Genomic DNA, 144179 nt, shown 5'->3' with positions numbered 1-144179 from the left:
CTTATTCACAATTGGCATATTTAATTTACTTATAAGTCCTTAGCAAAATGCACTACTAGTGTCTGCAGCATTGATTATGCCTCCAACTTAAGTAGCCCTTCAACATGTCCCATGCCTACCATTGCAGAACCTGTGTGTGCAGGTTTGAACTGCCTTGTCGACCTGACAAGTTAACCCTCTCCCCAGGCCTAAACCTTCCTTTTTAATGCATATAAGGGGCCACTAAGGTAGGCCCTAGACTGCCAAAGGGCAGGGTGCAGTGTATTTAAAATGTAGGACATGTTCTTTAAAGTTTCACATGCCCTAGTAGTGGAAAACTCTTAAGTCCAGTTTTCATTACTGCAAGGAATATCTCTCCTTTGGGATAACTTTGGACTACCTTATGACCCAGCACCCAACAATTCCCAACTAGAACCAGGCAACAGGTCAGCTCTCCCCCCCCCTCACCTACCCCACCCACTCCTCCCCCCCTGGGAGCACTAGCCTGAAGTCATAGCCATTAGATAGGAGTTGGAGTCGCAATGATCCCCGTCCCCCCGAGCACTTGTCAAATGGGCCCCTATTCGTGTAGTCAAAGGAGTCGCAAGAACTTGGGACATGCAGTTCACAAAACTCACCAGAAAGAAACATCAGAAATGGATGCCATAGCTCTCTAAAGGATTCCCCTTACGATGAAAGGGATAAGGAGATCCTCTCTATCCTCAGACTCAGCCAAAGTCTCTGTAACCACCCCAATTGTGTAAGAATCTGAGGCGTCCCCCAGTGTGTCATAATACGCCAGGCCTATCTGTTGACCCCGTATGGACTTCAGCAGGAATGTCAGGGGGTTCGGAAGATCCAATAGGATATAGGCCGGAAAGCACGGAAGTTGGGTGTTCTTGTGAGTGTTGATGTCCTGTAGGACCCCCTCCCAGTACCCAGCCAGCCTCGGACACTCCCACAGTAAGTGGGTCAGGGTGCCCACGGCGTCACATCCCCTCCAGCAGAGAGGTGACCGTGTGCGGTCGATTTGGTGCAGTCTGACTGGGGTAAGATACCAATAAGTGGTTATCTTTATCACAGTCTCCATGCTCGTGGTGCAGCGTGCTGTGTGGTGTGCCCTGTAGTGAACCGCCTCCCACTCCTCTGGTGTCAAGGATCTCCTCAGCTCAGCCTCCCAATGAATCCGGCTCAGAATGCTAGAAATTGGAACCGAGCGTTGCAATAGATCGTACAGATCCAATATAATGCGTTTGTACAATTTCCTGGTCAACACCCATTTTTCATACTGTGTGAGGGGGCAGCAGGCCCTCTCCCTAATCAAAGAGTGCATTACCCAGTGCCTGATCTGGAGGTAACACATTCTCTCCATGTCCGGGAGGGACTGGGCTCTTCGAAGGTCTTCGAATGAACGGATGCCCCGCTCGTCGAACAGATGTCCAACCGAGCGACGGCTGGAGATTGTCCAGTCCCGGTAGGCGCGGCTGTCCAAACCCGGGGAAAAGTCTGGGTTCCCTACTATGGGTGTCAAGGGGGATGGAAAGGAGGTCAAGTCACCCAAGCGATTTGCCTGGTCCCACACCTTCTTTGTGGCTTTGGTAACAAATATAAACCCCCTGGTCTATGACGGCGGGGGAGGAACAGGAACCATGAATAACCAGCGCTTGTCCAATTCCGATCTGGACCACTCCACCAGGTACCGGAGTTGTGTGGCCCTATAATACTGTCACACGTCTGGAACTCCCAGGCCCCCCTCACTGGGGGCCTGTGTCACCAAGGCACCGGCCATTCTAGGCCTCTTACCCCCCACATAAAGCAATTAATTTATCTCTGCAGTGTCTGAAGGGAGCCGGATGGGGGTTCCACCGGCAATCAATGTCTGAAAAAGGAAGAGGGCCCTGGGAAGGATCGACATTTTAATGGCCACTATTCAACCAGTCCACGAAATGTGGTAGCGTCGCCACTCCGTGAGGTCGGCCCTGTCCCCCCTCAAGAGGAGCCGGTAGTTGATGGAGGCAGTCTCTGTCACCGTTCGGGCCACCCGGAGACCCAGGTAAGGGACTGAGCTCTCCTCCCATTGAAAGGGGTAGCGTTGTGTCAGTTCGTCCCGCGTCTCCCCCGGTAGTGCCAGGTCAAGCGCCCTGGACTTCGAGAGATTCACCTGGAAGCCTGATACCGCACCGAAAGCCTTCACCTCCTCTAGAAAGACCGGGAGGGATCTCACTGGGTCTTCAAGTGTCACCACAACGTCATCCGCGTAAAGCGCGATTGTGTACGCCTCCCCTCCGAATCTGACCCTGGTTACCTCCCGTCTGTCCCGCACTCTCTGCGCAAAGGGTTCCATGTATAGAGCAAAGAGCATGGGGGACAGTGGGCACCCCTGTCGGGTCCCGCGTCCCAACAGGAAAGGATCGGATGACACCCCATTGACCCTAACCGAATGCCCTCGGCTTGCTTTATGCCCCCTCTATCCAGGTACAGAATTGTTGCCCTAGACCAAAGTGTCCAAGCATTGCGTGAAGGTGGGACCACTGAACACGGTCAAATGCTTTTTCGGTATCTATGCTAAGCAACATTGCGTGCCGCCCCGCGCATTGCGCCTTGTCCACCGTGTGCAGAAGACGCTTTGTGTTGTCTCCACACACTGTCGGCCCGGAATAAAGCCCGCCTGGTCTGGATCCACCAGGCCAGGCATCAGTGGGTTCAAACAGGTCGCAAGGATACCCATCAGGAGCTTAAAATCGACAGTTAGTAGTGAGATAGGCCTGTAGGAGCCACACTCCTCTGGGTCCTTTCCGGGATTCGGGATGACTACTATGGCTGGGTCCACCATAGATGACGGCAGATCCTTTGGCCTCCTGATGTTGTTGAAGAGCCTGGTCAAGATGGGAGCCAAACTAGAACAAAACGCAGTGTAAAAGGCTCCGGAAAATCCATCCGGTCCAGGGGACTTCGAGGTCTCAAGACGGGCTATGGCCGAAATAACCTCCTCCAGATGGATGGGAGCCTCAAGAGGGGCGGCCTCTTCTGGCGTCAGTTTGGCCTTGCGGGCCTGTTCCAGATAGTGGAGCGAGGGCCCAGAGTCAGCCCGCTGTGCAGAGTACAGGCCCCGATAAAAGTCACGGAAGGCCGAGGCGATCTGTGCATCGCTCGTGACCACTGCTCCCCCCGGGAGTCTGATTGAGGACACCTCCGCCTTCTGGTGCTGAACCCTAAGTCTGTTGGCCAGGAGGCGGGGCATCTGTTGGCGCCCACATAATAGGAGTGTCGCAAGCACAGGGCCGCGTATTCTGCCCTGTCCAAGTCGATCCCCGCAAGTTGCAGCCGAGCTGCTTTAATTTGTCTCCAGACCCCTGTACTCTTGTGTATTGTTTCGAGCACTGTCACCTGCTGCTGCAGTTGAGCCCTTTTCTCACGTCTGAGTTTATTATCTGCTGAAGAAATCTCTATAAACTCTCCCCTAATCACCGCCTTCACTGCATCCCACAGAAGGGGGAGTGGGGTGTCGGCCTTGTCGTTAAATTCCAGATAATTGGAAATAGCTTGGGAGATTTGGGAGACCACCTCCAGCCTCATCAGGCGAGTAGGTCCCAGGCACCGTGGTTGGGACCCAGCATGCCCGAGGGGGGCTCCAACCGTGAGGGCAACCGCTGCGTGGTCCGATAATGCCACTTTATGCTTTTAAGCACTACATTTCAGTTTATTCTTTAAAATTAATATCTCAAGTTTTAATTATTGTAGTTTTGTCATTCTGTTTTTGTTTTGTCCATTACACTAAGCTGTATTCTTCTAACCATCTTTCCATCTTTCTGTGTTGTGTTTTCACTGCTTAACTGTTGGAAGTGGTGCACAAATACTTTACACGTTGCCTGTTAAGTTAAGCCTGACTGCTCTGTGGCAAGCTATCATGGGGTGAGCACAGGTTAATTTAGGGTGTGTTTATGACTTACCCTGGCTAGGATTGTGGTTCCTGCTTGGACAGGGTGCATGCCTTTGCTAACCAGAAACTCAATTTCTAACAATGGGCATGCCTACTGGACTCAATTAGTGAGGAATATCAGGGTTGTCAGTATAGTGTTCCACCATTGTCTGCTTGTCATCAGTATCTTTGGTCTGTGTTGAATTTCTGGTTTTACTGAGTGCCGCAACCACTGCCACAGTCATAGGCCTCCATTATTTGTCTATTTATTTTCTGCTCCCTCCTGCTAGGAAATGGATGTAATCTAGAACCAGCTGGCCTAGTTTGTCTCGGTGAGTTCACAGAGGGCCCCTGTGTTTCAGTCAAGTCGTATACTGCTGCAGCATCTGTGAAAAAGTGGATTTTGCCATTCATTAACACCTTTAATTTTGCTAGGAAGAGTAGTATGTTTCAGAGCAGCAGGTCACCCAACCTTCCCTTCACCCCTAGGAAGTATCTCTTCTCCTGCTGTACAGCTGCAGTACAATCACTAAAGTTCTGTACCTTGGAGTCTTTCATCGTGTAAAGACCGTCCAGTCTAGTGCACTAAAATATGATATCTCTATCACAATAGTTAAGTAGTTTAACGATGAAAGGCCTTGGTAGTGCTCCAGGTGGGGGCTCTATATGCTCTTTCTATGGAAAAACACATAAACCAGTTTATTCGCCGCTACTCTTTTACTCAGCCACTCGTAAAGGAATAGCTCCATGCTCAGACCTTCATTTTGTTTGGGTATTCCAACAATTAGTTTGTTGCTTTTTCTTGCTGTGCCTTTAGCATCTTTGATGTAGTATTCCAGAAAACAAACTCTTTCTCTTTAAAGTCTAGTTGTTTCTTAAGTTCCTTGTCTTCAGGATCTATAGTTTTTAACTTTGTTTCCACCATCCGTACATGTTTATGGTTGTTTCTCTGTTTATACCTAGCAGCCTGACTGCCATTGTATCAGTTTTGGTTTCTAGCACATTGTGTATCTCTTGTATGACAAGCAATATCCTTTCCAATCTACCGGAGGTAGCAGTGAACATGGTCTCCTCACTGTCTGACACCCGTTAGTGACTCTCTTTACTGTCTGTCCATCAGGTGCCGGTAGCCTATACTTGATGTTTGCATTTAGCAGTCACTCACTCTGTGAAGTAATGGGCTTCACCACAGTATGTTGGTTGTATTAAGGACAGCACTAGTTCATGAATGCCACATCTTGAAACAACGGGAAAGAGGGTATAGTTCATATGCTTATAGATGGTCCACAATATGAATTGAGCAATCATCACATACTGTGTTTGTGTGCTATCTTGCATTAAATGGCAGGCCTGTGAGTCCACTTCAGTTCCCTAGTAGGTTCATAGCACCAGGTTGCTATCAATTCATGGGTTATTGAAGCTTGTTCTGCTATTCATCCATGTTTGTGCTCAACCATTTCACCCAAGTAACCCCTGTGCACCGCCACCAGGCCTTTTCTCTGTGTTCTTTCTGAAGTACATTCTTTTGTTTGTTTGGTGTTTCATATGGGGGGAAGGTGAGTTCAAGTGACCAACAGGTGTCCCTAGGCAGGACAGCTCTCACCCAGCCCAATGCCTACACCCCATCACACCTGTTAGGCATTTGAGACTCCATGTTCCAGTCTTCACTCCAGAAATGTCTCAGCATGCTCTTGTGGCCACCACTACAGAACCATATCCCAGCAAGGAAGAAACTGGGCTGTTGCGGTTATGCCACTGCATTGTAGACTCAATAAAGGCAATCATTTGTCCTCTCATGTCTCTCTCCTGGGAAGGGAGAGGCCAAGTGGCCAGCCAGCATCCATGTACAGGAAAAGCCACTGGAGCACCCTTTCTCCGTCTGATGCTCACTCCATTCCTCACTGCTAGTGGTGCTCCTGTTTCTCCATGGCCGCTTTAACTAAAGACTCTTTTGGCCATTTCCCACTGCAATTGCTGTTCAATTTTTTCAAGGGAGAGATAAGGTTTTCATGCTCCTAATGTTCTGTGGAAATTTCTGGGACATTTCCCACTCCTTACATGGTGGCAGTAATTACCTACCTGACTTTAGTCAACAAACTCAGTGCCATTGTGGTTGATGATGGCGGAGATAATTGCTGGAGAAAAGGGATGATGTTGTGTCAGCCATCTTGTTGACATTAAAATGCATGTGTTGGTAGAGGAATGAGTCTTGTATCTGCTAACCTTTTCTTAGTTTCTCAGAGAAAAATTACACTTGAGAAAGTTTGTTGGCTTCTATAGAGCGATATAGTTATGTGTGTGTATATATGTGTATATAGAGACAGAGAGGATACATAATGAGTAACTGTGTAATGTAATACAATAATGCGATTGAGGGGGGTTAGGCAATGTCAGAAACCACGAGGTCAAAGTCTGAGTGGTTTGTAAATGTCACTAGAAACCTTAGATGGGAATGTAGAAACATATGGCAGATAACTTGTCATGTATATTTTATATGTGGAAATTAGCTTGAAAAAGCTGGTTTTGCTTTAAAGTGCAGCTAAAGATCTCCACTGGTTAGAATTAGAATGTTTAGATTTTGTTTACCTTTCATGAATAAATTGCTGCTAAAACAATAGACACTGGCAAGGGCCAGTGGATTAAACATTTCTGTGGCTGCAGAATTATCTGCATAATTATGGATTTGCTGTATTTACTACATAATTGCGACATAATGTAGATATTTCACAAAAAGCTCCTCCCCAAACTCAAGACTGGTAATGAATAGCATAGTCTACATATATATAAGTCTGAAATGTATTGAAAGAACATATTATAATCCCTGCTAGACTTTGGCAGGAAACCACAATAACCATCATTAGCAAGGGTGAGACCAGCTGCTTTGATGAGGAACCCACTAGTTCTATTTGATGTATCAGCAGCATAAAATGCTGTCAATCACAAAGCACCACTGGACCACTTGGAAAAGTGGTCTAGTATTAGTGGAACAGCTCTTCAATGATGTGAATTTTATCCAGTCTCAACCAACGAATCAGAATTGACTTGTCATAGACATCAGGGAAATGTCAAATATAAGGTCCCAAAGAATCAACATTATTCCCCCTCCTGTTCAACACCAACATGTGACTAATGGATGACATCATCTTTGAATACTACATCCAATTTCAAATATTCATTAACAATATCCAGAAACACATCCAGGCCCAGATTAACAAATATTTTTCGATGGGGTTGTGTCAGAAAAATGATGCAAATCTGTGCATAATGTTTTTTTTAACTTCCTTTCCAGCGCTAAACTTCTTTGGCACTTGAACGTTGCCCATAAGTAATGCAGATCAGTGCAAAGCGCTGCTTTGTGTTACTTTACATCAAGGGGGTGATGCATGGCAGGTACGTGGGTGTGCCCCTGCAACCACCTATGGCTTTTGATGCCATATGGAATTAACTCACAATTATAGATGTGGTTTGGTCCAAAGATAATGCAACTTTAGAGCAGCCGTTAAAAAGAAGAAATGCTTTTATTTCTACCAATTTGTTCCACTTTGCATGTGTGGTGCACTGTATAGCACACATCAAAAGTGGAAATAGTTTTAAAACTTCTCTAGGCACAGAATTTTGTACTAGAAGGTCACCCTTTCAGTACATAATGTATGCTAGACTCAGGCAGACACCTTTGCACTGACGCAAAGGTGTGTGTGGCACTCAGCAGCCTAATTTTGTGCCAGCACTAGAAAGAGAACAGGATAGTGCCACATCTGTGTAGATATGGGTCTTTCCTGCTCACGTACCACAGCATAGCAATTTTTCGTGCTGTGCTGCATTGTGTGAAGGTTTCGTTAATCTGGGCCTCAGTTGGCTACCCAAAAAGAACAAAATAAAGACATCACCTCAGGGGTTGAAACATGTTTCTCTGTGATTGATTGACAGTTATCTCTGAAGGACTCTAAGCTGAACTCCTCAAAGTGGGAGTCTCTTCAGAGAATAATATGCCATTTACTTGGCTGTGGAGCTAGGAACTATCTAAACACAGACCCTAGCAAATAAGAACCTTCCGGGTTTTATCATTTGGTCAGTAAACTGAGGTGGTAAAGAACACTAACATCTACCTAATACTCTTCTTTGCTCAATGTAACTCACCTCATTGAACTAACCAGGGCACTGGTTATGTTGAGGCTGAACTATGAGTGGGAGCCCCCAAGAAGACATTGTGAAATTATAGATGACGAAGCATCAAGATTCAAGGCTCTGTTATCATGGGAGGATCTGTGGCTTCCAAAGCACTGATGCAACAGCTTCAGCGTGGAGGTCCAATTTCAACAAGAGTGCACTGTCACCATGACAGCCAAGATTGTACAGCTGCTGGGAGGTGTGCTGGAGTATACAATTGTTAGCCGATTCATATCAAAGACACATACGGGTAACAGGGTCACAAGCAAGTCCCGTCTGGGTGGATCAGGTACCAGGAAGGTGCTCTTGGAGTCAGAGGTGGAGGGGCACTGTGGTGCTGGTAGAGCAAATTCAAGTGATGTAGGAGCCGAGCGGTGTAGCAGTCTGGGTGCCAGTGTCTTTCAGCTTCTGCTATGTGAAGACACTAACCCCAACAGGCAACAGTGGTCAAGACTCCCCAACAATTTGGATGGCTGAGGATGACTCCCAAGAAGAACGAACACTAATCAGTAAAGAACAAAAATGTTTTTATCTAAAGGCAGCACAATGTAGGGTCACAATGTATTTGCCTCAATTGCACATTTGGTGTGAAAAGTGGAGCTTTTAGAGTATGAAGCCAAGACCACAAACGTGTTTCCTGGGATTACTTATACTACAATACACCCTGGATTTGAAGTAAGAGGTACAAAACCTTTAGGCCTAATGTGGTGTTTCATGTCGAAGGAGGTCGCTGCTTTGATATGAGTGTTGCAGGAGTCACTAACATCTCCACAGTACCACCACAGGGATGGTGTTGGTTGAGTTGGGTGACTCCATAAATCACCTTAATATCATCTTAATCAGCCGTTCTACAGAGATGTGGTGCAACTGTTCTAGTGCTGTCCTGAGGATTTCAGGGACCTGTGCTAAAAATATTTTGGAGGCCCCTGTTTGGAACAACTTTGAATTTTCTCCTAATTGAAGCTCCATGACGGCAAACAAAAGGTTAAAATAAAGAAATCGATGAAAGTGAAATAAAGAAAAACTTCACTTTCTTCGGGGCCCTTTGGAAGATGGAGGCCTGAGCAATTGCCCACTCTACCCATGCCTTAGAACATCTTGGACTGTTGCTCTAGAGCAGTGGTTCCCAAACTTTTGACTTATGTGGACCCCCACTCTATCAGTACTGGAACCAGGGGACCCCCACTGAATAATTATTGGGATCCGGAGACCCCCTCAATGAGCCATTACTGAAAGCTGGGGACCTAATCTGTTAATATTATTGCATTTTCTAAGCAGTCACGGACCCCCTGAGGAGGCTTCGCAGACCCCCAGAGTTCCCTGGACCACTGGTTGGGAACCACTGCTCTAGAGTCAGTGCTGGACTGTCATTGGCCATTCTGTCACTCTGGCACTGCCAGATGAGTCAGCTTGAGAGGACCATTGTGTAGGTCGTTGATTTTCGGTAAGGGACTTTAAAAACTGGCCTACACACTTGCCCTTTCACGCTCATACATTAGTGACATAGTGTCTGACAGGTCAGTCCAGAACTGTCTAAAGTAGTGAAGTCCTGTAGTGAAGTCCTGGTACAGTCCCATTAAAAAAATAAAAGCTTTGAGGAGAAGTGTTATATTATTTCATAAAAAAGTACAGCACCTGTACTGAGAAATGTTGATACAGGCAGGTGTCAGGGATAGCAGCTATGCAGTGCCCTGTGCTGTCCGTCCACTGACATATATTAGCCAACACATGTGCCAGAACTGTCCATTTAAAAGTATAGTAGCATTGCTGAGAAGTGTTAGTACTGTAATATGTAACATATTCGAACTAGTCTGGGATGCCCCTGTATTGTCAAGTTTAAACTAAATTAAACTAGAGCAGCATTTCTGAGAAATGAAAGACTAAGTTGAGGGAGGCAGAGGTTTGATCTACTCAAATTCAAGATAAGTACCGATGACTACAGGAGTGAAAATACTCTACCAAACGATCTCACCAAGACTGAAATGTGGATTCGGCAAACTAAATAAGGGTTTCTACCACAGGCACTACAACCCATTAACGTACATTTCACAATTTAATGCCTCTTGAAAGCAGTGGCGGCTCCTCCGCTATGGAGGAGGAGCGCCATCCCCTCACCAGCACACTAGCAGCAGAAGCTGCAAACCTTTGCCAAAGAAAGGATAATAAACTGTTCATTATCCTTTCATTGTGAAAGCGGCCTGGCATTGGGGGTGTCGAGCAGTGAGGGGAGTGCACTGTATACTCCCCTCAGAGCACATGTGTGGTTGGCCGGCCCTAAAGGGCCGGCCAAACACACATGAGCAGTGTGCTCTCTTCAGACCGGCATTGTGTTCCTGGGCTGGAGAGAACAGGCACAGGCTCCCAGTCTGCCTGGGAGCGCCCTGGTTGGGTGTTCTCGCCCAATTCTAATGCTGCTTTGAGCAGCATCAGGATTGGCTGCAGTGCAGACTGAAAGCCTGTGCTTGCCTGCTGAGGAGACGACAGAGGATCAGCGACGCAGCACAGAGGTAAGGTTTTGTTTTTTTATTTGTTTCATTTTATTATCCCCCCCCCGCCACCCCCTGTAACTCCCGCGAGCTGCGACTGCTTGAAAGTTGCAGGACTGAAGCAGCATCAGCCAAATGTGAGCTGTACCTGACTTGCCCCTTATTTTTTAAGTCAGGCATCTGAAGCCGCTCTAGCTGTCTCACCAGACAAAAATGTACCCATAATCAGTGGCAGCTCCTCTGCTGTGGCGAAGGAGCGTCACTCTCCCGCCAGCAGCAGCAGCTGCAGACCTTTTACAATAAAATGATAATAAACTATGTTTATTATTGTTTTATTGTAAAAGTGCCGGGCCATGGGGCATGACAGGGATGGAGATTAATTTCCTGATTCCAAAGTGGAAGTGCTGCACAATGAGGCAAACTCAATGGTGGTCCACAGCCTATTTCTGTGGGAAAACTGAGACATAAAATCAGGAATCCAAAAACTATTACATGAGACCACAATCTAAGGTGAAGAATCATCATCATGGTGACAGTGGAATGTGCTTTATGCTTGCCCACTTAAGCCATCATGGGCAAGAAGTCAGACAAGGTACTGTCTTGGTTGAAATGAGCCAAAACATGCATCATAAATAGGTAACTAGGAGGGTTGCAAAGAAACAGCAAACAAAAGCGACAGACTCGTCTCCCAGGCTTGCAATCCAAAGGGAGCTGTTTTCCGTTGACCTGGAAAAAATTTCTTTGTAGTTTCCAGGCTGGCTGTCCTGGAAGGGGAGAAGCAGTGTTAACTTTTGAACCACCAATAAGTCCAAGATGGTACACAAAACCCACCCTGAGTCAGGCGATTCTGTTTTGCTTAGATAGGCTGATCACTTCACTCCAGGTCATTATGGACACTGTCTCCAGTCCTCAAATTTTCACCTATAACTCATTGATTTCAGGTGTGTTAATCTAGTTAGTTCAGCACAAGCAAAACAAGACTATGAAACTAGGGATAGACAGGCGTTTTATTCCATAGGGTTTTTCCTGGTGGTCTGGAGCTACTGGAGACTGGTGTTGAAAGCCCAGTGCCAACTCTGAAACCTCTATCACTTTCCCCATCTCCCTGTAGATAACTGCAGCAGCACAGTGGGGAATCAAGAGAGAGCTAGAGGGAGAGAGGGTAGTGGAGAAAAAGGGATCAGAGAATGAGAAGAAAGAGAGGAACAAAGGAGAAAGGATTGATGGAAAGAGAGAAATAGAGCGTGGAAAGGAAGGGAGTTTGGCTGGTTTGAGCATTTTTGCCAGAGTCGCTGTTGGTTCCCCAGACCAAACCAGACCAGACCAGACCAGAAAGCAATAGCATGTGACACAAAAGTCCAGGGCTGGAAACAGTGTCCGTAATGACCTGGAAGGAGGTGTTCACCATACTTGACCTTCCTTAATACAACCTTTAGAATCCTGGCATCAACTTGGTCTCCTTTTGAAAGTCGGTGTGAGCTGAGATGGGAGGTCCTGTTACCTACTAGCCAATTCGCTGTACTGTTCTTAGACTGTGCAATGTCAGTGGTTTTTGTGCTTACTATTGACACACAATAATCATAAAATAATTTCACTTCCTAAAAGTTATGTAAATGTATATGTTCAGTTATGTATATGGCACTGCATACCAGCCAACTTCTAAGCACTTCTGTTTTTTCTGACATAGGAATTGAGACAGATGGAGTTAAAACCAGCAATTTACAAAGGTCTATTCCTCTTTGGTAGAATTACAATTGGAAACAGAAAATCCTCCCATGTGGTGGATTTTCCCTATTTTATATGTAGGAAGATGGGAATGTCAGCCTTTATGGTAGAGACAAAATGCAAGATTAGGTGAACAATCACAAACTTTTAAGTTTGTGTATATTCACATACTGCCTGTAGGTAGCACACGCTCTGAAAACACACACAAACTCACACCTGTTAAATTGAACTTTAGGAGCTTTTCCAGAGTGTGAAATATGGAGAATCCTCATATGTCAGAGTGCTGAAAGGAGAATACAAAAGACACCCAATAAAAGCATCTAAGAGCACGTTTTGTAAGCTTTGTGGAAGAAGTATTTTCCACCACTTGAAAATTCTGCATATTTTTGTTTTAAGCCTTTGTGTTCGCCTAGAAACCCACAACTGTATATTTCCATGACTTTTATGATTCTTTGAATGATTGTCCAACATTTTTTACTTGAACTTTATAACTCAGGCCCCAAAGTTACTTGCCAAGGATCAAGCAAGGTGAGGCTGTCGATGTAAGGCACACACTTCCAATGTGCATTCACAAATAATGACCGGCGCCTTACACACTCCATGTTTGTCAGCTTAACCTGCCTACCATATATTCACACAAATTGTTCAAGAAGATAAGGTCAGAGCATACTTCCCCAAAATCGGTCCATGCTGTTTATTACATTCAGTGGCCAACAAATATTTTGCAATTTGATTGCTTCTTCGTGTCCACATTTTTAAAAGTTTAATCAGCTTTATTATGCAATACGAAGTTCAAACAATAGCCAATATCACAAAAAGTGATAAAACTACAAAGTTAATAAGCAATATATAAGGTAAAAGCTATTTACATTTTATGTTGTAAAAGGACAAAGATGGGTAGAAAAGGGGAAAGGTGAATACAAGTCTATATTTGAAAAGCAAGTAAGTAAATACAATAATATATACGTATAATGTGAAAAACTAGAACTATGATTCTGAGAAAAGGCGTAGAGCAAAACAAATTATGGTGGTTTAAAATTCTCAGATCTAATGGATTGATCACATTGTTTAATGTTATTGTGAAGAAAATTCATTAATACGGACCAATATAAATCTCTATTTACCAGAGGCCTACAAACAGAAGCAAAAATAATATCTAAACGATGACAATGGCAAACATTATTCCACCAAGCTGTAAAGGATATGCTAGAGGAGTATTTCCAATTAATTGTAACTTGTTGAAAAGCTAAGGCCAACATGAGATCAAATAATCCTTTTTCAGGAGCATGTGATTTAATTTCATCTGTTAGGCTACCTAAAAAAATTGAGATAATCGACATAGGGCAATTTATTAAAAAAATTTCTGTAAGGTGGGCCCGGACTTTCTCCCAAAACACAGCCGTAGGGGGGCATAAAAAAAGCATATGAAGCAAATCCCCTTTCGAGCAATGACATGACCAACAAGTAGGGGTAGAGGTGATATCAAATTTGGTTAGTGATGTTGGTGTATGATATAATCTATGATAAAGAAAAAACATAGATTGAGTGGTAGAAGCCAATCTTGAAATTTTAAATATTCTGGACCATATTTTGTTCCAGAAAAAAACAGACCAATCACATTCCAAATCTGCTTCCCAAGTAAGTTCTACTTTGGTTTTAGGACGAGAGGGATCTGATGATCGAAAATATTTGTATATAAGAGAGGCTTTATGATTGAGATACAATGCATGTAAAACTGCGTCCGGAGGAGAGAGGGAATGAGGTATGGACTCTGAAGGGAACTAACAGAAAACATCTAAAACAGCCCCCATAAGGATTGAAAATTTGTGCCAAAATGATCGAGGACAGTCAAAAATAACTTGAAATTGATGTAAGTAACAAGGATTGAGGCCATCAAAAAGATCCTGAACCCAGATAATCCCCCTGGTTCTCCAAGATTTCCAGTATAAGGACCTATTATTAATAGTTATGAGCTTGTTATACCAAAGCCAGGATTGTAAAAAAGTGAGTCTAGATGAGATTTTTATTTGATAATAGGGATTTAGTAAAAAACAAGTGTGCTTAAAGAGCGGTGAAGAGGTTATGTTATTTTGTGAAGAAAACATTAAAGCTTCTTTACTAGAGAAAGGTGCAATCAATGACAATTCAATGTCAAGCCATAAGGAAGTAAAAAGGGAAGGGGCAGAAGAAATCCAATTGGCAGCTTGTTTCAAACAAAAAGCTTTATGATAGGTTCCAAAATCTGGGAAATTCACACCTCCATTATCCTTAGTTTTTTTAAGAAGTGAAAGGGAAATGTATGATTTTTTCTTATTCCAAAGGGATTTGGAGGGAAGTGAGTCTATTTTTTAAACTAAGTGTCTGGTATATGAACTGGGGTCATAGATAAAATATATAAAACAATGGGTATAATCATCATTGTTATAGAATCCATACGACCCCACCATGATAAATAAAGAGGGTTCCAGGAGGACAGTAATTTATCAATTCTATTGCAACATTCCTTCATATTTATTTTAATAGACTTGAAAATGGAATTAGTAAACCAAACACCCAAGTATTTGATTTTAGAATTAATCCAATAAAATCCAGTAGAGTCAAAGGAATGCTTAGTGCAGAATTTAGTAAGGGGCAGAATTTCTATTTTCTCTGGATTCATTTTATAATCAGAAACAGATCAAAAGTTTGAAAGCTCCTTCAAGTAAAGCAGGTATAGAAATATCAGGGTTAGAGAGAAAAAGAAGTATATCATCTGCATAGGCAGAGAGTTTTAAATGTTTATCTCAATATTGAAATCCTGATTTAAGAGTAGTGTCTCGGATACGAGAAAGAAAAGGTTCAAGTGCTGAAACAAATAAAAGAGGAGATACGGGACAACCTTGACGAGCTCCTTGTTGCAAGGACAAATAGTGAGATACACGACCGTTAATTAGTACTGAAGCCTGAGGATCTGTGTAAAGCAAAGAAATAAGAGAGACAATTTTGGGTCCAAAACCATACCATTGCAATACTTTAAGTAAAAAAGACCAACTTACTTTGTCGAATGCTTTTTCAGCATCTATAGAAATAGCTGCAAGAGGATAAGAAAGAGAAGAGGCTTTATTTAATACATTATAAAATAAACAAGAGTTATCTAAAGTTAGTCTGCCTTTAACATAACCACATTGCTCTTTACCTACTAATTTGGGAAAAAAGGACTCAATTCGAAGAGCGAGTAATTTGGCAAATATTTTATAATCTACATTTACAAGAGACATAGGGCGATAATTCTTGTATTGTGTAGGATATTGTCCATCTTTATGTATTAGACAGATAGCATCCTCCTTAAAAGTACCACCAGCTTTACCAGTAAGGAAGAAAAACTGAAAGAGTTGTAGAAGTTTAGGTAGCAAAATATTAGAGAAATGTAGATAAACTTCTACAGTGAACCCATCTGGGCCAGGAGTTTTCCCTTTTTTCACTGTGTTAAGTGATTTGAGTATCTCCGTATCCGATAAGTGAGATTAAAGAAGCTCAAAATCCAATAAAGACTGGAAAGGAGGTGAAACAGTTTTAAGATATGAATCAATAGAAGCAGAGTGACTTGGCTGTTCTGGAGTTTATACATTTCTGTAAAATTCCGTGAATTCAGCCAAAATATTCCCATCTTTAAATAAAAGTTTCCCATCTGATGAATCAATGGCTTTAATAAAAGAGTGTTCTTTATGAATTTTCAAATAATTGGCTAAAGGTTTTCCTGATTTGTTACGACCACCATAATAACGTGCACTCCTACGCAATAATATGGAGGAAGCTAGATCAGTTGATTTTTTATAAAAGCTAATTTGGCCTGAACTAGTTCATGCAATGAGGATTCTGAAGATGATATATGCATGTTCTAAACGTTTGATGTGGGACAATAACATTTTCTGTTGAGATGCAAAAAATTCTTTTTTTTTAGAAACAAATTCTATACTAAAACCATGAGCTGAGGCTTTAAAGGAATCCCATACCAATTGGGGAGTTGTATCAGAAGAAATATTGAATAAAAATAATTAATTAGTAAAGGAGATAAAGGAGGAGGAAAAGTTTGGGTCTAACAAAAGCGCATGATTGAATCTCCACCTAGCTGATTTGGGATGTGATCGATCCAGATCCAAATTAGCAACAAGTGGGGCATAGTCAGAAAGGACTACAGGTTCAATAGATGCAGAGATAAGATTTTGTGTTAGGGATTTACTAAGAAAGATGTGATCTAGGCGAGAAAGTGAACCATGTGGTAGGGAATAAAAGGAATACTCTTGAGTTGTGGGATTACATAATGTCCATGCATCAACTAAAGACTTCTGGGAAATGGTGGAATGGAATTGCTTATGGGATTTATTTGGAAGAAAATGAAATTGAGACTTTTGGTCAATAACAAGGTCCATAGTCTGATTACAGTCACCACCAAAAATAAAAAAAATCATCTTTGTTCTGCAAACATTTCTTAGTAATAGTAGGCCAAAACAAAGAATCTGGCTGAGTCAGACCTTATATATTAAGAACAGGTGACGGAATATTGTTTATAAGAAACTTTACAATCAGCCATCTACCTTCAGAGTCATTTTCTTGAGATACAACAATGCAATTTAACCTTTTGTCCCAAAAAAAAAACTACTCCACTTTTCTTAATAATGGTAGGAGAGACAAAGACTGATCCCACCCAATTACGTTTCAGTTTTAATGCTTCAATTTCTGTAAGGTGAGTTTCTTGTAGAAGTACTAAATCTGGGTTATAAGAGGAAAGATGAGATAATATTCTCTGCCTTTTCACAGGACTAACAAAACCTTTCACATTCCAAGATATCACTCTGAATATAACTAACAAGAAATAAATATAAAGCACGACTTGTAAGTGAAGACAAAAAGACTTTCAGGTATATGAAAAAGAAGAAAGAGAAAGAAAAAGACACGAAAAAGGAAAAAGAAATAGGAATTAAAAAAGTGCAAGAAAGCAAGTGCAGAAAAAGAAGACAACACATGCCAAATGACGACTGATCGACGTACCTTAATGGGGTACAAGAAGGAAACATGGAGTGGTAACGCACAGGAGACAGCACAACCAACACGAAGGAGCGGGCCACACCGGAACTTCACATGAGAACAAACGATAAACGGATATATAGATGACTACGACAATTCTGTGAAGAGAATAAAGAGATATGGATTAAACCAGCAATAAACACTAATATATCTTAACTGTATGTCAGATGAATGAAAAGCAAAAAAAATTGGGGTCAGTGTTTAATTTATCCTGAAGCAGAGGAGCCAGCAACATCCATCAGATCCTTTGAGTGAGAATGAATACATTTTCTGAGGTATGCAGGATCTTCAAAAGAGGATGTGTTATTCTGGAATGTCACCTTGAAAATGCAAGGATGAAACAAGCCATATATTGCACCCAATTAACGTAATGCAGGATGAAGTTCTTCGTTTAGCAGTAGCTGTAGACACAGCCTGGGTCAAAAATAGTTTTGCACCGGACCAGATAAGATTTTTTTTTTTTGGGCTGCATTTAAAACTTGTAGAAGATCTGTGAACTTCAGAAATAGAATAATTACACCTTGGGGTCTTGTTGGAGCACAAATAAAAGTAAGACAGGGTCCCAGTCTATGGGCTCGTTGGATACTTAAGGTAGAAGATGAAGGTAAATCCAACAGTTTTGATAGAAATGGAGTGAAGAAAGCAACTGGATCTTCACCCTCAATACCTTCTGGAAGACCATACAAACATAGGTTATTATGTCTATTCCTGTTTTCAAGATCTTCAGCCTGTTTCTTTAGTATTGAAACATCCTTCTCCAAACAAGCAATTTTAGAAGCAGACTCCTGTATGGCATTGACATTGTGTTCAACCAAGCTTAGTCGAGATTCCATAGAAGACCACTTATTATCCAGATTTTGAATGCAAGTGTTGGTTTCCTCAATAAATGGTCTCAGGGCTCTAATGTCCTCTAAAACTGTATCCAGAGAAATAGGAGATGTAGGCTTCAGAGGAGAAGGAGGATCCTGTTTATGTTTCTTATTTGCTGAAAATGATAAAGACGACTTCTAGGGTAGGAGCGTGAACGACGCTGGACAAGTGGAACTAGATTGAGCCCTGTCAAGCGAAGATATTGAAGCTTCCATCAAAGGAAACATGAAAGATTGATCCAAGATCAAGGTAGTCTCTGAAGATTTAAGAGACTATAAACGTTTCCTACTTTTTCCCATATAAGGCAAATCTGAAGAAAAGTCTGAAGAAGATGATGTTGTGTAGCCATTTTAGTTATAGCTCCATTCACGTTATTTAACATACTAGGCCTGCCGTTGTGCACTTTAACCTAGATATATTTTATTCGACTTTGCTTTATTATTGTTACAGTAGCCACTTTTATGGTCTTGTTTTATTTCTTTCTATCTAACTGTTTTCGCCTATGCCAGCACTCTGTTCTCAAACAAGACATTATTGCTCACTCTGTGCTTCTTCCAAGGCTGCAGTAAGATAGGTTGCTGGTGAACGTGGTATAACTTTAGTCTCTGACATGCATAGAAAACACACATCCTGACATTTTCTCAGAACTTCAGCTGTGTTATTATAAAAATACTTCCCTGTCCCTTACACGTTAGAGGGAGATTCCAGCCAGAGAACCATGACTGTCTGCTGATTGCTGAATGCTTTGCTACAGCTGCTTTTTCAGACTTCAGGCCTTTGCTCAGGTATGGGGGATGATGTCTTCCCAGGGTAACCTGAAGGGCAGAATTAGAGCTTAACACGCTGTGCTCTATCATAGCCTAGGTAGGAATTAGTCTATTGATTGTAGTGACAATATGGTAGCGTTATTTCTATGCTTCACTCTCCTTGTCACAATTTTAATCTTGTCATGCTGTATCATCCTGGTTATTGCAGCCCATGCTTTGCTATCTAAGATGCAGTAGCTTCATTAAAAGCATTACTGAAACATATACTGCCTCTGTTTGTCATTGTGTATATGAGACTAATGTAACTGAGAGAAACGGAAAAGACCTGAGTGACCACGGCTTCCCTGAGGAACCAGTTATGTCATGAGCTCGGCTGCCCAATCATCCCTGCCCTCGGGTAGAGATGAGGCACTGCTAGTTAGCCGGAGCAAAACCCGGATTAGAGCGACAGGTGTCACCTGTAGTGGGTCAGACTCAGTTTCCCACACAGCAGACGATTCAGCCGCTCGAAATCCAGTAGTCTCATTAGAATAATGAGACCCTACGCGACAATGCGAGAGAGTAGCCAATAAGACCTCAGACTTAATATTAAGAAAAAATGACTGAAGTTCAGCTAAAATAGTGGTTTTTCAAAACCTTCACAGAGTAAATCCAGGAAGAGATGGAACATACACACCCAGTTTCAAATATCCATTATAATTTCCCCCCAAAATGAAAGACTATAAAAACTGATGACAAATGTGAGCAAAATTACAATTTCTGAGGTAACTAGAATTGAAGAGAAGGCATGCAAAAAACAAGAACAAAATGGCGGCCGTAATAATTCTATTTAGCAAAATTGCATTTTTTAAAACAAAGAGTACCTTAAACAGGTTTATGAACACAGATATCCGTTCCTGGCATCTTCCGCCATATAGATGTGGGTAGAAATTGACTCCATATTAACAAATGAAGTGTAAAATATCTGGCAAAGCTCTGGTGCGATGCGGTGCGGAGCTCCGCGATTAAACCACCATCTTAGGTGGCGTCTTAGCCGTGCCCCTTGTGTACCGATTTTTAATGTTACATCACATACATCAACATTCCTCCACATTATTTTCCATTTACATTATTAAAATATCAACTCTGAGTCATGATTTAATTGCAACACATCTTAGATCACTCTTACATTTCATCCTACTTCACGACTCCATAAGTTAGTGCTCAAGAAAACAATTATCTAATTTCGTCATTCTGCTTGGTGTTATATTTTCACTAGTTGTATTTTGACTTTAGTATTTTCTATCTTCATCAACTGCAGTAATCAGAGCTTAATTCATAGCCCTATCTTATTTCATAAGAGGATTTGAAGAGGGACCAAGGTGCAATGAGTACCGGGGCAGTGGATGCAGCGCTGGATGTAGGGGAGGACCTGGCTGGTCTTGATCAAAGGAGGAGGCCTGGGGTCGCTGCGGCTCTCCGCCTCCTGGTTCCCTCATTGGCATCCTCAGTTGTGGTGTAGTGAGGTCGGCAGCGGGTCAAGCATAGGCTGGGTCTCACAACCTTCATGTCCAGAGCCTGAGATTTTGACACAGCTGGGCTCAGGCGGCACATCATTGGTACAGACACAAATGCGTGGCCCTGTTGTGGGGGGAGGCTGCTGGTGTGGTATCAAATTCGGCTCCTGTGGCAGCTTGAAAAACATCCTGTGGGGGAGGGTGCATCATCTGTCTCTATCCCTCGTACCCCTCTTGCATATCTACGGACCAAACCTCGTGAACCAAGGGGTTGCTCCTCCGCCCTGTTTTACCTCTGGTGAACTTATATCTACCTCCCAGTCACTATCTTACGCTACCCTGAAGGGGCTGGGGGGGTTGCCTATGGGATGCGTGACAGCAAAAACCCCTTGAGACTGGCAGTGGCTGTAGAGTATGAAGGCAGTCATGGTCGGCGGTCATGGCACACGGCCAACGCAGATTAACAAAGTGGATAAGTACGCTGTTGCTGTTGTGGCACCTGCACCTGGGACTGAAGCGGATGGTGCTGTGGAGGGTCGCTGCTGGTGGCAGCGTCGCCCAGTCAGGAACCCTCTCTGAGTGAGAAAATGGCAGTTAGAAAGGATCTGAGCCTAACTCAACACAATCACAGTTGATGCTACCCTCCTCAGGGCAGACTTTAAGAAAATAACAGAAAAGGTTGTCATAGCAGAAACTAACATTGCATCCTTGCAGGCCACTGCTAGGACACTCGAAGATCAAGCGCAGCAACTGGTCAAAGAAAACGCGCTCACTGTGGCCAATGGCGAGAAGGAAAAAGATCCAGGTGATGGGGGTCCGCGAGAGAACAGCGGGGCCCAGCATCAAGCTCTTCTTGGAAGACCTTGCTAGTCAGACGCTCCCACTGAAAAGACTCTCACACTTCACTATCAAACGAGCACACGGGGCACCAATCCTGCCTCCGAAGACTAAGGTCCCACCCAGAACCATTATTGCAAGAATGTTCAAACACAGAGACCATGATGCCATCCTACAGGCTGTCCATGTACAAGGTGATGTGAGATTTGAAAATGTCACATTACGCTTCTTTCCAGACTTCACGCTACAAGTAAGGCTTTATGGAGGTCAGAAGAGTATTGTGAGCAGAGGAACTGAAATATAGGATGCTGTTCCCGGCCAGCCGCTGTGTGATCGTGAAGGGCAAGGCACTTAGCTAAGCCGGAGAAAGCTTGGGTCTGGCTATAGGGAGGACAGAGACAAAGAGGCACGGGAGGTGGAGGCCAATGACGTGACCTGAGCGCTCCCTGTACAGATCATCAGGACAGGCAGCCAGAGCATAAAGAACTGTAAACCACTGGGGGTAGCCTGCGGCTGGATCCCGTACCCATAGGGTGGGGGAGACCTAGACGTTCATGGCAAAGCTGACTGCAAGACTGAGAGCAAATCACGTACGATGTGAATACTTCTCTATGCTGTGACACTGGGGAGCTGAGAACCGGCGACAGCCTACTGCAACATATAACACACGCAGCATAGACAGCTTACTGTATCAGAAGGGATGCTATATATTTTCCTAGGTGGTCTAACGCCACGTCTGTGACTTGATTATGTTGATTGCTTTGCAGGGGAGCTTGGAGGGGGGAGTTGGGTTACTTAATAACTAATGTTTTTCTTAATTTGCAGTTGTTTATTTCAACATGTTTTAAACTTCTAGGTGGGGCTGTGGCCATTCCATGACATTCCAGGTCAATATAATTAGCTTCTTATCATGTGACATCTCCGGTGCTAAGGAGGGGCAGATTGACCCCTGAAAAGAGAGGCTAAGGCAGAAACTGGGTATTGGAGCTACATGAGCATTCAGGGGAGGTAAGGAGCAGCAATGCTGAAGTTGCAGGTACCTTTGTAACTTAATATGAAGAGGTTTATACCTCGACGACTAACATGACGTGTTGTGTTGAGTTCCTAAAAGACGTTCATATCCAGACCTTGTCTGATGAAGACAGGGAGGCTCTGACAGTGACTACACAGCAGGTGAAATAATAAAGGCACTATGACACATGCATTCCGGGAAAGCGATGGACCTGAACAGGCTCCCTGTCGAACTTTATACAAGTATGGTCAGTAGGCTGGCCATGCATGTGCTGGCAATGTTTTAGAGTGCACGAGAACAGGGAGAATGGCCAATGGACCAGCACATGGTGAACATCATAGTTTCTCCAAAAATACTAAGCTGCCTCCATGTGCGGCCTATAGGCCCATCTCTCTACTTAATGTAGAAGCAAAAATATTGGCCATAATGTTGGCAATCCGGCTTCACAGGGTGATTACAACTGTGATCCACATGGATCTTTCGGGATTCATGCCACGTGGAGAGGCCAGACTTAACTTGCGATTCCTGTATGGTGTACTCCATATGACAAAGGGTTGCGCTCTGACACAGCAGTGGTGATATTCTTAGATACGAGAATGACTTTTGATAGCACAGAATGAAACTATATATGTGGAGTCCTTGCCCACTTAGGGTTGGGCCCCAAGTACTGTGGCTGGGTTAGACTTCTGTATACAGGACCCATGGCGAGAGTGAGGGTCAATAACACACTGTCACAACCTTTCACCTTGCAGAAAGGTATCTGGCAGGGCAGTCCACTGTCTCCAAAGATTTCTGTGCAAGCTCTGGAACCACTGGCTGCCTGGGTCTGCCATGACCCATTGATACAGGAGGTGAACGGCCGTGGGAATTGGTAGTAGTGGATATCATTATATACTGATGATGTGCTACTATAACTCTCACAGCCCACTTTATCCCTAGACAGAGTGCAGCAGATCTTCCGAATCTTTGGGGACTACACTGGCTACCGTATTAACTGGGACAAATTCTGTATCTACCCGCCTGGGGTGTGCACCTGTTCTAACACCGAGGGGTACTGTACCTCTGCCAATGGAGTGCTTCATAAACCTAGGAACCTATGTCATTCAGAAGTCCGTGGACTTCCTGCATAGGAACCTCTATGAGCTGCTTGATTGATTTTGTAGTGATGTTAGTCACTGAAGAACTTTGCTGCTTTCATTATTGGGCAGGGCTGCCTTATACAAGATGATGACACTGCCTCAATTCTTATATGCACTTTCAAACATATAAGTCCATCCGGCCTTCTTTTGTAAAAGAGGCCATGAGGGTTGACTGCTCCTGTGGAACAGCAGTGGCTTCCTGATTGCCTTCCAAAAAGCTACAGAAAAGCATGTATTATGGAGGTCTTGCCATCTTGGATAGCCTTAAATACCATTGGGCCTCGCAACTAATAGTGACAAATGACTGGGCCTTTGCAGCCTGACATGAGCCAGCGATACAGGTTGATAGAGAGCTGATGGGACCCAAGGGCTACCCAATGCTGCTCTATAGGCAGAGGCGGAGAGAACTGCTGCCAATCCATCCTCTGACATTTGTTGAAGACTGAGGCAACAAGATTCCTGGGCTGGAAATTTGACAGAACAGACTCTCCTATGGGATAGCAACCTACTCAGGGAGGTTGGTGCATTGCGGGGTTTGTCTAAGTGGGGCCTCTTAGCCATAGAACATCTTGGAAACTTGTGGAAAAGATCTTGTTTTTTTACATTTGAGGCCATACAGAAGAAGTATCGCCTGGTGGGTGCAGAGCCTCAAAGCTACCTACAGGTGATGCACGCCCTTGCACTATACTGTACATACAAGGGGACAAGCAGACAGCAGAGTTGACAGTGCTGGTAGATAGGCTTCTACTAGACGCTATGCATGTTGAAGCCATCTCCCTTACCTATAAAAAGATAACAATGCTCCTGGTACTCTGGGAACTCTATGGGACAAGTGGACAGCAGACTTGGGAGAGCTACATGATGATGATAGGGGAGAGGCCTTGCACGGCCCTTGTGTCATTGCAATATGTGCAGGGTTTCAACTTGTATAGCTCTGCATACTACGCAGATCCTATTATTCTAGAACACTGCTATACAAGATTGGGAGTCACTGTCTGCGAGGCTTCGTGCAGGAGGGCACCTTCATACACATTCTATGGATCTGCCCTATTATTCAGACCTACTGGGAAGGGGTAACCAGAATGATGTCCATGGTGCTGAATCTGGAGGTCCTGGTGGATGTCAAGTGGCTTCTCCTGAACATTGAAGGTGAGTTGAGTTGGACCAAATACTCAAAATAATGGTTGGAGGTGGGTTCTAGGGTAGCTTAACAGAATGTGGCATGGGGTGCCCCTGTGCCCCCTGGGATTTTCAACTGGGGGAAGGACATGGATTGGTGTTAACAGGTGGAGAAAGTGGTGTAACAGAGCAGGGGGTACCCACGAAAATGGGAGAGGGCCTGGGGTAGTTGGAGTTCCTACAGTAGACAGAGATGCTTCTACATCTATGTAGGATGGGGATGCCATGATCATAGCCCATAGTGAAACGGGGTAGGGGCGCAACATCTGTCTCTTCAGCTCCAATATCTTATGAAATCAGTGCAGTCACATAGATGCAATCTCAGTATATTTCTGTTCTGTAACTGGCGACTGCTCTTTGAATAAGAATAATAATAAAAATAAAAAAAAGACTGGTAAACATGGGAATGCATCAAAATGTACGCTTTCCCAGGGGGAGGTGTAACGAGGAGAAATATCTTTATTTCTTTTCGTTGTTTCCTCTTTTTAAGTGTTCTGCATTCTTCTGCACATTTAGAAAGAGGAAATTTCTCCTACCATGCAGCAGGGGTGCCTGCATTGGGGCAAGACAGCACATTGTCCATCAGCATAAGAAAGGAGGAGACAGGAATGCACCATGTAATGTTAAATATATTGCATTCCTGCCCGCTCCCTTTCATGCAGTGCAGTGCAGCAATTGCTGGGTTGCATTGCATGAAATATGAAAAATCTAGCCCTGAGTTGGTTTCCTCAGATTGATTCGTAGGAGCAGTGCAAATGCATCAGACAGAATAGAGAACGGATGATGGGGAGCCTCAGCTGAATTTAGAAAAGCCCCAATCTTCCCATGTAAATGAACATTTTGAAAGTTTATACTTGTTGTGAATTTAATAAAACATTTTCTCATTAGTGTATTTGTTTTATGAATGCCTGTTTCTCTATTTATATGTATTGTTTTGAGGTTCAAATGATGGAAGTAGCTTAAGCCGGTTCCTGGCTTTAAGTAACAGCTCAGTCTGGGCCCTTGGGTTCTAATAATCATTCATTGGGGGCCCTCGGTTTCCAGTAATGATAAACTGGAGATCCACAGAAGCCAAAAGGTTAGTAACCACTGCTCTACGTCACCCAGATAAATTATCAACTCACTTTATTTATACCCTACTCTGAGCAGAGGAAATTCCAAAACATTGCTTCATACACCTACTGGGACCTGTACTGCATTTCCTGGTGTACAGGTCTGGTGGAAAGTTGAAATCTATGAGGCGAATGTTATGGGTCTGCTTGCTGGATGTATTGTGTTAATCGCTCTCTGTACAAAGTACATAGCTTTGTTCCCTGTGAGACCGACGCAGCCCCTCATCTTTCAAGTGTCGATAAAGTAAGAAAGGATCAGACAGATGCCTCAGTGCAACAATGCGAACCACGTGGCTTAACTGTTAAGCTCGATGTAAATACAATGATGTTGTTATTCATGAGCCACACTGAGCTATGCTAGTCCATAGTTAGGAGAGTACGGCAGAAGCAGCCGAAGAGATGACAATGCCCTGCTAATACACGCAGAAAGATCTGTCACTGGAAAGACATTTCTGGAACACGTTCTTGAAACTATTCTGTTTATAGGTGTGCCTGGGCCTAGCGGATATGTAGGATATGTAGATATGGCAAGTGCAGTTGTCAGTATTAAAGCTTTACCAGCTGTATAGCTTTGGCCAGGGATGGTCCTAGGATTTTTGGGGCCCCGGGCAGAAAGGGAATGTATAGGCCCCTGTAATTTTCATAAAACGTGGCACATTCAGGTCTATTAGCATCTCAATATATGCCCCTGCTCCTGAAGCTGCTTTGTGCAGACCCCTCCTGGGTTGCAGCCACCTACAGGCATCTCTGACAGCCCATAAAGGGCAGAGGGTGTGACTGTTGCTTATGCGTTAATAACAGAAGGACAACAGGCATCTCAGGATGCCTCTGTGTGGGCAGCCAGGCAGGATGCCTAGTTGCAGGACAAACCTCCAGAATGAGGCTACTTGCAACTGGGATCAGAGGAGGGCCCCCCTTCCCGTGGGCTCAAATGCAACGCGATACCCTTCCTTCAATTGGAAAGACGGGGTCACAAGAGGACCTGGGTGCTGCCACGGCCCGACTGTGGCGTCCTGGTGCGGGGCCCCAAGTTGGTGGCCTGAATGTGGGCTCTGGGCAGCTGCCCCCACTGCCCATGCCTAGCGCCAGCCCTGGCTTTGGCTCTGTGTTGCATCAGAGAGTTTAGGTAGCATGTTTTGTTTGGGACATACAAATTATAAGTGTGATAAGAAAGGTATTATGCTGGCTGCATAATATTTATTTGGGCAGTGTTGAATATCTGGTAGGCGCTATCCAGTGTGTCCTGTTGGATATGAGTGCTTGGCCAGGGTCGCAATGGGATAAAAAATGGATGTGGGCACCTCAAAAAAGGTTGCCCACGTTTGCAAATGGTGAGTTTAGTGCAAAACATTACTGCTATGAGGGGCCCAATTGTGGGAGAAATGTGCACTACATTAGGTATTTTAAAGCTTGTGAGGGTCAAGCTTAAAAATGCCATCACTAAACTGAAATTCACCCACAGGTCACACGACGTTCAGCTTCAAGGTTTAAATCTCCATCTCACCCTTAAGCCCCTGAATCTACTGCTCACCCTTCCTCACCCTGAGATCCATTTATGCCCTTACAACCATCGTCTTTGGGCACCCTCACTTTCCACTGAGCAACAAACCCACAAAAATTCATACTGACCCTCAGGTATGAAGATTTTCGTTCATCCTCAGGAACCGGAAAGCCTTGGTCGCATTCAGACCCTGAGTGTTTTGCTCATCATCAGTTGGTCCTCAAACTTCCCACTCACCCTGGGGTCCCCAAAGGCTCCTTCTCACTCTCAGATGACATTGGAATAATTTTCACTCTGAAGCCCCCAGTTATCCTTACTCACCTTTAGGTTCTGCAGCTGTTGCTCATTCTTACCTGGAAGCTCAGATCCGTAAAGATTGTGTTCACTATAGTCATGCGACCCCAAGAATGTATTGTTTTCCCGGGGGGGAGTGGGGATGTGGCTTGCCGGCAAAGATGGCTGATGTGGTTTAGCGCAGCTCCGGGGCGAAGCCCCGATAATGAGCACTTAATCGGCTACTGGGCGGCTGATGGGCCCCTGTGCATCGACTCATGACTGAGTGAATCCTGCTGGGAACCGGCCGTGATGTTCGCGGTGGCAGGGAATGTGCCATGGGCACTGGCGGGGCCGCTGGCCCGAGCGTCGCTGTGAAGGTTGCGGCCTAACCTGAGGAATCTCCGCACTCGCGGCCTGGCCGAACTCGCGCCTTGCGGCAATGCAAGCGGAGGGAGGAGAAGAAGCGGCTGGTTGTGGTGAGTTGGGTAAGGCGGGTGCGAACAGCGGCTGGTGTTGAAGGGAGCAGGGTCCTTGTGGCGACGAAAACCCACCTGCTCCTCATGGCAACTTTAATCGATTTCCGCCCCGGTGGCCCAAGTGAGGACCTTGCAGAGAGGGGCCCGGAGGACACGGACCGAACTCTGCCCCACCCCATTAATAATGCGACTGCCCTGACACTGCGGGAGATATGAGCTCTGTGGTGATTACATGGTGAAATCCTGGTGCCCTAGGCCGCTGCAGGAGTGGGGCTGTTCGTGCTGCTGCATCTTCGTCCTTCAATTGCACGTGCAAGCGGCCCCCCGCACCCCTGCAGAACTGCACCTTGATGATAACTGCGACAGCGGCATCTCATTCAATGAACGCTGTCCCCTTGAACCTCGCAACAACAGAGATGGGCCGCCTTCATACTGGGACATGAGCTAAGCTGCAGGCGCCGGGAGCTGAGGCCTTGCAGTCAGACAGCCATAAACTAGACGCAGTGCTGCAGGCTGTGGAGCGGATAGGCTCTTACCTGGACCAGGCTCAGACCTCACTGGAGGGTGAGATCGATAAGGTAGCAAGGGATCTCACCCTACTTCATGCGGATCACCGCAAACTAGCAGATAAAACTCGCTCACTAGAAGACCAGTTACATGAACTGACACCTAAGATGGACCAACTTAAATCCTCAATATGAAAGGCACTAGACCGGTTAGAAGTGCTGGAGCACCGCGCAGAGGATGCAGAAGGGCGCACCAGTAGGAACAACATCCGTGTTATAGGCATCCCGGAAGGTGTGGAGGGCTCAGATGCCGTTGCATACTCTGAGACCTGGCTTCGGGGGCTGGTACCAGAGGGTTCGCTGACACCTTTTTTCTCTGTTGAGCATGCCTACAGGGTCCCTACGAGGGGCCGACTGCTAGGAGCGAGCCTGCACCCCTTCTTGCAGTGCCTGCTGCACTATGCAGACAGAGATATTATTCTGCGTGCCGTGAGATCGGCCCGGCAATCCAAGTGGATAACACCCAAGTTATGATGTTTCCAGACTATACCATTGGCGTACAAAAACAACATGCCTCATTCTTGTCTGTGAAGCACAAACTCCTGGCTCTTAACCTGAAGTACTCCCTCCTCTTCCCTGCCAGGCTGCAAGTGGCAACTGGTGGAAAAACACACTTTATTAACACCCCGGAAGCCGCCTGGGAATGGCTGGAGTCAACAGACCTGATCACTCAGTGGGACACTGAATCCGAAAGACCTGCGGCGCGGGTTCTGAGACCCGTAGATGGAGAAATTGCAAATGGCATGGGGCTCCCCCGACAGACATAAGCCACGCTCCGGATCTAGAACAGATTATACAGGAGCGACGCTGTGCCCTACACACTGCAGCGGCTATCAGTGTCCCATCACCCACCTCAGAAGTAGACGCAGAGTTGACAGACTCTGATGGTGACAATGGCTCGTTTCTTGAAACGCCTTCTGAAGTGGGGTCCTCTGCCCTTCCTACAGTGACGCTGCAAATGGCGGATGACCTACTTTGAGCTCACTTAGTTGCTGCACACGGGTCACTCAACTGGACATTCCCTTGCGATATTGCCTTTCGTGGTGACTGAAAGACCAGACCTCACTACATGCCGGTTCTACTCGCGCGTGAACCTATTGTTCTGACCTGGCCTGTGGCTCTGCGCCTCCGCCGCTCTCCATGGCCAATAATTGATGTTCAGTCTGCATGCTATCCCTTGTCTCCTACACTGAATGTTATGCACTGGCCCATTGGCTGCCCACACTCATGCCACGTTAGGGGTCCCATCCTAGAGCTTATTGGGTACCACATGCCCTCTCCACACCACCCCACCACCCCTACTTGTGGGTACTGTCTCCACGCACGCAGCACAGGTGTCTTGATTGTTTGGGCAGATATCAGTTGTCTCTCTGCTCTAATGGTATTTTATCATGTTATCTTTTTGCCAGTCGTTGGTTTTAAACTGTGTTTGATTGTTTCCGAATGGAGTCCGGATTCCCCCTGTCCCGCTCCCCTCCTTCTCCCTCCTGGGATGTCACACTGCCAATCACATGAGACTCCACGTCTCTGGGAGTGGAATTTGAGACATTACCGAGCCACTGACACATTATGAATCCCACCACCTTTCTCACATGAAATGTGCGAGGTATGCACTCGCCTGCACGCAGATATTCCATATACTCATATCTTAAATGGCACTCAATTCACATATCGTTTTTACAGGAGACTCACCTTGCGCAGCCAGAAATCGCTAGACTACAGCGGTGCTGGCGAGGGCAGCTGTTTGCAGCAAATCACTCCTCCTTTGCCAGAAGTACCCTTGTCTGGACCAGATCGGGCACTCCATTTGTGGCTGATGATCATGCCATTGATACACAAGGGCACTATGTACTGGTGCGTGGCTGCCTGGCTGGCCGACCCATGGTGTTGGGATCCATCTACACTATGAATACAGACCAGGCCTCCTTCTTCAACATGTTATCTGGCCCCCTCTCTCGTTGGAGCGATCTTCCTTGGCTGATAGGGGGTGACTTTAATAGCGTGCTGGATCCTGATCTGGACCGTTCTTTTCCCCCACTGCCTACTGCGCCTACCGTAGTGGCTGTGCAAGCGCTGCATACCTGGCTCCAGAATTGGCAACTGATAGATATATGGTGCCAACGTAATGCTGATACTAGGGTCTACACGTTTTACTTGGCACCGCACCAATTACATGTCAGACTTGACAGAATATTATGCACAGCTAACTTAAGCCCTGCAGTACTAAATACTGACTATTTTGGCCGCACTCACACTGATTACAATCCGCAGCTTATGCAACTGGGATGGGACACTTCCCCTCCAGCTATTCCCACCTGGCGGCTCCGCCTGGAGCTATTAGAAGATGCAGCATTCAAGGCATCACTAGATAGAATGATTCCCGAATATTTTGAACACAACAATGGTACAGCATCCTCTGGTCTTGTTGAATGGGATGCATTTAAAGTATACATCAGGGGGCACTGCATGGGCATGCAGTGGAATCTTCGTAAATCCATTGAACGCAACCTGACTCGAGTGGAGAGATCCCTGATATCCCATGAACAAACTGCTGTACAACACCCCTCGGTGACTTACCGGTTATCGACTGCCAGAGCAGAACATACATCCTTGTTGGAGAGGCTGCGCTGCCTCAACTATGCAGCCCATTCGGCCCGCATGCATTCCACAGCTGATCGGTCGGGCAAGCTGCTGGCCTGGCTCATCCGTTAAGACCAGGATCGCGTTCCTATCGTGGAGCTTCGCTCAGCAGTGGGGGACGTACTCCACACCCCCCATGGCATACACGCTGAGTTCACACAACATTACGCGACACTTTATCATCCCCCTGCAGAGCTGGATGCGATAGCCTATGACAAACTTTTCTCCCTGACCACTCTACCCCAGCTGACATCTGACCAACGGGAGGAATTGGAGGCACCCCTGACGCTGCCTGAGGTGCAGGATAGCATAGGTGCCCTTGCTACAGGAAAAACCCCGGGCCCTGATGGCCTCCCATCTGACTTTTATAAATTGTTCTCTATGGTGCTTGCACCTCGTCTTCTCCGTCTCTATGAGGAGGCACTACAAGAGGCATCTTTGCCTGCATTGCAGCGGGAGGCACTGCTGGTATCGCTCCCCAAGCCCGGCAGAGATCTGGCCAAGTTGGGCTCTTACAGACCACTAGCAATGCTCAATACTGACTAAAAAAGTCTGGCCAAGGCCTTGGCATCGCACTAGCGCCCCCGGTACCTCAGCTGATTCACCTTGACAAGAATGGCTTTGTGCCAGCCCGAGACACTTCCCACAACATGAGGCACTTATTCAGAGTCATGAGGTAGTCAACACAAAAATGGCCTCATGCCGAATGTCTGGTGCTCGATCTGGAGAAGGCCTTTTATTCCTTAAGAGTGGCCCTATCTGTTTGAGCCACTATACTGATTCGGCCTAGGTCCCCACTTCCTGCGCATGGTGAGGCTGTTGTATACCCAGCCCCAAACCAGGGTCGGAATAGGAACCATCACCTCTGCAAACATTGATGTGGGCAGGGGTACTCGACAAGGCTGTCCTCTCTCCTCACTGTTATTTTTTCTGGCGATGGAACCCCTGGCAGCGGAACTTCACAGGAGGGGAGAGACATGGAGTATCCCACTAGGTGATAGCGCACATACCATATCTTTATATGCAGACGATCTTCTTTTGTACCTCAAGTACATTGATAATGTCCCTGCTGAAAATGAGAATATACTGCACCGATTTGCTAATCTTTCTGAATTAAGAGTTAACTGGGCGAAATCATGCCTCTTTCCCTTCAACCCTGACTTGCCAGACCCGCGCCTACAACTTTCTGGGGTTCATATCTCCAGGCAGCCTAGAACGTTCAGATACCTGGGTATCTACATTTTTCACAGGGAAGAGGATCTCCATGATGGCAACCTTAGAAGAGCAGTGTCATCTATCCGTGCCCAGATGAACTTTTGGCAAACGCCCCCATTTTCAGTAGCTGGAAGAATCGCCCTCCTGAAGTTGGTGGTGCTCCCACGTTTACTATACTACTTCTCTAATTTACCATACTATGTCCCAGCCAGATTTTTTAGAGAGCTAGAACTCAGAATCCAAGAGTTTATTTGTAACAAGGGCGATGCACAGTGGCGCTCAAGAAACTCTACTCACCTCTGATTCGGGACGGACTATCAGTGCCAAATATGGAGCAATATTACCTGGCCTCCCAGCTTCAGTGGGTGGCACGATGGCTGTATGGCCTTCAGCTATCTGACACGGCAACCGGATCGCTGCCCTGGACGCTCCCACCGGTTATAAACCTCTTTCACCCCCTCACAAGCACGAGGATACCTGCAGAGCTCCTGCTGCGCGTGGCTCATCGTTGTTACTGCGCCTCACACATACAACTGTACCTTATGATCTGGTACTGGCACTACTGGGGACACAGCGGGGTTCACGACTCACAACCACCGCTGAACTGGAGCCCTGGCACGCAGCTGATTTACACACACTGGGCGATCTCTATAGTGAAAGCAAACTTACTCCATCTGACGTACTAACAGCAGAGACAGGCATACCAGTAGGGCAGTTTCTTCTGTATAACTCCCTGATAGCGACACTGACACGTCGCTTGGGTGATATGGCATCTGAACCCCCAACACACTTACTAATACAATAAATGCAGGTTATGGGACAGGGCAAACACCTGATACGGTGTTTCACTGATGCGCTCAGAACGCACACACTACACACCTGCGCTGCGCTGGGTGCCAGCTGGGAGGAAGATTTACTTGAGCCCTGCACTGATAAAACATAGGATGCCTCTCTGTCCAGCCACTCTAACATCCCCACAACTCCAGATTCTGCCTCATCCAATTTTATATTTTCCACAGATCCTAGCTCACACCAGCCAACATTAACAGGTACTTCGGCCGTGTGGATGCGGCCTGTCCTCGCTGCAAGTTGGTGGGGCGGAACTCCCCCACATGCTGTGGTCTTGCCCCTCTTTAAGCACTTATTGGTAAGGTGTGACGACACGCTTATCAGCTTGCACGTCGTGCCCAAGGTTATTTGCTAGGGAATCTTGTATCCTGGGTCTTTTCCCGTGAGTTAAAAAACACAGAGCTACGACAAGATTTCTAGACCTTGGCTATCTCTAGACCTGTTATCTACATATGCCAGTTATTCTATAGATGCCCCATGGAGACTTGGGGCCGTATTTATACTCTGGTTGCGCCGAATTTGCGTGGTTTTTTTCGACGCAAATTCGACGCTAAACTAACGCCAACTAACGCCATATTTATACTATGGCGTTAGAGGCGTCTAGCGCCAAAGTTCCCGGAATGTGCGTCATTTTTTAGCGTGAACCCCTTCCTTGCGTTAATGATATGCAAGGGAGGCGTTCCCGTCTTAAAAAATGACTCCCAGGCCTTTACGTGGTATTTATACTCCCGGGCAAAAATGACGCCCGGGAGTGGGCGTGGCCAAAAACGGCGCATTTGCGCCGCTTTTTAACGCCTGGGTCAGGCATGGCGTTAAGGGACAAGTGGGCTCAAAATGAGCCCAGAGTGCCCTCCCCTGCCCCCAGGGACCCCCCCTGCCACCCTTGCCCACCCCAGGAGGACACCCAAGGACGGAGGGACCCATCCCATGGACATTAAGGTAAGTTCAGGTAAGTATTTTTTTTAAAAAATTTTGTGGCATAGGGGGGCCTGATTTGTGCCCCCCTACATGCCACTATGCCCAATGACCATGCCCAGGGGACATAAGTCCCCTGGGCATGGCCATTGGGCAAGGGGGCATGACTCCTATCTTTACAATGATAGGAGTCATGTTGATGGGGGATGGGCGTCGAAAAAAAATGGCGCAAGTCGGGTTAAGACGATTTTTTAGCGTCAACCGGACTTGCGCCATTTTAAGACGCCCTAACGTCATTTTTTCCCAACGCCGGCGCTGCCTGGTCTACGTGGTTTTTTTCCACGCACACCAGGCAGCGCCGGTCTGATTGCGCCGTCTAACGCCATTCCATAAATACGGCGCCCGCATGGCGCTTCAGAATGGCGTTAGACGGCGCAAAATATTTTGACGCTAAACTGCGTTAGCGCAGTTTAGCGTCAAAAAGTATAAATATGGGCCTTGGGGCCGTATTTATACTCTGGTTGCGCCAAATTTGCGTGGTTTTTTTTGACGCAAATTCGACGCTAAACTAACGCCAACTAACGCCATATTTATACTATGGCGTTAGAGGCGTCTAGCGCCAAAGTTCCCGGAATGTGCGTCATTTTTTAGCGTGAACCCCTTCCTTGCGTTAATGATATGCAAGGGAGGCGTTCCCGTCTTAAAAAATGACTCCCAGGCCTTTACGTGGTATTTATACTCCCGGGCAAAAATGACGCCCGGGAGTGGGCGTGGCCAAAAACGGCGCATTTGCGCCGCTTTTTAACGCCTGGGTCAGGCATGGCGTTAAGGGACAAGTGGGCTCAAAATGAGCCCAGAGTGCCCTCCCCTGCCCCCAGGGACCCCCCCTGCCACCCTTGCCCACCCCAGGAGGACACCCAAGGACGGAGGGACCCATCCCATGGACATTAAGGTAAGTTCAGGTAAGTATTTTTTTTTTTAATTTTTGTGGCATAGGGGGGCCTGATTTGTGCCCCCCTACATGCCACTATGCCCAATGACCATGCCCAGGGGACATAAGTCCCCTGGGCATGGCCATTGGGCAAGGGGGCATGACTCCTATCTTTACAATGATAGGAGTCATGTTGATGGGGGATGGGCGTCGAAAAAAAATGGCGCAAGTCGGGTTAAGACGATTTTTTAGCGTCAACCGGACTTGCGCCATTTTAAGACGCCCTAACGTCATTTTTTCCCAACGCCGGCGCTGCCTGGTCTACGTGTTTTTTTTCCACGCACACCAGGCAGCGCCGGTCTGATTGCGCCGTCTAACGGCATTCCATAAATACGGCGCCCGCATGGCGCTTCAGAATGGCATTAGACGGCGCAAAATATTTTGACGCTAAACTGCGTTAGCGCAGTTTAGCGTCAAAAAGTATAAATATGGGCCTTGTTATCCACGGAAGTACTCGCTGAGTAAGGGATGAAATCAACTCTACTCCCAGCTTCTTTATATTTCTCGTAGCATGTAAAATCCAAGTGAGACTTGCCAATGTTTGCTAACGTGACCTCCATGCGCTGTGAATATTCTCTCGCCTATTCCACTACACTGTATCCAGCTGTTTTTATAATGTATCAGTATTATGCACCTATACTGTAATTTCAAATGTTGATACCACAAGGTACGAAATTCAAAAATAATGATAATAATAATAATTAAAAGATTCAAGCAAAAACAAAATGTATTGTTTTCCCTCAGCTCCACTGGTGCCCTACTTACCCTAAAGCCCTCAGGCTTCTGTGCAACCCTAGAACTCCAAAGCTTCACCTCTTCTGCAATGTTTCAGTGTGTTCTACTGTCTTGGGTTCCCAGTAACTGCCTTCTTTATTTAAGGTCTGTGTCTGGGAGTAACATATTAAGCTCTTGCTAAATTTAGGCATTTTGAGAATTACACAGTGCAGCTAGTTTCTCTGGTGAGAATATTTGGCCATGTCCCCGTCATTCTAAGAGCTTTGCCCTTTCTCCTTATGCATCATGGAATTTTCTTCAAGGCTGTCTGCCCCGCCACAGAGTATTATTCAAATGTGGCCCTCTAATTAGTTCTTGCCAGCAGGCAGAACGCAGACGTTCCCACTATGGAGACAATCTTTTGTGTTAAATAATATATAAAAAGGGAATTTTAGCATGCCTATTGTTTACCATTCATTGGCATCATTATCAGACTTCTATGCTGCCTTCTAATTCTTCTAATACGACAGTTCATGTCATGCGTCACTTCCTTTTATTTTTGTGGAGCAGGGGCCAAGTACTGATTTATTTATCTTAATTAGACCCCCGCTCGTGCTGTGATTGAGAGTCTATTCTGTTTTTAATTTTTTGCATTTTTGGTATCTATTTCAAGCTTTCTTCTGACAGACCAGGGAAAAAAAATCCTAATTTACTGTTATCACTATTAAGGCTGTAAAACAACCCTGTTATTGTACCGAACCCCTGGCCTGCTGCACCCACTGCAACTTTGAACAGAACACACACAAATATGCTAAATGCCCCTCAACCTGTACAATGCTACATTACTCTCTCTTGAGTCCTCATACAGGGCTTCACTTCCTTTATCAGAGCAACCATAAAACTGTTTTGTTCACATTATAATTAAAGTAGTAATACAACATGGTATGTAATCTTATGCACGCAATGTGTTTAACTTCAGTAATACGTCTGTGATTTGTCTCCCGGTGGAGTGCAAGCACAGAGCAATGGCATTTGTCTGCAACTATTCAACGATGAACATGTCGCAATATCATGTGTTCTGGTGGGGCGTGCACACTACTTCCATAATACAGCACAGCACGCATCCACAATGTGAAGCGTCGGAGTGCCCCAACCTATCTGATCTGTTGTGTTCATCTAGCTTCACACTTACTGTTAGAAGCAGCAACTACCTTAAAAGAACGGTCCCTTTTTCATAAGGTGGTTAACCCTTTGTGATATTTTTTCTCTCCTCATAGTATTTTTGGTAATTTGATTATAACCTTTTCCATTGTTTAAAATATTTTTGCCATTTTTCTGTACTACTTCACCTTAGTGAAGAGTTTAGAATGGCTGAAGATGAAGAGGCTCAAGTAATTAAAGACAATTAACATTCCTTTATCAAGACCGTCAGAAAGCTGTTTCTGTGTCAATGTTAGATGTTTCAAAAGATTTAGAAAGCTCTATATCAAACATGTTTGCCAATCCACATGAGGTTCCCTCTAAAAAGAATAAGAAACGTGCCGCATCACAGGATGCAATTTTAAAAGGCATTTCCCTCAAATCCGGTCCTCCCACCTGAGAGGTTTCTATTTCGGAGTTACTCCCTTCTTCTCCCCTTAATATTACCTATATAAAAGACACTGATGATTAAGGTGATGACGTCTTTGGTGACATGGGTAATGCTGATGAATTTTCTGATGCTTTGCTCATCGGCCTCTAGAGAAAAGGCATAACATTTCTCCTCATAGTGGTGGTGTCTCTTCTCACCCTGTGGCTTCTGATCTAGGGGATCACTTTGGAGAACTGATGTCCGCCATTAATCCATTATCCAAACTCTACTGAGGGGTTCCCATTTGAACATGCTTCTATGTTTCCTTTTGTTTAAGGCATTCCCTCAATAAATATACCAGGAATAAATTAAAGACTCAATGCCCTCGTCCTTCCCTTCCTAACAGTGTAACTGCCACCCCTGTTATTAATCCGAATATGCTTTTGTTTTTTACTAAATTTGGTAAAGACCTCAAAAAAGGGCATTGTCTAATTGCCGGGATAGAGTCTTGGGCCTGGTTGGACCCTTAATCAGAATTTTTGACCAACCAAAGAAGTTAAAATGGAGGTCACTCAAATTGATCCAAATACTCTTATCAAATTGGGCCCAAAGGGCTTTATGTATTTTGGGCAATGCTAATGGTCACATATTTCAGGAGAAACGCATAAGCCTCCTGTGAAAGATTGATCCCAAGCATAGCAGCCTTTCAGCTAAGGAGGAAGGGCGACAGGCCAACGGCCTCTTATTTGAAGACCCTTTTATCAAGGAGATGAACAAGCATATTTTCACCTTTGCCTCCATCGACAAAGCTAAATTCTCATTAAATACATTTTTTTCCTCTCATGTTTGTGGCAGGGCCAGCAAAGGAAGGAGTTGCTTTGCTGGCCGCCACCCCTCAATGGAAATGCCAATTATAGAGACTCCTCATGGCAAGGATACCAACAGAATTACTATCATGGATACAAACCACAGTTCTATCCCTGCCACCGCTGAGGTTTCTGAAACACAGGATATAGGCAAAGAGGAGACCAATAAACAGGTACCAGTTTTCAATTCTGGCCTTCATCCCATAGGAGGTCAACTATCTCTTTGTCTAAATGCTTGCTTTTCTTTCACAGAAGATCCCTGGGTGATCTAAATAGCTCAAGATTATTGCTAGTGCTTTATCAGGACCCTGTACAATAGCACTTACCCCACCCTCTACATTTCTCCCAGGAACAGCCTCTCCTTGACCACAAGAAGATTCAATCCCTTTTGGTAAAGCAGGCCATCGAACACACCTCTTTCGATCCCACAGGTTTTCTCAGTACCATCTTTTTGGTTCAGAAAAAGAACTTGAAATTTCAACCTGTAATCAATTTAAATATTTTCAACAACTTTGTAGTATATTACAATTTCAAGATGGAAACTATAGTTTATCTCAAAGATTCTCTTCTCCAGGGCGACTGGTTAGTAAGACTGGATCTTCATAGTGCTTACCTGATGGTTCCAGCACATCTCCCTTGCAAGAAGCATTTATAATTTCAATGGGAGGAACATTTATTTTGTTTCAAAACCATTCCATTCTGTCTATCCTCTGCCCCTTTGTGTTTTACCAGATCACGCAAAATATTGGCTTTTCTAAGGGCCCAAGGTGTCAGACTATTATTTATCTTGATGATTTTCTGATTATGGCTGAGGAAAAGGCATGTCTCCTCTCCCATTTACATCTATGTCAAGATCTTCTCCAAAAGCTAGGTTTCATCGTCAATATTCAAAGGTCTTCCCTCCTTCCTTCAAGATGATTGGAATTTCTGTGTTTCATGATAGACACAACAGAGTCGATTTTATAACTCCCTCAACAGAAATTGTCTTTGCTAAAGAAAGAATCTGTCATTCTTTAACTCTTCCACAGGTTTCTTTCAGATCTCTGGCTCGTCTAGTGGGTCTTTTGGCATCTTCAATCCAAGCAATTTTTCCCAGACCTCTTCACTATTGAGCTTTGCAAAGATTGAAAATAATGGCATCTTCACAAAGGTTTGGCATATCCAGATCCAGTAACGCTAGACCCAGAGTCCAGGGAAGACCTCCTTTGGTGGCTGAGTCACTTAGATGCCTGGAATGAGAAAGCGATTTTCTCTGTTGCCTGAATCTTGTCTTAGAGTCTGATGCAAGTCGGACAGGTGCAAGATGTGGTCAGTTCTCAACTAGAGATACATGGTTGTTTCAGGAGTCAAACATGCACATCAGTTTGTTTAGAGATGCTTGTAGGTTCCTTTGCCATCCAGACCTTTGCAAAAGACAAAATAAATTGCACAATTCTTTTACGAATGGACAGTCTTTCAGCGGACAGGTATATAACCCATCCTGGGGGGGGGGTTCAAGATCTAAGCCTCTTGCAAATCTGTCCAAAAGTCTCTGGGAATTCTGCCTTCAATGGAATATCTTCATCAGAGCAGAGTACGTTCAGGGCAATTTAAATGTCTTAGCAGATTGGTGGTCCAGACATGTGCAGGATTGAAGCAAATGGTGTATGCACCATTCACTGTTTAGACAACTCTCTTTTACGTTTAGTACAATGTCAATAGATCTTTTTGCCTTGCATCTCTACACCCTGCTTCCTTCCTTCTTCTGTTGGTGATCGTATCCTCAAGCTCTAGCCACTGACGCTTTTCTTCAGGGTTGGCCTCGGAATCTCCTTTATGCTTTACCCTCCTTTACGATGATTTACTAGTAGTGGCTGAGGTCTGCAAGGATGACCAGAGCTATTGTCACTAGTTCTGGTCATCCCTTTCAGGCAAGCTCAACTATGTTATCCAACCCTCCTAGAATTATCCTCGGACTACCCAGTTCCGATGCCTTGTTTTTCCAATTTACTCCTCAGTCTTCAGGGAACCATGGAACAGCCTAATTCTGGAAGGCTCCCTTTCCTTCATCGCTTGGAGAATTTTGGGTCTTCCTGGAGAACCCCTGGAATTTCAAAGAAAGCTGTCCATCTTATACAGCAATCATGAGTCCTGGTACCGCAAAACTATATCAGTCAGCCTGTTGGCGCTGGCGCCGCTGGTATATGGACAGAAGTTCATATCCCCTTTCAGCAGATGTAACTCCAGTAGTTAACATTTTAGCCTCTTTGGCTTCTCAAGGAAAAGTTTATTGTACAATCAACCCAAACCAATCAGCTATTTTGGCTAAACATATCTGAGTGGATGGAAGACCAATTAGAGAACATCCTTTGGTATGTTGCCTTTTAGAGAGAGTAAGATTTTCTAAACCACCTGTTCCCAAATATAATACCATGTGGGATGTGAATTTGTTGTTGAATATGTACATTTCCTGGCAAGATAATAAGGATCATTCTCTCAAACATTTATCAGCAAAGTTAACAATGCTATTGCGTCTAGTTTCTTTGAACATGTTTTGGATGTGAAAGCACTTGGGGCCAGATGTAGTAAGCGTTTTGCATGGCGCAAACTGCGAAAATCGCAGTTTGCACCATGCAAAATGCGCATCGCGATGCACATTCCCATTTTGCGAGTCGGTACCGACTCGCAAAATGGGAATGCGACTCGCAAATAGGAAGGGGTGTTCCCTTCCTATTTGCAACTCGCACCGCGATGCAGAATTGCTTTGTGACCGTGAACGCGGTCGCAAAGCAATTCGCAGTTACCACCAGTGTCACACTGGTGGTAACCCATTCGCAAAAGGGAAGGGGTCCCCATGGGACCCCTTCCCCTTTGTGAATGTTGCCGTTAATGTTTTTTCAGAGCAGGCAGTGGTCCAATGGACCACTGCCTACTCTGAAAAACCGAAACCAAATGGTTTTGTTATTTTTTTGTATTGCAACTCGTTTTCCTTTAAGGAAAACGGGCTGCAATACAACAAAAAAAACTGCTTTATTGAAAAAGCAGTCACAGACATGGAGGTCTGCTGTCTCCAGCAGGCCACCATCCCTGTGAGTGCAGGGAATCTCAATGGGGTCGCAAAATGCGACCCACCTCATTAATATTAATGAGGTGGGTCTTTGCAACCCAATTGAGATTCGCAGACGGTGTCTGAGACACCGTTCTGCATCCGATTTTGCGAATCGGAGTTTCCTACATCTGGCCCTTGAGGCCTCCTCCTATCAATATTCCCCTTTAGGCATTTCAAGTTCATAGACGCACTAAGACCAACTTAATATCAGTTCATTAACTCTTTCTTCTTTCTCAACCGAAGTTATGTATAGGAAATTGTTTAAAATCTTATGTTTTAGGGACTGCAGATGTGAGAACTTACTCTGCTTCTCAGTAACTCACATCTTTTAAAAACCCCACAAGCCTGTATCTGCTGCCACTTTGGCCCACTTGGTTAAATGGGTTATGTCTTTAGTTAGAATTAATATCAAATTCTTTGGTGCTTATTCCATTAGAGGTGGTGTGGCCTCTAAAGTGTTTTGGGAGCAGGGTTACACAACATTCTCAAATTTGCAGATTGGTCTAATGTTAATACATTCAGAACTTTTCATTGGAAACCTATTATTCATTTGCCTGACTGTGATTTCAATGCTTTGAGCAAGCATAATATGAGCCTCTGGTCATGTAATAAAATTGAGATTTTCCTAGCCTTGCTGTAAGAAGGGCTAGATTTTGTGAATGACACAAACGTAAGCATTATCCTACCACTGATTTATTAACCCTCCGTGAATCATTCTTTCTGCAGTTCCAGTTCCATCTACCAGTACTCCTTCAACAGCTTGATACTGCTGGATCCACGTCTTTCGGGGATTTCTCTTGGAGAGGCTGCAAGCCTTATCCAGTTATACAGAACATGTTTCTCAGTTTTTTGTGGACTTTCTTAAATACTTTTTGACTATCCTAATGACCTTCTGCATGGTTCTATTTTTAACTACACCCTACCTTAACTAACTCCTTGCAAGAAAAGATGATGTGTTGCTCTCCGTCAAGTTAATTATTGATGTACTCAACCTCCTATTGGTTATGCTATTATGATGGTAGTCCTGCCCCAGGGGTTTCTGGGTAACATAGTTTTTTCTTTTTCTTCTTGGCTGCTATTTAATAATTGCAAGATAAGAATGCATAACATTCGCTTACATGTCTTTAATAAATCTAGCCTTTCTTATACCGAGGCTAGGAAAATCTAAATTTTAGTCTACCATAGTAACCCTGGAGAAAGCAGTTCTCTGCAAATCCTAGAATTGTTATTAACATATATCTCTAAGGCAAGCCTGAGTTCTTACAGTACCCTCAAGTTACCCTGATCAAGTGTAAGGAGCTCATCCGGCAATTTGCTTTCCGAGACTTATAATCCTGATAGTTTCATTATAAAACCAGGACTACTAGTACCAAACTGCAAAGAAGCCTTCAATTAAATGGCAGGAAATTGGACCTGGGTAACAAGTAAAGAAAGCTGAAAGGAAGTTGCAATGAAGCAGCCCGAGAAGAAATTAGGGTCCTTGCAACCAGAGGGGCAGCCATGGAAGGGCGACTTAGGGGCAAGCATGTGGGCCTACGTTTACAGAACTTTCACAGCACAGCCTGCACGTATCAAAAAGAGACATTCAAATCCAAAACGCTTTCTTTTTTTGCTTCATGAGTAATTTTTATCTCACTCCTGCAAATTCAGGCATATGGATTATAGACAAACTTTAATCTTAGCCCACTCTTAGGAGCATATTTATACTCTGTTTGCGCCGGATTTGCGTCATTTTTTTTTACACAATTCCGGCGCAAACTTAACTCCATATTTATATTTTGACACTAGACCTGTCTAGTGTCAAAATATTGGAGTTAACGTCATTTTTTTACTGTGAACACCTACCTTACGTCAATGAGATGTAAGGTAGGCGTTCCCATGCAAAAAATGACTAAGGCCTTAGCGCCTTATTTATTCTCCTGTGCACAAATCACGCACGGAAGGAGGAGGGCCTTAAATAAAGACGCTAAGCCTGTTTAGTGCCATTATGTAATGCCTGGATCAGGGCAGGCATTAGGGGACCTGTGGGCTCATTTCCATGGTCAGAGACCATGGAAGCAGTCCACAGGTACCCTTACCTACCCACAGCCACCCCTACCCACACCTGGAGGGCACCTAAGGATAGGGGGACCCATCCCAGGTAAGTCCAGGTAAGTTTTACATTTTTTTTTAAGTGCCATGGGGGGCCTAACATGGTCCCCCCTACATGGCACGGTGCCCAATGGCCATGCCCAGGGGACATAAGTCCACTGGGCATGGCCATTGGGCAGGGGGGCATGACTCCTGTCTTTACTAAGACAGGAGTCATATCCATGGGGGTTGTGCATCAAAAAATGATGCTAGTCAGGTGGGAGTAATTTTTTTTTACTCTAACCTGACTAGCGCCATTCTTTGACGCACAACCTCCTGTTTCCCCTACACCTCCTTCACCTGGTTAGCATCATTTATTTTGACGCTAACCGGGCCTTACCGCTGGCTAGCATCATTCCTTAAATATGACGCCCGGCTGGCGTCCAGGAAAAGCGCTAGCTGGCGGTAAACTTTTTGACGCAAACCTGCGCTAACACAGGTTTGCATCAAAAAGTATAAATCAGGGCCTTAGACTGGTGATGCTTCATTGCCTTCTGAAAAGAAGACACGGGGTCACCTTCCTTCCTGTTGGCATCACTTAAGACAAGCATTGGCAAAGCCAATAAATCTCGCCTAGGTGAACGCAATTGGCGTTCCCCTGGTCTTTTAAGCATGTTGTACAGTAGTGTGGCTGTGCAGCATGGCCTGCGCTTTTTTCTAACTTTGGTTTTTATACATTTGTTTTTAGCCTTGCTGCGCTGCCAGAATGATGTACAACATGGCTAAAATACATTGGGAAAGCCAGTAGCTATCACATAGGTGAAACCTATTGGCTTTGCCAATGCATGTTTCACAGACTGCTTCTCCTGCCTCCCACCTTATAGACTGGGGAAATCACCCTATTAAGAGATTCAACTTTTCATCTCACAGCTCATTTTAGAGGTGCCCATTGTGGCTGCGAACTATTATTGGGCCCCAAATACTGCAACACCTGTCCTCTTTATCTTCAGGAAATGGCAGGTCTTTGCACTGACTTAACAATAGGCCCCGCAGCCCCGAGCTCCAGGGGACCTCCTCAGCACAGTACACTGTGCACAGGCGGTGGCCCCCTCGCCAAAGAGCTACTGCATGGGTGGGGAGGCCCCCCTTCATGTACTTTGCAGGGCCCCCCTCAAGTTTTGTTACACCGCTGGTCATTTGACTTTCTGAAAGCACTTACAACCTTTTTCTGTAATATTCCCTTGCCCCGTGCTGTTTTGACTCTCTCGCCAAAGTTTTAAGCTCGGCGTGTTCTCTTTTTAGCCTGGCCTACAGGTAACGTTAGATGTCTCACCTTCCTTTGTAATAAAACAATTCATAATTAAAACATTCATGCATAAAGAACTTTTTCATCCATTTATCAGTTTAACTGTCTTTCACATTTTGCTTCCTCCAACCACAGCAGCAGGCAGTAAGTCAACCCGCCTCAGCCACTGGTTCCATGCATGGTGGATGACCGCCTTTTGACTACTGATGCGCACATCTGCCTAAAAAAGGTGCTCTTCAGTGTCGAGGTTGATGGCCACTGCTCTACTTATCAATTACCTTTTCTTTTCCTTCATACTCATTTTGTTAATTTTTTAGTCACCATTGAGTGACAAGACTATACCTCTAGGCCAGTGGTTCCCAACCTTTTGATTTCTGTGGACCCCCACTTTAACATTAATGGAACCCATGGACCCCCACTGAATCATCATGGGAATCCGGGGACCCCCGCCTGAGTCATTACTGGAAGCTGGGGACCTAATTTGTCAATATTTGTTAATATTTTTTCATTTTCTAGGCTCTCACGGACCCCCCGAGAAGGCTTCGCGGACCCCCAGGGGTACCCGGACCACAGGTTGGGAACCACTGCTCTAGGCTACAGTGGGCTACAGTGATTTAAAGCTAATAATTCAGTTTCTTAGCACGAATGAGAATACTAAAATGCGTTTTCTACACCTAAGTGTACCTGCTAGAAAAGCATCCGTACTGCTCTATTAAATTTAAATTGAATGTTTCTTAAATTAAAAATAATAATAATTGTAAGCATTTGGCTGCCTACTTTAGACAGCAACATGTGTTTTTTTCTTTTTGCGGCATATTTGTGCAAAAAATTAAACAAAAATTAGTCATTGCACCAGCTTACCAAGGCCAGACATATTGGTTTTGCCAAATCTTGTTTGTTGATGGTGTTTTTTCCTTAGAACCAAGAAGTTAGTCTGTGGTGTTTGTGTACTTAATGATTATTGTCTAAAAGTAGACAAAGTGAGAAAACATGTACATGTTCAATTTATTACACCATAACATATATTACAGAACATACTGTCCTAATGTTCTGATGTAGCCCTTGAATGTAGTTTGCTTCATCTCTTTTCCCTGATATTCCACGAGTGACAACGTGAGCTCTTCAATGATTATTGGCGTGTCTTTCAAATAATTTGGTTTGGAGTGAGCATTTGTGTGATCAAGTTCCTAGTTCAGCCACCCCATAGCTGAGTGATCTTGGGAAAAAAACATTTTAACACACTTTGTGCTAGAATCCCCACAGCCAATCAAAAGCTACAGCAGCTTTTTAAGGTGGCGCTGCTTGGAGTGAGCATCACTGTTCGGTGTTTCTTCTAGGCTCAAAAGTCAAAGATGTTCTTCTACTTTGGTGCCGTAATTCAAAGTGACCATGGAAACTGACTTCCAAGATACTCAGACATCTAGCGGTGTCCACAAGAACTTCATTGCAGGGTGTTTGGGGCCCAAAACAACATGTGACTCTTGCATTTTGTAGACATTTAGCAGCATTTTCACCATGCTCCCATCAAAATCAACCGAATGGAAGTCTATTCATTCACATTTCCTTATTTTGTAAAGTAACTTTATGGTTCCTTGCCTTTGAAGCATTTGGATATGTTCCTCTGGAAATGCTGTTCTGTAAAACGATTGCTTGCAAATTAAGGTTATTGAAGGACTTGTGAGCCTTCGTACTATTGTGCCAGAAGGTAATGACTCCGAAAGCGGTTCAGCCCTAATACATAAAGACCTAGGTCCATAGTGATGTGTGAGCTTGAGCAAGAAGAATGACTTGGTGTGTTGAACCCTCCACTCTGTACATGGCATACAGCCATTGCCCTGTGCACGCAAACTGAGCATGAGGGAGACGAAAGAAAATCACCTCGCCGGATCGCCCTCTCTCTCTATGAGGGAAGTGCAGTAACATTGCTCAGAATAAAACCTCAGCTACTCAATAAGGCCCATATTTATACTTGGTTTGTGCTGAATTAGCGTCATTTGTTTTTACACTGATTGAGCGCAATCCTAACTCCATATTTGTACTTTGGCGCTAGACATGTCTAGCTCCAAAGTTATGGAGTTTACAACATTTTCTGGACGTGGAAACCTACCTTGCGTCAATGAGATGCAAGGTAGGTGTTTCCATGCATAAAACAAAGGTTTGGCCCTTGCGCCATATTTATCCCCCCATGCTAAAATCTAGCACGGGGGCCTTAAATAATGGCGCTAAGTTTGCTTAGCGCCATTATTTAATTTCTGGGTCAGAGCAGGCGTTAGGGGACCTGTGGGCCTTTTTCCATGGTCAGAGACCATGGAAAGAGCCCACAGGTGCCCTTCCCTAGCCCCAGGGACAACCTCACCCACCCCCACCCACACCAGGAAGACACCTAAGGATGGGGGATCCCATTCCAGGTAAGTAGAGGTGAGTATTTGTATGTTGTTTTTTTTTAAGTGCCATAGGGGGGCAAACTCTTCCCCCCCTACATGGCACTGTGCCCAATGGCCATGCCCAGGGGACATAAGTCATTGCCATTGGGCCTGGGGCCATGACTCCTGTCTTTGCTAATTTCAGTTTATGATTACCATGCTACATTTGTGTGTTATTGTAAGAATTTGGGTTATTAGTTGAGAGGGGTGGAAGCCCCACACATATAATAGACACAGTCCTTGTCGGAGTGAACCACAAAAGTCACTAAATAAACCATGCTTAACCCTCTAGTTCTTGGCATAAAGCAGTCAGGCTTAATTAAGAAGCAATGCACTCAAACATTAATGAAGTGAAAACACAACAGAAGAAGAATAACCAAACCAACTTAGAAACAATATAGTACAATTATCTGAATAAAATGACATTAAAAACACAGAAGTCCATTCAGTAGAACCAGAGATATTTGTTTTAAAATGTAGGTAAAAACAGCGCCAAAAAGCACAAAATGGCACTCACAATTATGTGGTCATGGCAGACAGGGGAAAGTCGTAATTTCATGCTGACTGCAGTGGAGCATGGGTTTGATAAAGGGATTAGATTTGTCCTGCTGAAAGTTACCTTCTCAAGTCCACTGGAGGAGCTACTGTTTACATTGGCAGGGATCACAAGAAGGTTGTTGTTGGTGTGAGGAGCCAGTCAGGCACTGCAGATGGTCGCTGTTGCGCGAAGAGGTGGTTGTCATTGGAGCTTTGCGTTGGCAGTCATTGTGGGCTGTCTCTGTCGGTGCGAAGAGCAGATCTTACTGGAGCTTTGCTTTGGTGAGCATCAGAACTGTCATTTTGTAGTGTAAAGAGGTTACTTTGCAGCCATGAAGAGCCCATAACTTCTGTGCCTACACCTGGAGTTCAGGAGGAGTATACTTTGGCATCAGCTAAGGATCCAGGACATGGGGGGGCACATCTTGGGGGTCAGGACTCACTTCAGCAGAAGCCAGCAGCAGACTCAGGCAGGTCCACGCAGATTCAATTGGTGCTGGTCATCTGGCAGTTGAAAAGAGGCCTCTGAATGCTTGCTGTGTCCCTGTATCTCAAACAGGAGATCAGCCAGCTGACCACTGAAGTCACTTCTAGAGCTCCTGGGTCCTAGAAAAGCAAGTCCAATTTTCCTTCTTCAGATAGCAGGTCAGGCCTTCTGAATCTTACACAGATCCAGAGTGTTCTGATGAGAAGTACTGTAGATGCCACTTTTATACCCAGTGCCAGCCTTTGTGGTGGGGCCCCCTTTGTCTAGCCTTCCCCTTTTCCTGGGGTTTGGCTGCAAACTGTCTAGGGAAACTAAGGGAAGGCAAGCCAAAGTGGGCGCTACATTTATCAGTGGCCAGGGCAGGCAGACCTCAGAAGTCAGAAAGGGGGTGGGCTATCCTGAGGTAACCTTTTGAAGCTCAGGAACAAAGCATACATCCCCTCCTCAGGAGAGAAACACCCTGCTCCACACACAAGAACCTTTTGTCTACATGTCTGGAAGGAATACACAAAACACCAAAGGAGAGCCATTCACAATCATTCACAATCACCTGCTGCTGGATACAGGCAGAAATGCACATTTGGTTTAGGCAGAAAAGTGTCAACTTGAAAAAAGTGTCATTTTTAGGACTGTAATTTAAAATCTGACTTTACCATTAAGGAAGATTTTAAATTGCAATTCATTTAAGTGCCAGCAGTATTTTGCTATTTGTGGTTCCAAACTAAAGTTATTTAGTGTAATAGGGTAACCCAATGTTAGTCTGTGGGAGAGATAGCTTTACAATAGTGAAAAATGACTTTAGGAATTTTCACAACCAGGGAATCAACGGGCAGATTTTGAAAAGTGGCGCTGCACCGAGAGCAGCGCCACTTTCCCTGCGCCCCTTAGCACCCCCGTACGGCCACAACATGTGCGCCGTATTTAAAATACGGCGCACCATGGCGTAGGGTAGGGGGCAATAGCGTCATTTTTCATGACGCTATTGATGTACTCTGCAGGAGTAGCGACAAAATATTGGGGCTACTCCGGCAGAGTACATAGGGCCCCATTCTAAAGAATGGAAGGCCCTTTTAATGCCTGCTCTTGAGCAGGCATTAAAAGTGGGTAAAAAATGGCGTAAGGAAATCTCATGGATTTTCTTACAACATTTTTCCGGCTCCCCTAATGGGGGAACGCCCTCTTTGTATACATTATGCCCGGTGCAGGCATAATGTTGCGCAAAGGGTTACAGAGTGGCACAATGCATGCATTGCGCCACCCTGTAAATAAGGCGGAGGGATTTCGTCCTTGTTGGGCCACATTAATGTAAAAAACAAGGACGTTAATGTGCCGCAAGGTGGCGCTAGGGCACTATAAATATGCCCCACAGTGTCTGGCAAGTATCAAAAAGAAAGTTTTAGGCCTGACAAAAGATAGTTAGGTTTGGTGAACGTTTTGCATTTCTGATTATTGTTTATACTTATACTTACTACATATGTGCAATTACCTTGTAACCTTGGAGATTCCAACGTCATTGGAAATGCTATGATTGTGTTGCACTGTAAGGTGAGGCCGACTTTCTCTTAGAGATGTGGGTTGAGGGTACTAGGAACTCTAAGCTGTCTCCCTTTAGGAGAGCTCAAAGGTATTCGACATTGCCTATCCAAGAACACCCTGTCTTGTGTCCAAATGGAAACAAGGTCTTCCTGAAATGTCTTCATTTATTGTCAGCAAAGAGATTGATTCTTCTCAGTTGTACTAGGAATAGTTGAGACCAACAACACAGAACACATCTAGATGATGCTTAACATTTGCAGTCCTACAGATATTTTATGCACCTCAGATCAGCAACCTCTGGCCTAACCGTGGGACACAATGTAAAACTTTGTGACTCATTAAATAATCAATTGATCAAATAAATGTCTTCACTTAACAGTTGACAGTGCTAACCTCTTTGTGCCCCTTTTGAGTGTGTCCCGGAGTATGTTAATTTCATCTGGCATCTTCTAACCAATCCAGCCAACAGAGTATAGGGTTGCATTGTGTAGAAAGGTTGTTTAGGACAACATACTGCAGCTGGTACCCATGCTAGGACAGATCCTTGAACATATCACTCTTTCCACAGTGTCAACCACACAGGTAGCCTGACTGGTGACAGACTGGCACCTTCATTGGTTTCCTGATGGGTTCTACTTTGACATAACATGCCATGGCCTTGCCCTTTCTTTTGCACTCTACTCAGCACGACACTGCCTGGCATAATTAAGAATACAACAACCTGTGGACAGGGAGGTTCTCTCTAGTAGCAAAGAGAAATAAAATGGGGACCTTAAGACTCACCTAGGTTGAAAAAGGTAGTCTCTGGGTCAGAGAGATATAGGCTAACACACAGCCTGGTGGGTGCCTGCTAGGTCACTGGAGGCACTGGCCTCCACTCCCCTGGTGGTAGACCGCAAGTCATATATAAATATCACTGCACTTTGCCAAGCAGGTTCCATATTTTCAAGAAACAGACTCTGAAAAGAGAAGTTTGTTTCTTGAAAACAAAAAACAATACCTCTGAGATGCATGGTGTTTTCTCCCTGCCAGTCGGGCCATAATGTGTTTTACCCACCAGGAAGCACCATGATTTACATAGTGGTCCCTAGCAGGAGAAGCTAGTGATGGCCAACCCTTCATAAGTAGGACAAGGCCTTCATCACCTTGGCCTAAGAGCCATATGTTTGATGGACCATCTGGTAGAAGGTTTATGCCGGTGAAACTAGGTGAGGTTCCACAAGTGTAAAATGAGTGCATCCCCAAATACAAACAGAGCTGGGGAACTTCAGATTTAGCAGGGCAGGAACATCACTGATTTATGGTGAGCCCCTCTTCCAAAGTCTAAATTAACTCCATAGTCATGGGGATGTGGGGATATTGCCATAACGACAGAAAACATGGCTGTGAGGACAGGAACAAATGGATACTGGCTCCTGAAAACAGATGTTGGGGTGGGAGAATGCGGGCAACAAAACCTGGCCATTGAAATATGGACAAAGACACTGAGGCAAGGTGACACAGACATATACTCCAGGGCTATTTTTTCAGGCCTGCTGGTGGACATTATGAAGGATCTAAAAATGGCTCTTACTTACGCTATCCTTAAAAGGTCACATCAACACGATCAAAATGAATGTCTTCTATAGGGCTCTCTATTTATTTCAAGCAGTCCCCATTAAGGTGGAGGTACTTTTTTCCCCCAACTGAAAGAAGCAGTGACGGGGTTTATTTGAAAGGGAGCAAGACCAAGAGACCTGCTGATGTTGCTACAGCAACCCAAGGCGGATTGGGCATGCACTACCTGACTTCTGCGCATACCAGTGGGTGGCCCAAATAAGGATAGTCCGAGGAATGCAAACCTCTCCACACTGTTTGATACAACCCTAACAGTGTGGGACAACGAAGTTGAATGCCTTACTCCTACATATAGTTTTCAAGAATGTTATTGTATTTAATATTGTTTTCATTAATATGGTTGTAAAAATATTGTTTCTCAATTAACTTAATTTGTGTTGGCTAATATATAGGTTTTAAGTGGTAATGTTGTCAGTATAATTGTTATTTATTTAAAAAAATATATAGTTTGTAATTTTTAAGTGTTTTAGTGAATTTAATAATTTATTTTTTAATGTAATTAGTAATTTTAGGTTCAGCAGAACATTGCTGCGTTTATATGGGAATAGGGTTAAAAGCTACTTAAATTATAATTAATTTAAATTTAATCGTAGTTACTTATTGTAATACATTATTTAAGTGATTAATAATTATGCTGATTGTTTAATGGTTAGTTTACATTTTGAATGCATTTAATTAATTTTCATGTATATTGGTTAGCCCTGACAGCCTTAGAGTCGTCTTCCCCTAAACTTTTTGCCTGCTTTGCCTCACTTTTGCTGATTTGTTTTAGTTGGCCTCAGGACTCTGGGCAATTTACCACTACTAACCAGTGCTAAAGTGCATATGCTCACTCCTCTAATATGGTGACTGGTGTATCCACTACTGGCATACTGCATTTATATAAATATTAGCATATTTATTGTACCTATAAGTCCCTAGTAAAGTGCACTATATGTGTCCAGGGCCTGTAGATTAAATGCTACTAATCGGCCTACAGCACTGATTATGCCACCCACTTAAGTAGCTCTTTAAACATGTCTCACGCCTGTCACTGCAGAGCCAGTATGTGCAGTTTCACCGTCATGTCGACTTGGCAATTAAACCCCTCGCCAAGCCTTAAACTCCTATATTACCCCAGGGGTGGCGTTAGAATGGCCACAAAGGAGAAATACTTTTATTTCTCCTTGTTGTTTTGCTCTTTCTATGTGTATTCATTCTGTACTGCATTCTACTGTACACATTCTGCATACACATATAAGGAGCAAATTGCTATCAGTGATTGTTTTTGTGCAGGAAAACAATCACTCCTGCAATGCAGGCACTGTTGCACCATGGAGCAAGAGTGCCTGCATTGGCACTAGGCAGCAAATTTAGCAGCAACGCAGGGGAGAACACAGGGATGTGCCACATTCTTATAAATAAGGTGCATCCCTGCAGTCTGGAAAAGACGCAGCTCGAATCAGCAGGATTGCTTGCGACACTGCACTGCACCATTTCCTTGTAAATATGCCCATTTTTTGTGGTGTTTTTACTGTGTCACTGTTTTAAGTATTGCACAAATACTTTACACTGCCTCCTAAGTTAAGCCTGCCTGATCTGTGCCAAGTTACTAGAGGGCAAGCACAGGTTAATTTAAGGTGTGTAACTGGCTTACCCTGACTAGGATTGTGGTCACTACTTGGACAGGGTGCATACCTCTACCAACTAGAGATCCAATTGTTGATCAGCAGTGAGGATAGGACTTGTACTTGGGCAGTGCCTTACAGTAACTTGCTGCACACTACTACCCACATCTAAGACCAATTCAGATCAGTTGTCTCTGATACTCATTTGCATCTGTTTTGCTCCTACTCTCACCTAACTGGTGTTTTTGATTTTTCTATTTCTCCCTGATTAGCATTTTTTGCTTTTTCTTAAAATCATGTCTGACTGGAGATTCTACATCTGTACCTGCAAAAATGGATTTTGAGCTGGCCAAACTTGAGGGGGAACACTGTGGCATAGCTCTGAGATGTCTGCAAGGATTTTGGGATTCCAGTTCAGGGCCTCACCAGAAAGATAGAGCTGAAAAAGTCACTGAGAGCCTAGTCAGAAGCCCATGCTGCATTGAATGTGGACCCAGAGGAGGAGCAGGATATGGAGGATGATGTGAAAGAGAGGGCAACATCCTTCCAAGATTGGAGATTCCCTCCCAGGTGGGGAGCAGTGCATCATCCTGGGTCCTGACCCCAGAGGAGCTGGAGGACAGGAGGGAGGAGAGGAAATTGAGACTGGAGCTGGCTAAGCTCAAATTGGAGAAAGAATTGGAGGAGAAAAGGTTGGCCAAGGAGGCAGAAGAGAAACAAAGGGCTTTTGAGGACAGAAAAGCATTTCTGGCCCATGAGCTCAATATGAAAGAGATGGGTCTAGTGCCGAAGTATAAATATGGAGTTAGTTTTGCACTGAATTTGCGTAACAAAATGATGCAAATTCGGCGCAAAACAAATATAAATATGCGCCCTAATTTCTTCCAGTATGTGCATTCACTCTGGACTATATTCTGGACACATTTACCTTTTGATGCTAGTTGTATTTTGTACATTGGACTCAAACAATTTTGGCTCTTCAATAAAAGTTTCATTCATCATGAGTGATTTTTTAAATTTGTTGGGTTATTTTTTCAAAATGTTTTGTTTTTTATTTGTGTTGTTAAATAAAATAAAAATATTACACATTCAAATACTGATGTTGTATTTCTTTACCCAAGTTGTCATTTTGCATGTTTCATTATACATTTTCAGAGTTATAATTAAAAAGATTGTTTCTGTATTAATAAATTACATGTAGGTAATGGTTTTGACATTTATTAAACATTACACAAAATTCAAAACATCAAAATGTATTATTTTATTCAACTGGAATAAATAATTGTTTTTCAAATTTTTCCAATACATTAGAACCCATGTATATTCACAATATTTCAGGCTATATTTTCATATACATTTCCATACCTTCCCACCATAAAAGAACAGGATATAATCTAACTATACATATTAAATGAGCAAACTATTATTGATTTATGTCATCAGCTGGAGCCAGATTGCCTCACAAAAGGAAACCCACATCAATAACACCAATAGTGAAAATAATGGCAGTACTCCATTTTGTGGCCACAGGATTATTCCAATACACGGTTGCAGTATCTAGTTGATTGTCACAACCTACTTTCAGTGGTGTGCTACAAGAGGTTATTTCTTCAATGATGAGACACTTCCAACAACTTCATACATTTCCCACAAAATGAGAAGTTGGCCAATGTGAAGGGAGATTTTGATGCTTTGGCCCGCCTAACACGTGTGGTCAGAACAATTTTAGCAGCACATATTCTCTTGGTGGCAACACTGAACAAAAAAACAAGTCTAATGCAATCTTAAAAACTTCAATCACTGCGCAAGTTCTTTTCATACAAGATATGTACATCCAACATGTGTGTCTTTCCCAGGTTCAAACCATGTCCCCATAGTACTTCTCAACAGCAACATATAATTGCAAGTGTCACAACTTTGAAATGTCCGAATGAAGATGACACGGCGAAGGATCCTAAAAAAGATTTAAACATAATATCTTTTTTTAATTACATTACAAAAAAAGACACACTACAAATGAAAATGTTGTGGACACATTTTCTAAACACGATCAATGTGTCAAAACGTACATCAACAAACATCTTCGCCCTGGATTTTCCTTAACTTGCCCTTTCTAAAAAAATGTTTATCACAGACTTTTAGATTCATTATATCAAACATTGCTTTAAAAATGATTACATACTTACAGTCATGTGAATAAGTTGTCAATAAGATCTTCACGTAAGCCTATATCTTCCTCTTCATCACTATCATCTTCAATCAGCATTTCAACATCCTTACCCGGTGGCTCATTATGGTTTCCTTCATCTGCAGTGTATGGGATGTTCCATGGCAGGGCTATGTTATTTAACATGCAGAATGCCATAGTGATTTTGCACATCTTATCGGGTGAGTAGAGGAGATCTCCACCAGTCTTGTCCAGACAGATCCGGGTTTAATCCATCACTTTTTTTTGCCTACCACGCCACCCCAGTTTAGATCCAACCATATGCAAATTAGTCTTGATAATGCTCCCCATGGTAACAGTCCAACCCAAACTGCCAGGCCAGGTCCTCCCTGACCCAGAGACAAGCATCCTGGGACCTATTTCAGGATATCACACCTCATCAGCCAGGCTAGCTTGAATCCAGTGATGCAGTGAGCCTGGAACCCCTGTCTGGGCATACCCATCCCACTTAGGGCGACAAAAGCAAAAAAACACATGATGGACAGAATGCTGAGCAATGCAAACATTCACACCCAGTCACAAAGATCTGGGTTTAATCCATTGTTTTTTTACTCACCACGCCACCCAAATGTGTACCATGCCATGTGCAAATCAGTCTTGACCTTGCTCCCCTTGGGAATAGTCCAGCCTGAACCTCCAAGCCAGGTCCTCCCTGCATCAGAAAAGTGAATCCTGTGACCAGTTTCGGGGCATCACCCCTCATCAGCAAGGCTAGCTTGAATTCAGTGGTGCAGTGGGCACGGGCCCATGTCTGGGCATACTCTTCCCACTTAGGGTGACAAAAGCAAAAAGAACAGATGATGGATGGAATGCTGAGCAATGCAAACATTTACCCGCAGTCACAAAGATCTGGGTTTAATCCATTATATTTTTTGACCATCACGCCACCTCAGTTTGGTCCCAGCCATCGCAAATCAGTCTTAACCCTGATCCCCATGGAAACAGTCCAGCCTGAACTGCCAGGCCAGGTCCTCCCTGGACCAGAAACAAGTATCCTGAGACCGGTTTCAGGGCACCACCCCTCATCAGCCAGACTAGCTTGAATCCAGTGGCGCAGTGAGCACGAGACCCACATTTTGTCATACCATTCCCACTTAGGGCGACAAAAGCAAAAAGAACACCTGCTCAACTTTCGCTGCTGTTTCCTGCTTCTAGGAGCGACAATGCCTGGAAAGAGGATGCCAAACCTTTTGGCAGGTGAGCTGGAGATGCTAACATATGAGGTCCTCTCACTGTACAGCAAGCTGTATGGCTCACCAGAGGAACAGGTACGTGTTTTACATGGCAAGTTAATTATTAGTAACTTCTTTTTTTAATTTAAACATAGATTAGAATGTCCCATTTAGTTCCTGAGTGAAGTATGATTGAAGTGAGTGAAGTTTCTGTTTGTTTTTAATTAGATAGATGTAAACATATATATTTTTACATACCAAAAAAACAGAAGACTTTGAAATTTAGCTATTCCATCAAATAACTCAGCCTAGATGATTTCACTGGCCAGGATTAGAAAAAAAAGGACATAACAAGGGATAAGGTTAGTCAACAGGTTAATACAACTTTGTGTGTTTTTTTATTTAAAAAACAAATTGAAAAAAGACAAAAAGCTAAGCCATTTTAATGTTTCACATTATTTGTGATTGATTTCTCTAATATGTGTAATATCAAAACTAAAATTAAACAAATCATACCGTTTTTTTGTTCTTTTATTCTTTTTATCCATACATGTCAATTCCCATTATAACAAGGAGATATGGAAGGCCATCACCAAGAACATACAGACTGTGGAGATCTACAAGTGGTGCTGTATCCACTGTGTAAAGAGATGGGAGGACCTACAACGCTGCACCAAGAAGTTAGCTGAAGTCCAGCTTGGCCAGTCCTCCCAACTTTCCAAGTGTGTACACTGCACCCTCCTCCCCCAAAGCCCGACATACTTGAGGTGGCCTAGCCCAGTTTGATAGGCAGTTAAAAGACAGACATCCGCATAAAGGGGGTACTTTTTGTGTTTTTTTATTTTAAGGAACTCATTTGTGTTACAGCAACAAACTTTGGCTTCAAAATAAAGGGTGACACATGACCAATGCACAAGAAGAGTTCTTGATAATGTGAGTTTTGCACAAGGTGTATCATGATGTGTTTTTTTAAATGATTTGTAAAAGGGATACCATTGCAATTTTGACAACATACAAAGGACTGTTTGGAGCAGACACATGCCTGCTTAAAATAAATTTAACGTATTCTTGTTACATTTTATAAGGGAAAGTTGTACCAAACAGATATAAAGTTTTATTTGTGCCAGATGTGATACTCTGTCACACTTGTGAAGGTTGTTATGTTCCCACTATTACAAGTGACATAGCATAAAATGCACTTATGATACAGTGGATGTTCCTAACTTCTCATTTGTGAGTTAGTATTATAGACAATCAATATTAAACGTGTGAGCCAAAATGACAAAAAACATAAGATTAGATGGATAAAAATTGGATTACTAACATATTAAATTATGTTGTTAATTTAAAAAAACATTTAAACTTATATTTAAAATGGCAATGTTGCATGATGCCTTACTTATTCACAAATGTGCATGTAAGCAAACAAAACAGACATTTTGTCCTACCTATTCCAAGGGCAATATTTTATACCGCACTTGGAATTTGGCAGAGGGAAATTCCGTCTCGTATATGTTGGAGTATTCCATCTGCAAAAATCAAAATCAGGCACAAAAAATAACTAATTTTGAGTAATTTGAAATGCATCAAAGTTGAAAATATTAAAACTGTAAACTGCACTTTAAAAAAAAAAAAATTGAATCAATGTGTGTAAATCTTTACTGTAAAGTTGTACCAATATTTGACTCACCTGAAAGCCAGAATTGTATTAACATTAAATTATGCTATTTTAGAGAAAATGCTTACATTTTCCTTTCTGTACTGACGTGGATTAAAAATGTATCAATCCCTATGTATTTACCTTTGCTGTAGAAGTAATTAAACAAAAAATATTGTTTGGATTTCTTCACCAGCATAAGTACATACATAGGGTGTGATACATTATTTAAGCAACTAAAGTGCAGAATTGAAAAATGTAATCTTAACTTTTTAAAAAATACTTAAGTTAATTAAAGTAAGATTTACCAGTGTGAAACGGACAAAAAAAATAAACAGCCCTTCAATTTTTGCAAATATTGGTATAACATTACAGAAAATATTAACACACATTGATTCATATTTTTATTTTTAAAAATACAATGTCTAATCAGCCTTTTTTAGCCTGTTAACATAAGTTCACTATTCAAAACAACAAATCTGAAGCATTCAGAAGTGTAATAAAGTTCCTGGATATAGTAGAAAATAGATAAGAAAAATGACCAGAATTAAATTAGGAGCAGTAATAGAAAATTACAAAACTGTGATCAAATGGTTTCTGAAAATGTTCCCTACATGCAGGAAATAAAGATGTGCAGAAACCTAAGTTTAAATGCCTTTAAGCAGGTGAAATTTAAAAATGTAGAAAATGTTTTGAGAAAAAACATAATGATCAGTTATATTTACACAGCTGCAAAAAAACATTGTATATGCCTTTACAGCATCTTCAAGAGCAGGCGAAGGAGACATTGGCCAAGAAGGCAAGGGAGCAGCTGGCCACTGTGATTCGGGTGGGGAAACATCTGACACCGATCACACAGTGGTTTGATCAGTGAGGGAAATGGCACCACATGTTCATCTTCATCAGAGGCCTCCACAAATGACCAGTTAAACCTCATTCTTGTCCACCACCCAGAGATACATCTCCACCCTCCCTTTTGCTACCCCAAGTTGGCCAAACCTAACCCCATAAGAGGGCTGGGGTCTCCTTTGACACAGGTACCTCACTCCTGAACTTGTCACCGCAGCTGCTCTGAGTGAGGAGGCTATTGACCTATTACACAGCATCTCTGTAAGCTAGACTGTGAATTGAATCCAGGGGCTAAGCTGCCAAATGCAACAAATTATTGCATTTCTGGATGCCATTTACAGTTCAAAGTCTGGCATGCAGAGATTGGTTTCCAAAATAGCAGCATCCTCACTCACGCCTGCCTCCAAACATGCTCATCCTTCTGCCCTAACTCAGGTCCCCTCATCAACCCAAATCCCAAATATCAACTCCCACTCCAATCCCAAGCACACTCACTTCTTTGCAGATACTCACTCCAACTGACACAAGCAGCACAATTGCACACACACATTAACATAAACACACAAAGAAACACATAAACAAAATACACACACTATTAACACTACACCCAGAAGCACCACGAGCACAACACCCACAAGCACCACCAATACACACACCCATAAGCATCATAACCACCACCACAAGCACCACAGCCACCAACCGAAAGCAAATGCAAACATTCATCAGAATATCACACACCAGCCACAAAACACACATCCAAACATACACAACAAGCACCAGACCCACATGCAAATGTTAAGCATACAGACACAACCACAGGCCAATCTTCTACCAGCCCTCCTACCCTTACTCCTCCTTCCTAATTCTTCTCTTACCTTGCCTTGACCCCATCAAACCAAACCCCACCCCTTCCAAGAAGAAGTATTGATGTGCCTGCTCTGTGTCCAATAGATGTTCCTTCCTGAGGAGGTTGCCCTTGGACTATTTATAGGAGGCAGGTTATACACAAGAAAACCCCAAACTTCTGTGTTGGACAGCCATTTTTTTACTAATTTTTTTTTTTCATTACAAAATAAATTGCATGAGAGAATTATCTCATTTATGAATAAAAACTTTTCATTTTACAAAGTTTGTCCTACCATTATTATTCATATACAATCCATTGTTTATAAAAAATGTTCATGGTGAAAATGTGAAATACATATTGATACTGACATTTATAACATAAATACATAATATTTTTGTTATGACATGTTTGTAAAGTCCAAACATTAGAAACATTTAAAAATGTAATGGACATTAACATTTTGGTGTAAGTATTCATCATGAAAATGGATGCATACACCAAAAAATACAATTAATTTAAAAAAAAAACTGTTAATACAGGTGTGTTTATTTTAACTTAATAAGTGAAAAAAACACATATGCATTTAACCTTAAAGAACTGAAAATTAAATGTAATAAAATACAGTAAATGCAATAAACGAGGGGGTGTGTAACATAAACAAAGTTAAGATTTAAGTTTAAAATTACCATTGATTTTACATTTATTTCTAAAAACGTTTTACCTTGTCTAGTGCTATTACTGAATGATATTAAATTTAAAATATAAAAAACATGTAATGCATATGTTCATAATTTGTTAGTTTATGATAAATAAATTAACACACCTGTATGAACAAAATATGTATTTTAATTTATGTCAAATTTTGGGTAACTGACCATTATCATGATGGATGTTTGGACCAAATTTGAAACAAAAGTTTATACAGGTGTGCTTCTATTATGTCTTTAACAACATTTACACACATGAGCATTACTCATTTGAAAAAAAAATACTTGTAAGACATTTAAAAAAATGCACGAGTCCACAGCAAATGTAAACAGACAATTCAAATGAAAACAGGTGGGAAAAAAGCTTACCTTCAATTCAGGCAACAACGGGGTTGATGTGCTTCGTGGTCAAGTAGTAGAGGCAAAGAAAGGACCTGGAAGATTGGATTCATGATGGAAAAAAAGAAAAAAAAGTAACTTTCTACTTTACATCCCTTCAAAACCATCAACTCAGGTGTGGAGGTTTACCTGCCACAGTTATGCAGATGGGAAGGCACATATTGGCTGTACTCCCTCCGACAGTCACTTCTACCTATAACACTGTTGAAACGGAAGACAAATCTGGCGTGGATGGTGAGACACAGAAAGACTATCGTCCGTCGACCCGCCAGCATTTAAATTGAGTGGGTTGACCACCTAGTAGGCAGATGGATTAACTGATCGAAAAGTGGCGGTGGCACCATATCTGCAAAAATCTAAATCAGGCCCTAAGGCCAGGCAGGTTGATTCCAGCAGTGGTGGTGGCAACATAACAACAGTGTCTGCTTGTGATGAGAGGGTCTGCATCCCAAAGGATTTGGGGGCATATTTACAAGAAAGTGGTGCATCATATATGATGGACCACTTTTCTTGTGCCCTCCCCCCGGCACCTAATGACACCATGGTTGCGCTGTATTTACAATATGGCGCACCATTGTGCTCATCAGCTCAATAGCATCAACACTTTTGATGCTGTTGTGGCACTTTGCTACACTAGCATAAAAAATTATTGATGCAAGTGCAGCAATTAAGACAGGGAGGCTCAATGAACATATGGGTGTGCCATTTTAATGCCTGCTCTGAACAGGCTTTAAAAATTACGGAAAAAATGACGCACGGAGTGCCCTCCTTGCTTACATTATGCCTGGCTAAGGCATAATGTGGCGCAAGAGGTCACAAAGTGACGCAATGCAAGCATTGCGCCACTTAGTAAATATGGCACATCTGAAACACCATAATGGCATAAACAAAAAAATACGCTAATGTGGTGCAATGGCTTGCAAGGGGTTTGTAAATATGCCCCTAGGTGTCCAGTTATTTGGCAGGTTATGACATAAGCAAGTGGTTTGCAGCCTATGAGGTGGCTTTCAGAATGCACAAGGTTCTTGAAGTATATCAGGAGGTAGTTTGTGGAGGTAAATGCCCATGGTGGGGAGGCACATACTCCTGACACTAGAAGCAGAGAACCAGGCACAGTACATTCCCATGACGGCTATACTCATCAGCAAGTATGATTTAACTTCGGAGAAGTACTGCCAGACGTTCAGGAAGAGCCACAAACTCTCCACACAAATATGGGTGGATTTTCTTGATTATTCTAGCAAGGCCCCAAAGGGCTGGATTAGGGTAGCAAGGTAGATGACTTAGATGGGCGGTAAAGCACATGCTTAAAGATTGTTTTCCAGAGCTGTGCCAGCACCAAGTGGATAGCAAGCTGACTGACCCAAGTGTGCAGATTGAAACTGATGCATTGCCTTTGCATCGCCTTCTCCTTGCATTGGATCCTTGACGTCTACGCAACCCTCCACCCAAGGTGCTGTTTCAGCAGGACAGGGTTGGTCCCTGAAGCCGGCCAGCGCTCCATCGCAGTAGCCCTGAACTTTGGATTTATCTAGGCCTAGTGCAACCAGATGGCCCTGGATGGCGCTTTGAGTTTCTAAACACTACAATTGCAGATATTATTTAAAAATCATATCTTGAGTCCTACGTATTGGATTTTTGCTATTTTGGTTTTGTTTTACTCATAACAATATAATCTATTTTATTTTACTTTGTGTGAAGCCTTTATGTGGTGTTTTCACTTTGTACTGCTTTAAGTATTGCACAGACTGCTATGCCTAGATACCATAGGGTGAGCACAGGTTAATTTATGGTGTGTAACTGACTTAGCCTTACTAGGATTGTGGTCCCTACTCGGACAAGGTGTATACTTCTACCTACTAGAGACCAAATTTCTAATAATATTGTAATTTTATTATTAGTAAATCTATGTTATATTTAGTAGTGGGGTGTCAGCTTAGTGAGGGGTTGGAAAATAGTTAAATTATAATTAATTAAAATTTATTGAGTAAGTGTTGTTTTATTGTAAATTAATTATTTACTTAACTATTAATTATGTTAATTGTCAATGTATATGTTTATCTTATTTAAATTAAAAAGTATATTTTAATCTTCATAGCAATATGTTAAATTTTAGTAGTGGGTTGTTCGGTTTGTAAGAGTACAGGGTAGGAAGTTAATTAAATTAAAATTAGATTAAGATTAAAATATTTTTAATGTAAATGGTAGGTATTTATCTAGTGTATATTAACTATTAAATTGATTGTTAACTGTTTAATTGCTACAATAATTTATTTTATGTTGTTAATTTAAATATATAGTTTAGTTTTATTTAAATTCTTTTACATTTTAATTTATATTTTAATTTGTCTGAGTTTTTTCTTATTTAATACAGTATTTTCTATGTAGTTTACTCTTATTCTGTATTAAAATAGTTGTAGTAAATATTTTGAACTTTTTTGATATATGTAATTCTTTCAAAGTTTGACACATTCCCTACATTTGGTTATACTAGAGTGGGAATAGTAGATGTAACCCCTCTGAGGTCCAAACACCTTCCCTGCTGTTGCTTAGACTGCAGTGGGAATAGTAAATCTAACTTTTCCGAAGTCCAATGGTTTTCCTACTGTTGCTTAGACTGGAGTGGGAATAATAAATATAACCCCTCTGAAGTCCAACACCTTCCCTACTGTTGCTTACACTGGAATGGGAACAGTAAATCTAAGTGCTCTGAAGTCCAATGCTTTCCCTACCTTTGCTTAGACTGGAGTGGAAATAGTAAATCTAACCCCTCCGAAGCCAAACGCTTTTCCTACTGTTAGCTCAGTAGCTAAAGGGAGAACATTGCTTTACACCCCAGCACTCAGTTTGTCCCAATGCATCATTGTACAGTAAATGCAGTTCATGATACCACTTCAGTAGTAGTCTGATGCATTAGGGCAGGGCTAGCTTTAGGGTGGTGCAACCGGTACAGCTGCACCTGGAGCTGACTTTGCTGGGTGTGTATAAAACAACTTGTAGGTGTAAAACCATGTGAACTTTCTTGTACATCCAGCAGTATCAGGCAACAATAAAAATGTCACGATAACTGGTGATTAATGTTATTGCTGGTGAAAGATTGGAATTTTGTCTAGTGGCAGTTGACTAACCCTAAATTAGTGCAAAGGGATAATGTGCCTGCTGAAAAGAACATGGCCATGCAGATCACAAATCCGAGTCTGAGGGAACAATGAGTAGCACTTAGAAAAATGTAATGTAAGTCAGAGAGAGACTATCGAGTGACGAGGGGCTCTGAAAGTGGTAGTGGAGGACTCGCAGAGAAGGAGGTCATGGGAGGGGCGCCAAAAAAAAAAAGAAGTTGTACTGGGCACTGCCAGTGCTAAAGCTGGCCCTGCATTGGGGCAATCTTAGTGCTGGGATGTGAGGCAGTGTGCTCACACTCCCCTTCTGTTTGAAAAGTCTCCCTTGCGCTACTGAGGTGATGAGCTTGTATTGATGCACCTGGGCCCAGTGAGTGGTACAGAGAACTCAGAAGTCTTTGGGCAGCATTTCCAGCATCCCCCAAAACGTGTTGTTAGCCTCTGCTGATGAAGGAATGACTCCAGAAACACGTCTAGAGTTGCACAACACAGACTGCAGCAACAAAGTTGAAGAATTAAGAACTACCACTGAAGTAAGTGTTATTCTGTACTGCATTTGCCATGATGCATTGGGGCAAAGTGAGTGCTGGGTTATGCAGCCGTGTGCTCCCAGCCCCTTCTGTTTGAAAAAGCTTTCCCTACTGTTGCTAAGACAGGAGTGGAGTAGTAAATCTACCCCCTATTGAGAATACACTTTCCCTACTGTTGATTAAGAAGTATTTTTAATATTTATTAGAGTGTTTTATTGTTTTTTTTATTTTGCTTTTTTTAGAAATACTTATCTTATTTGCAGAGAAATATTTTAATATATTTTATTTATAACACCTATAAAATTGTAAAATTAATAACATTAATATATGTTAAAGTGTTTTTGTTGCTAGATTTAGTGCACAGTACAAGAACATTAATTGTATTTTAATATGTTAGTTTTAATTTAAGTAATGTGGTTGGTTTATGTATAGGTTTGATCAAATGTCTTTTATTTGCTGTTAATTCTGACAAAATTGAATATTATAAATAAATTGTGTATTGCTGAATTATTATAGATATATAAATATATAGATGTACACTTAGAACTATATAAATATATTTTTTAAAGCTATACTTTAAAGTAACAAATAAAAGTTATTTTACATTTAAGAGTGGTGGTTAAAATCCACTACTTTTAGGATGACATTTATTGAAACAAATATATATTTGTGTCTGTTTTGGTTGATATTCTTATAAACTTTATTTTTGACACAAAGGCCCTCATTACAACCCTGGCGGTCTTAAGACTTTCAGGTGGCTTTTGGACCACCACCAAGGTGGTGGTACGACTGCCACATTACGACCGTGGCTGTAACGTCGTGGTCAGACCGCCAGCATCGCCACTTTTCTGCCACAGGACGGTCTAGTGGTGCTGGCAGTCCTAATCTGCCAGGGCAGCACTGCCCTGGGGATTTCGACTCCCCTCTCTGCCAGCAGTTTCGTGGGGGTAGCAACGCCATGAAATTGCTGGCAGAGACAAACAGTGACATTTGCGACAGGTGCTGGTGCACCCTATTCACTAGTGCATTGCCGCCATCTCTATTACGAGCCTTTTACAGTACTGTAGTCTGTTTCCTGCTTTTTGCTTTTGCCCGCTGACCCAACCGGAAACTCGTAATGGGCCCAACAGGGAGGTGGCCGCAGTGGTTTGTAATTTACATTCTAAGTATAGGATCACAATATCTTCGACAAAAATATTTTTGACAAAATGTTTCTGTTTTTGGCAACAATATCCTGTCAGTGATCCCTTCCTCCACTAACCGAAGGGCCATTTAGATAACGAAAGGAGGGTGGATGCTGAAAGATCTTGGACCTTTTAGTTATGTATGACTGACACTACACCCCAGCTAAAATTCATACACGGTTTCTCAGAGCCTCCTGGGATTGTTGGATATGCTGTGGAGCAGTGGGATATACTCTGCATGTCAGGTTGCAATGTCCCACAATTCTTCCATTTTGGAAGGAGATATAGGGTGACCTGGGGTTGGTCCTTGACTTTCTGATTCCCTTAATTCTGAGGGTCTTTGTGCTGGGTCTGAGGCTGAAAAAATTCAAAAATCGCAAAAGGAGAGTGCTACCTAGCATTACAGTGCATTGGAGCAGCAAAACTGGCAATAGATTTTCAATGGAAGAAACAACATAGCCACTCTCTAATAATATACTGGAACCAACAGCTCTGGTCTATGTGGGCCAATTGGAAATCACAGCTTCCCATCAATAACGAGGATTAAATTGAACAACAACTCTTAAAATTAAATGATGAAACTTCTTCTGCAATATAAAATTATAAATAGCAGACATCTTCGTAAATAGCTAAACAAATATGCTGAAACATCTGCCCATTTGTAAAAATGTAAACATATTTCAACAACACAAAGAAAGGGAGACAGACATCAATTCAGAACAAGTACTTAAGCATAAAACTCACTGAAGCTGCTCCATATTTCATCATATAAATCATCTTCTTTACACTTAGAGTACATTATATGTTAACCCACAAACAACAGCACTAGGTCTAAAATCCAGGCTTTAACAGAAGGGGAGCCCATACATTTCCCTAGTTTCTAGACCAGTTTCTTGGCTGCCATGAACTTACAAAACAGCCAACGTTGCTGTCCACATGTTAGGTTTAAGGAAGAGGCGCATAAAGAAACAATGCAACCCAAGGAGGCCTGGGCAAAGTACAGGCATTAACCAGATCAACCGTCTCCAAGAAATCAGTCAGGAAGTTTCTTACCGTTTAACAGGGCCATACCATGTGGTCCAGGTCCTTCACTCAATGTTATAGGGCCAGCAAAAGTTCACAAGTGGCTATACCCAGTTTTTCCACTCATGCTAGAACCCAGTATAGACAAATGACCAGCTCTTATGGAATATGTGTGAGATTGATTGAGGTGTAGCCTGCTGCTCTAAATTGCCTTAAGATCATTGACTAGATTGAAAACTTGAAATCAGAACCCAAGTCTTCTATCCCGGCCCTGAAAGTTGTTTTTACAAAGGCTTGATCCAGAGCCACCCTGACTTCATCTTGTAATACATGAGTGATTATGGGGCTGCATGTAAGCCAATGAATCTTAATACGATGACAGAAAGCAGATTCATGAAGTAAAACATTAGAGAGGGTGGAGATCAAATGGATTATGGTCTCTTTCCGGAATCATACTGAGCACTCCTTATTTTTTATCTTGTACATACATTAAAAAAATTCAGTGGAGAGCATAGAATTGTACTGCTGCTCATCTTTGACATTCGAAATACCTGCTCACATCCAAGACTTCGAAAGAACATATTTATTGACACGTTTCAACACCCAATTGTACCACAAAGGGGCAATGCACATATACAAAAGATGTATAATTGCTATGGCTTATGATAAGGAACAGAGTATCAATGGAGTCGCAGTACATTTCTCAACTGGCAATATCTTATAAGAATAAGGAAGAAGTACTTAATTCATGCTAGGTAGGACAATTAGATCAAAGAGCTTTGTAGAATTTCTTCAATAGCAGCAATTCAGTATTGAAATTCTGTTATCTTTGACTCAAAATTATACATTTTTAATCAGAAAAGCTTTATAGTACTGGACTAGAGATGGAAACCTTAATTCACCAACAATTTCCTTCCTCTGTAGAATTGCCCATGGTACCTTAAATCGTTTCCATTTACCCGCAGACCTGGTGCACAATTGTACTGAATTTGCTTATAGCAAGGTACACTTCTAACTTCCAATTCTTTTTACCTAAAAGTTGTCTGAATGTATTAATGAAACCTTTTTTCTTACTTCAACAAATGTTTATTGGATAGGTCCAAAGCATAGCAATACAGATAGAAAAAAGTATAAAGAAAAGATGACAGGATTTAAAGATTAGGCCATAGAAAAGGAGAGCACAGAGAGAAAGGAAGAGAAGGGGAAGAGTGAAGGGGGAGAGCAGAATGTTCGACAAGAATATGCACTATAGGAAGATACAAAGCTTATGTGCTGGGTATGGATAATGTTCATGGAGGCTTGATTTTTTCTAAATAAAGATCCCGATTTGACCATTATAAACAGGAAGATTTGTTGTTGTATTCGCAGACGCGTATACTGTTGTCCAAATTTCTTGTAAAGCATACCTAAGCCCACCAAGTGTGATAAGAGATGTTGTTGTAGTTTTTCCAGTTTACCAGGGTCGTTTTCATCCTGATAGCAAGCAAAATATCTATCAGGAAACAGTCCCATGTGTCTAAGGTATCTAAGAGTGGGGAATTTGAGCAAGCCAGGATTCTTAAAGAAACTATTATATGGTTTAGTGAAAATTTGATGTTGAAAATATTATTGCGGGTTTCCTCAATCCCTGACCATAGAGGTCTAACATGTTTGCAATAAAATAGTAGATGGCCAAGCTCACCAGAAGAATACCCACAATGCCAACAGGCTTCTGATTCTGATGGGCCATGTTTATGTAGATGTTGGTGGGGACCAGAAAGATCTGTGAGTGGTCCACTATTTGCATTGAAGATATAGGGGAGAGATTTTGTGACAGAGGAGGGAGTGTCATATTTCTTCCCTTGAGGAGGGAACAAATGGTTTCAATGTTGTATCGAAAGCAAGAGTTTTCCCTTTTTTTAATATGGGCATTATTTGGTTTAGAGTTTTTTTTTGCAGGATTCTATATATCTAGGAAGCAGCGTGAGGTTTGTTCAAAAGTTTCTCGTGCAAGTGGAGGCAATCTGCCAGGTGGGGATGACTGCAAGTACATAGTGTGACTTTAACCTTCAGAATATTATAGAAGTAATAACTTTGGAGGTTAAATCTATCAAAACGCATAGCAAAGGAGAGAGGATTTCTGGTTTCTACAAGATTTATAAAGTATGCTAAGAGCAGCCCAGGCTTTCACAAGCACTGTTTGCCCACAATGAGCTAAGTTCTGTGCTTCCTATTCTGTGGGAGGTGTGTAAGGTAATTGTAAGGCTGCTGATTAAAGAAAGGGACTAACTAGGTTAGCATCAATGCCTGCCCAACAAAGTCACAATGGGGAGTCTGAGTTTAGCCACCAAGTAGCTTGTCGGGTCAGAAAAGCACTTTCTTTTTTTTTTTTTATCTATTTGTTTAGAGCTTCTGTAGTGAATTTATTGCTGTCTTATCTTTCCAGATAAAGGAGGATATTAGTGTATTAATGGATTTGTAAAAAGAGTCTGAGATTCACAGGGAAAATATTCAGGAAAAAGGTAATTTGCTGGGTTAACATCAACTTAAATGTTTCCATACGTCCCCACAATGTGATAATATTAGGTGACCACATGTTACTTAGGTTTTTAATCTTAGCCAGTATGATGTGCTCTATATGCATTCTGGTATCTTCATTTGTTTCAGAGAATTCAGTTCCTGGGTATTTTAACCTAGAGGGCTGCAAATTTAGGGTACCATGTGTGGCAATGTTTGAGGGGCAAAGCATACTTAAGGGGAATATTTCAGTTTTTTGGTTGTTTAAGGAGTAGCTTGACACCGAATCGTATTTGAAAATGATGGCAAGAACTCCCGAGATTGACAAATCTAACTTGGATGAGAAGATCAAGACATTGTCAGCACTGGTTGGCAGTTTTTGAGGGTCACAGGTAAAGGGGATACCCTTTAGTTCTGTGCTTGTCCTGATGCAATGGAGAAGTGGTTCTATTCAGGGAAGAATTAGTAGGGCAGGTAGGGAGCAGCCTTGTCTAGTGCATCGCGCTAAGAGAAATGTATTTGATAAGTGTCCATTTAGTATGTTGCGAGACAAGGGTTTATGGTAAACCGACTGGTCATACCCATAAAATGGTCACCCAAATTAAATTTCTTCAAGACAGCCTTTATGGAAGGACCATGAGACTTTCTCAAAAGCCTTCTCTTCATCCAGGGCCATGGCCATGGTGGGAGAAGGGATCAGTTTAGACTTTTCTATTATGTGACAAAAGGTATACATATTGTCTGCAGCTAACCTTCCCTTTACAAAATCAGTCTGGGATGATTGTATGAGGGGGGGAATATTTTCTCCGGTCTAAGAGCTATTAAATTGGTTTACATTTTATAGTCAGTGTTAAGTAACAATATTGGATACAATCATTAATCTCCAATTGATCTTTACCTTCTTTAGGCATCGCTACTATTTGGGCTTCTGAAATTGCCCCTATCATTTCGCCTAATGATGTGAATTTATTGAAAAGGTCAGTCAAATAACATTATAAAATGTGTTGAAAGCATTGGTGAAAGGAAGCCAGGAAGCCATCTGAAACCATTGCTTTCTTAGGTTTTAGGGAATTAATAGCCTTCGTTATTTCATCTGAATCAACAGGTTTATTAACAGTGACAAAGTCCTTGTCCGCAACTCAAGGTGACTGGATTGAGTCCAAGTATGATTGACAAGCTTCAGAGTTGTGTGGACTAACAGAATGGGATGCATTATACAAATCTATGTATAAAGACTGAAAAGCTTCTACAATTTTTGTGTGGTCAGCCTGTAGCATGCCATTTTTTTTCCTTAATGACTGGGTTATGAATCACATTTTTAGATTCTTTAATGGTGAGGGCTAAAGGTTTACCAGTCCTTTTTTGTTCAAGAAGATTGTTGGGCCTTTATTTTAGTGGACTGTTATGTCCAGTGCACGCGTGTTTCTATGACAACGTGTGCATTATTCCAATATGTATTCTGGAATGGTTCTACTCTAGGATTGGCAGTTGTGTTTCTGTTGTGTTTCTGTTCATCTGAGAGTTGGAAGCTTTCCTGGAGTGGTGCTGACAAAGATCCTACACATCCCTTGCATATTGGAGTCTTACTTTACAAGTGGCGATGAACGGCACCACTCTCCTCAATCAGCATGCAATCTCATCGTCCGATATCTCCGTTTGCTTTCCACTGGGCTCGTGGATTGCTTTTGACGTCCCTGGATTACCGTTTTTTGTAGGTGCTGTGCATCTATTTTGGGGCATATAGGCTGTTAAGGTGGTTTCTGTATTCCTCCTGTGTGTACGTTTTTGGGATTTAGTAATACAGCAGGCTCTTTTTGTGGTCCACACATGTGCGAGCAATACTTACTTTTGAAATTGCTCTCCGCACAATCATTCGGATTCCAGCTGTGTCTTCAAGGGATTCCTGGGATACCTAGGATTCCTGGCAGTGACGTCTTATGTTTTCACGTCCTCCTGTATCATTGGTGGATGAAACCAGGAAGTGTCAGTGTGCATTGTTGGCCTGTTCAATTCGTTGTTATACATTTGGTCCGTTTTCTCCATCTACATTCTTTCAACCTGTGGAACTAGTAAACCTTCAATCTATCGCATTTTGAGGAATATTCAACTGAGCAATTATCTACATGGAGCGATTTTCTTCGACTGCATATTGTGATTAATTGATTTTAAGTCAGTAAGTCTCCATTTGTTTTGTGTTTTTATTTTAAAGTTTGTTTTGTTTGTTTTGCCTTACCATTATGTGTGCACAGAGCTTTTATCTTCCTCCTCCGCAAGTATTTTGGCTAGCAGGTAGTGTTCCTTGTATGAAATGGCCAGAATGGAAAGCATTTATTCTTAACTAAATTGACACTATTGATGTCCAAGGTGAAATGTCTCCCCAACAGAAAAAAAATAATTTTCCTACATTGTGTTGGACCTGAGGGTTTGAAGGCGTATAACCAAATGTCTAAAGATTTTGGTGGACAAGGAGATCATAATGCGTTTGATAATGTTATCAGTGCTTTTGATCAATATTTTTCCCCTAAGGTGTGTATTGGTATATTGAGATACACATTCTTCCACAGGAAACAGGAGTCTGATGAAAATATTGGTGACTACGTTGCAGCACTTAGAATATTATCGTTAGATTGCAATTTTGGCCAATTACAAGAGGATTTAATAAGAGGCCAAGTTGTCATGCATGTTAATGATTCTTCTATTCAGGAGAGGTTATGGGTGAATGGGGTTTCTAATTTACAACAAATCTTGGATATTGTCAGAAAAGCTGAAATGTCTTCCAGGAGTGCTAAGGTTATACAGAAAGAGTCAAAACTAGATGAATGTGTCAGTAAAGTTCATTCTAAAATTCAAGGACGAAAAGCAGGAAGGAAACAAGCGGTGAACAAGGATACTTCAAAATAATTCTCCAAAGAAAACCTTAAATGTTTTAGATGTGACAGTAGATCACATTTGGCAAATATCAAATTGTGCCCTCCATTAAAACAGAAGTGTTTTTTATGTGGAGTGTTGGGACACTTTTCTAAAGTTTACAGAAAGAAACTCTACAGTGGTGTCAAATTTGTAGAGGAAGGGAGTGACAGGGATGATGTTTTCTCATGGGAAAAGAGAGAAGATGATACGTTTGTATTAAACATCAAAGGTAGTGAAGACAAAGTTTTAAATGTTGATATGGGAAAGGTCAAGAAAAGAACTAGTATGTACTGTGACTATTGGAGGGGTTGAGGTTCAAATGTATGCAGATTCTGGCTCCCCTTACTCTATTAGTAATGAGCAAATTTGGTTTGACAAGTTTAAAATAAATTTTGGTAATGATTTGGTCAGTCCTGCTATTTCTTTAGACGGTTTTTCCAGAGAAAAAAATTGATTTATTAGATTTTGGCAAATTTCTATTTGAGTTTAAGGAAAGATCTAGCTTATGTAAATTGCTGTTCCTAACATTTTCCAAGTGAGAAACAGACCTATAAAGGTTAGGAAAGAAGTAGAGAAAGAGCTGGATACATTGGTAAAGAAGGACATAAAAGAAAAAATTGAATCATCTGAGTGGGTTTCCCCAGTTGTAGTTGCTAGATGCTCGAATGGCAACAGGATTGTAAAAATTACACAGCATTCATTACTCCTGTTGGGTGTTACCAATATAAAAGAATGCCTTTTGGGTTGGCTTCTGCTGCCGCAGTATTTCAAAGACTTATGCATTCTTTATTCAGTAATATGGCCAACGTACATTGTTTTCAGGAAGATATTTTGATTCATGGCAAGGAATAAACTGAACATGATCAAATTTTAGATCGTGTGTTAAGTACTCTGGATGAGAGAGGACTAACAGTCAAATTTTTAAATTATGAATTTGCAGTTAAAAGTGTTGTTTATTTAGACCCTGTGTTGAGCGAGGAAGGAATAAAGCCAAAACCTGATTTGATTGATGCAATACGTTTAGCCCCAGAACCAACTTGCAAGAATGATGTGAGATCATTTCTTGGTCTCACAGAGTTTTATTCTAAATATATTTAGAATTTTTGTGCAAAATATTCCATATTAGACAATTACTCAAAAACAGTAACACATTTCTTTGGAGTATGGAGTGTAATAGAGAATTTAAAAGCGTCAAAGCAGCTATTGCTAATGCTGATGCTTTATCAGGATTTGATTCGAATGTATCTAGCATTATGATGCCAGCTCGAAAGGGTTGGATTCAATGTTATCACAGAAAAAGTTGATGGTGGTGAATCTTTAATCGCTTAAGTCTCAAGATGCCTCACTAGCACAGAGGAGAAATATTCGGTTATAGTAAGAGAGACGTTAGCATGTGTGTGGGCTTTGGAGCATTTCAGGGCGTTTGTTTGAGGCAGAACTTGTGAGGTCCGTAGTGATCACAAACCATTAGTTAAATTACTCACAACAAAAGGTATGATCAAGGCATCTGCTCGTATAGCCGGATTATATATGAGACTCCAGGATTTTATTTACAGTGTTGTTTATGTACCTGGAAAGGACAATGTGTCTGCTGATTTTCTTTCCAGGATCCCCTTACAGATTAAGGAGGAAATCAGTTCTGAGTGGGATAATTATCATATTGCTTGGATATATGATGAAGATATCCCTTTTATTGACAAGAAAGCATGGGACGAGGAGTATTCTAAAGACGTTATTGTGCACAAGGTTTTAGAATACATTGTTAAAGGATGACCAGAGAAGAAAGTTTCAGAACCAAATTTGAAAACATTTTGGGAAGTTAGAAATGAATCATCCCATTTCATTGGTATATTATGGAGGGGTGATACAGCTATCCCTCCAGCTAATCTAAGGGGATTAATCACATTACAATGCCATGAGGAACATGGAAGGATTGTAAGGACCAAATAATCTGTAAAAAAAAATTGGTGGCCTCGTTATGATATTTTCATAGAACGCTGTGTGAGAGATTGCATAAAGTGAGCTAATGCTGACAAATCCTTGAGAACTTTTAAACCCACCATGCATATTTCGTGTAACCCATTGAGTCCTTGGGAAGCCATTGCTTTGGAGCTTATGGGCCTCATTAGTGAAAAAGGCAAATACATTATTGCTGTCATAGACATTTTTTCTAAATGGCCTGTCATTGAAATTGTGGATAAGGTGGATACTGGCATAGTCCTTAAATTTTTGGACAGAATTTCTACTGATGAAGGTATTCCCACAAAAGTAATTAATGATAATGGGGTACAATTTTTTTTAAAAAAATGGCAAATGATTATTTCAGAAGAGTTGGTGTAAAATATTGTACTACCGCTTTATATAATACCAGTATTAATGGTTTTATTGAACGCTTTAAAAGATTACCTAAGGGGGCAATTCAATCCGAAGGTATTGCCAATGACAATTGGGAGTTACATGTACATAAAGCGGTGTGGATGTATTGTACAACGATGAACGAGATGACAGGGTGTATTCCTTTTGAAATTATGAGAGAGAGAGTATCAAGAACTAAAAGCAACCCCTCATGGTTGTTTGAGAATCCTGTAGTTACTATGGATTTAAATGCTGTAAGGCGTAAGCTAAGTGACACTCATGATCACTGTAAAACAAAATTCGATCAAAGCAGGGGTACTAAGTCTGGAATTAACATTAAGGTATGTATGTTAGTCAAAGTTAGGAAACTATGGAAGGTTAAGTAAGGTGAAAGACAGTTTTCGAAACCTTTTGAAGTAATCGAGGTATTGAAAAATGCGGTGAGAGTATCAGATGGTAAAGTCTGGAATTTAAAATGCATTGCCAACCTAACGGGGGACAGATGGGTGTATGTTAATGATCACAATATGCCTTATGAACGCAAGTTTTCTCATGACTATGATCTGATGTATGAGTCTAATTTGAAGAGCAACAAAGAGAAGGAACCTGGTGAATGTGCTCATGGGGTGCAGGATTTAGAGATTGAACAAGTTGGACAGGATCTTCAGTCACAGAGTCACATGAAGATAATAACCTTCTGAACAAAGCCCAGGTTATCACACTTTTTGGAATTTCTGGAGCTAAGTCGTCAGAGCCTGATGTGCCAGATAATAATTATATCATTGGGTGTAAAAGAACTAGAAGTAAACCAAAATAGCCTGCTGATTATATTGTTTAAATATTTATTATTATTGTTTATTTTAGGTTCTATTTTTTATATATATCTTTTGTGTATTTGCATTAGTGTTTGTATAGGTTTATTGCTTTTGTTTTGTTTATAAAGAAAAGGAGGATGTGTTATGTCCAGTGCGCTCGTGTTTCTATGACAACGTGACAACGTGTGCATTATTCCAATATGTATTCTGGAATAGCTCTACTCTAGGATTGGCAGTTGTGTTTCTGTTGATCTGAGATTTGGACGCTTTTCTGGAGTGGTGCTGAATTGAAGATCCTACACATCCATTGCATATTGGAGTTTTATTTTGCATGGACCAAACATGAGCTCTCTCACTTAGGATTTTATTATATTTGTATTTAAGTTGTTTTATCCTAGTCATAATGTTGAAATCCAAAGCTAGCTTTCGTTCACTCTCCAGTTTTTTACCTGTGTTTCTAAAAGATTCAACCTTATCTTTAGATTTGTATTCTTGTTTGGCAGAATGCTGAGCATCCTACCCCTAATAACTGCCTTCATCACATTCCAAATTGTTTCTATGTCCATATCTAATGTTTATTGGTTTGAAAGAATTGCGAAACAGAATGGGATTTTTTTTTTCTTATTCTGGGTCTGTAAGAATGATATTATTCATTCTCCAGGAGCAAGTCTTAGCAGGCTGTTCGGAGAGTTTAATGGGGAAGGTAATGCGCACATCATCTGAAATGAGGATTGGCTTTATGGTACAATCAGAGGTCATTTGAACACAAAGTTTACGCATTAGTCTCTGTGAGCCAGTCGATATATAGGGTCAGCATGAGATTTGGTCTATGGATGTGTCATGTAGCAGACTGAAATCCCCTTCTAGGATAATTCATGCAGTTTTGCTTTTCAGAGAGACCCAAAAAAACAGGCCATCCATCATGTGGGCATATATGTTGACAATGAAAAAAGACACCCCATCATTTGGAAATCAGCCATCTACCACAGTAATCGTGTGCAGTAGTGTCATGGGTGCATTTAGCTTGCTTAAAGGTTACAGAAAATACCCCGTTTTTCATGTTTTTCACTGGCGAGCATGCACTGTTATGAACCCAAGAGTGTTGAATACTCTGTATGCCTGCTGTAATTTCCTGAAGTAGGATGATGTCCCCTTTTAATTTATGACAGAAGTCTAGGACATTTCCCCTTTAATTGGGTGATTGAGACTTTTTGTAGTGACGGATAAGATCTTAAGAGATGACAAAGCCATCAGACAGGTGCAAACCTAAAGTATCCATCTCTCAACCAGTAGTAGATTCCTGGGGTGGTATAGGGGGAAGACAGAAGGTAGGGAGGAGGAAGAGGAGGAGGAGGATGAAGAGAGAAAGAGAGAGAGAGAGAGAGAGAGAGAGATAGGAGAGAGAAGAGCGAAAGAGAGAACTAGAACGCTGGATGTGTGCGGAGCATGAAAAATAACAATCAGCATACAGCCAAAGAGAGATCTAACTGCAGATAGCATTCAATAGAAACATGCCTAAATTGGGCAACTTCAAAGGTATCTATGAGGAAAAAGGATTAAACCCCTGCCTTTGAGAATACAATCACAAACCTTGATATATGACAAGAGAAAGGCAGAAACAGGCTGTAATACTCATGGAACACATGGGGGTAATTTTGAGTTTGGTGGACAGAAAACTGTCCGCCCAGTTCCCAACAGGGTAGTTGCATCCTACGCCGCGACCTACCCACCGGAGTTATTAAGGGTTTCCCGCTAGGTCAGCGGGCGTAAACCCACGTTTCTGCCACTGGCCTAGTGGGAAACAGGCTACAGCATTGTCTTAGGCTTGTAATTGAGCCGGGCGCAATGCTGTAGTGAGCAGGGTGCACCAGAACCCACACAATGTTCACTGTCTGCAAAGCAGACATTGAACATTGTGATGGCGCTGGGCAGGAAGGCTCCTGCACTGCCCATGCCAAGTGCATGGGCAGTGCAGGGCCCCCCCTGTGGCCCCTTGCACCTGTTCTCCCCCAGCCTTTTCATGGCAGTGTTACTGCGACTGCCATGAAAAGGCTGTCGGAGAACAAGGTCGTAATCTCCAGGACAGTGCTGCTTGCAGCGCTGCCCTGGTGGATTAGGATCTCCGCCACCGCCAGACTGGCTGGATCTAAGATCCTGGCAGAGCTAGCGGTTCCCTGACGGTCTGACCTCCAGGGTTGTAATGTGACACACATGATTTATCTTTGCTCTCCTTTTGTGCCATAAAGCTTGTTTTTTTCATTAGTGTGTTTTGGTTATCTTCCGTTATATTATTCTGAAATATGCCTCTTCCATGGGGTTAGCCACAGACTTAACATCTTAAGGCAGGTCCACCATTTCTGCTTGTAGGCATTCCATATTTATTTTTGTTAGCTGTGTCAATTCATACAAGAAATTGAGCCACTGTAACAGTATCTATGCTAATGGATAGATTCCTTTTCCTGGGGGTTTGACACTGGAGCTCTTTTGACCTGTCTTTTGGTCCCTCAGTTCTTTAGTCCCTTTATGATTCCCCCCATGCCCCTTTTCATTTATATCTGCAATGACTTTGATCACCAAGATAGAAAACAAGAGAGGAAGAGAACTGCTTCTCGACAGGTAAGAGAGCATTAGGATGCAAAATCCAGTACTCTGTAGTTAGACCACAAAATTCAGCTCAGTGTTGACTGTGGCAGGCATGTATGGAAGTACCGGCTGGTATGTAGTAAATATGAATAGGCAATGCCGCACAGAGAGCAATGGGTGTAATACCCTATAAGAGGTAAATGAGCTGTGTAAGGCAGCTTTTAATGTGTTGAGAGGTGAGTGCAGTCACAAAGCGATGTGGTGTAAGGCCACTTGAATTACTAACATCACCTAAAACACAAGGCTCAAAAGACTCAAAATTCCCCGGGGGTACCGCCTTGTTAGGTAGGTAGTGATCAGAGCTAGAGTCTCAGCAGAGAAACTTTAGAGCCTCTTTATACTCCTTGGGGACAGGACATCTACAAAGTACATCTACAAGATATGCAGGGAGTGTGGGGCCCACAAGGATCGAGGCACAATAGGAAGAAAGCAATGGGCATCCCCCACACGATCTAGCAGTCAGTGAGTTGCCTATAGCACACCAGCACAATCAGCCCTGCCAAGTGTATTCTCCCGTTAGAATGACGCGTTTCCGGTCCTTTTCCCGCATTGCCGCAATGCCTGAGATTGTCACGCAAGTCCTGAACTGCAGTAAAACCTTTTTGCTCCAGTTTCTCACTTTGCTAGGTAAACTCCGAGTAGTGTTTATCGAAGGCCACAAGGTGGCGCTTGTGTACAACGGGAGGTAGAGGATTCTCGATATAGTACAAAATGTATATGGCTCGCTCGTCTTCATCGCTTGATTTTGCTTGCAAGAAAGTGTCACTCATAGTCGTTGAAATGTCACTCATAATTACACTGAAATAATGAAAATGTCACACGTAGCAATCTGAAACCTTGGCAGATATGCACAAAAAGATTCAGATCGGCAGCACAGAAAAAGTGGAGCAGGCGGACGATTCAGAGGGGCCAGAATGTAGCTGGTGAGTATAATTTACCACCTTTGTTGCCGCAGGACTGTTCATGCATCAGCCAGCTCTTCGGTGCTTCTTGGTCGCCTGCGCCATCTTGTTTTTTTCCTAGTTCTCAGCATTAGATCTGGCCAGCACAGAAAAATGCTACTGACCCTCACGGCCAGCGTCTTACCTTCAGTCTTCATGACCGCAGTGTCCAGTGATCGGGCATATTGATTCTTTTTTTTTTTTACTGCACTCATTAACAAGTGTGTATGCATAGCTGCCAAGGTTTTATATTGCTATGTGTGACATTTACAAAATTTCAGTATAATTATGAGCGACATTTCAACAACTATGAGCAACATTTCAACAACTATGAGGGACACTTTTTTGCAAGAAAAATCAAGTGATGAAGACGAGGGAACCATATAAATATAGTAAAATATCGAGAATCCTATTGTACACCAGTGCCACCTTGTGGCTTTTGATAAACATTACTCTGCGCTTACCTATTAAAGTGAGAAACTGGAACAAGGAGGTTTTACCACACTTCAGGGCTTGCGTGGCAACCTCAGTCATTGCGATAATGCGTGAAAATGACAGGAAATGCGTTATTCTAAGACGAGATGCATGACACTTTGTAGGGCTGTGTATGGTGGTAATTAAATGCTCGATGGTGGTGGCCATTCTCGTCAAGCTTTAACCATGCCTCTCCCATGTGCATATGAGCTCTAACAAGTAGTTACCAACTTTTTCTGGATTAAACATCACGAGTATGGGCAAGGTTTCATGCCAATGTTGGAATAAAGGCAGTAGGAGGCACCCTTGCCTTGTTCTCTTTAACAAGCAAAAGCTTTCAGAAACAATACCACTAGTATGCACTCTAGCATGTGTGCATGGTGTTTTTCAAGAACTTTAGAATGTTGTTAGCATAGCCACATTTACACAAGATAAACTCTTAATGGTACTAATTAATTGTATCAAAAGCTTTTGAAGAGTCAAACTAGATTATGATTGTTGGGATTTTTCTGCAGTGCAATGATAATTAAAAGTCTTCTATTATCACTGCCATGTTGCCCTTCCAGCCAACTTGATCAGGATCAATAACACGTTGCATTTTGCCCACCAAGTGGTTAGTCATAATTATGGCCAACAGTTAAGAATCAACATTGAACAACGAAATGGTATAGAAATGTTTACATGTAGAAGGAACTTAATGTGAATTAACACTGAGACATCCAAATTTCTTGGATAGAGTTCAGTGTCATGGATACATGTGAGCACAAAAGCTGTGAGAATTCTGCTGAAAGATTTTGAGTGAATTCGTTCACACAAGGGGTTTTATTATATCTTAGTTTATCAGTTGTCCCTGATAAATATGCAACTGTCATTTCCCTATGCAACAAGGAGGATTCTTCTGTTATTAGCATATTTTGCAGACATGGATAATTAAAAATGTTTCAAAGTAGTGACCTATCCCTTGTAAAGTTATTGGAACCTTCAATGGGGCGCAAAACAAGGGTTTTTTTTCCCATTCTAAGATAGCTGCAAGTTTGATTATGCAGAATTGTGATTTACTCCAGTCTAGAGGGATCGATGTTATATCTGTTTTTGGGGTGGGTAAAAATCTTGTTCATCTGCTTGTCAACTTAAATTCAAATCAACAACATTTATAAAGCGCGCTACTCACCCGTGAGGGTCTCAAGGCGCTAGGGGGAGGGGGATTACTGCTGCTCGAAGAGCCAGGTCTTGAGTTGCCTCCGGAATGCGAGGTGGTCCTGGGTGGTCCTGAGGTTGGTGGGGAGGGAATTCCATGTCTTTGCTGCCGTGGTGCGGCGGATGCGAGGGACGGCGGCGAGTGCGAGGTTGGCGGAGTGAAGTTGGCGGGTGGGCGTGTAGAAATTGAGGCGACGTTTGAGGTAATCGGGTCCCTTGTTGTGGAGGGCTTTGTGTGCGTGGGTGAGGAGCCGGAAGGTGATCCTTTTGTTGACGGGAAGCCAGTGCAGGTGTCTCAGGTGGGCGGAGATGTGGCTGTTTCGGGGTATGTCGAGGACGAGGCGGGCGGAGGCGTTTTGTATTTGCTGCAGACGTTTCTGGAGTTTCGCAGTAGTTCCTGCATATAGGGTGTTACCGTAGTCCAGGCGGCTCGTGACGAGGGCGTGGGTCACAGTCCTTCTGGTGTTGGCGGGGATCCAACGGAAGATCTTTCGGAGCATGCGGAGGGTGAGGAAGCAGGAACATGATACGGCGTTGAATTGTTTGGTCATGGTGAGAAGTGGGTCCAGGATGAATCCGAGGTTGCGTGCGTGGTCTGAGGGGGTTGGTGCGGTGCCAAGGGCCGTTGGCCACCAGGAGTCGTCCCAGGCGGATGGGGTGTTTCCGAGAATGAGGACTTCCGTTTTGTCTGAGTTCAGTTTCAGACGGCTGAGTTTCATCCATTCTGCGACGTCTTTCATTCCATCTTGCAGGTTGGTCTTGGCGCTGGTGGGGTCCTTGGTGAGGGAAAGTATCAGCTGAGTGTCATCGGCGTAGGAGGTGATATTGATGTTGTGATTGCGTACGATGTCGGGCTCATGTAGACATTGAAGAGAGTGGGGCTGAGCGAGGAGCCTTGTGGGACGCCGCAGATGATCTTGGTGGGGTCTGAGCGGAATGGTGGGAGATAGATTCTTTGGGAGCGGTTGGAGAGGAAGGAGGTGATCCAGTCCAGGGCCTGTCCTTGGATACCGGTGGAGCGGAGGCAGTATATTAGGGTTCGGTGGCAGACGGTGTCGAAGGCAGCCGAGAGGTCGAGGAGGATGAGGGCGACTGTTTCTCCGTTGTCCATCAGAGTTCTGATGTCGTCTGTGACTGAGATGAGGGCGGTTTCTGTGCTGTGATTGGCTCGGAATCCGGACTGAGAGGGGTCGAGTAGGTTGTTGTCTTCAAGGAAGTTAGTAAGTTGCTTGTTGATGGTCTTCTCTATGACTTTGGCAGGGAAGGAGCGAGATGGGGCGGATGTTCTTCAGGTCGCTGGGGTCCGCCGTAGGTTTCTTCAGTAGGGCGTTGACTTCTGCGTGTTTCCAGCTCTCGGGGAAGGTGGCAGAAGCAAACGAGCTGTTGTTGATGGTCTGGAGATGCGGGGCGACGATGTCGTCGGCTTTGTTGAAGATGAAGTGTGGCCAGGGGTCCGAGGGGACACCGGAGTGGATGGAGTTCATGGTAGCTTTGGTCTCTTCCGTGCTGATGTGAGTCCAGGCGTTGAGGGTGATGGCTGGGGTTGTAGGTTCTGTGGTGGTTGGCTGTGTCTGGTGTCCGTAGCTGTCGTGTAGGTCGGTGATCTTACGATGGAAGAAGGTGGCGAGGGAGTTGCAGAGTTCTTGTGAGGGCGTAATGGCGTTGGCGTTGGTGTTAGGATTGGAGAGGTCTTTGACAATGTTCAAGAGTTCTTTGCTGTTGCTATCCTCCGTTGCTATCCTCCATCTCAGTACCACCAGGCTTCTAATAGGCTATCTGACCCTAATTTCAAGTCTCTACAGATCTCAGCAAAGGGTGGAGTGAGACAAATAGTTAACTATGGTTCTCGGGATGAATTTTGGATCTTTGTCAAATGAAGATGATGGTCCTAATTAGGGCGGGCTGGCTGGCTCCCTAAACACTGTTTATGCAGTGGGTTCCTTGTTTAAGCCACATAGTCAACAATTTCTTAACACTGGATTCCTGGAAAGCAGCGGGTCTATTGAATATTCCTGAGAAACATGGATTTCTAAGTAGTCTAACGGCTGATGTAATTTGCTGCAGGAATCCTGGTGTTTCTCCCACTTTGTTTTTGAGGGCTACTATGTTTTATGTGGTACTTGGACGTCAATTCACCAAAATGCCAGGGGTAGCAGAAAGTGACATCACACGCCCTTTGACCTTCTCCTTCACTCACACACACATACTTAGACATTCACACACTCTCTCTCACATAAATGCAGTTTCACCGGCAAGCAGGCACATAGCATACATTTAAAGGTATTTTTTACTTATCTCAGCTGCTAGGGAAGGTCGTATTCCAGCTAATTGTCCTTCATTTTCATTACACCAATAGTCAATAATGTAATATTATTCACTATTAGTGTTATACAAATTGGCGGAAAACAAGGGGTGGAGCTCCAACCGAGCTGCACCTGTGTTCGTGGCACTGATTTTGCCACCTCTGAGGCCAGGGGTCGCAAAGGCAGTGCTAGGGGCGGCAAGGGGCACGCCAGGGGCCGCAGCTGCGACGTCTGGCAACCCCGAAATGACGTCCATGATGTTGTAATGTGATCCCTTCAAGGAAATGGCATACAAAAGGAGGGATAGCCATTCTGTTAAACAACAAACTTAAATGGACGTATAGTATCATTTTGGATCCTTCAATCCTTTTTCAAGCTATAAAAATCTTCCCTTTTTAGGATAAGCAGGGCTCTATATTAGTGTTAAAAGTGTATATTCCTCCAGACCCTTTTTATAATACCCTTTCAACTAACCTTTTCTCATTCATATGTGGGGCTACATCCTTAGAGGAAGACCTCTACATTGTGTTAGTAGGAGAGTTAAATTGTAAAGTTTCAAATTACTCCCTTAATCTATTTGCAGTTTTAGACAAGGAAGAAGCTTTCCATATCCCACTGATCCTTTTCCACCCTAATATAAAAACAGGTAAAAGAGGCCGTCTGCTGCTGAGTCTGCCAAGGAAGAACAATGGCCTCCTTTTAAATGGTAGATTTGCATTTGATTCTCCAGCCAATTTACCCATAAATCTCCTGAGTGGTCCTCCATAACTGATTAACTTATCACATCATATTCCACCTGTAATGTCTTGAATCTGAAAGTTAATTGATGTCCTGTTTAGTGACCATAGAATTCTAGTATTCTCTTTGGACTGCTATTCCTGAAAGTAGGCTCATGGAGTTTTGATGCCACTAAGTTCCAGTTTGACAATAAGCCAGGGAGGTAGCATTGGTCATCATCTAGGATATGTATTACAAAAGAGCTATTGGACAGGACAATTAGTGTAATAGTCTTTTGGAAGGAAGATATTGGTGATCACTTTAGCAACTTTATGAACTGGTTTCTTCTTCTGGCTCTTGAAGCAAGGTTACAGTCCATCACAAATGTCAATGTTGGACGTTACATTCACTGATTAAAGAAATATACAAACTAGTTAGATCCCAATTTGTCTTTTCCGCGAATGAAAGAGCAAGGCTACTATCTTTGCTCAAAAGGAGAAGACATTCTTTAAAGGATGGCCTAAAAAATAAAAATGTGACCTTATATGGGTTGAATTAAGAGAGGCCGCCTTCAGAAAACACATGTGAAAATTCTGGAAAATGATGGCAGATTGCAGTGGTACTAGAACGATTTCTCATCCTTTAACTATTAGTGAGGACATTTGGAGCTGTTTTATAAGGGATTTATACAAGGAGAACCCTATAGTTGGATTTCGTATCAAAGATATCCCTAGTGATTCCGAGACGACACTGGCAAGCTATGGTTCGCCTTCCTTGAGCAAGATCTAGACCACAGTCAGGGCAATGTGGTCCTCAGGTGCAACAGGTCCGGATGGGGTTTCAATCATTGTCTTGAAAAGGGAAACAAAACTTTTGCCACAGATTCTCTATCCAGTCTTTAATTATTTTTTTCATAATGCATATGTTCCTCCTTCATGGACTGGAAGCATCATTGTCCACCTTTATAAGAAGGAGGATCAAAATCTCCTCATTAATTATTGACAAATCACTCTTTTAAATGCTGTGGGTAAAGTTTTTGCCAGATGCATCTTAGAGCACTTAAACTCGTTGTTATTCTGCTAGAGCAATCTGGTTTTAGGGTAAAGCATTGTACTGTGGACAACATTGCAGCTTTGCAAGTTATTAGTGAAAAATGTGTTCATCACGAAATGTCTGGTTTATGCTGCATTCATTAATTTTTGCACAGTCTTTGATAAGGTTGATCATCCACCTTTGTGGGAAAAATTGTCCAAGCTTGGTATATCTAGCGTTCTGTTGTGTTTATTAATTGCCCTACATTACTCTACTTAGTGCCAGATTTTATTAGGTGGGATAGGGGATTATCTACAGTCATCCCTACAAAATAACTGCTTGAAACAAGGGTGTTTGCTTGTGACATTTCTTTCTTCCTTTTACAAATCTGATCTTCCTTGTTTGTTTGCTGAAAGTATGGGTTTCCACCTCACATAGGAGGATGCTCAGTGAGTTGTTTGTTCTATGTGGACGCCATTGTGATCCTTGACCTAACCCCTAAAGGTCTAGCTTGAGGCCTTACCACCTTGCAACAGGGTTCTGATGTACACTTTTTTAAAATTAAGGGCCTCATTAAGATTTTGGTGGTTGGAATGATCCAACCGCCAAAGCTGCAGGGAGGAGGCTGCCGTCATACCGACTGCCTCTCCCCAAGTCATATTACGATGTTTCCACTGGGCTGACTGGCGGAAACATCATATGACGATTTTTCTGCCAGTCAGACTGGAGGAACAGTGGCATTAAGGGAGCCGAGGCCCATGCCGTGGCACAACAGCACCCTGGGAATGCACACTTGCAGACTGTGTGCATTCTGAGAGTGCTGGCGGGGGGCCCCTGCACTGCCCATGTCATGGGCAGTACAAAACCCCCATGGCCCGAGCACTGGCTTTCTGCCAAGCTTTTCTTGGCAGGGACCCCACCATGAAAAGACTAGCAGAAAGAGGACTTGTGATCTGCATGGTGGCGCTGACCACGACTCCAACTGCCGCCACCCATCATGGATCCCGGTGGTAGTGGCAAGGTTGTAATATGGTGGTCCAACCGCCAGGAGTGTGGCAGTCCAACCGCCATTGTGGGTTTGGCGGTCCTCGGACTGCCAAACTCGCAACTTGGCCTTAACTCTTCAAAAAGTAAGGTGTTAACTTTTTTTCAGAAAAAGAGTGGACCCCTATCCTAATTATTCATGGCACGTAGGTGAACAAAAACTGGAAGTAGTAAATTCCTACACCTTCTTAGGCAACATGATGAGTAGTACACTAAACGACCCTGAGCACACACCTCGTGGCCTTTGACATAGAGCACATTCAGAATAGTGTTTGTAAAACTCAGACACAGGCTAGGAGTTGTGGCTCCTTTCATATGGCCATGGGACGGCAGCATTTTTTCCATCTATTGTCAGTGTACTGAATTAAAATTCTGCCCACCCTTCTTTATGCTGTGGCACTAATAGCTGTTGCCAACTGGGGCTTCTTGGACAAGACTGAAGGTCAAATCTTAAGGAAACTATTATCACTTAATAGTCTAGCGCTATCGGCTACCCTATGATCGGACCTTGGTGCAAGGAGCTCCTTTGTTCAAGGGCTGGTGGAAGTGGTGCGATGGGGCCATTTTCTCGTCAACAGTAATCACAATTTTCTCTCATACCTTTCGTTTGCAGAGATTTTTGAATGAAAGAGAGATAAAGCGTTATTCTTTAGGAATTTTAAGTATGCATTAGAGCAATTTGACCTTGATTTAAGTACAGTCTCAGCTTAGGCTATTTCTTACACAGTCTACCTCTAAGTTAAGTTTCCCTATGGAGTTGAACTCTTATAAGTCCAAGGCAAATTCTGTTTTAGCAATTCCTTCATTTCTTATGAATAAATCGCAACCTTACGTGGTGTGGAACTTGGCCCATAGGGTTCAACGCCTCTGGGCATAAATTTGTTATAACATTGTTCCATTAAATTACATTACATCTAAATGGTATGGTTAACCAAGCACGTCACTTTTGTAAACTTGAAACATCTTATTTATATTTTTGGCCTTGTTATTATACTGTCCTAAATGGATAAGGTCTCTTTTTTTAAGATTCTCAGTACGTACTAACGCAGCTGACTTGTCTTATTGTTCAGTCTGCGTAATGAAATGTGTTGTATTCATGTTTTTAACTTTTTTAATGTTTCCTGCCTTTGTATTGATTCCATTTTATGTAGTTTTGAGGGTGTTTTTAAGGGTTTTAGGGTATTGTATTTTTTCTTGTGTGTGTTTTCTTTTCACATGGACCTCATTGGAATTTCATAGCATGAATAAAATTAAACCTCAGGTTTTGGCACCGTAATATTAGCAAAAACATTCAAGTCACTAGTCACATGATGCACATTTTCATCATATACATAAGCATAAAACTCGATAAAGCAACGTTAGTATTCTTGTTAGACTTAAATTATTTTTCACATTTTTAATGTGTATGATATTCCTGTTGAAATGTAACTAATTTAATCGAAAAGCCAGGAAACTACCCAACTTGTCTACCCTTTCTCAGTAGTATTGTTTAAGGTAGAAAAACATTATTTCAGTTTGTAAAGGTAGCACTAAATGTAGGTTATTCCTGAACTCATTTCACTAAGTTCTGTAAAAGAATATTAGATTAAGCAGTATGCTACTATTTCTCTAAAGACTTCAACTTCCTTTCCAGTTTAGTATCTATTTTGCTTTTTTGGATATAAAATGTAATAACTGATAGAGTCACCCCTCAGAGTAGACTTAAAAATCAATCCATAGAATTTGAAGGTCCGTAGAATCTTTGCCAATTGCTAAAAAAATAAGTGATATTAATTTATAGGGATTTTACCAGATTTTTATTTAGAAAACAGTGTGGTTTTAAGGCTGTCGGGGAGCAGTGGCTTCTGATTACACAATGACATCCCCAATTTAATACTAGTTTGATAGGGCACTAGAGTATTTTGGTCTCTGTTTTCTGTTTTATGCTCCCTAGCACTGCAGATAATAAGAAAAAATATATTCTGAAAGGCGAGTTATGTGTTGGGGAGAAGAAGGTTTATTCCTGTGCATCTGGATAGCACAATATCAAATGATCATGTAGATAGAATATAGAGATGTCTAACTACAATAAAAGCCCCCAAACTACACATTTTAGAAGATTGTCAATTGCAGGATCAAAGACCACCACAATATTACCCCCATAATGATTTTTGCATCGGATAGAGTGTACACGGCTTTAGACAGGTGTTCGAAGACGATATATCAGTTAATACTGTGTGCATATACACTCCCATAAAAAAGTTCCACCCTCTAGGATAATTTCTACTGATAGATATATTCCTTCTGTGTCAGTGACCACTTTCTAAATGTCCTGGCAATCATATTTTTTGAAAATAGTAGAATTCCCAAACCTTTGGAACATACAGAGATCGCTACTTTCGAATAAATATGTTTTGAAATTCAGCCTCAGCCTTCTTTCTATTATGATGGTTTAAAACATTCTTTCGCTTCGTGTGGTTATTAAGGTCCTTCACATTCCAAGGTTTTCGATGGGGTGGGTAAACCATACAAATGAATAGTAATAAAAAAGGGTTTGAGAAAAAGCAATAATTCGTCTCAATGCACCAAGAAGCCTTTAACAAATCACACTTCATATTTAAACCTGAAAGGAGAAATGTGAAAAACATAACAACAGTACTGTCTATTCTGGCTGTGAACAGGCTTTATTTTGTGCACCACAGAGACCAGATGCCAATCCCCCCACCATGAAACATCCACTTTATAAATTGTATATATACAGAAACTATGCGTAGTAAGAGAGTAAAGGAATAATATTATGAAAGGAGTAAGGTTTTAAATTCTCAAATCCACAGCAACCCTCAATAATCATCAACGCATTCAGAAAGAAGAGCAGAAAACAATATTAGAATAGTAAATTACATCTTGTATCCATCTACCCTGCTCCATGATCTGTGTCATAGATGCTGAAAATATTTAACGGGGCTCAAAACAATATGTGATCATGGAAGTACTTACTGTCCTGCACTTCATGCTGATTAGCCCTCAATATGATGGTCCAAAGGTGGCGCTGCAAAGAAGTACAGCAGTGATGGTGTTACTCATGTGTTCAAAATCACCTTCATTGTCTCTGTGATGACAATCCCTCTACAAAGATTAGTTAGCAGAAGCGTTGAAATTGCTTTTCAATAGTCGGAGAAATACGATTCTCAATACTTCCAGCAGAGAGCAGCACTCAACCATTAAAGCAGAAAGATTCACGTTGCGACGGAAAAACTTAAACTTCCATGTAGAATGGCTCTCACGGTTATGTTATGTTATACTGCGGGCTTGGGCGATGGGGGCTCTGTTTGGTGTGACACCCCCCCAAATAAATGCATTTTTGGCTTAAGAGTTGGGTCCATGGCCCTGAGTCGGTTCTCCTATGCCTTTGTTGTTTTTTCTCATCGTCTAGTTTGACTAAAAGGTTTCAACTTATTTTTTTAAAGAAACTTCGAACGAGGCCCATCTAAAGCATGAGATCCACTCCCTGGCGCAGCAACACCTGTTGCTGCTGCTGCCCTTCCTCCTCTGAGCCTGCCTGGCTCTGAGGTGTTCGAACACCTCCGCCAACCGCAGGCATCTGCCTGCGTCTCATCCCTGGTGGCCAGTGGTGGTTTCCTTCTGTCTCTCTGTTGCCGTCTGCCGTTTATGCCTTTCTTTTTCCCCTATTTTTTCTTTTGCTCTTTTTGAATCTCTTTTCCTTTCTTTTCTTTTTGTGCCTTTTTTCATTGTTTTTGCCCTTTTCTTGCCTCCCTCTGTGCTCCCTGCGCTCCTGTGCCACTGCTGGACCTGGGGCCACACCCCACCTCCCAGCGCCATGTTTCCCACCTTCCCACCTGAGCAACCCCTTCCACCTACCTCCCCTTTTTAATGGTGACCGCGAGCAGAAGATGCCCGCAGCGGTGCACCACTGGCATTGCGAAGGCGTGCCAAAGGCAAGCCCATCTGGCCCGCATCTGGACTGCACCCAGTGCCACAGACCCTGGTTCCCGCACCATCCATCTGTATGATGCAAGCAACCTGCATGCCCTCAACTCCGGAGGTTCTTATACCTGCCTCGCCCAAGGACACTCTTGGCCTGTTCTCCTGCTGCATCTGTACCTTCACCTGCCTGTGCACACTAAACCCCTCCTCCGCTGGACCACTCGGACACCTCAGATGTATACTTCTCAACACCTGCTCCCTCATCAAGCACGCAATAAAAGTTTGGGTCCTCCTCGACTCCAACACTCCTGATGTTGCCTTCTTCACTGAGACCTGGATCACCCCCGGACATCGACACGGCCATCCTCGACAGCTACAAAGTCATACATCAAGACCGCATCAACCGACCAGGGGGAAGTGTCACCATTGTACACAAAAACTCACTTAGCCTCACAACCAGCGTCGATGTCCAGACCCCTGTGGCCGAACACATGTCCAATCAGATCCAGACAAATCCAAACACCACCCTCCACGACACCCTCAACTACAGACCCCCAGGACAACGCCCACCCTTCAGCGAAGCCCTGACCTATTTTATTGCCTCCCCATACCCTCACCTCAATGCATTACATACGCCTCAGTGACCTCAACTTCCTCCTCGACAACCACAGTGACCAAAACACCTCTACCCTCATGGACAACATTAACACCCTCTGACTTAAGCAATTGGCCAACCTACCTACGCACTAAGCAGGACACACCCTCAACCCCATCTTCTCTGCAGGAAACCGCATTGCCTTCGCACACACCTCCGAACTCCACTGGACCAATCACCACTGTGTCCACTTTGTCTTCACCAAGACAGTTGAACGGCACCATGCACACCTCCCCCTCGCAGGAACTGGACCAAAGTCACTGAAGCACAGCTCACCACCACTATCAACCACTCTCCACCATCTGACACCACAGACACCAACGCCTCAGCCCATGACCTCCACCAATGGATCACCAACTGCGCCAACACCCTAGCCCCCCTAAGGAAACCCGCCTGAATTCAACACCACAAGAGACGCAACTGGTTCTCCCACGACCTCCAAGAATCCAAGAGCGCATGCAGACAACTCGAGAAAAAGTGGAGAAGCAGTAAAAGCCCAACAGACCACAAAGCCTTTAAGGCCGCCATCACAGCACACCACCGGCTCATCAGAGCATCTAGAAAATTTACTGTTCAGGAGAGAATCAACACCAATGCACACAACAGCAAGGAACTCTTTACTATAGTCAAGGAATTCACAACTCCTGGCATGGACACCTCCAACATCACATCCTCCCCCTTCTTCTACTATAAGATGCAGGACATCTACGAAGGTTCGCAAGCAAAGGCCTGCCCACCAGCTCCACCACGGACTCCAGCCACCAACCTATCGTGACCCACTGGACCCTCCTCACCCTGGAAAACTCCCTGAAGCTCATAAACACCATCCACTCTGGGGCACCCTTGGACCCATGCCCCCACCACATCTTTAATTAAGCCGGCACCACCATAGCACCTGGACTATGCCACACCATCAACAACTCCATTTAGACTGCCACCTTCCCAGACACCAGGAAACACGCGGAGATAAACCCCCTACTGAAGAGGCCCTCTGCAGACCCAACAGAACTGAAAATTACAGGCCGATCTCACTGCTTCCAATTACAGCCAAGGCAATTGAAAAAGTGATCAAGCACAGCTCACCAACTTCATCGAGACCAAGCCCATCCTTCACTCCTCCCAATCTAGATTTAGGAGCAACCACAGCACCGAAACAGCACTGCTAGCATCCACGGATGACATCCGCTTTCTACAGGACCGCAGTGAGACAGCAGCCCTTGTTTTCCTCGACCTCTCAGCCGCCTTCGACACCGTCTCCCACACCACCTTGTGCAAATGACTTACACAATGTCAGCATATGTGGTAAACCCCTGGAGTGGATCCGATCCTTCCTCACCGGCCAAACCCAGAGAGTCAGACTCCCATCCTTCACCTGGTTGCCAACAGAAACCAGATGCGGAGTGCCCCAGGGATCCTCCCTGAGCACCATACTCTTTAACCTCTACATGACCCCGCTCTAAAGGTCATCAGACACCACAGGCTCAACATCGTCTTATATACCAATGACACACAGCTCATTCTCTCCATCACTGACAAACCATCAACAGCCAAAGAGAACTTTCACAAAGGAATGAAGGCAGTTGCCGACTGGATGAGAGACAGCTGCCTCAAGCTCAACTTAGACAAGATGGAGATCCTCATCCTGGGCCCCACCACTATTGCAAGGGATGACTGCCAAGCTCGCAACTTGGCCTTAACTCTTCAAAAAGTAAGGTGTTACGTTTTTGCAGAAAAAGAGCGGACCCCTATCCTAATTATTCATGGCACGTAGGTGAACAAAAACTGGAAGTAGTAAATTCCTACACCTTCTTAGGCAAAGTGATGACTAGTACACTAAACGACCCTGAGCACACACCTTGTGGCCTTGGACATAGAGCACATTCAGAATAGTGTTTGTAAAATTCAGACACAGGCTAGGAGTTGTGGCTCCTTTCATATGGCCATGGGACGGCAGCATTTTTTCCATCTATTGTCAGTGTACTGAATTAAAATTCTGCCCACCCTTCTTTATGCTGTGGCACTAATAGCTGTTGCAAACTGGGGCTTCGTGGACAAGACTGAAGGTCAAATCTTAAGGAAACTATTATCACTTAATAGTCTAGCGCTATCGGCTACCCTATGATCGGACCTCAGTGTAAGGAGCTCCTTTGTTCAAGGGCTGGTGGAAGTGGTGCGATGGGGCCATTTCCTTGTGAACAGTAATCACAATTTTCTCTCATACCTTTCGTTTGCAGAGATTTTAAAATGGAAGAGAGATAAAGCATTATTCTTTAGGAATTTTCAGTATGCATTAGAGCAATTTGACCTTGACTTAAGTAGAGTCTCAGCTTAGGCTATTTCTTAAACAGTCTACCTCTAAGTTAAGTTTCCCTGTGGAGCTGAACTCTTATAAGTCCAAGGCAAATTCTGTTTTAGCAATTCATTCATTTATTATGAATAAATCGCAACATTACGTGGTGTGGAACTTGGCCCATAGGGTTCGACCCCTCTGGGCATTAATTTATTTAAACATTGTTCCATTAAATTACATTACATCTAAATGGTATGGTAAACCAAGCACGTCACTTTTTGTAAACATGGGTGTCAGGACTTGAAACATCTTATTTATATTTTTTGATTTGTTATTATACTTTCATAAATGGATAAGGTCTATTTTCTAAGATTCTCAGTACGTACTAACGGAGCGGACTTTTCTTATTGTTATGTCTGCATAATGAAATGTTCTGTATTCATGTTTTTAACTTTTTTAAATGCTTCCTGCCTTCATTTGATTCCATTTTATGTAGTTTTTTGGGTGTTTTTAAGGGTTTTAAGGTACTGTATTTTTTCTTGTGTGTGTTTTCTTTTCGCGTGGACCTCATTGGAGTTTCATAGCATGAATAAAATTAAACCTCAGGTTTTGGCACTGTAATATTAGCAAAAACATTCAAGTCACTAGTCATATGATGTGCATTTTCATCAAATACATAAGCATAAAACTCGATAAAAGCAACGTTAATATTCTTATTAGACTTAAAATTATTTTTCACATTTTTAATGTATATGATAGTCCTGTTGAAATGTAACTAATTTAATCGAAAACCCAGGAGACTACCCAACTTTTCACCCCTTTCTCAGTAATATTGTTTAGTGTAAGAAAACATGATTTCAGTTTGTAAAGGTAGCACTAAGGGCCATATGTACGAACGCATTTTCCCATTGACACAGAATGGGAAAAACCCTTTGCTACATCTGGCCCCAAATGTTATTCTTCAACTCACTTCACTAAGTTCTGTAAAAGAATATTAGATTAAGCAGTATGCTACTATTTCTCTAAAGACGTCAACGTCCTTTCCAGTTTAGTATCTATTTTGCTTTTTTGGATATAAAATGTAATAACTGATAGAGTCACCCCTCAGAGTAGACTTAAAAATCAATCCATAGAATTTGACGGTCCGTAGAATCTTTGCCAATTGCTAAAAAAATAAGTGATATTAATTTATAGGGATTTTACCAGACCTTTATTTAGAAAACAGTGTGGTTTTAAGGCTGTCCAGGAGCAGTGGCTTCTGATTTACATAATGATAACCCCAATTTAATACTAGTTTGATAGGGCACTACAGTATTTTGGTCTCTGTTTTCTGTTTTATGCTCCCTAGCGCTGCAGATAATAAGAAACAATATATTCTGAAAGGCGAGTTATGTGTTGGGGAGAAGAAGGTTTATTCCTGTGCATCTGGATAGCAGAATATCAAATGATCATGTAGATAGAATATAGAGCTGTCCAACTAGAATAAAAGCCCCCAAACTACACATTCTAGAAGATTGTTAATTGCAGGATCAAAGACCACCACAATATTACCCCATAATGATTTTTGCATCGGATAGAGTGTACACGGCTTTAGACAAGTGTTTGAAGACGATATATCAGTTAATACTGTGTCCATACACACTCCCACAAAAAAGTTCCACCCTCTAGGATAGTTTCTACTGATAGATATTTTCCTTCTGTGTCAGAGACCACTTTCTAAATTTCATGGCAATCATATTTTCTGAAAATAGTAGAACTCCCAAACCTTTCGAACATATAGAGATCGCTACTTTCGAATAAATATGTTTTGAAATTCAGCATCAGCCTTCTTTCTATTATGATGGTTTTAAACATACTTTCGCTTGGTGTGGTTATTAAGGTCCTTCACATTGCAAGGTTTTCGATGGGGTGGGTAAACCATACAAATCAATAGTAATAAAAAGTGTTTGAGAAAAAGCAATAATGTGTCTCAATGCACCAAGAAGCCTTTAACAAATCACACTTCATATTTAAACCTGAAAGGAGAAATGTGAAAAACATAACAACAGTACTGTCTATTCTGGCTGTGAACAGGCTTTATTTTGTGCACCACAGAGACCAGATGCCAATCCCCCCACCATGAAACCTCCACTTTATAATTTGTATATATACAGAAACTACAAGTAGTAAGAGAGCAAAGGAATAATATTATGAAAGGAGTAAGGTTTTAAATTCTCAAATCCACAGCAACCCTCAGCAATCATCAACGCATTCAGAAAGAAGAGCAGAAAACGACATTAGAATAGTAAATTACATCTTGTATCCATCTACCCTGCTCCATGATCTGTGTCATAGATGCTGAAAATATTTAACCGGGCTCAAAACAATATGTGATCATGGAAGTACTTACTGCCCTGCACTTCATGCTGATTAGCCCTCAATATGATGGTCCAAAGGTGGCGCTGCAAAGAAGTACAGCAGTGATGGTGTTACTCATGTGTTCAAAATCACCTTCATTGTCTCTGTGATGACAATCCCAATACAAAGATTAGTTAGCAGAAGCGTTGAAATTGCTTTTCAATAGTCGGAGAAATACGATTCTCAATACTTCCAGCAGAGAGCAGCACTCAACCATTAAAGCAGAAAGATTCACGTTGCGACGGAAAAACTTAAACTTCCATGTAGAATGGCTCTCACGGCTAAGTTATGTTATACTGCGGGCGTGGGGGATGGGGCGTCTGTTGGTGTGACCCCCCCCCCCCAAAAAAAGCATTTTTGGCTTAAGAGTTGGGTCCAAGTCCCTGAGTCGGTTCTCCTATGCCTTTGTTGGTTTTTCTCATCGTCTCATTTGACTAAAAGGTTTCAACCTATTTTTTTAAAGAAACTTAGACAGAGGCCCATCTAAAGCATGAGATCCACTCCCTGTTGCAGCAACACCTGCTGCTGCCCTTCCTCCTCTTAGCCTGCCTGGCTCGGAGGTGTTCGAAGCCCTCCGCCAACCGCAGGCACCTGCCTGCGTCTCATCCCTGGTGGCCAGTGATGGGTGTCAGGTCCCGGGAGGGCCCTGAATAAAGACCAGAGATGCTGTAATGGAGGTGCATGTATCCTTTATTAACTCTCACACTCTTACTGCCTTCGCGCCCTTTTCCCTCCTCATTTATCACCTCCCGCTCCTCGTCACCGCGCAGTCCATCCTGACCTGACAGGAGGGGTGATGTCTCACTCACCACTTCCGTACTCCTGTAGTGGTGCAGCCCAATGCCGGTGACGACACCACATCCCTCCCCAACGGGGAGGGGAATAATTTAACGTGAACAATCAAAACAACGGGTAACATGTTTACTTGGCCTGTGTGGCTCTTTCCTGTGGAACTGTTCTCCGCTCTTCCGGATGAAGCCCTGGAGTTAGTCAATCACAGGCATAGTCCTCGTATCGCCGGGATGGGCCTGGATTGTATCTTAACATGTATCTCCCACTCCCGGACCGGTCTGATACCTGGGTCTCTTCTGCTCTCTAGTTGGATGCTGCCTCTTCGGTGGGTTGCCTCCGTCCTTTGCTCCACTGCTGGGTGGGCTATGCTGTGCTCTGGATTATCTCCTGCTTCTCCGCTTGCGGACTCCAGGCCTTCCGTGTCCGCATCCAGGTCTGCCCATTCCTCAGTGCTATTTTGTCTCTTTCTCCAGATGGTGCTTGGGGTACGTGTTTGAATAGTGCTGCGTTGCGCGTTACCGTCTCCAGTCCTCGTCGGTCTGTTATCATGGTGCCTTTTACCGCAGTCACAGTCCAGGGTTGTGCTTCGAATGGAAGGAGGAACTTCCCTCCCGGGTGGCGGTCTTTTACCAGGACGGTGTCCCCAATTTGTATCGTCATCTCGCGGGCTCTCCGTCTCTTGGAGGCCTGCTCGTTAGTGCTGGCTCTTCTTGCTTCTGACTTGTTTGGCGGCGATAACCTCGCTGCCCACGATGGGTGATGGGAAATGGCATCAGACACCGCCCTCCCAAAGCAGAGCTGGCTGGGGGTGGCTCCTGTGGTGGCGTGACTCTGTACTCCCTTAAGAAGGTATATATCGCCCTTTCCGGGCTTTCGCCTTCTGCCACCACAATGCGAATGACCTTGTTTAGTGTTTTTACGAACCTCTCCACCTTCCCATTTGCTTGTGGCCATCGTGGTGTGACGGCCCGATGTTTGGTGTTTGTTGACGCTAAGAACTCTGCCCATTCGTGGCCGTTAAACGGGGGCCCATTGTCTGTGCGCACCTCCCCGAAGAGTCCGTGGTGGCTATCATTTTTTTGAACTTGGGGATAACTGTGTGGGCGGATGTGGAGTGTACGATTTCGACTTCCGGATAACGCGAGTAGTCGTCCATTACTATGACCATGTGTGAGCCATCGGGGAGGCTCCTGAAGTCTGCACTGACTCGTTGCCACGGTGCTGTAGGCCCTTCTTCAGTGAGGATCGGTGTCGGGGGGTCGGGGTTGCCGCTGGTTTGACATACGAGGCATCATTTGACTGTATCTTCCACCAGCTTGTCCAGACCAGGGAACCACACTTTGTCTCTGAGGTGGGCTTTCGATTTTACGATGCCTTGGTGTGCTCCATGAGCTAGGGACACTGTTCTGGTTACCAGGATGGATGGAATGACTAACCGGAGGCCTCTCAACAGGCAGCCTTCCTCACTTACGGATAGTTCCTGCCGTATGTTGAACAGTGCATGCAGTTGGGCTTGGGCTTCTTGTGTTCTGAAGGTGTCGGGGCGTTGGAGGGCCCGCCAGTTTCCTGTCCCGGTGGCGGCTATGGCTAGCTGTAGACATTCGTCCTGGGCAGTAGCTGTGACCACTTCGCTGAGTGGTATGGGCAGGGGCCTGGCGCACTCTACTACCATCCTGACGTACTCTTCTGTTTCCTGTGATTCCTCCGCTTCTCGTGGCGTGGCTGTGCGGGCACGTCGGGACAGGAAGTCAGCTGGGTTTCTTGTGCCTGGTTGGTGCTCCAGCGTGAAGTCGTACCCTTGGAGTTGCAGGATCCATTTCTCTATCCTCGGTGGTGGTTTTGAGAATGAGTCTTTGAACAGCGGTACGAGGGGTTTGTGGTCTGTCACTACCGAGAATGGTTTTCCGTACAGGTAAAGATGGTAATGACGGCATCCCCAGTGTATGGCGATGGCTTCACGTTCGATTTGCGAGTATCGCTGCTCCGTTGGTTTAAGTGTGCGGCTGGCGAATGCGATAGGTGCCCACTCCTGTTTCTGTGCCAGCACTGCTCCTAAACCTGTGGGGCTGGCATCGACAACTAACTGTGACTGGCGTCGCAGGTCAAAGAACGCCAGTGTGGTCTCTGCGGATAGTGCTCTCTTCGTGGCTTGGAATGCGTTCTCTTGTTCTTCGCCCCATTGCCATTGGCGATTTGCTTGTGTCAGCTTCCGCAGAGGTCCCGTGACGTCCGCCAGGTTTCGCATGAAGCGACTGCAGTACGTGACCATGCCTAGGAAACTCCTTACCCCGGAAACTGAGGTGGGGGCTGGTGCCTCTTGGATGTCTCTGACTTTCAGGGGATCTGGTCCGACTCCGTTCTTAGAGAAGTGATATCCGAAAAAACTGATTTTTTGTTTCAGGAATTCACACTTGTCCCTGTGTAGTGTCAGTCCCCTGCTTTGTAGTCTAGAGAACACTGCTCGCAACCTCTTCAGGTGTATTTCAACGGTAGGCACGTGGACTAAAATGTCATCACTCACGTTGAGGACTCCCGGGAGTCCTTGCAGGACTTCTTTAATGACATGCTGGAAGACTACTGCCGCGCTAGAGATGCTGAGATTCAGTCTCTTGTATCTCCAGAGGCCATTGTGAGTGGAGAAAGTGGTGATGGGCCGTGATTCTGGGTGCAGCATGATTTGATGGTATCCTGATCGGAGGTCCATTTTGGAGAACCAGTAAGATCCTGACAATTCACTGAGGAGGTTGTCTATTGTTGGAGTTAAGTGTCGTTCCCTTTTGATTGCTAGGTTTGGTATGCGCATGTCGACGCAGAGTCTGACGGCCTCCGGTTGCTTGGGTTTCCGAGCTACAACAATGGGGGAGACCCACGGTGTTGGGCCCGATACCTTTTCGATGACTCCCGCTTGTTCTAAAAGCCGTAGTTCCTGTTCGACTTTGGGGCGCAGATGAAAAGCTATTCGACGGTGTCTGAGGGCTGTGGGGGCGACAGATGTGTCGATGTGCAGCCATAGTGGCGGTCCTTTAAGGCATCCAATACCCTCAAACAGAGTCTTAAATTCTTGCATTAGGTCTTGGAGCGTATTCACATGGATGGCGAAAGCGAAATGCACCAGGTTTAGGTCTTGAGCAGTTCGGCAGCCAAGTAGGAATCCTGTGCCATCTTTGGAGACATATACTTTAGTGGCTGTTTCCGTGTTGTCGTGGGTGATGTCGGTTGTGAAAACCCATGTTATGTCTAGTGGTCGGCTGTTTCCGAATGCGAATACCTGTATGTTTGTGGGTCGGAGTGCTGGTAGTGGTTGTGACAGGTTGTTGTATATGTTCATGGCCATTAAGTTTATGGACGCGCCTGTGTCCACCAGTGCCTGTGTTGGAGAGCCCTTGACTATGACGGTGCAGGTGGGTAAGCGTCGGCCTCCGACAGCGTGAACTACATGGATTGTGTGTTGGTCATTGTACATGTCGCTGTCTGAGTCTTGGGCCAGTGTGGTTTCCACCATCTTGACGGTCTTCCTTGCGGGGTTGTTTGCTTGTTTCGGTGTTGACTTGCAGACTTTGGCAAAATGATTGAGCTTCCCGCATGCGCTGCATATCTTGCCCCACGCTGGGCAGGTGGTTGGATGTGGTGCTGGGCCGCCACACCACTTGCATGGTCTGCCCCGTAGCCTTCCTTTGTAAGGTTCTCTTTTTGGTCGAGGTGTGTTCGTTGTTACTGCATTGGCTACTTCTGCTTTTATCTGGGTTGCAGGTGCTTGTTCCATGTGGGCTGCTCTGGCTCGCGCTAGTTCTTGGGAGCGCCCTAGTGTAGGGATATCTTTCATCAGCATGTTGGGTTGCTGGAGAATGCGTTCTCTGAGTTTTGACGATGAGCACCCCTGTATGACTTTTGCTCGGATTTCGTCTTCTTCATCGGGCAGAGTGCAGGTGCTGGCTAGTTCCTTTAGCCTGGCGTAGAAAACGTCGACGGACTCATCCGTGATTTGACGTGCTTGACGTAATAGGAACCTTTCATAGTCTGGGTTGGCGTATGGCTCAAAATGTGCTGTAATTGCCCCTTTTAGTGTTTCATAAGTGTGTGGTCGTGCTTCTGTGACCGACTTGAATACTTTGTGGATGTCCGCTCCACCGATGTGGAGGAGGAGGGGTCTGCGCCATTCTGCTTGGATGTCTAGGGCTTCAAAATATGTTTCTAGGCGTTCTAGCCAGACTTTCCACCTTGCCGCTTGGGTGGGGGGGGCGCCTGTGATGGTGAAGGGTTCTAATGGCGGTATGCCGGCCATCGTGAGCAGTGTCTAGTTGAGGTGGGAGAAAGTGGGGCAACGTTGGTTTCGGGTACAGTGTCTGGGCTAGGAGGCAACAGGGAAAACACAGCTCTTGCAGTGATGGGGCTTGTTTTGTGTGCCTTCCTGTTGTGCCTTGCTGTTATTTCTGTTCCTCTTGTTTTTTTTTTTTCTTTGAGGGGCAGACAATGATTCTGCCCGGTGTGTCTTTATTTATTTTTTATATATTTTTTTCGGTTTCTTAGGCCGGACTATGTGTTTTCAGTCTTTCTTTTCTTTTTTTTTCTTGTTTTAATTGGGTAGCTCCGGGACGGGCGCTTTCCCTGGTGTTGTAGGTGCTCGCACTTGAGTAGCGCGTGTTCCTGGAGCGCCGGTCGCGCTCGCTCTTGGCAGCGTGTTTTCCTGCTGGTGAGAGCTGGGGGCGGGTGCCTTTGTCGTGGCAGGCCACCGGCTGCCTTCTTCTGCCGCGTTGCTGGAGGTGGGGCACCTTCCTGGTGGCTGCAGCGCTCGCGCTCGGGCAGCACGTGTTGGTGGGGCGTTGTCCGCGCCGGGGAGCACGTGTTCCCTCAGGGGAAGAGAGAAGCAGGTAATGACCGTGGCAGCACACCGGCCGCTTTCTTGTGCGAGTCGCTGGGGGCATTGGTCGCACTCGCGTCGAGGAACGCGTGTGTTCATGGGGGGGGCAGGTACCTGGTCGCGGCAGCCCGCCGGCAGCTTTTCCTCATGAGTCACTGGGGAGGCCGGGCCTGGACTTGGGGTCTCGCACCTCTTCAGTGCTGCGTTCAGTCGACACACCCTTCTGGCGATGCCTGCAGCGGGGAGCTCGCCACCATCCAGGGCAGGTAGCTGGGTTCTGCTTCAGGTAGGCGAAGCTATTTGGGGCGCGCCGGCTTGCGTTCTTCTTTCTGCCCTCTCTCGAGGCTCTCAGTCTGGTGTTCCTGGTCGTAGGTGGTGTCACTACCATAGGTGGTAGGCCCACTCTTCATCGCCAACTGTCAGGTCCTGGGAGGGCCCTGAATAAAGACCAGAGACTCTGTAATGGAGGTGCATGTATCCTTTATTAACTCTCACTCTTACTGCCTTTTCGCCCTTTTCCCTCCTCATTTATCACCTCCCGCTCCTCGTTACCGCGCAGTCCATCCTGACCTGACAGGAGGGGTGATGTCTCACTCACCACTCCCGTACTCCTGTAGTGGTGCAGCCCAATGCCGGTGATGACACCACAGTGGCCTTCTGTCTCTCTGTTGCCTTCTGCCGTTTATGCCCTTCTTTTTCCCCTATTTTTGCTTTTGCTCTTTTTGAATCTCTTTTTCTTTCTTTTCTTTTTGTGCCTCTTTTCATCATTTTTGCCCTTTTCTTGCCTCCCTCTGCGCTACCCGCACTCCCCTGCCACTGCTGGACCTGGGGCCACACCCCACCTCCCAGCGCCATGTTTCCCACCTTCCCACCTCCCAGCTGAGCGACCCCTTCCACCTACCTCCCCTTTTTAATGGTGACCGCGAGCAGTGCGTGCCCGCAGCGGGTGCACCACTGGCATTGCGAAGGCGCGCCAAAGACAAGCCCATCTGGCCCGCACCTGGACTCCACCCAGTGCCACAGACCCTGGTTCCCGCACCATCCATATGTACAATGCAAGCACCCTGCAGGCCCTCAACTCCGGAGGTTCACCACCTGCCTCGCCCAAGGACACTCTCAGCCTGTTCTCCTGCTGCATCTGTACCTTCACCTGCCCGTGCATTCTAAACCCCTTCTACGCTGGACCACTCGGACACCTTGGATGTGTACTTCTCAACAACTGCTCCCTCATCAAGCACGCAATAGAAGTTTGGGACCTCCTCGACTCCAACTCTCCTGATGTTGCCTTCTTCACTGAGACCTGGATCACCCCCGGACATCGCCATGACCATCCCCGATGGCTACAAAGTCATACATCAAGACCATATCAACCGACCAGGGGGAAGTGTCACCATTGTACACAAAAACTCACTTAGCCTCACAACCAGCGTCGATGTCCAGACCCCTGTGGCTGAACACATGTCCAATCAGATTCAGACAAATCCAAACACCACCCTCCACGACACCCTCATCTACAGACCCCCAGGACAACGCCCACCCTTCAGCGAAGCCCTGACCTATTTCATCGCCTCCCCATGCCGTCACCTCAATGCATTACATACTCCTCAGTGACCTCAACTTCCACTTCGACAACCACAGTGACCCAAACCCCTCTACCCTCATGGACAATATTATCACCCTCTGACTCAAGCAATGGGCCGACCTACCTACGCACTCAGCAGGACCCACCCTCAACCCCATCTTCTCTGCCGGAAACCGCATTGCCTTCTCACACACCTCCGAACTCCACTGGACTGATCACCACTTTGTCTTCACCAAGACAGTTGAACGGCACCATGCACACCTCCCCCTCACAGGAACTGGACCAAAGTCACTGAAGCCCAGCTCACCACCGCCATCAGCCACTCTCTACCACCTGACACCACAGACACCAACGCCTCAGCCCACAACCTCCACCAACGGATCACCAACTGCACCAACACCCTTGCCCCCATAAAGAAACCTGCCTGAATTCAACACCACAAGAGACGCAACTGGTTCTCCCCCGACCTCCAAGAATCCAAGATAGCATGCAGACAACTTGAGAAAAGTGGAGAAGCAGTAAAAGCCCAACAGACCACAAAGCCTTCAAGGTCGCCATCACAGCACACCACCGGCTCATCAGAGCATCCAGAGAATTGACTGTTCAGGAGACAATCAACACCAATGCACACAACAGCAAGGAACTCTTTACCATAGTCTAGGAATTCACAACTCCTGGCATGGACACCTCCGACATCACATCCTCCCAGGACCTCTGCAATAACCTTGCCGCTTTCTCCTACTATAAGATGCAGGGCATCTACAAAGGTTCGCAAGCAAAGGCCCCCAGCACCAGCTCCACCACGGACTCCAGCCACCAACCAATCGTGAACCACTGGACCCTCCTCACCCTGGAAAACACCCTGAAGCTCATAAACACCATCCACTCTGGGGCACCCTTGGACCCATGCCCCACCACATCTTTAATTAAGCCGGCACCACCATCGCACCCGGACTATGCCACACCATCAACAACTCAGTTTAGACTGCCACTTTCCCAGACACCAGGAAAAACGTGGCGATACACCCCATACTGAAGAAGCCCTCTGCAGACCCAACAGAACTGAAAATTACAGGCCGATCTCACTGCTTTCATTTCCAGCCAAGGCAATTGAAAAAGTGATCAAGCACAGCTCACCAACTTCATGGAGAACAAGCCCATCCTTCAACCCTCCCAATCTAGATTCAGGAGCAACCACAGCACCGAAACAGCACTGCTAGCAGCCACGGATGACATCCACTCTCTACAGAACCGCAGTGAGACAGCAGCCTTCGTTCTCTTCGACCTCTCAGCCGCCTTTGACACCGTCTCCCACACCACCTTGTGCAAATGACTTACGCAATGTCAGCATATATGCCTGGAGTGGATCCGATCCTTCCTCACCGGCCAAACCCAGAGAGTCAGACTCCCATCCTTCACCTGGTTGCCAACAGAAACCAGATGCGGAGTGCCCCAGGGATCCTCCCTGAGCACCATACTCTTTAACCTCTACATGACCCCGCTCTCAAGATCATCAGACACCACAGGCTCAACATGGTCTTATATACCAATGACACACAGCTCATTCTCTCCATCACTGACAAACCGTCAACAGCAAAAGAGAACTTTCACAAAGGAATGAAGGCAGTTGCCGACTGGATGAGAGACAGCTGCCTCAAGCTCAACTTGGAAAAGACGGAGATCCTCATCCTGGGCCCCACCACTATTGCATGGGATGACTGCCAAGCTCGCAACTTGGCCTTAACTCTTCAAAAAGTAAGGTGTTACATTTTTGCAGAAAAAGAGCGGACCCCTATCCTAATTATTCATGGCATGTAGGTGAACAAAAACTGGAAGTAGTAAATTCTTACACCTTCTTAGGCAAAGTGATGAGTAGTACACTAAACGACCCTGAGCATACACCTTGTGGCCTTTGACGTAGGGCACATTCAGAATAGGGTTTGTAAAACTCAGACACAGGCTAGGAGTTGTGGCTCCTTTCATATGGCCATGGGACGGCAGCATTTTTTCCATCTATTGTCAGTGTACTGAATTAAAATTCTGCCCACCCTTCTTTATGCCGTGGCACTAATAGCTGTTGCCAACTGGGGCTTCTTGGACAAGATTGAAGGTCAAATCTCAGGGAAACTATTATCACTTAATAGTCTAGCGCTATCGGCTACCCTATGATCGGACCTCGTGTAAGGAGCTCCTTTGTTCAAGGGCTAGTGGAAGTGGTACGATGGGGCCATTTCCTTGTGAACAGTAATCCCAATTTTCTCTCATACCTTTCGTTTGCAGAGATTTTTGAATGAAAGAGAGATAAAGCGTTATTCTTTAGAAATTTTGAGTATGCATTAGAGCAATTTGACCTTGATTTAAGTAGAGTCTCAGCTTAGGCTATTTCTTAAACAGTCTACCTCTAAGTTAAGTTAGTAGTGGTATGGTAAACCAAGCACGTCACTTTTGTAAACATAGCTGTCAGGACTTGAAACTTCTTATTTATATTTTTTGCCTTGTTATTATACCGTCATAAATGGATAAGGTCTCTTTTTCTAAGATTCTCAGTACGTACTAATGCGGACTTGTCTTATTGTTCAGTCTGCGTAATGAAATGTTTTGTATTCATGTTTTTAACGTTTTTATATGCTTCCTGCCTTCGTATTGATTCCGTTTTATGTCGTTTTTACAGTGTTTTTAAGGATTGTAGGGTATTGAATTTTTTCTTGTGTGTGTTTTCTTTTCACATGTACCTCATTGGAGTTTCATAGCATGAATACAATTAAACCTCAGGTTTTGGCACCGTAATATTAGCAAAAACATTCAAGTCACTAGTCACCTGATGCACATTTTCATCATATACATAAGAATAAAACTCGTTAAAAGCAAGGTTAATATTCTTGTTAGACTTAAAATTATTTTTCACGTTTTTAATGTACATGATATTCCTGTTGAAATGTAACTAATTTAATCAAAAAGCCAGGAGACTACCCAACTTGTCACCCCTTTCTCAGTAGTATTGTTTAGTGTACGAAAACATGATTTCAGTTTGTAAAGGTAGCACTAAATGTAGGTTATTCCTCAACTCACTTCACTAAGTTCTGTAAAAGAATATTAGATTAAGCAGTATGCTACTATTTCTCTAAAGACTTAAACTTCCTTTCCAGTTTAGTATCTATTTTGCTTTTTTGGATATAAAATGTAATAATTGATGGAGTCACCCCTCAGAGTAGGCTTAAAAATCAATCCATAGAATATGAAGGTCCGTAGAATCTTTGCCAATTGCTAAACAAATAAGTGATATTAATTTATAGAGATTTTACCAGACCTGTATTTAGAAAACAGTGTGGTTTTAAGGCTGTCCAGGAGCAGTGGCTTCTGATTTACATAATGATAACCCCAATTTAATACTAGTTTGATAGGGCACTACAGTATTTGGTCTCTGTTTTCTGTTTTATGCTCCCTAGCGCTGCAGATAATAAGAAAAAATATATTCTGAAAGCCGAGTTATGTGTTGGGAGAAGGTTTATTCCTGTGCAACTGGACAGCACAATATCAAATTATTATGTAGATAGAATATAGAGCTGCCCAACTAGAATAAAAGCCCCCAAACTACACATTCTAGAAGATTGTCAATTGCAGGATCAAAGACCACCACAATATTACCCACATAATGATTTTTGCATCGGATAGAGTGTACACGGCTTTAGAAGGTGTTTGAAGACGATATATTAGTTAATACTGTGTGCATACACACTCCCATAAAAAGGTTCCACCCTCTAGGATAATTTCTACTGATAGATATATTCTTTTTGTGTCAGTGACCACTTTCTAAATTTCATGGCAATCATATTTTCTGAAAATAGTAGAACTCCCAATCCTTTGGAACAGCTAGAGATCGTTACTTTCGAATAAATATGTTTTGAAATTCAGCATCAGCCTTCTTTCCATTATGATGGTTTAAAACATTCCTTCACTTGGTGTGGCTATTAAGGTCCTTCACATTTCAAGGTTTTCGATGGGGTGGGTAAACCATACAAATCAATAGTAATAAAAAGGGTTTGAGAAAAAGCAATAATTTGTCTCAATGCACCAAGAAGCCTTTTAACAAATCACACTTCATATTTAAACCTGAAAGGAGAAATGTGAAAAACATAACAGCAGTATTGTCTATTCTGGCTGTGAACTTTATTTTGTGCACCACAGAGACCGGATGCCAATCCCCCCACCATGAAACCTCCACTTTATAAATTGTATATATACAGAAACTACGCGTAGTAAGAGAGTAAAGGAATAATATTATGAAAGGAGAAAGGTTTTAAATTCTCAAATCCACAGCAACCCTCAGTAATCATCAACGCATTCAGAAAGAAGAGCAGAAAACAATATTAGAATAGTAAATTACATCCTGTATCCATCTACCCTGCTCCATGATCTGTGTCATAGATGCTGAAAATATTTAACTGGACTCAAAACAAGACTCCCATCCTTCACCTCATTGCCAACAGAAACCAGATGTGGAGAGCCCCACGGATCCTCCCTGAGCACCATACTCTTCAACCTCTACGTGACCCCGCTCTCAAGATCGTCAGACACCCCAAGCTCATCATCGTATTATATACCAACGACACACAGCTCATTCTCTCCATCACTGACAAACCATCAAGTCAAAGAGAACTTTCACAAAGGAATGAAGGCAGTTGCCGAATGGATGAGAGACAGCTGCCTAAAGCTCAACTTGGACAAGATGGAGATCCTCATCCTGGGCCCCACCACTATTGCATAGGATAACTCCTGGTGGCCTAGAGCCCTTGGAGCTGCCCCTCTCCTGCGAACCATGCAGGCAACCTCGCCATCATCCTCAACTTGCCACTTTCCATGACCTGCCAAGTCAACACCATCTCATCCGCATGCTTCCACACTCTCTGCCGACTCTGGAAGATCTTCAAGTGGCTACCCATCTGCACAAGGACAGTCACTCACACACGTCAGCAGTAAACTTAACAACAGAAACACACTCTATACTGGAATCAACAAGAAACTCCAAACTAGACTTCAGAGAATACAGAACGCTGTGGCCATACTAATTCTGGACATCCCCACCAGAGCCACATCTCTGCTCACCTGAGAGACAAGAGACGCATCACTTTCAAGCTCCTGACACAGGCTTACAAGGCCCTTCACAACATCGAACCTGCCTACCTCAACCACCACCTCTCCTTCGACACAACCTCCAAGCAACTCAGCTCTCCTCAACTGTCCTTGCCATCATCCCAAGGATCAGGAAGAACACGGCTGGAGGAAGATCCTTCGCCTATCTCACTGCGCAGGCCTGGAACACGATGCTGCACCACCTCAGGCAGTTCCCCTCATTGGCTCAGTTCAGGAAGGACCTCAAGACCTGGCTCTTCGACTGATGCGCGTCCCGTAGCTAGTGCTTTGAGACCCCTCAGGTGACAAGCTGCACTTTACAAATGCTGATTCATTGATTGGGAGCCAATGTATGACACATCCTAATAAGGGGACCATTTAGGAAAAAATACCTTAAAAAGGAAATTGCGGCTCTTGCCTGTTAAAAGGTGCCCCTCATCTCTAATCACAGATGCTTTTGAATTTGGTGGACACAGATTTCAAGTCCCAAGGCAGCTCATTGTGCCTACTAGGCTGAGTTTGGAGAAAACCATCACTCCCACTGTGGTGTTGTACCATGTCTTCCTTCAGTGACTGAGGCAAGATGGAGTTGCCTTTGTATGACAAGATTGGGCCTGTCGTACAACCACACATATATGAATCCGACCTCCTAACAGTATTGTGGGCACTGGGCAATAGGGACTAATAACATGCATGATGATGACTTCCTGCAGCAAGTGTTTGATTTTATCTTCTGTTTGCTTTTGGCCACTGAACAATATTCCTCAGAAGTGCTAATAAACCAGCTTTCAGAGTCATTGATTTATAGTATTAACTTTAATTTTTCATTTGTCTATTCTTTGTAAGAGTTTGGGAAATAACTTTACAAAAGTGGAAATTGAATTGAGATTAGTCAAGAGTATCTGAAGAAGACCCAATTTGTTCACCGACCAAAAGCTAAGCAGGCTTCCAGTGTCAGAAGCACCCTCAGTTAAATAAATGTCAAAGTCTCCTTATTGTGCATTGTGAGAAAGCCTACTGCAAAAGTAGGCCCAGATTTACTAACCTTTCATGCAAGGGTTTTGTAATGGAAATGTGGCGCTAAGTGTTGTGGTGGGATCTACTTTCCAATGCAAATCATGATTTATGTTGAATAGTTTCGTAAAGTAAAGCAAAGTAGCGTTATATGCTCTGTTTCACTACTTCATGGCAAAGGGGTGTTAACGCGTCCCTTTATGACTAATTTACTCACTCTGGGACTCGTTTTAGGCCAATTAATCTTTTGACCCTGATTGAAGATACCTTAGGACGAGATAACTAATCAGCATGTCAATCAATATGTCAATAACGTCATCAATATTTACCATAATAAGACAATTCAAACTAGTCAAAGACATTAACAAAACTCAGAAACCACCATGACCTTGCAGTCATGAATAACAACACCAGTTTAGTACTTTTATATGAAGTTTATTCCCTATTGATTACAATTCTATGAGTACGATTATTAGTCTCAAAACCAAGAAACACATTAGCATAGTCACAATATGGCAACTCTGATAAGATTTCATCAAGGCAAGAATTACAAATATTAGAATATAGCACAACATCAACATAGGTCATCCTTAGCAGAGAATCATTATCACGTTATTCAACAAAGCATATATTCAGTCATTTGTCTATTTGCGTCATGTTAGTGAACCCCTCATCTATCCTCGAAATAGCATTGGCATGTTGGGCTTCATGCAAAACAATTTAGCAACACCAATTTAGAAAAACATCTATCTAGGGTCTCTGTCAAAAGAAGCAGTTGGTACCTAGAAAGGAAATGCAAACAGACAATTACAATTTCATTGTCATATAGTTACCCTCCGTATTGGGTTAGCATTCAGGTTTGGTCTTCGTCCTCAGGACATCAGTTGATTCGCCATCATCCAGGAATTCAGCAGTTGGGTAAAAAGGGGCACTTCCCTCATAAGGAGGTAAAGTGTAAATGGGCAATATAAGGGCAAGGATGGTTTGAAGAACCAAACAGCAAAGTCTCTATGCAGAGTAACAAAGTGTCTGGGTCATAGCAATCGCTACAGCATCTCCCTAACTCTATCTCCTAGTCTGCTATTCTGATTTACTTCCTTGTGTCAAGGGTTTTTATCCTTTTTCTGTGGTACAATCCCCTAAGTTTTAATTGGTTGGGGTCAGCACCCCACTATCTCCCTCCAATAGGGTTTCAATGACTTCATTAAATTTGTCACCCCATAACAGTTCTCACGTAGTTTATTGGTTCTTATGATTGACGTCTTCAATGGGTAGAATGTCCGGTATGATTTCATACTCTCGTGGCCCTCTTTGCATCTTTAGTCAGTGGTTCCATTGTCTGTACCGGTTCAGGCGACCTTGTACCTGCGAGCAGTCTACACTGTTGCATTCAGCAAGAATGTTTCACTAAGCAAGTCGAATTTCATAAGAACGGATCTACTACAGTTACATTCATCTTCTAGCTTTGGAAAAATACGAGTTCATGTCCTTCAGCAAGTCAGCACACTGCATGTTATAAAAACACATTTTATATGAAACCAGCAGCTAGTCCTCGACTCAAGCTAACTAAGGCCTAATGATTTATTAGCAGAACTTTAACATATAACCTTTTCTTATTAGTGCAAAATTATATTCTAACATAACATTTCATGATTATTAATCAGTTTCATTAGTCATTGTATATATTGATGGCCATTCCCCGTGGGCACATTTCAAGCGCACGTTTTAGCAAAATAGATTATACATTTTCTATGCAGCATTATTACTCATTAGTTCATAAACATTACATGTTAATTTCTAAGTGAATAAGCTGCACTCTCTCAGTCCCTCCTCTGATGACACTTGACATCACACAAAACCTTTCCCTTCACAACCTTTCATTTTCTCTAGTTTACACATCTCAATTTCTTCCTCCCTATGTGATCTTTCTCAAATTTCTTTGAACATTTTTTCTTTTTCTTTTTCTTCTTTTCTTTTATTACGTTTTGCCAAATCTCTTTTAATTCTTTTATGAATTTTGCATGATAACCATAGTCCAAATAGACAAGTCAAGACAATATACCCCCTATTATTTTTGCAAGAACCCCATTCCAAATACTACTAAACCAATTCCCTACTTTAGTAATTCCTTTCCCAACCTTTTCCCAAACTCCAGGTTCCTTCATCTCCTTCAATTCTGCACTATCTCTTGTTAGATTAGTAAGCATACCTCTAATCTTTTTACTATTATCAGGAATGAATGCACAACAATGGCGCTCCGCCACCCTTCGCTAAAAGAATGTCTAAAGCAAGCCGGTTTTGAAGAGTCATAGCTCCTTCCGCAACAAGTTCAGTATTCATCAGGAGTATAGCCCCTGTGAAGTTTGTCAGCATGTTATCCACAATAGTAGACAGCTTTCGAATCTTTATGGAGTTTAAGATAACCCCTACTGAAGGAATTATGGCTCCAAATATGTCACCAACGGCAGCAGCCGCCATCTCTCTCTTTTGTCTAGTATTCAAAATTTGTAGGAATTTGCTTTAAGTCATCAATCTGGTAGATTTTGGGAAAAACTATTCCCAAATAACATGTCCCATACCATCCCTTTGGAAGACGGTAATAAGCATTAAGTCCACATATATAATAGATCCCAGGGATCGCTGGATCCTGTCCATTTAACATGAATGTCCATTTACTCTGAAAAAAAAACACATGCCTGCACTCACTCGTTCCCACAAGTAAAGTGTCATGCTCGGATTTCGGCCTATATATACAAAGCCTTCCTACGTATAATGCATCTATAGCTAACTTGCACTATGTCTTTATTGCAGTGTAAGCATAATCATTTGCAAGCATGCGTTTTTCTAATCCCTTTTTTAGCCTTTCCTTTAATGCTTTCCGTCTATCATCAGTGTGATCTTAGAAGCTCTTTTCTACAGGTGTTAGTAGGCAGGTTAGATTATTGCGGTGCGTATAAGCAGTCCCAAATATCAGTGTCGGCTCAAAGAAACCCCTAACTAATTTTATGCTGTGTTCTTTAGCTAATTTATTTAGAAACTCAGCCACAGGCACGAAGGAAAACACTACATCTAAGTTAGAATAGAAGTATTGAACATGTTCTTGATCGTAGAATCTTGTTAACAGTAAACTACAGCTTATCCCGTAGGTGAGTGGCAGATTATGATAGGTAACCCCTTCTTGTACTGATGAAGGAATCTTTGTGCACACATAGCAATTCTTCGCATCCATTGTGTCAACATACTCATTCAGCAAGCGATAGAAGACATTAGTAGATAGTTCCCCTTTTGAATTAATTCCCTCATGCAAGTATTTTGTGTCCTGCTCAAACTTCTCCCATGGTGTTAGTGTAGCAGTCTCAGGATTTGAAGCATTATTAGTCACTTTCTTATCCACCGATGGCATTCCCACAATCACAGCTATTATCACTACCGCACATATAACTCCCACACCAACAACCAAACATGCTTATGTCCTACCCCTATGACTATTATCTCTAGTGTAACTCATGATCTGTAAAGAATCAGGTAGCAGAATAATACAAAGCAAACAATCAACTTGAGGACGATATAAAAGCTTTTTTTTTTTCTGTGCAAAGTCTCTCTCTTTCTCTGCGAGTATTTACAGCGTTTCACTCACTCCAGGACCCCTTTGTCAAATCAGGTTAGCAGTTTGTCATAATCGGTTTTTCAGAGTCAATTCAGGTTAACAGTGTCACATCCGGTAATTTATCAGTCTCTTTTCTCAGCTTTTCAGCTTTCAATTTCAATTTCAATATAACACAGACTCTTACTAAAGTTTAATTCAGGTGCCGTAGTATTGAACTGGAACCTCTCGATCAAAACAGAACATCAAGAATTCAGGTCCTGCGTATCTTCTGTTTGCAACTCTTTTTCTTTTTAGTTTGCAATCACCCTGCAACTCTCCTTCGTTAAGATCTTCTTTCCTGGTTGTGTCAACTTCTTCCTCTATTGTTTCATTAGGGATCACTTTCTCTCCTGCAGTTTGTGGCTCCAGCCAATTATCTAATTTAAGTGTTTTCTTTCTGCTTGGCCTTTCAGGACGTTGAACAGCATCCTCCTCTTGTGCTATGGTGTTTTCTCTTGATGGCTCTACAAGTGGCTCAGGAGGAGTCAGGACACCTCGACCTCCTTCTGCCTCACTCCCTTCGCCTTTAGGGTCAGTTATGGGCTCAGTTTCAACCCCTGATCCGTCTGCTTCTGGGAGAACCTATCTTTGTGTCGGTTCCCCTATTACCTCAGCTGAGATAGGCTCACTGTCACTCCTCTGGATCTCGTTTACCGTTTGAGTGATTAAGCCGTCCTCAGCGGGCTCTCCTTCAGTCTCAGTTTCCCTTTGCATACTCTCCAGCCCTGAGACTTCCTTCTCTGCAGCTGTTGTTTTGGACACCTCAAGTTTCTCATCAGTTGGACACGTCACCTTCTTTGTGTGACTGGCATGTATCCAATTTGGAAGACCTGCACATTTCACAGCAGTAGTAGTTGTCATTATCACTTGATACGGCCCCTTCCAACGTGGCTCCAAGCATGACTTCCTCACGTGTTTCTTGACAACCACCCAGTCACCGGCTTTCAGGGTGTGACCTGAATCACTTATCGGTGGCAATGTGGTAGCCTCCACCTGGTGAGAAAAAGAGCGGACCACGTCAGCCAGACCCTTGCAGTAGTCCAACACCATATCATCCGTGATATTCACAAGAGCATTTGCAGGCACTGCGGCAATCGCATAGCTCGGCTCATGAAAATTTCATGAGGAGACAGTCCTGTTTTCTTGTCAGGAGTATTTCTCATTGACATCAACACTAAGGGCAATGCATCTGGCCACTTCAAATTGGTAGATGCACACATTTTTGCCATTCTCGGCTTCAGGGCAATAGCTACAATGCAACTTCTGCTCAATGTTTAATGCAGCACACAAGAGCTTAATCACCTCATTGTCAAAGTGTCTGCCCCTATCTGATTCTAAAGAGATCGTAAACCCGAAATTTGGTATTAACTCCCTAAGCAGCAGCTTTGCTACTGTGAGACTGTCATTCCTACATGTAGGGTAAGCTTCAATCCAGTGGCTGACAATGCACACAATCACCAACACGTACCTCAGACCTCCACACACAGGCATCTCAATAAAATCCATCTGCATTCTGCTAAATGGACCTCCTGCTCTCACAACGTGGCTCATATTCACCACAGTCCCTTTTGCTGCATTCATCTGCTGACAGATGATGCACCTGTGACAGATAACCTCTGCAGCTTTTCTGAATTTTGGACTGAACCAATCGATTTTGAACAACCTGATCATTGCGTCTCTCCCAAAATGTGCTTGACCATGGTAAAACCTCGCAAACTGTGACAAAAGACTGTTTCTCTGACACCCATAAGTCATCAGGTCTCTGTATGCATCGCATTCTCTGCCAGGAACGTTTCTCCTCTTTGCTAACACGTCACTGCAGTGATTTTAGCTCATCTAATGTGTCAACTACCCTTAATGCAAAGTTTAAGCATGTTTCATTTTCAGTTTCAGGTAACAATTCCCACTGATCTCGGAATGATATACAGTTCAATGCACAAAACCTTGCGACTTGATCTGCATAGCCATTTCCCATTGACACAAAATCTTGTGACTTCACATGAACATTGCATTTCACCACAGCAATTTCAAGAGGTAACTGAATTGCGTGCAACAAGTCCTTAATCTTTTCGCCATTTTTCACTGGAGAACCAGAAGATGTCATGAAACCCCTCTGTGACCACAACCGGACAAAATCATGTACAATTCCAAATCCGTATCTGCTGTCAGTTTAGATAGTGACTTTTAGGTTTTCAGCTGCATGGCATGCCCTAGTAAGAGCAATTAATTCAGCCACTTGAGCAGAGTACACTCTTTCGAGCCAGGAAGCTTCTAAGATACCAGTTATTGTATACACGGCATACCCAGCTCTCAGTACTCCTACTGCGTCTCTAAGGCATGAACCATCAACAAAAATAATGTAATAATTTTCTTCAAGTTGGGTATCTTTAATATCAGGCCTGGGTTTGGTGCACATATCTGTTACCTCAAGACAATCATGTTCTACCTCCTCGGCATCATCAATGTCTACATTATCAATAGGAAGTAAAGTTGCCGGGTTCAATACAGTACATCTCTTAAGGGATACATTAGGTGACCCGAATATAATTGTTTCATATTTTGTTAACCTCGCATTTGTCATGTGCTGCGTCTTGGTTCAGGTTAACAAGATTTCAACTGAATGGGGGACCATTACTGTTAAAGGATGTCCCATCACTATTCCTTCACACTGGGTGAGACTTTGACCAACTGCTGCAACTGCACGCAAACAACCCGGTAAGGCTGCTGCGACTGGGTCCAAAGTAGCTGAAAAATATGCTACTGGGTGGTTTGCACCTCAATGGACCTCTGTCAAGACAGACAAAGAACAAGCATCACGTTCATGACAAAACAGTACAAAAGGCTTTGTGTAATCAGGCATACCTAAAGTTGGTGCCCTGCACATACTTTCCCTCAATTCCATGAATGCATTCATCTCTTTATCGGACATGGTTATGGCACCCGGGCCATCCTGAACTTCTTTGATAGTCAGTCTTATCAAGGGTTTAGAGGTAATTGATAAGTTGGGGATCCACTGACGACAGTAGCCCACCATTCCCAAAAACATCCTAAGGTCTCTTTTTGTTGTCGGGGATTCATCTGCAGTATGGCTGTCACCCTTTCTTTGGATATTTGTCTCGACCCTTTCTCAATCAGGTGACCTAAGTACTTCACCTCTTTCTGACAGTATTGCAGCTTCTTTGGGGACACTTTATGTCCATTCTTTCCCAAATGGTTCAGTAAAGCAATTGTGTCACACCTGCAGTCATCTTTTGTTTTGGACGCAATCAACAAATCATCAATATACTGCACTAGGGTCGAACTGAAAGGCAATTCTAATGATTCAAAATCCTTCTTCAATATCTGATTGAAGATGGAAGGTGACTCAGAAAACCCTTGAGGAATTCTGCACCAACTGTAAACCTTATCCAGGAATTTGAAACTGAAGAGAAATTAGCTATCCTCATGAAGAGGCACCGAAAAGAATGCTTGAGATAAGTCCACAACGGTGAACCACTCTGCATCACACAGAACTTGAAACATGATTACAGCTGGGTTTGGCACTATGGGGCAACACTTTACCACAATCTTGTTTACTTTCCTCAAGTCTTGCACAATTTGAACTTTTCCACAATGCTTTTTCAGACACATTATTGGTGAATTACACAGACTACTCAGCACTTCTTTCAGAACCCCTTGCTTCACAAAGTCCGCAATTATCTGCGCTACTTGAATAAGGACATCTTGTGCCATGTGGTACTGTGGTACCTGGGGAAACACTGCATTTGGCTTCACCTCTACTTTGACCGGTTCTACTCCTTTTATTAGTCCCACTTCCTTTTCTGTCAGGTCCCACACTTTCTCTGTCATTGTTCCCTGCAACTCAGGTGGTAAATCAGTCATTGTAAGCATTGGGAATAGGGTTATCAAAGGGTATTCCTCATTTGGGGTCTCCGTCTCTAACTCTGGAAACTGACCATTGTCCCCTTCATCATCACTGTTTGTCTGCACCTCAATCCCTTCATTGGAACAGGTAATCGAACACCTTGTTTTGCACAGTAAGGGCCTGATTCTAACTTTGGAGGACGGTGTTAAACCGTCCCAAAAGTGGTGGATATACCACCTACCGTATTACGAGTTCCATAGGATATAATGGACTAGTAATACGGTAGGTGGTATATCCGCCACTTTTGGGACGGTTTAACACCGTCCTCCAAAGTTAGAATCAGGCCCTAAGTCTCTTCCCAATAAGGATACAGGACTCGAGTCACAAACTACAAATTTGTGTAATCCCTGGAAGTTACCAATCTCAACTTGGACCGGATCGGTAATCAGGTTTGTCAGGAACTGGTTTGCTACTCCTACCACTCTCATGGTGCGCCCCGAAAGTGGTAATTTCGGAACCTCTGCACTTCTAACTGTAGAGCGTATAGCTCCTGTATCAACTAGGAACGAAACCTTATGACCTATCACCTTCCCCTCTACATAGGGTCCCCTCTGGTCTACTTCTAGGGACGCTGCAAGCCTGCACTCCTCACTGTCTGAACAATCATCCGACCATTCATCATTTATTCCATCCTCACAACGCAATGGGAATTGTTGTACTGTGTTATTTTGACTCAAGGTTTGACCTGTGACCTGTTGAGGAAGCATCACCTGTTGCTGTCCCATTAGAGCTAATAGTATCTGCATTTGCTGCCTAGGTACCATGGGAATCTGCTGTTGTGCCTGCTGCATGTGTGCTGGTTGAACACGTGGCATTTGCATCTGTTGCACGGGTTGGAGACCCTGCATCTGCACCATGTTATTCTGAAAGTTCGGATTTTGACCCCTCAATTTTGGACCCTTCACGTTTTGAAATGTACCGACATCATTGCTTTGTTGAACAACACCATCTTGCACCACCATTGGGCATTCCCGCTTCCAATGCCCCACGCCCCAGCACGCGTGACATGGTGACACCTTTTTCATCCCCTGCACATCATTTTGAACCACAACAGTATTTATATCTGGACCACGGTTCACAAAGCCTCCTTGTCCTCGTCCTCTTTGTTGTGCCTGAAACATTCCATTCCCCTGCGGTTGCTGCTGTATCACCTGCTGTATTCCATTTCCCTGCATTCCTGCTTGCGCTGCCTTAATCTGCATCACCATCACCTTCTCTTTCAACTTTCTCTGTTTCAACTCAAACTCGTCACTACAGTATTTCGCATACTGCGACACCTCATCAATCGGCTTCGCTTGCCAACAGATCAAATGATTCTTAATCATCTGGCTAATCTCTGGTCTCAGCCCTTCAACAAACCTGAACACAAGATGATTCATGTCTTTTGGCTCAATGACCTCAGTGCCACTGTAATGTTTGAACGCTTTCAACAATCTCTCATATTAAGCATGAATTGACTCTTTGGCCTCCTGTGATGTTCAATCAATTTTCTGCCAATCAGTCACTTTCGGTGACACTTTCTGCTTCAAAAACTCAATCACTTTATGATAATACCTCATCACTTCTGCGGATGGTGCTCCAGTAACCTTATCCCTTGCCGGCTCCTCTGTTGGCCAATCTACGCCTCTCTTGCACTCAAGCCATAAGTCAGGTGGAACTATAATCTCAAACAGGGTATTCAAGTCCTCCCAGAGATATTTTGCAAGCTTCACAAATCTGTCCGTCTGCTGATACCACTCTAACGGCTTCTCCCTCAACCTGGGGTAGTCATTTGTGAATGACAGAATGTCACCTCTAGACCACGGTACATGAACTAGAACCCCTCCGGCTGTTTCTCTCATTGGTAACATTTTTATTGTCCCCGTGTCCGGTGCGGCTTTAGCCTGCTTTGGTTCCGGACCATCACCTTTCTCTTTATCTCTCTTCTTTGCCCATCTGCCTTCCCATTTCTCTAAGGCTCCCCAAATTTGAGCACTCTGCAGTATTTCTTTGAGGTGTGCCTTCATTCCGGTAGACCTCATGTGCTCAAAATCTTTAGGCTCGAAGTCTGATCTGTAACTACCTCTGCCTACCTCTGATGCACCTTGCTCACTTCTCTAGTTATTTTGGGGCACATATACCTCAATTCTGCTTCCGTGTATGACTCTAGTCTGTTCACCCCCATTGTTCCTTCCACTAGTTCCATGGCTTCTACACCCAGTCTCACAAAATTCAGGTATTCTTCCCTTCCTGCGGTCACAGTAGTAGTCTGCGGAGTCTTGAGTTCATCCAACCACTCGTTTAATTGTTGGGCTGTTAAGCCGTGCAACAAAATATTTCCAGACTGCACCATTGGTGTCTGTGTCGTATTTGTACTCATTACCTGTGGGGTTAGTGCTCCCAACCCTGCTTGCTTCATTGTCTCCAAGGGAACCCCAATCGGACTAAAGTCTAACAAGGATCTAGAACTTTCGACTGTCTGTTCTCTCTGCAAGTGTCCTATGGACTCTCCTCTTATTGCCTCTTGGGTCATTACTCCCTGATCACATACGCCAGGCTTACCTTGAACATACAGCTGTACTGGTGGACCAACAGTAATTGCCAATGATATTGCAGCTGGTGTCTGACCAAGTCCCAAACCCTGTGGAGCATTAACTCCTACAGCTTGATTCATCATAGGTGCTGTAGCTACTGACTGCGGTCCTGCAACTGGAGTGTAACTCGGAACCAGCTGTTGCTGCAGCTGGGGCAGCAATTGTGGAGTGGGCTCAATCTGCACTAACTTTGATCGCGTGTATACCGGATCAGGCGGCACCATCAGACTCGTAGTTGTCTCTAATACTGGAACATCAGGATAAATCCTCTGAATCTGTGGTGCCTGCAACTGTATCTGTGTGTCTGGCGCAGTGGGTCCACTGACACCATTCTGTATCAAAACTGTATCACTTGTCTGCCCTATACTTGTGATGCCCTTATTTTGTGCTGGGTCTTCAGAACCCACACTAGTGCGCTGTATGTTATCATTTATGGCATATAGTGGCAGGCGATCTTGTAACAACTGATTAAGAAACTCTTCATCGTCTGAATCATCTGCGTCTGCCCAAGACCTCTGAGTCTCCTTTGGCTTACTAGAGCCCTTGTCTGTCTTATAACTGCGGATTCTTGTGTTATTGCCGGAAACATTTTAAGTCCGTCAACTACTCCCCTTCTCCACATCCTGTTCTCATTATCCCATCTAGCCTCAGCTGAAGTCTTTTCTGCTCTTTTCATTCTCCTTTCAAATTTCTGCTGTCTCTGTCATATGGCCATCAAATCCCAGATTGACAATGCCTCATACTGAGCTGGTCGCGGAGGCGGTTTTTGTACACTTAACATCATTCGCAAATTTTCCAAAATTCTTACATTAAACGTCCCGTACTCCGGAAACGCTAAACATCCCTCCTTCTCTGTCAATTTGCACCACTGCTTTAACCAAAGACATGGCGTGACTCCCTTCTCCTCCATTACGATATAAGCTGGAGTACCCTCAGGCGGTGTAGACTCCCCCACACTCGCAGTAATGTATGTATCTCCTCTCAAAGCACTCTTCAGAGCCTTGAAAAACTTCATTTTTGCTTCTTTTATTCTGCTTTAGAATCTAATCAGGAAGTGGTTTTAATTCCCAGAACACTCTTCACCCACCTTTCTCAACCAATTGCCTCTCACGGACAGCTGCCAATCCGTGCGCGCCCCCTCTCAGCAACTGACCTATCCCAGCGCAGCTCAAAAGACATCACACTCACACACTGCAGCTGACAAAGTCTTGCGGCTTGTCCTCCTCACACAAAACTAATGCAAAATATTGCGAGCACCTTTAACAACAAAATCCAAAATTTGCCGGTTTACTACAGGAAGGGTAACACAATCACTTCAGAACTTTACAGAGATTTCACTTGAAGCCTCGGCTGCTACTCTCTCCTTCTCAGCTCCCGCCCTCGCAAGCAGAATTCGACCCACAAATCCTACTCTCAACTTGTCAATGGTTTGTTCTAGTGCACTTTAGAACTTGCCAACTGTCCATCGAGGTTTTCACTCACACAATTTGACTCAAACTCGACTTGTCAACCACACCCGATTGACCTTTTAAACCGCACAAATTACAACATAACCCAAGTGTCTCCTACGCTTGTCAATATACTCCGGAGTCGTAGACCACAACAGGTCCGTACATCACCAACAACCATGTGGATAATTTCTTAGTACAAATAGGGTGACCACCTGGCACTGAGGCAAATTATGGACAGGACTGTAAAAAATTCAGGACAAAGGGTCAAAATTCAGGACAAAAATTCAGGACAAAGGGTCAAAATTCAGGACAAAAATTCAAGAACAAACATCAGTTTTACAGACACACGCAAGAGAGGCCATGCCTCACTATGTTGTCAGTGCATTTATTTACTCTTTTTTAACATAGCACTATTCACTGTGGACCTTTTGTGAGTGCCTCCTGGTGTACTACATTCAGGTGTCACATTACGTCCTTGTTCAGTAGTAAATTAATGCCCTTCACAGCAAGGCCATCACCCCTACCCAAATCTACCCGATCTTTCCTGAAGAGAAAGTATTTTGATTATGTTTCTGAACATTTCAAAACCCCTGGCAAACAGTTTGGGAAACATTAAGGTAATTAACCTTATGCTAGTTTAAACAAATTGAACAAAAACATCTGGCTTACCCCACCGCCCATGGACTTTCAACCTAATTTTTTTTAAAGAGGCAGGGCAGATGGTGTGGGTGACAGTCTCACACCTAATGACAGGATGTGATGCACCCATAACTTGTCTGTAGTTTCACTGCACTAGAGTGTATGTTTGGGACTCTACATTTATCTTAGAAATGGGAGCCCGGACTACCAATCAAAGATAATAAAAGAGTAGGATGAAATCGAGATCAAAAGGGGGGACCACGGCAAGTAATTCAAAGGGTTGTTGCTAACAACTGGATAAATAAAGAAGAGAAGAACAAGGTGGGACGATTCCTAAAATCAGACAAGATGGGTCCACCAAGACTATTTGAAGGTATTGGGTACCTGGGAGTTGTCTGCACACAGGAGCGAAACAGAATGGGCACTGTCAAGTGGTTGAACAATCAACACCCATCCACCTTGGCAAACTGTTCTGTGCAATGGTTCGCTGTTAGTGCTTGTGAAGGGTGAGCAGGGGCCAGAGCCCTTGCAAGGTTGTGCAAGGCAATTGCCCGCTTAGTCCATGTCTTTATATGGTTTTGAAATTGAGCAAAAGCCAAACTAGAGATCTGGGTTATCCCTAAGTGTCAAGTACACATAGAATCTTCAAAATATTTGGGATGTAAATTGCACAAACAAAATTTACAAATTTTAAAATTTAATTAGTGTTTCTTTAACATATGGCACTGTTTTCGCCTTCATACACAATTAGATCTCAGATTGAACTGGGAACCAGTTACCTTTTGATACCTAGTGATTAATATCTACCATTCTTGCACTGATTTCCAGGATGAAAATCTTGGCAGAGCGAATGGTCCCTCCAAGCCCAGTTTGCTTTTTGGTCTTCTCTTCTGCTTTCTGTAGAGGCCATGTGGAAATAGCGAAGATGGTGTGCTACCCCAATGATAGTATTATTTTGCAAACCTTCCCCTGCTCGTCCTTCAATCCTTCTTCAGACAGGCCACACATCTGATTTGGTCGCTGCGGCGCCATCAGGAGCTCTTTCCACTCTAAAGCTAACTGTGACTGCGGGTGGATTAGATCTTCTGGACTTAGAAAGCTTTTATTTAGCTGCAGATGTCCAATGGGTGGCTCACTGGCTTTCTGCCCACCTCCCTGCATGAGATGGGGTTTACCAGTAAAGACTTTTAAGGAAGGCTTAATGCACTGCTCATCGTTTCCTACTGACCATTCCATGGATCACCATCCGGGGTTATCATTCATGGCTTTCTCTTGCCTTGCCAGAACCTGTAAACTCACTGACACGAAGAAACCCTATGCTCCTGCACTACCTTTGCTAAGCCTTCCCACTCGCACAGGATGGCTGTGCTCAGAGAAACTCCATCAGTGGCATGTTGCAGGTGTCTTAAAATTGGGGACTCTGTTTCTGAACAGTGAGCTACTAAATTTCCAAACCCTTGTGGCAGACTACCATCTTCACCCCGGTCAACTCCTTACTTACAACCACCTTAAATAATCATTAAATGCCCTATTTCATGTCTGCTACCTAGCACTAACCCTACAAGAGGTGTGCCAGAAGCTCTGTACCATAGGAAATGGTGGCAAACTGATGGAATGGGTGTACAGACCTATCCTGCAACATAGAAACCACTCCAGGTCTTCGTCCCTTCCCTTGCCAAAACCTTGTTTACAGTATCCTGCCGAGTGCTCCCTTTCTGTAAACAGGCCTGTAAATCTTGTTCCTATCTTACCATATTTGCTGTGCATTCAAAGAACAAAGTCAAATGTCAGGCTCTGTCTTCGGTGGGAACTTAGTGTTTACTTTCCTTTCTCTGACTTCAAAGTGAGAGGATTTATGCGCCAATCTTGCTGGATACTGGGGTTTAGAAAGAGTTTTTTCTATCACATGACAACATTTAAATAGACTTCAGAATATATCAGAATTAGAAGTACAAATCAAGCACATTTTTGTTAATTCTGAACTGTGCTGGAAACAAATACCTTTACACGATTAAAACAAATCATTGCATTAGGTGATGCAATTTCCACACATCATCGTCTGTGCACAATATAGTTTGATTTGAAAAACTGTATATCTGTGCAAATGTAATGGTCATTTCAATCAAAAATGTGTTGTCTGTAATGGCAGTGTGTTACCACACCATGCATGCTCCACTCCACTCTGCTCTGCACCACTCCACACCACTGCACCCTACTCTGTATCACTCCACTTTACGCCACTCCATGCCACTGCACTCTTCTCCATTCGGAACCACTCCACATTATGCCACTGCTCTCTATGCTACTTCACACTATGCCTCTCTACTCTGTACTACTCTACTCTAAGCCACTGCACTTTACGCCTCTCTACACCACTGCGCTCTGCTCGTCTGCACGCCGTACCACTCCAGTCTAGGCAACACCAATCTAATCCGCACAACTCCACTCTCTGCCACTCTGCAACGCTGCACTGTACGCCACTGCACTCTAAGCTAATACACTCTATGCTAATGCACTTTCCTCTGTAACACTCAACTCTATGCCCCTGCACTCTACATCAATACACTGTACATCATTCTAATCTACTCTGCACCTCTGCACTCTATGCCACGGCACTCTACACTACTTTACTCTATGCCATCACACTCTATGCCACTTTATGCACCTCCACTCTAACCTGCACTTCTCCACTCTAAGCCACCTCACTCTATTGGTAAATAATCTACTTTATGCCACTGCACTCTGTGCCACTGCATTCTATGCCACTGCACTCTACCCTGCACCTCTCCACTCTATGCAACTGCACTCTACTCTGAAACAATCTATTCTACGCCACTGTACTCTATACAACTCTGACCACTGCACTCTAGTTCAATGCACTCTACACCACTGCAAGCTGACACTCTGCAACACTGCTCTGGCCGCCACTATACTCTACACCATTCTGCTCTGTACTACTGCATTTTGCACCAATATACTCTATTCCACTGCATTTTTTGGCACTCTACTCTGCCCAATGCCACTCTATGCAACTGCACTCTACACCAGTGGACTCTAAACAACTGCACTGCCCTTTACTCTGCACCACTGTACTCTATGCCACTGCTCTCTGTACCACTCTACACCACTGCACTGACACTCTACTCTGCAACTCTGCACTCTACACCACTCTACTCTATGCCACTGCACTCTAGGCACTATACTCTACTCTACACCACTCTCAATACTCCACTCTGCACCACTCTACACCACTACACTCTATGCCACATGAGTCTACTCTGCACTCTATGACACTGCACCACTCTGCATTACTGCACTCTCTGCTACTCTATTGTATGCCACTCTACTCCACTGCACTCTATGTAACTCTACCCCATGCCAGTCTATGCCACTGCACTCTGCGCCAATGCACTCTAAACAACTGCACTGTACGCCACTGCCCTCTACTCTGTACCACTGTACTCTACGCCACTGCTCTGTGCCACTCTACTCCACACAGCATCACTGCACTGACACTCTACTCTGCAGTGTTGCACTCTCCACCACCGTACTATACACCAATGTACTATGTACTACTGCATTCTATGCCACTGCACTCTATGCCACTCTACTCTGCATCACTCCACTCTACAGCACTTTGCCCTACTTTGCACCACTCTACACTACACCACTGCACTCCCTGCAACGAGAACTGTTAACGTGTCCCTTTATGACTAATTTACTCACTCTGGGACTCGTTTTAGGCCAATTAATCTTTTGACCCTGATTGAAGACACCTTAGGACGGGATGACTAATCAGCATGTCAATCAATATGTCAACAACGTCATCAATATTTAACATAATAAGACAATTCAAATTAGTCAAAGACAAGAATAAAACTCAAAAACCACCATGACCTTGCAGTCATGAATAAGCACACCAGTTTAGTACTATTATATGAAGTTTATTCCCTATTGATTACAATTCTACGAGTAAGTTTATTAGTCTCAAAACCAAGAAACACATTAGCATAGTCATAATATGGCAACTCTGATAAGATTTCATCACGGCAGGAATTACGAATATTAGAATATAGCACGACGTCAACATAGGTTATCCTTAGCAGAGAATCATTATCACATTATTCAACAAAGCATATATTCAGTCATTTCGTCAGTTTAGTGAACCCCTCATCTATCCTCGAATTAGCATTGGCATGTTGGGCTTCATGCAAAACAATTTAGCAACACCAATTTAGAAAAACATCCATCTAGGGTCTCTGTCAAAAGAAGCAGTTGGTACCTAGAAAGGAAAAGCAAACAGACAATTACAATTTCATTGTCATATAGTTACCCTCCGTATTGGGTTAGCATTCCGGTTCGGTCTTCGTCCCCAGCACATCAGTTGATTCGCCATCAGCCAGGAATTCAGCAGTCGGGTAAAAAGGGGCACTTCCCTCATAAGGAGGTAAAGTGTAAATGGGCAATATAAGGGCAAGGATGGTTTGAAGAACCAAACAGCAAAGTCTCTATGCAGAGTAACAAAGTGTCTGGGTCATAGCAATCGCTAAAGCATCTCCCTAACTCTATCTCCTAGTCTCCTATTCTGATTTACTTCCTTGTGTCAAGGGTTTTTATCCTTTTTCTGTGGTACAATCCCCTAAGTTTTAATTGGTTGGGGGTCAGCACCCCACTATCTCCCTCCAATAGGGTTTTAATGACTTCATTAAATTTGTCACCCCATAACAGTTCTCACGTAGTTTATTGGTCCTTATGATTGACGTCTTCAGCGGGTAGGTTGTCCGGTATGATTTCATACTCTCGTGGTCCTCTTTGCATCTTTAGTCAGCGGTTCCATTGTCTGTACAGCTTCAGGCGACCTTGTACCTGCGAGTAGTCTACACTGTTGCATTCAGCCAGAATGTTTCACTAAGCAAGTCGAATTTCCTGAGAACGGATCTAGTACAGTTACATTCATCTTCTAGCTTTGGAAAAATACCAGTTCATGTCCTTCAGCAAGTCAGCACACTGCACGTTAGAAAAACACATTTTATATGAAACCAGGCAGCTAGGCCTCGACTCATGCTAACTAAGGCTTAATGATTTATTAGCAGAACTTTAACATATAACCTTTTATTATTAGTGCAAAATCATATTCTAACATAACATTTCATCATTATTAATCAGTTTCATTAGTCACTGTATATATTGGCGGCCGCTCCCCGTATGCACATTTCAAGTGCACGTTTTAGCAAAATACATTAATACATTTTCTATGCGGCATTATTACGCATTAGTTCATAAACATTACACGTTAATTTCTAAGTGAATAAGCTGCACTCTCTCAGTGGCATACCATAAGTGGTCAATGGGTGTCCCTATGAAACCACCCATGCTAATCCCTATCTACGAACATTTATAGACAGGGATTTGTGCCATAAAATTATGTCTGATTCAGGCTTGCATAGCATTTGAGAAACCTTTGAAAGTCTCCACGTTTTTCCAACTTAGCATGTGTGTCGCACTGTAGGGTGCCCCAGCAGTACAAAATCTATGCTAGACAGAACACACTTAGCTTTGCTGTATACTGGAAAGGTGTGCATGTTTGCGCATGGCAGCCTAGTGTATGGCAGTGCTGGGTGCAGTGCTTAATTTGTAAAAGAATATGTGCCGGAACCTTAAGTTCTGCAAAGAAGCCAGAGGACGGCGATATCAAAGGTCCGGGTGTACTGAATACCAAGACTGGATAGTCTTGATTCCACCTTATGCTTTTTACAACCACCACCGGACACTCCCTACCTCTTTGTTTTAATCTTACAGGTTATTTTGCATCCTTTTGCTCTCCCTATGTCACAGTTTTTCTGCCTTTCATTGAGTGTCAGTAGGCCACATCTACAACCGCTGGCTCAAATTAAACACTGGCTGGAGGAGATGAAAAAAGTGCCATATCTTAGTAGAGACAGGGCTCCTTTTCTCTTACCTTTTTTGATGAAATGCAACAACTTTGGTTGCTGTGCTGCATTATGCCAAAATGTAGTAAATCTGTCTCGTAGTGTTTACAAGGAAGTATTGTGCATGAAATATGGTATAAATATTGACTTTTGCTGGCATCAAGCAAAAGAGCTGGTGGTGAAGAGCTGTTTCCTTTTCTAGCAATTCTATAGTGGACTCCTGAGGCTGAAGCTTCAATGTCTGGAAACCAGGCTCTTTAGAGGTAGCTGTGGATGAGCAGCCAAGACTTATCTAAGAGACATTCAAAGCTCATGCAATACCACTATGGTCACACAGCACTTAGACATATGAAAGAAAAAACTCAGTTGTATAAAAATAAAGGTACTTCATTTTTGGAACACAACACCACAAATTATTAGAAGAGCAACCCTCCAATAGGAGGTAAGTAATACACTAATTATATACACTACTTAACAGTAATAGGAATAAAGAGGGCTGGAAAATAGTGCAAATAGCAATAACCAAAAGTGACCCTAGGGGGAGCCCAAACCATATACTAAAAAAAATATAATGCGAACACAGGACCCCCACCTAGGTAAATGGAATGTGTAGAGGGGAGCTGGGAGTACCAGGCCAGGTTGGAAGTTCAGGATGCCTTTCGAACTGGGGGTGTGGACGGAACTCAGAGTAGATGGTACCATGATCACCGAGAGAAAAGGCAGCGAGACAGTCACAAGAAACATCTCCTGGTTCTGAAAAGTAGCCATTGCTAACCAATGGGTGCCATCCAAAGAGGAAGACATGGAAGGGGAGGATCTACCCGAAGCATGGAGCCCCTGTAGAACCAACCCTGAAAGTGAAATCCTGAGTCAAACAGATAGAGAAACCTAGAGAGCCAAGAGCACCCAATCTGACCCAACCCTAGACGGAACGCTGGATCACTCACAATACCAGCGATACAACTTCTGGCCAAACCCACAACCGATCCAATGTCTTAGGGACTTTGTATGTCAGATCAAAAAATTACAATTGCAGACTGATTGGGGAAGGTATGTAGTGAGCCACCCCGGACCCTCTTGAGTGAGCCCTCACCCGGATATGCACCTTCTACATTCTCTGGCCAGGTGTTGTCGGAGGCATGCCCCGTGGAAAGATGTATGCTGAATTTAAATGGTTGTCACCTTCTGTCAGACAAATGCTGAGGAATTCAGACGCTTATGTAAAATATTTGAGAACAGGGAAATACACCTGATGAGATGTTCAGAAGTCAGTTTATTTAGTAATACTTATATACATTTTTGCCGGCCATTGGAACGAAGAATATCTTGGGTATGAGTGACTTGGCGTGCTTGAGAGGTAACAGAGGAATCGGCCTATATTGTGAAATCTGGTGGGGATGTGGAATGTTTTTGTGCTTGAGTGGAAAATAACTGATTAGTAAGATGTGATAATTTGTCTGCTGAGCTTGTGTACCATTTTGTGAGATGCTTTGTATTAAAGTTCACTTTATAAAGCTGAAATTTGTACTGATGTATATTTATGCTTTAAAGCCTTGTCAGGAGTACCAAGCGCCACATAGATGCAATTGCAATAAAAAGGCAATATCTGTACATTGATACATTGTATGTAGGCAATAACTTTGTAGAGGCAAAAAACGAAATAGAGACAAAATAGCAAGATGACTTAGAGAGTTAAAGTGCACACTGCTGACATCTCGAATAAGGTTGAATTAGTCCTTCTGGCATTCCAAGGTCAGTAAATTAATTACGCTTCAAACGGTGAATAGTAATGCATGTAATTTGACCCGCTTAGAAACGACAGAAGGGTGGTGTAAAAGTCCAGGGTTGATTAAGGACTGTGGCGCTGGGAGGTAATGTTAAGGCATATCTTCAAGCTGTGACTGGTATGTCTTTTTTACGTTTGATACTGTCTACATTACTATACCCACATCAACCAGAACTCATAGTTAACAGTATATTCTCATATAGTATTAAACAAATTAAAATTGTGTCTGATATTGTCACCACATGTTACGTTATGCACAATTATCCCTTCTAAAAGCAATCTATTTTCTTGGCACTAAGAAAAATATGAAAACAGCATTATTAAATATACTGTAGAAATATTTTGTTTTATAGAAAAAGAATATCACACAACATTTCACAGTCAATTGATATCTTTTTTGCTTATTTAACTTGAGTAATATTCGCGTATTTTGTCTCAATTTATCTAACATAGCAGCCATTTGCCCTGGCACCAAATTGCTTCAATCACTGATATGTGCACTCCTATATAGTTGAACTCTTGGAACTCAATGAGTAATTCAGAGGCACTCCCCTTCACAACTTCTTCCTGAAGTTTCAGGAAAACAATGGACTTGGACAAGTTGAAGCTGAGCCCTGAGAATTAACTAAATATGTTTTGTTTATGAATTACCCGCTGGCTGGGCCATCACAGATAATTAAGAGAGATTAGGCTGTCATCTGCATATGGGAAAGTCTTACCTTCCAATTCCGACCCCATTCTAGTGTTAACCTTATAGTTTGTATTATGTGTGTGGTGTTTGCAGTAATGATGTAATTAGAATCTGGCGTGTGGAAACATGAATATGTTGCAAACGTGGAAGGAAAGTTAAGTACAGGCAATCAAATGTTTTTAATGTATATCAGGTGAATGCTACATAATAGTTATAGACATGAATCATAACTGCTTTATTGCCAGATTTTCTTGTCAAAAGTAACACTTGGAGTGATTTAGGGTTTTGAGGCTTTCGTCTACTCTGAAAAACAGTTAGTTTCCCAAACAAAGAGGGGCCTGATCGGTCATTTGTCAGATCCTGTCCATTCATTGGCAGAGTCCACATTGGTACAAGTGGTGTGGTAGCTGAGGTGCACTGGACACTAAGGCCCAAATTTAAGGATGGCCTTGCACCATCTAACGCCACATTAGCATCATTTTTCTGACGCTAATGTGGCGTTAGATTGCCAAAATCGCCACGCCATATCTACAATGCATGCACTGCACCACTTTGCGACCCTTTGCGCCACATTATGCATGCGCCTTGCATAATGTATGCAAAGGGGGCGTTCCGCCGCAAGGAGGCCCGCAAGATTCCATTGTGCTATTTTTGGAGTCATTTCTAATGCCTGTGGAAAGCAGGAGTTAAAAGGGCACAACCATTAGAATTAATGGGCCTCCTTGCACTTTGCTACAAGCGCCACAATAGCATCAACATTTTTGACGCAATTGTTCCTAATACCGCCATGGTGCGCTGTATCTTAAATACACCACACACATGGTGGCGTGAGGGGGGCACAGAGGGGTGCCAGAAAAGTGCCACTTCGCAATGTGAAGTGCCACTTTTCTTAAATCTGAGCCTAAATACAATAATCACCCACATACAACTCATACGGTTCTCAATATACAACTCATATAGCACTCATATAGATCTGTGAAGCCAGGCAGAAAAAGGGAAACACTAAGCAGCAGGTGAAAGAGAGGTATGAGAAGGAAATGTGTACAGGGGCCATTCAGTGAGCATGGTTGGAGAGAATGGATGAATTAAACAGAAACCAAGTGCTTAAGGTAACATAAACAAATTTAATTTGATCTGAATGTAAAGAGTGACCAGTATTTCACGTAAAATACATATTCATGGTGGTTTGTATGGCACTACATTGAAGTCATCAATATCGGCCTGCATAAATATTACATCCTCTACGTCGCTTACTTCTACATTATCAATGTAAGCATATGTTTACTAATCTTAACACCACATCTATTAACTTTAAAAATGTAGTCAATATAATGGATATTTTTGCCACAAAATGTTTCTTAGAAGTAGTAAGTTGAACACTAAAAGGCAGTGATGAATAGTTATTTCATTTCCTTTGAGTAGAAATGTCTATTAACTAAAGACATATATAGATATATAGAATACAAATAATTACACTTTAATTATCCTTCTCATTAAGTTGATCAGTATTGCTCCAGCTGCTTTAGCAGATGCTTTGTCCCTTACTATGCAGACCTAGCCAAAAGCTGTGGCTTTTATTACATTTCTTTTACTCAGGGCCTTATCACATAATTGAAATACCCCTTGACACTACACAATCCAGTTACCTTTTGTGACTGTTCTTGAGATGAGAGCAGACCAGGGAGCATGAAGTATACTTAGGGGCTGATTTTGAGTTTGGCAGGCAGAGGTAAGTCCTTCAGTGTGGTGGAGTACTTTACTCCAGCCATATCAAATGTCCTCCACCACATTTAAAGTTGTCCAGAAGCCCTTTGGACAACTCTAAACATTGGCAGAAACCACCATCAGAGCAGTTACTGACAATTTATTAAAAGTTTGATGGACAGTAGTTTCAAAATGATGGTACTTTCCATCAGACTTTTAACACCAAAGTGGGATTTTGTTTAAAAAAAAAAACAAATTTTACCCTTACCATGGGAGCTTTCTGCCATGGGGTGAGATCATTTATTTGTATTTTATTGTCCCTTATCACCACGTTTTACATGCCAGTAAGAGAGTAACAACTGGCCATTGAACCATTACCTCTATATTGGAAAGCAGTTGAATGGATAAGCCTCCAATCATGACGACCCTTATGCATCAGACCATCAGAAGAGTATACCAACGTTAGAAACTGAGCAGTCTCCATGGCTGACATACTTAAGTTCCAGCATCTTTAAATCAGGCTGCAGGCCCCTAGTTTCCAACTGAGCACCCTGTCTGCCAAATCTGCCACTCCGTTCCTTTCAGACCAAGGAATTCTCTATCGTGAGTCTGGATGGTTATAATCTCTGCTGGTATCAGACCCAGGAACAGTCTCCCCAAAGTCTGAATAATGTTAGCCTCATGGTCTGACAGAGCCTGGCCTTTGTCCTCCAGTTGGGATTAGCATCACTTCTTTGAGATCCCGTTAGTTAATTCAAAAACACAATTTAGTGGACCCTGACATTAGAACCAACAGAGCCAGGTTTGCCTACGGATTGTAGGGTCACACTATGGCCTTTAATGTGCCAAAGTCAGCCTTGATTTGATGTAGTCTTGGAGTCCATCCAACATCCTGTCAACTTTGCATTTTTACAGGTGACAGAGCCCTAAGCATGCATATTAGCGTCTTGCCAAAGAAGAGCACTGGATTTATGAAACTAGAGGGCCAAGAGAGAGGGGGTTAAATACACCACTGCACCGTGTTAGATATATGTTCCATGAAGTGAGAAAGTTACTTCTGATGGTTCAGTTTTAACTGACTTTTTGGAATACACATAATGACACACACATCGCTCACAAGTCAAAAAATATACAGACAGAATTGAACTGTGAATATGGCCAATCAGATGTTGAGATAGCAGATGGGATTAGCTAGCAAAATGGCGCAGAGAGATGACCATTTGATGTTGAAAAACGTGATCTGCAAGTCCCAAGTTTGAATCCTAGCAAGGCTGACTCGGCCTTCCTCCCGCTAAATTCGGTCAATTAACATTAAAATGGTTAATAGTAATACCTGATATTTTTCCACAGTGTTTATAAGTGGTAGAAAAATTCAGTGGGATTTCCATAATCCCTTCCCATTAATAGTAGTGAGGCAGAACATCCGTTTGTGAAACCCTCCGAATGCCTGCCAATGCAGGGATGGATGTCTGCAAGAATCAGCAGATGTCTAACTCTGTTTTTACATTCGCAAAATGCAATTTTGTATTGCATTCCTGGTCCCTTAGGCGCTTGTTATTCCAAATTACACCAATATGCCATGCCACATAATTACGAGCCATTCACAGTAAACGTTTACCACAAGAGTTCTGGAATATCTGGAACTGGCAGAACGTGAGCAGCTGGTGCTCACATCAGTTGTATTTTTTGCTATTATCATAAATTGACTGAGGACACATTTGGCTCTATAATGTAGCTCTAAATAGCAAATTTGCATTTTGCGTAATTATGCACAATTTCACATAATGTAGCATCATTTTCATGAAATGTTGGAAATTACTTTTATTTGTCACACTCCTAGTCGCAATGTGCACTGCTGGACACGAAGGCATTTGTGCCTCACAAGGTACTGTTCTTTGATACTTGAGGCCCTCCTTTTCTTCCACTTGTTGGGGATATGGTCATCTCACAGAAAGGTCTCACTCTCATGAAAGGTATCGCTGCCGGAGGAGGCAGAAAGGCAGCCTTCCATCGCCATTGGCAATCCCCTCTTCCGGCCTCTGCGAGGACAAGGCTGGCCTGCATCGAGCTGCAGCCCGTCGGCTGGGGGTGCCAGGATGAGCAGTGAAAGCTCTCAGAGCCGCTGGGCTTGTTCAGCGCCAGATGGAGGCTTGGAGCAAGTTCAACAAGAGCTCATCTGATGACTTATTCAGCAAGATTAGAACACGGTGTTTGAACGCCGATGCTCGTGTTAGCTGCTTTTTAACATCTATGTCATGTTATCTAATCTAGTGGGCGAGAGGCAAGCACGAGCTCTGATTTAAAAATATGTTCCTATGAACTTCAGTAGCACGGACGCAAGATGATTTAGGAAAAGGCTGTCTGCAAACTAGTTCTCCTTATCTCACTCTCACCTTTTCCTAATGAATTTCTGAATTTTCGAAGCATGTCTTTGAAACTCTTCCATGGGAGTTCCCATACAGGGAATATCGGCCCTCTGGATCCTCAGGCAAATCGGAGTGCTTTGAAGCCTCTTCTTTTTTTATGAAACGCTAAACAAATACTGCAAAACATTAAAATACAATGATTTCTAAGAGGGTGCACACGACTCCTGAATTCACAAGTGTCTTCCCCCTAAACATAACAAAATAGTGTAACATTTCATCCCCAAGCTTGGCAACATTTTCTGCCAAGGTTAACCTTGTATGTTAAATATTAGCCTTTTTTATCATGGTACCAAGATTGGTCTACCAGGCTCCTGGGAAAATTCTCAGTATACAGATCAACTTAGTGCTAGAGTTCCTACCTCTCTTTTTCAATTCAACCTCATTCCTAGGGTCCCACCCATTTAAGAATCATTTTCACACTCTTAGTATGGCAAGTGCTACCCTGGCATTTGACTGATCGGTCATCCTAATCTTGATTTGCGAGTTAGCTCTTTAATTGCATGAACAAGGAAACTCATATAAATTCACATTGACCACTTTGGCTTTCACTACAAGTTTGGCGGATTGTGCTCTGGCATACCAGAGGGCCAAATTCTCTGATGCGCCCAGTATCTCTGCACCAAAATTTACAGAAATTACGAGTTTTGTCCCTGGAATAGGGGATAATTAGTCGGACCTGGGAAAAAGTTGGTTTTTCCCCTAATTCCCAAAAGCGGGGTAAAATACTTTGACATTTTGCACTAGCGTGTTAGCGGGCGGGCCAGTGGTGGTCAGGCCATGGGAAGAGGTTGGACAGATTATGCCACATCTGAGGTTTAGTGGGCCTTTGGGAACACCTACCTGCTCCCCAGATGGTGCTGCAGGAATGAGGGGGTGCCAGGATGTGATCCTACCTTCAGCTATTGCCCTTGTCCATGCAGTGGTTCCTCCAGGTGCGAATCCGCACCCAGTGATACCGGGCGCCATGTCTTCAGACCTGGAATTACTGGGTGGAGAGACACTGGGCGGCCTTCAAACGGCCAGAGCAACATTACATCTGATAGGAAACCAAAGCTTGCAATAAGGACATAAGACCCATAAGTGTGATTGCCATACTCATTGTAACCCTTTGATAGTAACATGTCCACTATTAATGTTACCAGGTATTTCTCCATCTGCAGAGTATTAAACACTAGACATTAACAGGTATATAAAACTAGTATCACATACTCCTTTTTGATTACCAGGAATGCCTCTAGAAGCTTTCTGCTGCCTTAGGGGATTTCTGGCAATGGTGCTTTTTCCTCGAACCCTCCAGTAAGATAATGCAGAAATGGCTGCCATTCATGTCAATATCAGAACTGCCACTTTAAAAGTACTTTACAATTTGATTTACATTGGGGTATGAACCGAACTGAAATCTGTAGCTCCTCAAAATGAAACGATACAATATCGTATGTATAATAACGTTAGCCATTTAAAATGGATTTAGGAACAAATGCATTCTGATAGGTTTACATCAGTCGAGTGTGATATTGTACAATAACGCATCTTTTCAGGCTTAGGGCATGATTTCTGTGGAGCCAGATGAGACTACCCCTGTGCAAACCCCGCAAGGATCATGATTATATGTGTGTGGTGTTTACTGCACCAGGGAGTGATTTAAGCGCCTCTGCAATTTTCCCAGGGCACACATCTGCAGGCGTGTCGATACATACCAGAAGTAAATTACTGGTAAATATCGGGACAGCAGGTTTTTGGTGACAAAGATACCAACATCTGCATCTTATGTCCCATTTGGAGGGCTAAACTCATAGCAGCCGATTATTATCGCAGCCAAACAATACCGAACTCTGGGGTATCAGATTTTATAAGGTGCAACAATTACCTCCAATCCCTCTAGGGTACTCGTAATAAGAAGCTTAGGGCCTTATTTACAAAAAACGATGCACTGCTGCTGCAGCGCAGCATGCATCTACATTTTTAACGCTGTGTAATGACAGATCTAAACGCCATGCTTGCGCCGTATTTACAAAACGGTGCATCATGGCGTTAGGAACGGGGCAGCGCAAAAAAAAATGACGCTAGTCTGTGCACTGCGTTGTATAAAACAAACAGAAGCAGAACGCCACTTTGCAAAAAAAAAGAAAGAAATCGAACAGGAGACAGTGCAGAAGCAGAAATGGAGACTCCTGGAGAAAAGAGACCTCAGGGCAACCCCAACAACCCCAGTACCATCCAGGAAGTCCAGACAGACTCCCAGGAGAAGGGGAAGAGTAAGTGCAGTTTCAGTGAGGAGAACAACATCTTGATTAGTGAGGTGACGGAGCATCAACTATTACATACAAGGATAGGGACAGGGAGATTACTGGTCCAGTGCACGGTCTCCCAAATGAACCTGTTATATGTATATAGATGCACTGTTCCAAAAAGACAAAAAAACCTATTAGTTATGTTGGAAAGCAAGGGCGAGGTTGTGATTAATCTCAGGAGATCCCTCACGCACCCATTAGGGTGACAGGTTTCATCATTGGGCTATCTCCTCGTCAGACTGGTGCTGCAATGTCTGGCGGACCACCCAGAAATCAGGGTGGTACTTAACCGTAGGCCAATCGCCAAATGGAGGTCTGGAACGAGAACTGTCTGAAAAAGAAGAGTGAGTGAGAGAAGGAGAGTAAGAGAGGACTAAAATTAGCTCTGAACCTAAACCATCATTTTAATGAAGCAGAGACAAGGTACAGGCCAAGATTAAAAATATGGGGAGTGTTGGTGGGAATAATGTCCCACTACACTCTATAACAAAGGAAAGGTAGTATGCCTAATCCTGTCTAATGGTCAACATGTTTCGCGTCTTTACTTGGTCACTAAATGATCCTGTGACGCTTCTTCAGGACCCAAAAAAAAGAAACTACTTCTCCTATTCAACAAGAATTGTCAAGTGCTGGAAAGTCACTTACAAATGGAAGACAAATTTTGTCAGAGTCAGTTGGTCGAACGGTCGCCCTGCATAGAATCGAAAAACAGGTAACAATTAGTGCCAGCGTGTAGACAGGCATAGAACAAGATGCAATAACAGTGAAAAACACCCTCAACGTGTCGTATGTGAAAATGAATAAAGGTTTACAATCCCATATTAGAGATTAGGCTTCCTAGGTCTGCGCTAGCATCAACCAAGGAGGTAGTGCTAAGTAAAAACAATATAACATAATAGCACATCAAAACAATCTGTACACAGTGATGAGTCACATGAGAGGTGCCCGAAACACCAAATGAAGAAAGTCACTTAATTCGAAGGTTGGATGGATAAAATATGATGGTCAAACTTAGCCCTCATAAACTAATTCTTGAAAAAAGTAAATAATTCCTAAATATAGTCTCAACCAAAAATACAGGAGCTCAAGTCTCTGTGGCTACAGGAGAGTACTCTCCTAACAGGAAAATTACAATGTAATGGTCAAATTCTAATGTACACTAAACAGGTCAAATGCCAGAAGCATATTAGTTCCTAGCCAGAAGTCGAGGCTCAGGAACGGTGTTGCTGTATATTTAAAGAAAAATCTAAAATAAAAGGGGGCGGAAAACGAATCTCCCGCAGCCCCGCGCTTACTTGCTCAATCCTTGGAATAGCGGGAAAACCTACCCCGCATCGCGCACCTGAAGATGTTGGGTAGGTGTCATGAAGAGGTTTAAATGTGTTTGCGTAGACGCTCCAATGCGCGTCTACTACCGCACCCAGCCGATTGCTCCGGATAATAGAAATAAAAAGAGGACCCTGTTTCCGATCCGTCGGCCATCTTGGAATAGGCGGAAACATCAGAGTCCGTCCACTAAAGAGGCACTGAAACAAAGGAAGGTCCCTGGTACAAACTGAGCGGCCATCTTAGATTCCAGTAGATGAATCCACAGCGCTATGTACTAGCCATTAATAAGTATTTAAAGCCAATGAAAAAAGATCAACCAAGTCAAGGAAAAAATGAAATCAAAAGTGGAAAAACCAACTAAATGTGCTATAACACTCCTTATGGCAGAATGAGAAGTATATGTAGAGAAAACTGATGAAGGGAGCACAAATGACCAATAGTGTCATAATGGTAGTCATCTAGATAGAAAAGGTAGTATCTGAAAAAAGTCAGCAAAACAAGGATCAATGCAAGTGCATCCATCAAGAGGTATATAATCACACTTATCTTGTTGACTCCCAATCAACTGTTGTTCAGAAGATTGTTATGGTGCTGGGTAGTGTGAAATGTAGATATACCTATCAAGTCATCATAACCGACCCCTCGCACACACTAAGGTGTTAGAGAATTCCAAGGAATATCATCATTTAGACCTTCCTTATGGGTCTTGAGTCGAAAGACCCATCTTTGTTCAATTTTGAATAGAAAGTTCGGATCGTTACTGTTGTGTCTCGGTACCTGTAATACAATCCACCACATGTCATCGGGGCCATGTTTAGCTTCTAGAAAATGTGAGCTAAGCTTTGTAGTGATGCAAGAGCATCTAATGTTGCTCCGGTGTTCATTAATACGTAGTTTTACCGGGCGAGTAGTCATCCCAATATATTTCAAGTCACACGGACAGGAGATCAAATAAATACATTGACGTGTATTACAATTAGTGTGTTTATTCAAATACCATGTCCCAAAGTGATCAAGATCTATGCTGTCTATACGTTTAGTGAGAGGACAAATGTTACAAGAGCCACATGGACAATGTCCTTTAACCGGAGGCAAGTTCCACAAAGTGGTTTGTTTATGTGAATCGCTAGGTAGGCGAGTGCGGGTATGGATAATAAGATCTCGTATATTGGCAGATCTTTTAAAGGCAAACAAGGGTCTTGGAATCCGGGTTCCGCCACTCTGTAAGATATTCCACCGTTTGTTAATGAGTTTCTTAATGGAGATTGTCACTTACATTGCTAAATGATGTTTGTAGATAACTGATGGGATCCCATTGCCAACCTGACATGTACTTGCCGATACGGGATACACCTTGTCGCATGTTTCCCAATAGTCTTTGCAAAGCCCAATGCACGTACCTAACATAAACTGTGCATACATGCTAAATCCTAGACAGTAAGGCCCTCATTACAACCCTGGTGGTAAATCCCGCTTTCCGCCGTGCTGAAGACCGCCAACATACCGTTGCAGCGGCAAAATTCCGCTACAGGTATTACGACCCACATCTCGGATTCCGCCACAATACAGACACCCACACAAGTCCGCCACACCAAAGGTCAGTGATAAACTGGCGATACCAAAACCTCCACAGTCACGCCAACAGGAATACGCCCACACTATCACAACCCATGAATCAATGCGGCGGTCTTTCAACCGCGGTAATCCATTGGCGGTACACACTGCTGCGCTCAAAATACACAAACATTTACAAAACACAACCACATTGGACAATTCGAAATACACACACCTGATACACATACACACATACACACAGCGCACACACCCACAACACTATAAAACACACACCCACATTACCCACAAACCCTTACAACCAAATATTTTGAAGAAGGCCAGAGAGAGAGATTAGCTAACACACCACACACCACCACATCCCCCCACACATCACAACAGACAGCACCTCACACATCACCCACACCACATCATGGCACCTCAAAGACACCCAAGGTTTTCAGAGGAGGAACTCAGGGTCATGGTGGAGGAAATCATCCGGGTAGAGCCACAGCTATCCAGATCACAGGTGCAGCAGACATCCATTGCAAGAAAGATGGAGCTATGGCCGAGAATTGTCGACAGGGTCAATGCAGTGGGACAGCATCCAAGAACATGGGATGACATCAGGAAGAGGTGGAACGACCTACGGGGGAAGGTAGGTTCCGTGGTATCAAGACACCAGATTGCTGTACAGAGGACTGGTACACAACTAACAACATGGGAGGAGCAAGTCTTGGCAATCATGCATCCTGAGGGCCTCGCAGGAGTAGCAGGAGGACTGGACTCTGGTAAGTCATATTTTAACTACTTCATCCCCCCACCCTACCTGCATGCCATCACATACTCCCATTCTTACCCTCAACCCCATCACACCATCATCTCCATATGTCCCACTATCACAACCCACACATCTCAATACCAAGGCCCTGCATGCAACACCTATGCATGGACCACCGTCACCAAAGCATGTCCAGTACAGAAACCCACACAGACCCTAAACCAACTATCACAAAAGAGCTAACATAATGACGCAAGCACAGGAGTAGAGGGTACCTCACCCAATGCACAAGATGGCACACACAGATACTAAAACTATGCATTTACACCCCAACAGGACCCCTACCCAACGTCACCAGAGAGGAGGTGCCAGACATATCCAGTCCCCCCACAGAAGAGGCCCACAGTGATGACAGCAGCTCTGCACGCCTGATCAAGATGACCAGCCCGGCCCATTAGGGACCTCTGGACAGTCGGTTCCCCTGGCACAGTCCCAAACCATCAGAGAGACTCCCCTCCTCAGGAAACACCCCCACAGCACCCACCCAGCGGGCCCACCCCTCTGTCCCCAGGACACGTCAATCAGCAGTGTGTCCACCACTACAGGGACCCCAGGGAAACACACCAACCCAAGACAATCAGGGACCTGGGGTCAGTGGCAATGGGCACACGGTTTAGGGGACAGAGGCACAGGACAACAGGGAAGCTGGGAGGACTGCTGTGCAACAGGGGGAGGACAGGCCTAGGGAACCGACACTCCACGAGGCCCTCTCCAACATCATGGGAGCTTACCACCATTCCCATGAGACCATGGGCACAGTACTGGCCAAGTTTCAGGAGTCCCAGCGGCTGCAGGAGGAACACTACCTGGGGATCAGGGAGGACTTGAAGTCCATTAACACCACCCTGGACACCATTGCAGGGGTGCTGGCAGACCTTGTCAACACCATGAGGGACACAGTGGGACACAAACGGGCCCCTGACACTAGCCTGGACGATGAACAGCCCGCCACCTCCGCCAGCGCTAGTGGACAGGAGGCCCCGTCCAGGACCAACAGGCCACCAGCACCCCAACCCCTGCAGAAGGAGAACCACCCCGCAAACGGTCCCTGAGATCCAGGAACAAGACAGAGAACATTGCCAAGACCCCTGCCAGGAAATAAGACCCTCCTGAATGTCACCCTTCTGTCCCACGTTGTCGCCCTGTCCACCTTAAACTGCCATTGTTCGACTTCCTATGCCCCACTAGACAATGCACCTGTGAGACCAAGAGACTGGACTCTGCCATGGACAATCCTCCACCATCACCCCAGCCCATTTCACACCCCCCTCCACTTATTTGCACAGAAATAAACACCCTTGAATCACAAATCAATCTGGAGTCAGTCTGTGCTTTCACAAATGTGTAATTGCAAAATCTCTGGAATATAGCAATGTCAATGTACTTGTTCACATACCAATGTTACGCAGCTGTAGGCCAGGAGTAAACATAGCAGAGGGAACAAATTGGGACCCAGATCTGTGAAATGAAAAGCCAAAGTGACAAGTCAGGGTCCATACACAGAGGTAAAAAGGCAGACTTGTGCTTGGTCCTACAATAGTATGAGATGTGGGAAGCAGTTCAATCTTCTTACCTGTGTCTCACTGGAAGTATTGCATGATGATGTTGTTTCGGTTGTCTACATCATCTTCTTCTGCCTCCTCTTCTTCACTGTCCACAGGCTCCACAGCTGCCACAAGACCACCATCAGGCCCATCCTCCTGCAGAAAAGGCACCTGGCGTCGCAAAGCCAGGTTGTGCAACATACAGCAGGCGACGATGATCTGGCACACCTTCTTCGGTGAGTAGTATAGGGATCCACCTGTCAGATGGAGGCACCGGAATCTGGCCTCCAGGAGGCCAAAGGTTTGCTCTATTATCCTCCCATTTAGCCCATGTGCCTCATTGTAGCGTTCCTCTGCCCTTGTCCTGGGATTCCTCACTGGGGTCAGTAGCCATGACAGGTTGGGGTAACCAGAGTCACCTGCAAATATTGAGGGACAACCGTTAGACATCCTCCAAACATTAGAGAATCTCCCATACCCAGACAGCAAATGAAACTGTGTGGGGACTTTAGGCTCACCTATTAGCCACACACGGTGCGTCTGGAGTTGCCCCATCACATAAGGGATGCTGCTATTCCTCAAAATGTAAGCGTCATGCACTGAGCCAGGATACTTGGCATTCACAAGGGAGATGTACTGGTCTGCCAAACACAACCATCTGCACATTCATTGAATGGTAGCTTTTCCGGTTTCTGTACACCTGTTCATTCCTGCGGGGGGGGGACAAATGCCACATGTGTACCATCATTGGCACCAATGATGTTGGGGATATGTCCCAGGGCATAGAAGTCACCTTTCACTGTGGGCAAATCCTCCACTTGAGGGAAAACAATGTAGCTGTGCATGTGTTTCAGCAGGGCAGACAACACTCTGGACAACACGTTAGAGAACATTGGCTGGGACATCCCTGATGCCATGGCTACTGTTGTTTGAAAAGACCCACTGGCCAGGAAATGGAGTACAGACAGGACCTGCATTAGAGGGGGTATTCCTGTGGTATGGCGGATAGCTGAAATCAGGTCTGGCTCCAACTGGGCACACAGTTCCTGGATTGTTGCACAATCAAGTCTGTAAGTGATAATTATGAGTCTCTCTTCCATTGTTGACAGGTCCACCAGGGGTCTGTACACCGGAGGATGCCGCCATCTCATCACCTGCCCCAGCGGACGTGCCCTATGGAGGAGAACGGTGAGCAGAGGGTCACACAACACTTAGGTATCACAATGCTGTTTTGCAAAAACGTAATCATTTTTCTATGTGCCTTTGTCTGTCCGTATTCCAGGCCTAAACAGGTGTGACGCAGTTCTTTGGCCTGCCATGTAGCCCCCTGAAATGGCGGCTGCCTGACCTGTAATGTGGGACAAGGGGAAATGAGGTAACTGCGCCGGCGTTGTACACCGTCGTGGTAGGCGGTCGAAGACCGCGGCGCCTTTCAGCATTGGTTAACATTGGGCCCTATGGGTTCCAGGAGCCAATGACGATGTATGCCGGCGGTGACGGTATGCACCGCCGCGGACGTGGCTGCCATTTTCTATCTGTTCACTCACTTGATACCTGACCTTCAACAGGAGAGGACCCACTCTGCAGAGCTGCTGTGACCTGTGTCTGGAAGCAACAATGGCTACAATGTCTGGGGAAAGGGCCCCAGCCTTCACTTTGGAGGAGTTGGAGAAACTAGTGGATGGGGTCCTCCCCCAGTACACGCAACTGTACGGTCCTCCAGACAAACAGGTGAGTACACTGTGAGCATGGTGGATGGCACATGATTGTATGGAGTGTCGTGGATGGTAGAGGGAGGGGAGGGGGACAGGCCAGCATGTGAGGATAGTGTGTGTGTATGTATGTCTGGGCCAGGGTGGGAGGTTTGTAGGCAATGCATGAGAAGAACAGTACGGGATAGTAACATCCATTATTACTTCACTTTTCCTCTAGGTCAGCGCCCACCAGAAGAAGGGTATTTGGCGTGCCATCGCCAAGGAAGTGCGGACCCTGGGGGTCTACCATAGACGGAGCACCCACTGCCAGAAAAGATGGGAGGACCTGCGCCGCTGGAGCAAGAAGACGGCGGAGGCCCTGCTGGGGATGGCCTCCCAACGTGGAAGGGGTGCCCGTCGCACCATGACCCCCCTGATGTACTGGATCCTGGCGGTGGCATATCTGGAGTTGGATGGGCACTTGAGGGCATCACAGCAGCCACAAGGGGGTGAGTACACTCTCATTCAGCTGACTCTGCGTGCTTGACGAGGTGTCTGGGTGGGGTGGCGGCCTGTGGGTTCCCCTAGGCAAGGGCAGATGCGCAAAGGTAGATCCATTGTTTTGCAGCCTCATTCCCAGTCCAACCCCAAAGGTGTTATTTGTCCCCTACACCTAGTCAGGCTCCCATGGGTTCCAGCGGTGCATGAAATGGGTCTAGACAGAGTCCCCCTTGGGCATGTGCTTTTCCCCTGCACTGTTAGTGCATGGCTTAGTGCATAGGGCTGCTCCCTGTGTGTTGTGTCCGCCAACGGTAGTGGTGTTGCATGCACTCATCTTCTGTCTCCCCCCCCCTTTTTGTTTTGTCACCCTTTTCTTGTGTGCATTAGCATCATCTGGTGGAGGAGCAGTGGCACCGTAGCAGGAGGGAGCGGCATCCCACATGGCCCTGGAGGGTGAAGTAATGGAGTCTGAAGGCACCAGTGGGACGGAAGGCAAGGGGAGCTCCATGACGGGGACAGGAGCATTCACCAGGGACAGCGACTCCTCCTCTGATGGGAGCTCCCTTGCGGTGGTGGGCACCTCTGTGCCCACCGCATCAACAGGTACAGCCGCCACCCCCCCACCAGCACCGCCCTCCAAGCAGCCCCTCAGCGTGTGTCCCGTGCCCGCTCACCCAGGAGGGTGGGCATCTCCTTCGCCCCCGTCACCTCAGCCCCTGCCCCAGTCAGCCCTGCTGCCCTCAGTGAGGAGGCTATTGTCCTCCTGAGATCCCTCACTGTTGGGCAATCTACCATTTTTAATGCCATTCAGGGTGTTGAGAGGCATTTGCAGCAAACAAATGCATACCTGGAGGGCATTCATTCTGGGCAGGCAGCCCAACAGAGAGCATTTCAGGCTCTGGCCTCAGCACTGATGGCAGCCATTGTCCCTGTGTCCAGCCTCCAACTTCCACTACCCAGGCCCAATCCCCTGTACCTCAGCCTATCCCAAGCACACCATCAGACCAGCACGCACACTCATCAACACACGAGTGGACATGGCAAACATTAGCACCACACATCCCACAGGCACTCACACAAGCACCATCCCCATGCAGACACACCAACATCCACTGCCTCCACTGTGTCCCCCTCCTCCACGTCCTCCTCCTCCCTCCCTGTCTCGTCTCCACTCAGACCAGCATGCACTACATCCCCAGCCACTACCTCCATCACCAGCACGCCCATCACCACACATCGCTCACGTGCACCACCCCCACTACCATTCACACATCCCCTGTGTCCTCTCCCAGTGTGTCCGTGAGCCCTCCTCCCAAAGTACACAAACGCAGGCACACACCCACCCAATAGCCATCCACCTCACAACAGCCTC

The 144179-nt window shown here is 43.8% G+C and overlaps 1 long non-coding RNA gene across 2 annotated transcripts; it reads right to left on the bottom strand.

Annotated features, from left to right (window-relative positions):
- Positions 1 to 54248: 54248 nt before the first annotated feature.
- Positions 54249 to 136770, bottom strand: LOC138259460 (uncharacterized). 2 transcript variants are annotated; one of them, XR_011198736.1, is made up of 7 exons: positions 136643 to 136770; positions 135993 to 136038; positions 94902 to 94953; positions 88620 to 88671; positions 60831 to 60895; positions 57850 to 57930; positions 54249 to 54956 (listed from the first exon to the last, which is right to left on the bottom strand). It is a non-coding gene; the product is annotated as an uncharacterized lncRNA (long non-coding RNA). The 2 variants fall into 2 exon arrangements; XR_011198737.1 differs by lacking the exon at positions 57850 to 57930.
- Positions 136771 to 144179: the final 7409 nt, after the last annotated feature.

This window comes from Pleurodeles waltl, chromosome 9, assembly GCF_031143425.1.
Source record: "Pleurodeles waltl isolate 20211129_DDA chromosome 9, aPleWal1.hap1.20221129, whole genome shotgun sequence".
NCBI lineage: Eukaryota > Metazoa > Chordata > Amphibia > Caudata > Salamandridae > Pleurodeles > Pleurodeles waltl.
The sequence above is the reverse complement of the archived record's forward strand: the minus strand, read 5'-3'. Positions and strand labels throughout refer to the sequence as shown.